The 135,272-nt window shown below is 47.9% G+C and overlaps 2 protein-coding genes and 1 pseudogene across 4 annotated transcripts; all 3 read left to right on the top strand.

The window, feature by feature from the left end:
* The first annotated feature begins 21,178 nt into the window (after positions 1-21,178).
* On the top strand, positions 21,179-22,861 carry ITPRIPL2 (ITPRIP like 2). Its single transcript, XM_049789152.1, has one exon. The coding sequence runs from the start codon at positions 21,242-21,244 to the stop codon at positions 22,859-22,861; it is 1,620 nt and encodes a 539-aa protein (XP_049645109.1). The 5' UTR covers positions 21,179-21,241.
* Positions 22,862-65,363: 42,502 nt separating this feature from the next.
* Positions 65,364-125,665, top strand: SYT17 (synaptotagmin 17). Of its 3 annotated transcripts, none has more exons than XM_049789167.1 (8): positions 65,364-65,441; positions 69,340-69,362; positions 69,927-70,075; positions 78,843-78,991; positions 82,090-82,712; positions 98,278-98,398; positions 102,315-102,470; positions 124,966-125,665. In XM_049789167.1, coding segments are annotated over exons 3-8 (1,248 nt in total). In that variant the 5' UTR covers positions 65,364-65,441; positions 69,340-69,362; positions 69,927-70,073; the 3' UTR covers positions 125,163-125,665. The 3 variants fall into 3 exon arrangements, with proteins under 3 accessions (XP_049645124.1, XP_049645123.1, XP_049645125.1); XM_049789166.1 differs by having other exon boundaries at positions 65,387-65,441; positions 69,345-69,362; XM_049789168.1 differs by lacking the exon at positions 65,364-65,441 and adding an exon at positions 69,061-69,150.
* On the top strand, positions 111,645-111,740 carry LOC126031822 (uncharacterized; annotated as a pseudogene).
* Positions 125,666-135,272: the final 9,607 nt, after the last annotated feature.

Raw genomic sequence — 135,272 nt, 5'->3', positions numbered from 1 at the left:
GTGAAATACTTATACTCAATTTCTTGGCAAGGCATATTTTCAGACAAAACTAATTTACCAAAAAAAAAAAAAAAAAAGGCACAGGGGAAAATTGTTCAAGGCATTTTCTGATGGGCAGTTTCACACTCTTGAGCTGCTTTTGCTTATCTGAGGTTTTTAACTACAAGGTCAGTTCCCAGTGACTGGAGTTATTTATTGTGTTGGTCTTATTCCAGTTCATGCATTCTGAACTGGGACCTGAAATATTAACCTTTGATATGACTACATGTAAGCTAACAGCTAAGCTAAATTTGAGAGTAGTTATTATTCTGTAATAATGCAAAATCTATGCAAATGTTCCTAATAAGGTGTGTTTATATGAAACTGAGTAATCTTTAAGAGAGGCTCTAGGAAAAGTGAGTAATAATTGTTCTGTAAGACTAGATAAAGAATACTTGAATCCATGCAAATGTTAAATCTGAGTAACCTTTAGAATGTTAGCTGAAGTTATGTCTCAAATAACATTTATGCTACACCCCTTTTTCCCTGAATGCTTCATGGACAGGCAACCAAGGTTTTTCGGGGTCCTAATGCCTATGAGTATAGTTACTCTCTAAATGTTCTTTCCTAAAGGTGCTACTTTTCAAACACCCTCTCTGCAGGAAGCTTTGAAGAGTTCCTGTAATTGTAGACAGCTTTGAAAAGACCCTCCTCCCTCAGGTAGCTAGGGCCTTTTCAAACTTGGTGCCTTTCTAGGTCTCAGGGTTTATTTACATTGGGTATGATAGAGCGGGAGAATGAGAGAGAGAGAGAGAGAGAGAGAGAGAGAGAGAGAGAGCCAGTTGTAAGAGAGAACCAGTTGCAAGAGAGAGAGAGTGAGAGTGTGTGTCAGTTGTAAGACCTCAGCACAGTCATATGTGGTCTAAATACAACACAAAAATTCAATAGATAGTGCACTGGCATGAAATACAAACCAGTCTATGTGTTGGATTAACCACCCTATTCAGTATATGCTTGTTATTCATTGGTCGGAAATACCTTTGCACCTTTTTGATTGGTGCCTTAGACCACTTATTCACAACCCAAGGTGTGGTCTGGCGCTTCCTAATAAAAGACCCTGAGTCTCAGGAAAATCTTTCTTGCATTTCCGACTTTCCACCACTGAGCTATCTGCTTCCTAGGCTTGCATGTTGGAGTTCGTGAAACTGTTTTTATCCCCTTAATCATCTGTAGATTATTTCCTGCATTGGCTTTTGCTTCTAGACCCGTGTCTCCCCAATGTCCTGGACTTGGGGAATGAGGCTTCCACTTCACCAGATGCCTGAAACAGGGACTCAGCTGACAACTGGTCAGATGTTAATTCTGTGGCTCTTTAAATGAATTTCACCATCCTAGATTTTTTTTATTTTTGTTTTTTTGGGTCACACCTGGCTGTGCTCAGGGGTTACTCCTGGCTCTATGCTCAGAAATCGCTCCTGGCAGGTTCAGGGGACCTTATGAGATGCCGGGATTCCAACTACCGTCTGTCCTGTGTTGGCCACATGCCAGGCAAATGTCTTACTGCTGTGCTATCGCTCCAGACTCACCATCCTAGATTTTAAGATAGCATCTATTTGGCTCAAAGTTGTGACAATAGTGACATTGGCTTGGATTTTGGTTGAGGGATCCTGGCTCTTTCTCATGCAAACTGTTACCTTCTTTCTCCCAACAGTCAAGATAAAACATACTGATGTAGTAATGTATGCATTGGTAGCTCTGGTAGTGGTTTTCTTTGCTATTTTATGTTAATATGTATTGTGAGATGAGAAAAATGTGGGCTGAATATTCTAACATCACACTAAAAATTTCTGAAATGCTTTCAACTGTTTCTGGAGTGCTTTCTATTGTTTCTAAAAGGCCTCTAAAGCTGAAAAAAATAGAAAAACATATCTAGTAATTACACATGGTCAAATCAATAACCCTGAGATTGGTGTTATGCCGCCCCCTGCTGGTGTTGGGCCAGAAGAGCCTTTAGTTGCTTTACCCAATGATATTGACTTGCAAAGCAAAACAAATGCCAACAATGATATTTTAACGGCCCAATCAGATGCTGAATCAGAAGGCTGATTTGTAAGATTATCACCAACCCCATCCACCACAACTCTTTAGAGAGTGTGGAACAGACCCGCTTTCCCCACAACTTATTAGAAAGATTGGCATTAATACAAAATAGAAAATAAATCTTCTCCATCAGAAAAACAATCAACAACAACAGCTAAATCTTAGGGAAATTGGCACTAACACAAAATCAGAAACAAATTTCCCCAATTAGGAAAATAATCAAACTTCAACCTGTTGGGGCCAGAGTAATAGCATGGCGGTAGGGTGTTTGCCTTGCATGCTGCTGACTCAGGATGCACTCGAGTTCTATTCCCAGAATCCCATATGGTCCCCAGAGCCTGCAAGGAGTGTTTTTTGAGCACAAAGACAGAAGTAACACCTCAGCACCACCAGGTGTGGCTCAAAAAACATACAAACAAATAAATAAAAAACCTTCAACCTATAAGGGTTTAAACATAGAATACCTCAGTCAATTTAAGAAAGTGTGCTGTTTGGAGCTGGAGCAATAACTCAGTGGTAGGGCACTTGCCTTGTATGCGACTGACTCAGGACAAACCTGGGTTTGATCCCTGGTGAACCATATGATCCCTCAAGCCAGGAGGGGTTTCTGAGTGCATAGCCAGGAGTAACCCCTGAGCATCACCGGGGTTTGTTCTCTTTCTTTTTCTTTCTTTCTTTCTCTTCTTTCTCTTCTTTTTTTCTTTCTTCTTTCTTTCTTTCTTTCTTTCTTTCTTTCTTTCTTTCTTTCTTTCTTTCTTTCTTTCTTTCTTTCTTTCTTTCTTTCTTTCTTTCTTTCTCTCTTTCTCTCTCTTTCTTTCTTTCTTTCTTTCTTTCTTTCTTTCTTTCTTTCTTTCTTTCTTTCTTTCTTTCTTCCTTTCTTCCCTCCTTCCTTCCTTCCTTCCTTCCTTCCTTCCTTCCTTCCTTCCTTCCTTCTCCTTCCTTCCTTCCTTCCTTTCCTTCCTTCCTTCCTTCCTTCCTTCCTTCCTTCCTTTCTTTCTTTCTTTCTTTTCTTTCTTTCTTTCTTTCTTTCTTTCTTTCTTTCTTTCTTTCTTTCTTTCTTTCTTTCTTTCTTTCTTTCTTTCTTTCTTTCTTTCTTTCTTTCTCTCTCTTTCTCTCTCTCTCCCTCCCTCCCTTCCTTTCTCCCTCCCTTCCTTTCTCCCTCCCTTCCTCCCTCCCTCCCTCTCTCCCTTCCTTCCTTCCTTCCTTTCTGTTTTTGGCCCTCACCCAGTGATGCTTAGGAGTTACTCCTGGTTCTGTGCTCAGAAATTGCTCCTGGCTCTGGGGACCATATGGGATGCTGGGGGATTGAACCCAAATCAGTCCTGGATCAGCCACATGCAAGGCAAATGCCCTACTGCTGTTTCTTATGTTATACCTGGCAAACCAGAAGGCATCAGGGAAGAGGTTTCAGAAGTACAAACCCTGAGGCTTCTGCTAATCCATTAATAGCTTTTATTACTAAACTTTGAGAGGAAAATCTAATGTTAAATCTTGAAATTCAGGGCAGGAAGTTTGAAGGAATGTTTGATTCCGGCACCAAAGTGTCTGTAATTTCTTTGAGACATTAGCTCCACAACTGGGCCTTACAAGACATTGCTTACAGCTTAGAAGGCATAGGAGATATCTTGCTTCCAAATTCCGTTCATCAGAGTGGTAGTTTTTTGAAGTGCATGGGACCGGAAAATCAACAGGCTGGTTTTTGTTTGTTTTTTTTAACACTATATAGCTCTGGTTTCAATGAACCTCTGGTGGCATTATTTGCCTAAGGAATGAAAATTGTAATATCACATCCCTTGCCCTCTTCAGCACACCAGTTAAGAGGTTTTGCTTTTTAATTGGGGTCACTGATTTAAAGCACCTAGAACCCATAACAATCGAATGGAAGTCCAATGTTTCAGTCTGGATTCCCCAGTGGACCATCATTAACACGAAATAAGAGGCTCTTAGAAACTTAGTCAACAAACAGCTGAGATTGGGACACCTTGAAATCTCCTATTCTGAATGGAACTTGCCTATATTTGTAATTAGGAAACAATCCAGTAGCTGGAGACTTTTATCTGATTTAAGAGCTGTCAATTGGGGTCAGAGCAGTGGTGCAGCTGTAGGGCATTTGCTTTGCACATGACAGATTGAGGTTCAATCTCCCGGTGTCCCATATGGTCCTCCAAGCCAGGAGCGTTTTCTGAGTGCATAGCCAGGAGTAAACCCTGAGTGTCACTGAGTGTGGCCCCAAAACAAAGCACAACAAACAAACAAACAAAATAGCTGTCAATGTATTATTGATTCCTATGGGAAAGTTACAGAATGGCTTACCTTCACCAGTCGCCGTTCCCAAAAAACTGGCCTTTGATAATAATTGACTTAAAGACTCGGTAACATTTCCGTTCACCCAAAAGACAGAAATCGCTTTGCCATTTCTGTTCCTTCTTTCAATAACAGGGTCCCCATGCAGCAATTTCAGTGGATGGTTTGCCTCAGGACATGGTGAACTCACTGAATATGTCAATATTTTGTTGATGTGGTTTTACATACAGCTCAAAAAAGGTTTCTCCAGGCTTATTTGGTACATTATATGGTGACATTTTGATGACTTGCCCTTCTCACAGAGAATTACAATATGTTGATGAATTTGTCATCAGCTGATTGCAGGGTGCTGGTTTAACAATAGCCACAGGGAAAAAAATCCATTTCAATACTTGGGCTTCATATTAGAGTGTACTTCAGTGCACCACAAAAGATTTATATTTATCTGAAAAATCTAAGGACTCTTTTTTGTTGTTGTTGTTGTTTGGTTTTGGGACCATACCCAGCAGTGCTCAGGGGTTACTACTGGGTATCTGCTCAGAAATAGCTCCTGGCAGGCACGGGGGACCATATGGAACACCAGGATTCGAACCAACCACCTTAGGTTCTGGTTCGGCTGCTTGCAAGGCAAACACCGCTGTGCTATCTCTGGCCCCAAAATCTAAGGACTCTTAATGACTTTCAAAAACTCTTAAGTGGTATAAAATGGACCAGTTCCTCCCTTGGAATTCCAAACTCAGAACTCAGCAACTTTATTAGTATTTTGGAAGAAAATCCAAACTTAATAAGCCCCAGGTATTTAACTCAAGAGGCCCAACAGAAGTTGAATATTTTTTTCATGAACTGGCTCCAAAAGTCCTATCTTTCCAGGTTCACACCTGGAGAGAAGGTGGGGCTTTTAATTTTTGCAACCCCCTGATTCTCCTATGGGTGCTATTGCTCAGTTAATGGGCATCTAGAATGAGTCTAGTTACACAGAAAGCACCTTACATATTTGTGCCTTATTTGTAATTGATTGCTACTCTTTTTTTTGTTTGTTTGTTTGTTTTTGTTTTTGTTTTTGGATCACATCCAGCAGTGCTCAGGGGTTATTCCTGGCTCTATGCTCAGAAATTGCTCCTGGCAGGCTCGGGGGACCATATTGGGATGTCGGGATTTGAACCACTGTCCTTCTGCATGTAAGGCAAACGCACTACCTCCATGCTATCTCTCTGGCCCCTCCTTGTTAGGTTTTGATCCTGAAATAATAGTGTTGCAGATTCAAAACAAAAAACAAACAAACAAACAAAAAAACAAAAAAAACCCAAAGAATAAAAGGAAAATAGAATGCATACTACTTCTCAGTGAGCCCCTTCAATGAACCCTACTCTGATTTTTTTTTTTTTTTTTGGTTTTTGAGCCACACCCAGTAACGCTCAGGGGTTACTCCTGGCTATGTGCTCAGAAGTTGCTCCTGGCTTGGGGGACCATATGGGACACCGGGGGATCGAACCGCAGTCCGTCCAAGGCTAGCGCAGGCAAGGCAGGCACCTTACCTTTAGCGCTACCGCCCGGCCCCTCTACTCTGATTTTTGAGGAGAAGTTTTCTCCCATTATGGAATGACCTGGAATTTTTTTAAGGACACATTTTGTGACTTTCTCTAATGTTTGCTCCTTCCCAATACCTGACGACCTCGTGTTTTACATTAACGGATTGTCATCAGGAGAAGACTATCACTGGCCCTCACTGACTACAACAGTGTAAACATATACAAATCTGCTCAACAAGTGGACCTTGCTACTTTAAATGATTTCCTATCACATGTTTTAGAGCCATGCAACATAGTAAGTGATTCAGCTTACATAGTAGGATTGTTCGCAGGCATAGTAACTACCTCTTTAAATGCTTACAACTAGGTTGTTTAAGGTTTGCTGCAGCAATTATAGTACTTCTACCAAAAAATGTTTTGAGTCAATTTTTATCACTCACACAAGAGCCCACTACAGCTGATGGCTCAAGGAAATGAAAAGCCACTGGACTGCACACAAGGAGGTTTTGAATGTGCAACTGGTTTATTTAGGAGTAATGTGACTGCAGGGAGGAGGCGAGATTCTGCACAGTGAAGGACAAAATAGCTTAACTGCATTTGGGGGTGCAAAGCAAGGGTCAATCTAAGGCACATTTTTAGGGTACCATATGTTGCAGGAAAAATTCCTGGGCACATAGCTGAGAATAAGCCCTGAACATCCTGAATGTGCCACAAATTTTAATTTAAAAAGTCAGAAAAAACACAGCACAAAGAAGCCAAATTCAAACAAAACCCACTGAGAAAAATTTCAGGAAAGATCCAACAGTGTTATTCCCAGTAAGGCAGAAAATTCTCCAGCCTAAGCCCAGAGTTAGAAACTCCAGGCAGAGTGTTACAGAACAGCACAGAGGGTCCTGAGTGAAGACAGGAAGGAGACATGGATGTGGGCAATTGGCCTAACATCAGGGAGTGGCAAAATAAAAATGAACTTAGTGCTGGACAAACGGGACAGCAAGGAGAGCAATTGGCTCGGACAGAACTATAACAGGATGAATCCCTGACACCCCGTATGGTTCCTGAGAAAAGCAGGAGAGTACAGAGACAGAAGTTTCACCTTTTAGGATTTGTGCCAAAAACTAGGAATAAATCAAAGAGCTTTTCCCCAGCTGAGGCAAGAATGATGCTTCATGGTAGAAATCCTGAGATCAAGGTCTCATTCCTTACCAACATAGGGTCCATATTACCAGGATATAACCCTGGATATAATCCTGGATCTCAGCACCCATAGGGTCTGAGGCCTGCCAGAAGTGATGCAACAGCACTGAGCCTGTAGTGAGGCCAGAGCACCATAAAACCAAACACAACAAACAAGGACAAAAGTGGCCTCAAATAGCAGAGTCCTGGGGTCAGTGTGATAGCACTGCAGGAAGCACATTTACCTTTTTTTTTTGGGGGGGGGGACACACACCTGGTAGTGCTCAAGGATTACTCCTGGCTCTGCAATCAGAAATTACTCTGGCAGGCTCGGGGGACCATATGGGATGTCGGGGATCAAACCTGGGTCCGTCTGGTTGACAGTGTGCAAGGCGAACACCCTACCACTATGTTATCACTCTGGCCTACCTTGAATGTGTTTGACCCAGGCTTCATCCCTAACATCCTTTAAGGTCCTCTGAACTTGCCAGTAGTAATTTTTGAGCACTGAGCCAGGAATAATCACTGAGCACCACTGGATATGGCCCAAAACAAACAAACAAATCCCCAAAAGGCCAGCAGAGTACAGTGCCACTCCAGGCACTATATCCTAGCCTAAAATTCCTTTCTCCAACAACTTTGAACATAGCCTCCCTGGGGCTATGCACTCATGTCCTCTCACCCTGCCCTTCTCTGAGCCCATAGTTGCCCTCTACTTGGGGTAAAGGTCATCAGAGTTGTGGTCCCATCTTCTTCTGCCTGGATATTTCTGGAAGAGCAAGAGCAAGGCCATTTACAGAAAGCCCTGGAGGAAAGTCACAGCCATGAGCACCAGAGATGAGCACTGCCCCTTCTGCTGACCTGAAGAGCCTTCACTGGTGACAGAATCGCCCTAATGGGCCACACCCTCGACACCAGCTCGGACCACAAGGGGAGATGTGGCCAGAGGTTACTTCTTCTCTGGCAGAATGGGATCCAGAATGTGATTGTGACAGGAGTGCTGTCCTCTTAAGGGAGAAAACTGCAATCCTGAGTCCTGCATTCTCCTGAGCCCCACTCAGCCCCTGGGAGCCCAGAACAGGGGCTGACTCTTCGACAGGAACCCCCCTACACCAGGACTCCCTGAAGGCTGGCAACATAAACTGCCCCCTGCACTCAGCTTGGAAGTGGCTCTGCTACAGGGAGTCAGGGGGGACAAATGCTCTGCTGCTATCTTGTGGGAATACAGAACTAGGAGTGCCCTTTCGGAGACCAGAGTTACCTCAGGTCCCAGAGAAATGAAACTGCCTCTTCCTGCTCTCCGGGAGCTCCCCTAGTTCTGTTTTACAATGACCCGGTCAGCACAATTGAACCTGGCTAACCAGTGATTCTACAAAGCTGCTGATTCTTCGGAGCTCGCACCATGTTCATGAATCCCAAATGAGGGTCTAGAGCAGTGATTCTCAAATAGTGGGGCGTCCCCCCCAGGGGGTGCGCGAGGCTCCGTAAAGGGGGACGCGTTTGACCTCGGCAAACACTGTCATAACAAGGTAAGCCCCGTGACACAAAAACAAAAACAAACAAAGAAAGAAATGTATGCATATTCTTTTACTCTGATGAACCTGAACCCAATTTGATGATTCCTAAACCCAATCTGTCAATTTTTACCCATATAGGTGAATTTATCATCCTTTGAGCTCCTATGTCTTCCTGGAAGTGTTTTTCAGTGGGTGTATAGGGTTCTCCTTGAGGCAGACTTAGAAAATGTAAAGAAAACAGTGATATAGATAAAAAAAAAATCAAGTAGAGGCATTTCCCATTTTTTGTTTTTCAGTGATTGGGTTTTAAGTGTCCTATATACTTGTTCAATGATTGCCTGTCCTTAAGGGCTATAAGGTATTCCTATTATGTGCTTCAGCTGTCACTTGTTATGAAAAGATCAGAAAGTTTTGCTGGTGTAGGCTGGTCAATTATCCATCTTGATTGTATTAGGAATTCCCATAACAGAAAAGCATTGTAATAAAAAGGAACAGACTATTTAGCTTTTTCTGAAGTTATAGGAACTGCCTATATAAAATGAGACTAGCTGTCAAAAACTACACGCAGATACCATAACTGCATCCATTTGCCATAATTTGCCTTCAGACCTCTAGGGTCAGCTACTACCACATGAAATTTTTAGTTCAGAAGAATAACTATAACAGAAAAACTATAAACAATATGTCTGGCTTGTCTTAGTGGAATTTGATATTAGATACAAAGGCGACAGGCATTTGTGTATAGACATAAATATTGGTATTGTCAAGTGTAAAATAAAAATAAAAATTCATGAATGGTGAGACTGCCCCAAGCGCTGTGTGTCTAACCCCTTAGGTGGACAGGTTTGATGAAGTGGGGTTGCAGAAATAATACCAAGCTATTCAGCACAAGATTTATCAGAGTCAGCTGCTTCTTGCCTCATGTCCTCTCTCCACCATGTGCTCTCTCTGTGCCCTCCAAAGCTAGAACTTTTCTCTTTATTTTCCAGAACCAAATCCACCAGCGTGGGGGAAAGTCCTATAATCCAGGTAGGATTTTACATATCAAAGGAAGAGGCTACTGGGAAGAGGAAGTAGAAGGGAACTCCTTTGTTTAGGATTTCAGCTAGGTTCACTTTACAGTCAAGTGATAAATTAATTCAATTCCTAAAGTTATTGGACCAGGGAGACCAGAATGAGATCTTATATGAATGATGAAAATAGGTTCAGAGCACTTTTATAACATGGCTTGCAGTTGTTGAAGAATTTTTTTTGTTTGTTTTTGGGTCACACCTGACACTCAGGGGTTACTCCTGGCAGGCTTAAAGGACCATATGGAATGCCAGGAATTGAATCACTGTCTCTCCTGGGTTGACTTTGTACAAGGCAAACACCCTACTGCTGTGCTATCTCTCCAGCCCTGTTGAAACAAATATTGAATGACAGGGTTGTGAGTGTTTATAGATGCAGTAACAATTCCCAGAAAAAGGCTAACCATGTAGGCTGAATCACTTACTATATAACATGGGCCTGACCCATGTGATAGTAGATAAATTAAGATGTCAAGTTCTCCTTGTTATGCAGTGTTGTAATTGGTCCACACTGTTGTGGTAGGGGATGGTCCAATAATCACACCTTTCTCTGAGGATGAACCATCAGTATAAGATACTGGTATGTTTGGAATAGGAGAGGTGCAAATGATGAGTTTATGAAAGGAGTCTTTCTGAAAAAAAAAAAATCACAAGTTTTTTATGTTGGAGATTATGAGGAACATTCTCCTGAGAAGTCAGCCAAAGCTCTTTGAAGTATTTCATTAAGAGGTAATTTTGAGGGCCCGGAGAGATAGCACAGCGGCGTTTACCTTGCAAGCAGCCGATTCAGACCAAAGGTGGTTGGTTCGAATCCCAGTGTCCCATATGGTCCCCCGTGCCTGCCAGGAGCTATTTCTGAGCAGACAGCCAGAAGTGACCCCTGAGCACTGCCGAGTGTGGCCCAAAAACCAAACAAAAAAAAAAAAAAAAGAAAAGAAAAAAGAGGTAATTTTGAGCCAATTTCCTTTTTAGGTATTGGTAGAATTATTGCATGCAGGTCATATCTCAATAAAGCATGAGATTGAAGCCTCCTTTTGATAAAGAAGCTATTAATTCCAAGTATGGGACAGTAGTGCAATGTTGGTTCTTAGGTTTCTTATGTTGTTTCTTATGTCCATTCTTTTTAATTTTTATTTTTTGGTTTTTGGGTCACACCCAGCAGCGCTCAGGAGTTACTCCTGGCTCTAGGCTCAGAAATCACTCTTGGCGGGCTCGGGGAACCATATGGGATGCCATGATTTGAACCACCGTCCTTCTGCATGCAAAGCAAATGCTCTACCTCCATGCTATCTCTCTGATTCTCTTTCTACTGTATTTATTTATTTATTGTTTTTTTTGCCACACCCGATGATGCTCAGGAGTTACTCCTAGCTATGCACTCAGAAATCGCTCCTGGCTTGGGGGACCATATGAGATGCCAGGGGGTCGAACCATGGTCTGTCCTAGGCTAGCAAGGCAGATGCCTTACCTCTAGCATCACCGCTCTGGCCCCATTTTTTAAATAAAATAATTCTTTTATTTAAAGACTAGGTATTACATAATGGTGTATAATAAATCTGTTTCAAGACCAGTCCCACCACCAATGTAAAGCATAAAGCAAATTAAAAAGCAAAGCAGTAACAAAATTTGCGGAAATTAATGTAACTCACTCACAATGAGATCATTTGTCAAGGTGTTCTAAGTGATTTGTTGCTAGTTGATTTTCTGTTATTTTCTTTGTTTCTGAACATTTGATAACTTTAAATCCACATTGGCTCTCAATTGGTGTGTTTCTACTGGGATGACAGTATTGAACAGGGCTGCATAGTCCAGGAATTCCAGGCTCTATGGATGACATTGCAGCTTTTGTGCGGCATAGTTGCACTTGACAGGCCTTCTAGAAGTATGAGAAGGCAAGGGCTCTCACTCCAAAATGTTCTGGAGATATCAGCTCAAATACTGGCAGTTATGGTCAGTTTGACATCTTTACAAAGTTGAGTGGTGAAAAAAGTGGACTGTTTAGCGGAGCAACAGTTGTGGGTGATAGATGCAGCTGATGTGGGTTTGGCAGGGCAAGAATCTGGCCTGCCTTTTCTTCCCAAAATTACTGTTTTCAGCTTCAAGGCTTGTACCATGATTTTTCACAGCTTGGAATACATCTCCTTTGAGAATAGCGTAAGTCTATGAAGCTGGCTCTTATGCCTATTCTAATGGACCTGATAATTGAAGTTTGTTTTTTTTTTTTTTTTTTTTTTTGGTTTGGTTTTTGGTTACACCCAAAGGTGCTCAGAGGTTATTCTTGGCTCTGTACTCAGAAATCACTCCTGGCAGGCTTGGGGGACCAGGATTTGAACTACCATTCATTCTAAATTGGCTGCATGCAAGGCAAAAGCCCTACCACTGTGCTATCTCTCTGGCCCCTAGACCTGATAATTGAATAATGTTGGAGACTGTTTGGCATATCTAAAAGCCCTTTATACTAAAATCAAAATGGAGTCTCTGAAAGTCTGAGCAAAAGTGCCTACGTGACAATTAGCAGGAGCTGCCAGCCTGAGCAGCTAGCAAGATATGGCCTTTGCCCTTGGACCTAAAGAAAAGGGGAGTCACTGCATACCTCAGAGCTAGGGGAGTCAACCACAGGCACCAAGATGTTCCCATAAAGATAGAGGCTGGTGGGCCTGGGCAGAGATTAGATCTTATACTTTGTTGCTCTAACACGGTATGGGCCTCATGATTGATGAATGCCAGCTTTGTGATGTACAGCCTTGTTAATTTTGAAAAAACAAGATGTGCCTGTGGAAAGTTACAATTATTCCAAGAATGCCTTGCCCCTTTCTCTTTGTTTGGCCTGACTATAAAAGGCTAGCCCCCTCCCAGAATAAACGGACTCTTGATCGGAACTTTTCACCTTGAGTCTCTTTATCTTCCCAGCCCCTCTTTTCTTTCAGGCCGGAATCCTCTTCATGACTCGGGAATAACTGTTGTGGTCTCCAGCCTCTCCCGCGGGTCAGGATCGAGGTCCCTGGGGGGCCGCAGAATAATACAGCTATTGGTGATTTAGGTCTTGCAAAAAGTAATAGCTGGGCCCGGAGAAATAGCACAGCGGCGTTTGCCTTGCGCAGCCGATCCAGGACCAAAGGTGGTTGGTTCGAATCCCGGTGTCCCATATGGTCCCCCGTGCCTGCCAGGAGCTATTTCTGAGTAGAAAGCCAGGAATAACCCCTGAGCACCGCCTGGTGTGGCCCCCCCCCAAAAAAAAAAGTAATAGCTATACTTTTCTCCAGGGGAAGATAGGACTTCTGAGGCAGTGTATAAAACACTCCAATTCCTTCTGAGCCTCTGGAGTTAGTTGTCTTAAGCTATTCAGGGAAGAGTCTACTTTTATAGTAACAAATTTCTTAGTTCTGAGTGAGGAATTCCAAGAGAGGGATGAACCCAATTAATATCTCCCAGCAGTTTCTGAAAACCAATGAGTGTTTTGAGGTCTTTCTGGGAGATAGAAATTTTCTGAGGACATACTATAGTCCACTTGAGAATATAACCCAAATATTTATATGTGGGCAGCATCTGATTTGTCATGATATCCTCATACAAACTTCTTTTTTTGTTTTTGTTTTTGTTTTTTGGCCACACCCAAGGGTTACTCCTGGCTATGTGCTCAGAAATCGCACCTGGCTCAGGGTACCATATGGGATACCGGGGATCGAACCAAGGTTCGTCCTGGATTGGCTGCATGAAAGGCAAATGCCCTACTGATGTGCCATCACTCTGGCTCATATAAACTTTGAAGCTCTTTCTCATTGGAACATGCTATCAGAATTTTGTCCATGTAATGGATAGCAGAAACATTAGGAAATCTTTTTTTTGGATTACACCCAGCAATGCTCAGGGGGACTGCTGGCTCTACACTCAGAAATCGCTCCTTACAGGCTTGGGGGACCATATGGGATGCCAGGATTCGAACCACCATCTTTCTTCATGCAAGGCAAATGCCCTACCTCCATGCTATCTCTCTGGCCCCAGCATTAGGAAATCTTGTATGAGAAGAATGTAGAGCTATATCAACAAAATACTGACACATAGTTGGTGAGTTAGTCATTCCCTGAAGAGTCCACTGAAATTTGTGCATAGGTGCCTTATGATTTAAAGAAGGAATGGAGAATGCAAAGTGTTTGCAGTTGTCAGGGTGAATAGAAATATTGTTAAAACAGTCTCTAATGTCTATCATGAACAAATGCCGATTTTTAGGAATGACAGCAGGAGAAGGAAGGCTGGGTTGGAGGGTTCCCATTGGGATCTTTGTAGCATTTACATTACGCAAGTCAATTGATAGTCACTATTCGCCTGATTTGTGTGTGTGTGTGTGTGTGTGTGTGTGTGTGTTACAAAGACAGGTAGGTGCTGTTCCACAATTTGAAAAATGAGAATCATCTTAATTATGGTCCAGAGAAGTGGCAAGTGGAATTATGAGAGAAGCTACATAAGGCTGAAACATGGCTATATTTCCTTCAGTGGTAATGGTTTTAAAGCCATCTAGCACTCTGTCAGACTGAGCAAGAAGGCATATTGCCTATTCCTTCAAGCCATAAGGTATCTCCTGCAGGGCCCAATTATGGGACCAGTATGAGGTGGAGATAATGAAGAGATCTGCCACAGTGTCTATTGTATCTATAAAACATGCCATCTATTTCTAAGGGGATTATTGGGTGCACATTCTTTTTCTTTTCCTTTTTTGGTTTTTGAGTCACACCTGGCAGCGCTCAGGGGTTCCTCCTGCCTCTACGCTCAGAAATCGCTCCTGTCAGGCTCGGGGGACCATATGGGATGCCAGGATTCGAACCACCATCCTTCTGCATGCAAGGCAAACGCCCTATCTCCATGCTATCTCTCCGGCCCCAAGGGTGCACATTCTTATGCAGGCTTCAGATAAATGTCACCAGTGGTTCTGTAGAAGCTGCTAGCATGTTGGTGCTGTCAAATGCTCCAATTCTTGGGCAATCTGAGTGGTCAGGCATGACAAATGGAAGAAGCAAGAGTTGTGCAATGCTCTCTCCCTTTTTAAATGTCCATGTCATAGGGATGTTATCACAAGTATTAGTTCTCCCCCCACAGTCCAGGTCTATTATACCTACATGAATATCAATGCCTTTGATTGTAAAGCTGCTTCTTCCTAACAGGAGACCTACTGTGCCTGCTGGTATGGGTCCCTTTATACCTGATTGTAACTGCACTGGTCATGTCGTTCAGGCAGCACTCTCTACAGTGGTGAGCTGTAATGAACTTACAAGTTGTAGGTCCAGGGCCCAGAGAGATAGCACAGCGGCGTTTGCCTTGCAAGCAGCCGATCCAGGACCAAAATCCCGGTGTCCCATATGGTTCCCCGTGCCTGCCAGGAGCACCGCCGGGTGTGGCCCAAAAACCAAAAAACCAAACCAAAACAAAACAAAACAAGTTGTAGGTCTGCATGACTTGAGGCCCCAAGAGAAAGAAAAGCTCCTTACTTTGACCCTGATGATCTCCTTAGCGTCTGTGTGGTCTCCCCAGGGGCAATAAAAACCAAGATCCATTTCCTTTTTCCAGTGGTGCCTGGGAATCCCCTGGGTACAGTCAACCCCACCCAGGCACACATTGCTCTTTGCCAGCAATCAGTGCTCTGCCTGCTGGCATCACAGTCTTGGGGTGCCAGGGCTCCTCATCCTCTCAGGGATCATCTGCTTTCTTAGGGAGGTTCTAAGGTTTCAGAGAGCACCTTTTGGGCTGAACACTGCATTCTAGGTGGCAGATAGAGCCCAGAAGTCTGCACATGCTAGGATGAGCTCCAGCCCCTCAACTGTCTCCCCAGCTCCTGGGGAAGGGGGGCTTTTGAAGGCTACACAGGGATTTCAGGAGAGAGGTCCCTCGGGTTTCTTGAACCTCTTGGAGAGATTTTGATGGGAACTTTCCACCCTCACAACAGGGGTTCACCTAGAAGGAAACATAAGCACAGCTTATGGCAGGGGTCTCAAACTCAATTTACCTGGGGGCCGCAGGAGGCAAAGTCCGGGTGAGGCAGGGCCGCATAAGGGATTTCGCTTACCGAATATTCGCAATAAAAAAATCGCATTAGTAAGAAAAAAATCGCAAAAGATTGCATTAAACATTTGCATACCCCAAACGGAATTGCTCGGGGTATGCGAATGTTTAATGCGATTTTTTTACTAATGCGATTTTTATTGCTATCATTCGGTAAGCGAATAATCGCGAATACTGCAATATTTGAAGGCCGGCCGCGGGCCACAAAATGTTGTACGGAGGGCCGCAAATGGCCCGCGGGCCGCGAGTTTGAGACCCTTGGCTTATGGGGACTAAAGGAGTCTTAACTCCAGCCGCTGCTACAAGAACAGCCCCAGCTGTTCTTTACAACAAGCAGAGTCTTTCCAAAGCTATAGAAAGTTAGTTCCTCTCGCCTTCCCTGGGAGCGAAAAGCTTCTGCCTCCCCAGCTGCAGTCCCAGGGGCCGTGACAGCAGGAAGGCTTTTGGATCGGGGATCTAGAGGCTGGAGAGAGCCTTGGATGGTCCTCAGGGCCCTGCTGTGTGTGCGGCTGGTCGGGGCGGCACAGAGCTCACTGTGTCCACCAGAGGGCGCCGTCTCCCCAAGGTTCCCGGGATGCCCGCGAGATGCGGACAGCCCTTTCCAAAATGTCCTGCCAGGCCAGGGAATTGCGGCCTGTTCCGATGATCTGTCGCCAATCAGCCCAGTTCCACTGTGGAAGGAGAATCAAATGTGACCAACTGCAAAGTGCCCAGGAGTTTGGCAGGAGTGCGCTGGGCTGACGTGTGTGGGTGGGAGGCAGATGGGGGATGGGGGGTGCACTGGGTTTGATTGAGCAAGGGAAGGGCAGAGATGGGTGAAGGTGTCCAGGGCTCGGATGGACGATCCACACCGGCCTGCAGATCTGGGCAGCCTGATTGAAAGCAGGCCACACTCTCCTTTACAGCAAGGAAGAATAGTAAAACAGGAGAGAGAGAGAGAGAGAGAGAGAGAGAGAGAGAGAGAGAGAGAGAGAGAGAGAGAGAGAGAGAGAGAGAGAGAGAGAGAGAGAGTGCTAAGATTCAACTGTCCTCTCCCATCCTCCTTCCCTCCTTTCTCCCTTCTTCCTTCCTTTCTCCCTTTTTCTCTCTTCCTCCTCCCTCCCTCCCTTCTTTTCTTCCTATCACGTTGAGGTCCAGGGAAGGCCACCAGACCCTAACAGTGCTCAGGGTGCTCTGCAGAGCCAGAATCCAAGTCCAGAGCATCAGATGTGCAGCACATGCCTCGACCTTGCTTCTGGTCCACTTTGGCATTGAGTCTGACCAAAAGGTGCCCCTCTCTTCCCCTCCCGCCTCTAGCTATCCTGGCCCTCAGCTCTCACCGCAGTTCCTTCTGGAAGGCTCTCTCTGAGGATACTGCTCAAGGCTTCTACTTCTTGGGACCCTGACTCATGCAGGATCTAGGGAGAAATGAGTCAATGCTGAGTTTCAGGTTTCAGACAAGGCTGGAGAGACACAGAAGACCAGGGCTGGGGGAGGGGACAATCTCTGCCAAAACATTCCTGTGACCTCTGCCCTGGCCAGAGTAGCAGCAGGAGTGAAGATGACTAGATCCCCCCCCCTCCCCGGCCAGATGGCAGACCCAGGTCCCAACCCCCAGAGCCCCCACTAGGAGTGATCCCTGAATGCAGGGCCAGGAGTAAACCCCAAGCACTGCCAGGTGTGTCCCAAAACAAAAAACAAACAAACAAACAAACAAAAAAACCAGTGCCCCAAACCAGGGGCCGAAGCTTTGGCCTCAGCCTTTCCTTTATGAGTCCAGCAAAGCACTATGTTATTCCTGCATTGCTCTGTGACTCTCAGTCCCTTAGCAGACAGAGGAGAATCGCCCTTGCCCTCTCCCATCCTCCTGGCACCTGGAAATACAGTTTCTGCAGAGATTTCATGCAGGACTCGGAAGAACCAGGGAAATTCTAAGGCATTTGGAGCTGGATTGTCTAAGATGAGCCAGGGAGGCTTTGGGGCTGAGTATGGAACCCTAAAGGCTTTAGCCATAAGGTGGATGGAGACAGCCACAGTGGGGAGGGCGTTTGCCTTGCATGTGTCTGACCTAGGTTAGATCCCCATCACCCCATAGTGTCCCATCAGGAGTGATGCCTGAGCATGGAGCCAGGAGTAAGCCCTGAGCAGCACTGGGTGTGGGTTAAAACAAACTAAGAAAACCATCCCCACCTCCCCCAAAATGGGGCATGGAGGAAAAAAAAAACAGGGAGGATAAGATAGCCAGGGTGAGGTCTACCTTGCCTCTGACCAGGTTTGATCATGGTCCTGTAATGCTCAGAACCTCCAAACTCTGCCGGACCCAAGAACTGTGTCAGGATCCTGCCAGCAGGGTCCTAGGTGTGGTCCCAAAGCAAACCAAACAGAAGGGAGAGGCCTGTTGGTGGGGTGTGTCGGGAGCAAGGCTCTGCCTTCCATGCTAAGAACTGTGCTAAGAACCGGGGCTCCCAAGAGAGGTGGGCAAGGAGTGGAGGGAAGGAGAATAAGGACAGCACCTTGAGCCCCACAGCCCTCCCCTGCATGGCAGAGGCCCAGGTCTCTGTTGTCTGGGGCCTTGAGGGTACATGCCAAGCACTGCTCCTGCCCTGTGAGCTGCCTCCCTGCCCCATATTATTGCACAGAAGAGCTGAGGGAGAGGACAGTGAAGGCAGAGCAGAGTATGTGAAACTGGGGGTACCCAGCATAGCTTCCTGACTTTCCTGGGGCCACAATCTCTTGGTTTGGGTAGGGCTGATCTCAATCTGGCTCCTGGTGGGTACTCAGGTGTGATTAGGTTTGAGTGCAGTGCAAACACCCTAGGTGGGGGGTTGGTGCCTAAGCAGTTTCCTTCATTTGAATTTGGGAAGTGGGTGGTTGGCGAGGAAAATGACTGGGGCTTCTGAGGAGAGGACTTAGGTAGGAGGCCTGGCCGCAGACCTGCTGCCCACTGAGGCCTGGCTCAGGGCTGGCTCTCTTCTTGCTTTCTCAGCAGCCATGCGGGGTGGAGTGGAGGCTAAGTAGGGCCTGGATCCCACTCAGGGAGCCCAGAATGCAAGATCTATGATCTGCCCCCTAAGCTATTCAACCCTTCTGGTTTCCACACGAAATTTTGACTCCCAGAGACCACTGGTTTAAGCACCTGCTCTTCATGTTGGAGGCCTGCGTTAGAACCCAGGGCAACCTTGTGTTCCTGACAGGCTCGGGGGGGGGGGGGGGGGGCCCCATATGGGATGCCGGGATTGAACCTGGCTTGTCCTGTGTCATCCGTGTGCAAGGCAAACACCCTACCACTGTGATTTCACTCCGGCTCCTGCCTGACCCTTTAAACAAACTTGCACTTCCTACCTTTCACTTCCTTTCTTCCATTCCTTCCTTCTGACTTCCTTCCTTTTCCTTCCTTCTCCACCCTTTATTCTCCTTCCTTCCTTCCTTCCTTCCTTCCTTCCTTCCTTCCTTCCTTCCTTCCTTCCTTCCTTCCTTCCTTCCTTCCTTCCTTCCTTTCTTTTTGTTTTTTGGGCCACACCCGGCGGTGCTCAGGGGTTACTCCTGGCTGTCTGCTCAGAAATAGCTCCTGGCAGGCAATGGGACCATATGGGACACTGGGATTCGAACCAACCACCTTTGGTCCTGGATCGGCTGCTTGCAAGGCAAAAGCCGCTGTGCTATCTCTCCGGGCCCTCTTTCTTTCTTTCTTTCTTTCTTTCTTTCTTTCTTTCTTTCTTTCTTTCTCTTTCTTTCTTTCTTTCTTTCTTCTCTTTCTTCTTTCTTTCTTTCTTTCTTTCCTTCCTTCCTTCCTTCCTTCCTTCCTTCCTTTCTCTCGCTCTTTCTTTCTTTTCTCTCTCTCCTTCCCTTCCTTCCCTCCCTTTCTTCATTCTCTTCCTCTTCCCCTTTTTTGTTTTGGGACCACACAGGAGTGCCCAGTGCTTAGTGCTCAGAGATCACTCCAGACACACACTCTCCCTCTCTCCTACTCACCCTCGACCTTGTTTTTTCCGACCTTCTTAATGGGTGTGGACAGCAGGAAAAAGCAGTGAGTGTAAATAATGATAATTCCAAGTAAATCCAGATACACAAATGCAGATCATTTCAGGGAGTATCCTAAAAGCAGCTCCCGCTCCCCCTTCCCGGTACCCCGAAACTCAGTCCGGGGTCCTAAGAAAGCCCAGATTCTCCTGGTTGAGAAAGGCGCTCTGGGGCATCCCTCCTGGAGTCCTGGACTCCTGCTGCTGCTTTATCTGGAGCCTTGGTTTTTATTGGTGGGGGCGATTTGTACTACCCCTGGCGATGCTTAGGGTTCACTCCTGGCTTTGTGCTCAGGGATCCAATTCGGATCAGGCAGGACCAAGGTTGTCCATGGTGTGTGTGTGTGTGTGTGTGTGTGTGTGTGTGTGTGTGTGTGTGTGTGTGTTTATACTACATTTTAAGCTTTCCAACTTTTGGCTCCATGTTTTGTGTGTGTGTGTGTGTGTGTGTTTATACTACATTTTAAGCCTTCCAACTTTCCGCTCCATGTTGTGTGTGTGTGTGTGTGTGTGTGTGTGTGTGTGTGTGTGTGTTCATACTACATTTTAAGCCTTCCAACTTCTGTTCAAGGGCCCGGGAGCCAATCCCAGAGATTTGGGCCAACGGAGCTGGCAGTTTGGTGCTAGGGCCCAAGTCTGTGGATGACAGACCAGGAATGCAGGTGCCACCCCAGTGGAGCTCGGGGCACTTTCAAGGCTACACCCAGTGGTGCCTGGGAGGGGGGGTGGTGCGGTTCCTTCTAGGCCTGCGCCCTAACTCCTAGACTCTCTCCGATCCGGAGGTGGCTCGCGGGTGGGTTCGCAGGGCTCTAGTCCAGCGGCTTCCGACTCCCGGAGTTGCCACGCCACCGCACTCGCCCCTCCGGGCCTGCAGGGGGGCGTGGAGCTGGGCCGGCCCCGCTCTCCTTTCCAAGTCCCAGTCGGACTTCCTCGGCTCTCTGCGCCGCAGCTCCCCGGACACGGCCACCGCCCCGGAACCCCAGCCGGCCCCGTCCACCTTCCGTGGCCCGGGGGAGGCCGGCTCCGAGCGCGTCGCCAAGTCCCTCCCGCCGCCTCGCCAAGCTGAAGGCGGAGGCCTGGAGGGGGCGGGCCGGGGCGGCTCCGCGCGCGCTCGGGACTCCGGCATTTCCTCCCCGCTAGCTGGCGCGGCTTCGCTTGGCCTCCCCTCGGAAGAGGAAACTCCCGGGGGCCCGAGTAACGGAACCGGGGCGGACGAAAGCGGGGCGGGGGGCGAGGCGGACGCCGGGAGCTGCTGGAGAGCGAGCGGCGCGCTGACCCCGCCAAGCGCCGGGCCGCCGAGGCTGGACGCCGTGCGCAGCGGGCGGCTGCTGGAAGGAAAACTTGGGCTGCGAGAAGAGGCCGGGCCGGAGGGCGGCTTCCCCCGGCCCGGAGAGGGGGAAGCCGCCGCCCGGGCGCCGGGCAGCCGGACCGCGGCGTGGCCGGGCCGCTGCGCGCATGCTGGACCGGGAGCGTCACCGGGACCGGGACCGGGACCTGCGCCCCGGACAGCTCGGCCGCCCATGCCCCGGGGGCCCGGCATGTCGGTGCACTACACCCTGAACCTGCGAGTCTTCTGGCCACTGCTGACCGGCCTGTGCACCGCCCTCGTGTGCCTCTACCATGTCCTGCGTGGAAGCGGCACCGCCGCCCGCGCCGAGGCCCCCGAGGGCGCGGACCTCGGCTTCCCGCTGCTCCGCGTGGCCGCGCTGCTCCTGTTGGGCTACGTCCTGCTGCGCAGTCGCCACGCTCTGCGGCAGCGCCTCCTGCCCGGCCCTTCCCGCGGCCTGGCGGGCCCGCCGGCCTTCTCCTCGCCCCGGCACGTCCCTGAGCCCGGCTTGGGCCTCCTGCTGGAGAGCTACTACGAGCACGAGGTGCGCCTGTCCCCGCATGTGCTGGGCCACAGCAAGGCGCACGTAAGCCGCATCGTGGGCGAGCTGGTGCGCGCGGGCCGCGCTCGGGGGCCGCCGGGCCTCGTCCCCGGGGGCGCGCTGGCGCTGGCCTTCCGCGGGGACTTCATCCAGGTGGGCAGCGCCTACGAGCAGCATAAGATCCGGAGGCCCGACGGCTTCGACGTGCTGGTGCCGCTCCGCCTCCCGCCGCTCGTGGCGCTGGAGCCGCGGAGCCTGGGCGCGGAGCCGGGGCTGGCCGCCTCCTTCCACGGCTGCTTCGTGTGCGCGCTCAAGCCGCCGCCCGGAGCCGCCGTGGCGCCGTGGCTCCGGGACTGCAGACCCTTCGCCGACGGCTTCTGCGTGGACGTGCGCGGGCAGCGGCATCTGGCCGCCCCCTTGGTGCTGCGCTGGTTCCAGGTGCATCTGCAGCGCTCCCTGGCCGCCGTGCGCTACAGCCTGGAAGGACGTTGCCGCGTCAGCCTGACCCCCGGCGGCCCGGAGCAGCCGCCCACCCTGCACATCCTGCCCTGCCGCACGGACTACGGCTGCTGCCGCCTCTCCATGGCCGTGCGCCTCATCCCCGCGGTCCACCTGGGCGACGGGGTCTTCCTGGTGGCGCCGCCGCCGCCCCCTGCGCCCGTGGGGCCCCTGGCGCAGGAGTTCCCGGGGGGCCTGCGCCCCGAGGCGCTGTGGGGCGTGAACACGGCGCGCCAGGAGCAGAAGCTGCTGAGCTGGCTGCAGGAGCGGGCGGCTCCAGGGGCCTGCTCGCTCAAGTGCCTGCAGCTGCTGAAAGCCCTGCGGGACCTGGGCGCCCGCGGGCTGGACGCGACGTCCGCCGCCCAGTGGGGCCGCATACTGTCCTCGTACGTGCTCAAGTCTGCGCTGCTGGCGGTGCTCTTGCGCGACGGGGCGCCCGGCTGGGACGAAGCGCCCCTGGAAGCGCGCATGGCACACTTGGTGCGCTTCCTGCGCGACTGCCTGCTGCGACGCCAGACGCTCTTCCACTGCGTCCTGGGCCCCAGCGGGGTGGCCGAGGTGGGGCCTCTCCCTAAGGTCCTGCGCGAGGCCGCCCCGGTCGACCTCCTGGCAGCCTTCGACGGGCGAGCCCGGGAAGTCGTGGCCGCGCAGCTGCTGTCCACGTGGCGAAGGCTGCCCCGGCTCCTGCGGGCCTACGGGGGTCCCCGCTACCTGGCCAGGTGCTCCCCGCCCCGCACTCAGCGCTCCCGGGGCTTCCCTAAGGAGGAGCCCTAAGCCTCCGACTTCCACCACCGTTGGGGATCATGGCAACAGGCTCGCCAAACAGCCGGCAGCTTGGAGAAGGTGTTGGATGGAAACTTCCGATGCCTTTTGTTATTTTTTGAATGTTACGCCAGGCTGTACCATCTCGTGAGGTGTCGTGGCTGCTTCGTGCTCTCCAAAACAGGGGTACAGGTGGGGGGCGTTGAGACTTGCCCCCAAGAATGGCTTTTTGAGCAATGGTACAGCAGAAACACTTGCCTGGAGAAAGTACCAGGAGGAAGCAAGTGTTAGATGTGGGGGAAAGTCCTTGGTGTTTTGAGAATCTGGCTGGGACCCGCGTGGGGAAGGTGAGGAGGGGACACACACATTTAAAAGAATGAATCATTTCCCACAGAGTCACTTGCTAGGTCTTGGGTTCCTGGTTGTCTTAAATATATATATATCAGAATCTGGGGCCGGAGCGATAGCACAGCAGATTGATTCCCCGGAACCTGCCAGGAGGGATTTCTGAGTGCAGAGTCAGAAGTAACCCCTGAGCACCCCTGGGTGTGACCCAAAGAAAACAAAAACAAAATCAGCATCTTTATCTGCAACTGGAATTGAAGTTCTAGGGGCTCTTGCCAGGAGGAAACTGGTCCCCACTGTTCCAGGGACTGTTGGCGTCATTGAGAAATGGTGCAATCGGTTGATTGCCCTGGACGGGGAAGAATTTAGTCACACAAGTTGACAGAATCAGGAGTAAGGTTAGAGAAACTTCCGGCCCAAATAGCACTTTATTTTGAGCAAATCTTTGATTCTGCGGTAATGGCTAAGTGTGTTGCATCAGGCATGGAGGCCAGCTCTATTTATGCTAGAGGACTGTGCAGGATGGCAGGATGGGCTCTCCTCATCCCTTGGGACCCAGGTCAGCGCTGGCGGTCTTTTCTTGGCTGATGAGAGAGAAGGGAAACTTTTAGTCAGCCCTGGGGCAGCAGAGGAGTTTTGGGGAGTGTTGGGGTTAGAGAAGGTTGCAGTTTCTGGCTTTGCCTCTCAGGACATCTCAGCCTCCTGTTTTGCTGAAGTTGGAGGCAAGAATTGTTCCTGTTTTAAAATTTTGGGTGGTGGTGCTGGTTGTATTGTTTTTTTTTTTTCCCCATCAATTTCCTGGCAGGGATATTTCTTCCCATTTTGTTTCTTGAGACAATTACTATCAAAGATGCAACTGCTGGGGGGAGGGCTTTTGCCTTGCATACAGTCAATCTGGGTTTGATACCTGGCATCCTATAGGGTCCCTAATATATATATATATATATATATATATATATATATATATATATATAGAGAGAGAGAGAGAGAGAGAGAGAGAGAGAGAGAGAGAGAGAAAGTACCACCAGGAGTGATTCCTGAGTGCAGAGCCAGGAGTAAGCCCTGAGCATTGCAGGGTGTTACCTAAAACTCTGGGGGGAGGGAATAAACAGCAATGCCTGTATCCTGCCTAGCATGACCTGAAAGCTTGCAGCTTCCTTCTTTGAGAGGAAGGGAAGTCCACATATTCACACATTGAAGGCATTTCACGATGGTTCAGTATTTGGGCTGAGTGATGGGATCTCTTTCACATAAACATGCTTTCTATAGCACCCCTCCAATTCACAAGCAGATCTATCACGCACACACACACATACACACCTACTTCATATTCAGGCTCTGTGCTAGGATCTCACACACACACACACACACACACACACACACACACACACACACACACACATACACACCTCCAATTCACCAGCAGAGGAGAAACACACACATTCACTAACTCCAATTCACCAACAGAAGAAACACACAGAGTCAAGAAGCAGAGGGAGAGAGTTCCAGTTAATATCTGATGGGATTCTGTTTGTTTGTTTTTCTCTCTTGAGGCCTAGATTTCAACCATACATGTATTTTGCTGCCATGGTTGAAACCCTTCTTCTGCCTCCCAAATTACTGATAACTCTCAAAGGCATCAATTGTCTTAAAACCCAGTTTAAGTTTAGAATGATCCCACAGCCTCCTGCTCAAGAGGAAACAGTCCTTTCTATAGTTGGCCTTCCAGATTAAAAACATTTTCTTCAACAGACATGTCCTTTCTAGATTTTTAAGAGAAAAGGATAAAAGCAAAAACAAAAGCCCCTGGAAAATAGAATTAGGTAGTTCTATTTCAGAACTCCATTGAGGGCATCCTCTAAACTTACTTTCTTTAGGGCTCTCGGGAGCTTTGTAACATCTGGAAGAGAAGCAGTTGCAAATGTGCTTTCACTTTGAGTCTGTCTTGGGGATGGTTCTCGGTACCCAGGAAACTTATGCCTCATTTTTTTTTTTTTGGAAGTCCGATTTAGATCCAAAGGTATTGCATTTGGCAAAGGGAGGTGTTAATTGCTTTTTTTTTTTAAATAAATGCTAAGCAGAAGTAAATCTATATAATTATAATTTTTCCATATTCCAGAATAATTTCCTCTAGTCATTAAGTCTTCTGGAAGGGCAAGGCTCTTAGCAAGGTATAAAGCTTTAAAAGCTGAATTTTCCAAATATTTCGAGCTGAGTGGAAAAGTCTTCCTCCCCCCATTTTTTTAAAACCTTACTAGTATTTTGAAATTTAAGTCTGGTAACTTAGTGTTGTTTATGTTATTATTGTTGTTATTATTATTTAGGTTTATTACCCCAAGCCTCATCCATCCTCAAGATCTTTAAATATTATTTTCTTAAATTAATGGGGCATTGTGTATGTGACTTTTTTAAAAAATTATAAATGTTTTATTTAAATGCCATGCTGAACTGTGGTTCTCAGTACATGGTAACCAAAACAGATTTCGATCAATTTTGATCAATGTTTAATAATCTGAAGCATGTACTGTGTACAAATGAAATAGTGTGGCATCTCAACCAGGTGTAATGGTCGCCCACGGCACTTACATCAAGTTCATTTCTGTATTTAGAGCTCTGTGGTAGCCAGGATCTGAAATGGACACATTTTTGATGTATACTTGGTACTCGGGTATTCGTATAATATATTTTTTCTATACAAATATTTTGAGACAAGATGACTACAAATTACTTTTAAAAAATAAGAGAGAATTGTCTAGTCAATGCCTGAAGACAATATTTGGGGGGGATGATGATGATTTATCCATTTGGCCCGAAGATACCCTTTAGGAACTCCCATGGACCGACTGGCGCTGGAATGTTTGTGGGCAGTGAGATATTTTGCAGAAAGGAAGTTGGAAGTAGGGAGGATCTGGAAACAGATCTGTTCAGGACTTGAGGATTTGAGATGGGGTGAGAAGAGGAGCTGGGAGCTAGAGGGCAGGCAACATGTAAATCTTGAGGAGGTGAGAGAGGTTTGGGTTCTGGAACCTGCTTTTAGGTATGTGCACTTTGAAACCAGGGGTCACAAACTCAACAGCCCGAAAAACAAAGGGTTGGTAAAAAAGAAGAGGTGGGGTGAGAGGGCCTGGAGGTTGTACCCCTCTTAAAAAGGACCACCAAGGGGGGGGGGGAACCGACCGCCCTGGGAGAAAATGGGGTGCTGAAAACCCCCTCGAAAAAAAAAGTGGAACTTTCTGATTTCTTAAAATAATTTTTGCATGTTCAAAATAACTTGTGGACAAAACAGATAATTGGCTTAATCCTCGGTCTACCAGTTTGTGACCTCTGCCTTGTAGAGTTAACTTTCTTTCTCGTGTGTATAAGAATCTATTTATTAAAGTTTAGGATGTTATGTTATACATAGTTGGGGGCAATATTTCAAGTCTTTATCTCAGAACTAAGCTTTATTTTAGAAACAAAAGAAATCAACAAGGCCACAGATAATCCTATAACTTTACATTCCCAGAATGACAACCTCCCCTGGGTTCTAGAACCTTCCATGTGGTTCAACCAATCATGGGGATCAGTTCTTGGCATTTCCTTCCTGGTGAGTTGGGGCTAAATTTGGCTCTGACAGTTTGCCAATGAGTAATCAGGAAAGATTGCTGAATAACTTGTTTTTTTTTATTATTGGTATTTTTTTCTTATTTTAAAATGATTGGGTTTACGTTATTTTTTTGGTTTTGGGGACACACCCGGTGATGCTCAGGGGTTATTCTTGGCTGTGTGCTCAGAAATTGTTCCAGCTTGGGGGACCATATGGGACACCCGGGGATCGAACCGAGGTCTGTCCTAGGTCAGCCACTTGTAAGGCAAATGCCCAACCACTGGGTCACTGCTCTGGCCCCAAAATTATTGGTTTTGTTATTGTTGTTGTTGTTATATTCCAGCCTGTGTCTTAACATCTAGACCTGGTGGGTGTCATGGGCGTTCTTACATCATTCAAGTTGCTGGCTCCTGCCCCGCCAAAGATCCCTTTAGGTCTGGTTGGTTTTGGGGCCACACCCAGCCATTCCTGGCTCAGTGTTTTAAAAGTAACCCTGACAGTGCTCCGGGGAATCGAACCAGGGCCAGCAGATAACATGCAAGGCAAACACCCTCCCCACTATGCTTAGGCTTGGGCCCCTGAGAGTTCAGTTGCTTTTGCTTTGACTCTGTGTGTCTCTGTGGCACCGAGAAAGGGGCTTTTCCCTAGAGGGACAAGTGTGCTGAGATTTTGTGGCCTTTGTTGATTTTTTTTTAAATAAGAAGTTCAACTCTCTGCCCTTGAGATGGCTTCTGTTGATTCTTGGATGTCTTTTAGTGTTCAGCTGAGTGAGATCTGAGAGGGGATGGCTGTCTGTCTGTCTTTCGGCCCAACTCCGATCAGCCTGAGTGAAATTGCACTGCTAACTGACATACAATCTGCTTTTTCTAATGTTCCTCTATTCGGGTCTCCTGTCACCACCTTTCCTTTAAACACCCACGTGCTGGGCCAAAGCGTTAGTACAGTGGGGAGGGCACTTGCCTTGTAAGCAGCAAAGCTGGGTTCAATCCCCGACATCCCATTGGGTTCCCAAGCACAACCAGGAGTGATCCCTGATCACAGAGCCAGGAAGGAGTAAGCCTTGAACATAGCTAGGTGTGGTCCCCACAAAAAAACCACATGCCTTGATTTGGTCATAGCCTTTAAAATACGCCCCCGCCCCCCCTCCCCCCCCCCCCCCCCGTGGTTTTGTTCCTTGATGCCTGACTGTAGATCATGGTGCTGTGTGTCGAGCTGGCTGCTGTTACCCTCTCTATTCTATTCTAGTAACCGACACCAGGGTGCCTGTCCAGTAGGGCCTGTGCCCAGCCAGTCCTTGGCAGAATTCAGTGATGCGCAGATACTTGATTTCTCCTCCAGCTTGGAGTCAACTTGCACTTTCACTCTTGTTCTTTGATACTTGCTTTATCAATAAAGGAACATGCAGAAACCTCCAGTGTGATGGTGAGATTCAGAGACTGAAGGCTGCACTGATCTAGCCCCCCAGAAATGAGCCTGGGGTGTTGTGGGTCTCTCCCCGTGGAGCCCCTCGGAGTGGGGGAGAAGGAAATGGGATCAGCTCTAGACCTCACTGGGAAGAGGGTGCAGTTCATCCGTGTGTGAAGTGGCAGCCTAGGTGTCTGCTTTCAAGTCTGTTCCAGCCCAGAACCTTTCGTGTAGTCCCGTCCCTCCACCTCCCCCCTCTACATACCTCCAAGCACTTTTTACCCCACTATACACACACACACATACACACACACACACACACACACACACACACACGCACGCGCGCACACACACACACACACACACACACACACACACACACACACACGCACACGGCTCAAGTCCTGACCTGTGGCAAATGTCAAGAGAAAGAATTTGGCCTAGAAATCTTGAGGCCTTCAGGCCCTCACAAGATGGTAAATATTTACTTAATGGGAAGTGGAAAGAGGCAAGGGCCTGGGAGAAATAATATGGAGTGTTGGGGGTGGACAATCAGTGGTGATTCAGAAGCCCTGTCCTGAGGCCAGAGCGGTGGTGCAGTGGTAGGGTGTTTACCTTACATGCGGCTGACCTAGGACAGACTGCAGTTCAATCCCCTGGCGTCCCATATAGTCCCCCAAGCCAGGGGTGATTTCTGAGCGCATAGCCAGGAGTAATCCCTAAGAGTCACCAGGTGTGGTACAAAAACAAAACAAACAAATAAAAAAAAAAAGGAACCCTGTCTTCAGGCATTGAGGATGCACACAGTGCCAAGATAGAGGCCATCTCTTATGGGGGTATCACATACATAGGGGAAGGGCATTTTCAGTTTCCTGGAAAGAGAAGACAGGTAAGTAGTCAAGGTGGTTGCCAGGCCAGCTGGGGGTTTGTACATTGGAAGGTGCCGGGCTGGAGGGACAGTTCAAAGGCCTTGGCATGGTCTGGGACCTACATAGTGTGATCCCACTCAGGAACCACAGGAGCCCCAAGCACCAGAGGTATGGCCCGAAACTCAAACAACAAAACCAGAGCAGGGTACATATGAGCATGAACCTAGTTTTTGCTGGGCCTATCTGGGGCAGGGATGGAGATGCTGAGTCTCTAGACACCTCCCAGATGATTATTACTGGAGCTTCTGGGTAGGGTCATGTTTTTTTTGGAAAGGCAGAAAGCTCTGACTGTTCTCCAAGAGGGCAGGGTAGGCTGTGGGGCAGAGGATAGACTGAAATCGGTATAAGAGACCACGGAAAGGGCCCGGAGAGATAGCACAGCGGCGTTTGCCTTGCAAGCAGCGGATCCAGGACCAAAGGTGGTTGGTTCGAATCCCGGTGTCCCATATGGTCCCCCGTGCCTGCCAGGAGCTATTTCTGAGTAGACAGCCAGGAGTAACCCCTGAGCACCGCCGGGTGTGGCCCAAAAAAACAAAAAAAAAAAGAGAGAGGCCACGGAAAGAATACAGTGGGGAGGGTGTTTGCCTTGCACAAAGCCAACCCTGGTATAATTCCTGGCACCCCATAGGGTCCCCCAAGCACCACCAGTGCTAATTCCTGAGTGTAGAGGCAGGAGTAACCCCCTGAGCACCACCGAGTATGGCAGTAAAGAAAGAAAATAGGAGTATAAGGTTGTTTGTCCTTGTAAATATAATTGAGCAGGTATAAAGCTTCACCCCTTTTTCCCTTATGCTCATATCTCTAGCTGCTTTTCCCTGCTTGGCAGGGTTGAGAGACTGTAATATAAAGTCAAACATATCTATTCCCTGGCCCCTCCCTGGAAATGAGTGGGAAAGAGACATGTCACTGGAGACTCAAGACAGGGTCAGAGCCCAGAGACCTGCCTTCATGAAGTCTGGCTGTACCAGGTAACTGCAACTTCACCTCCATTATCTCATTTGTGAACTGTGTTGAAAAGCAGAGCCTTCCTCTGAGGGGTAATGAGGATGGAGATCACCACAAATCAAGGCTGTGTTTGCCTCCTCAACCAGGCAATAGGCAGTGGTAGGATTGCCTTCAAGGCCAGGCCAAGGCATTGTTTTTGCTCTCTCATTCTGGGCACTTTTGCTTTTCTTCTCTTTCTCATTGGGTCAAGGCAGGGGAAAGTGGGACTGGATCAAGGAACTCTCTCATATGCCTCATTGGCCAGCGTCGTGTCACATGACTGCCCCACCTCAAGGAATATTGGGAAAGACATTTCCTTCTGAGACCTAGAGCCATGCTGAGCTGCATGTTGAATTAATTAAATTAATAAGAGTCCATGATGGTGGTGGATGATGGTGATGGATGGTGAGGTCTTTCTTGGCCTGCCCGGGCTCCTGCAGCTTGTTTGGCCTGGCAGGACTGAGGGTTCAGGATAATGATGAGGAAATGATCCACAAGCAGTCAGTAGAAGTCAGAGGACAAGCAGCTTTATTATAAGGCCCTAGCCACCATGTGCATATCTTACATGGCTTCTAAACTCACCTTTTTTTTTTTGGGGGGGGGGGGCCACACCCTGCTCTGCTCAGTTGTTACTCCTGGCTGTCTGCTCAGAAATAGCTCCTGGCAGGCACGGAGGACCATATGGGACACCGGGATTCGAACCAACAACCTTAGGTCCTGCATCAGCTGCTTGCAAGGCAAACACCGCTGTGCTATCTCTCCGGGCTCCTAAACTCACCTTTTTTTTTGGGGGGGTTTTGGGCCACACCCGGCGGTGCTCAGGGGCTACTCCTGGCTGTCTGCTCAGAAATAGCTCCTGGCAGGCACGGAGGACCATATGGGACACCGGGATTCGAACCAACAACCTTAGGTCCTGGATCGGCTGCTTGCAAGGCAAACACCGCTGTGCTATCTCTCCGGGCCCCTAAACTCACCTTTTAAGCAGACTTAAGCTGCCCTGCATTTAGTCCTATCTCTGCTCTCTATGTCCTGTGTCCTCCTGAGGCTTCTCTTGCTACCTTTCTCACTGAATTTCCCTCTGAATCTCTCTTAAATCTCTCAGACAACCCCTTTGTTACCTTCTACAGACCTCTCCCAGATATGGGCTGGTCTGACAATCAGGTAAGAATAGCATGTAGCCTAGGGAGGGGTAACACTACACATGAAGGAATGTTCTAGTATTTGTAGAAACATTAGTGGGTCAGTCTGATTCAGCAGCAAAGAAACAAAGAAACAAACAAAAAACAGCACAAGAGGGCAGAAGATAGCATGAAGGAAGAATATATATATATCTCTTTATGGTTTTCTTTGTTTTTTTTTTGGTTTTTTTTTTTTTTTTGGTTTTTGGGTCACACCCGGCGGTGCTCAAGGGTTACTCCTGGCTGTCTGCTCAGAAATAGCTCCCGGCAGGCACGGGGGACCATATGGGACACTGGGATTCGAACCAACCACCTTTGGTCCTGGATCAGCTGCTTGCAAGGCAAACACCGCTGTGCTATCTCTCCGGGCCCTCTTTATGTTTGTTTATGGGCCACACCCGGTGATGCTCAGGGGTTACTTCTGGCTATATGCTCAGAAATTGTTCCTGGCTTGGGGGACCATATGGGATGTCAGGGAATCAAACTGTGGTCTGCCCTATGCTACCGCGGGCAAGGTAGATGCCTTACTGCTTGTGCCACCACTCTGGTCCCAGGAGTTATAATTCTATAATTAGATCATTAGCAAAGAACAAGTGTCTGTCAATATTAGGCTTTTGAGCCAGAACAGTAAGATAGTGAGTATTTGCCTTGCACAACCACAGACCCAGATTCAATCCCTGGCATCCAATATAGCCCTCCTAACACCACCAAGAGTGAGTCAGCACATAACCAGGAATAAGTTCTGAGTATCACCAAGCGTGGCCTAAAAACTTTTAAAAAATAAGAAAATCATAAGAGGGGGTAAATTAACTGATCTGGACAGCTATAATCTCTGCAAAGGGAGCAGTTTACATGAAATTGATACATACTCCTCACGCTTCATCTGTGTTTAATGATCATATCTAGGTGCCTTTGGACCTGATGTCACCCTTAGGCCCTCTGCCCAGAGCTTCCGCCCTCCAGGCTTCCAGAGTCTGTTTGGCCATGTGCCCACTGGGAGGGACATAGGGTGAGAGGCCATCCCTCCCAGCTTTCTTTCTTCAGAGTTACGGGGTCTCCTTGGTGGGTTCTCCCCCATTTCCTTGCTCTGTGAAATGCGATTGTTGTTGTGAAAGACTCTGACCAGTGGTTCTCCTCTGTTCCCCACGGACACATGGGAACCTTTGTTAAAAAAAAATAAATAAAATAAAAGCAGCCATGCTAGAAACTCTGCCCTGAATTACTAAGGCCGGAAAGCTGGGGGTGCACAGGCCGGCAGGGACATAGTTTATGGCTCCCTGGATGATTTCAGAATGTGGCCAGGCTTGGAGAGCCCCAACTGAGGTCATGAGGTCCTTTTTATAAACTTTAGTGGGACCACTATATTGGAGTGGCAGAGACAGGAATACTGTAAAAGAATCATTCTGAATCTTCTCAAGAAAGAAAAGTGTCCCAGTACCAAGGGGCCAGTTCCTCTTCCATCTTTGTTTCTGAAGATGCCTCCCAAATGGGGCATCTCCCCCAAAGCTGGCTCTTAGGAATATTCAACCATTTGGTTCATAATCTCCAATCACCCTGCCATTTAAGTGTAATGACTTTGTATTTAAAAAAATAAAAATAATAACCGGGGGCCCAGAATGATAGCACAGCAGGGAGGGCACTGACCTTGCACATAGCTGACCTGGATTCAATCCCCAGCCTGAGCCTGCCATATGTGATTCCTGAGCACAGAACCAGAGTAACCCCTGAGCACCACTGGGTATGTCCCAAAAAACAAAATAATAATAATCGGGAAGCTGGAGCAATAGCACAGCAGAAAAGCCACTTGCCTTGCATCCTGCCCATCTCAGTTTAATCTTTGGTATCTCATATGGTCCCCTGAGCACCACCATGAATGATCCTTGAACACAGAAGCAGGAAGATAGCCATGCCATGGCATCAAGATGTCATGACGGGAGGAACGTGTGTACCCTGTCTGCAGCCAGAGTGGCTGCCCTGATCTCCTGACCTGAGCTGTCCTGTGTGAGTGTGGAAGGAACCTCTGTGACAGTGTGAGGCCACTGACAGGACCCGTGAGGTTCCTTGTTCCATCCCCATCCATTCATTGAGAGCCCCATCCAGAGCCCCAGTGTGTTTCATTGTTGTGAATGGTTTTCAGGCCACACCTGGCAGTACTGAGTGCTGACTCCTGGCTCTGTGCTCAGGGGTCACTGCAACAGGGTTCAAATAACCCTCTCAGGTACTGGGGAATTGGACCTGCATTGACCTCATGCCAAGCAAGTGCTATTCTGGCTGCACTATCACCCATCCCCAGAGCCCCGTTTCCAGGGATCCTTTGTTTCTCATGTTCACTCATAAACGGGGTGAAGAGATTCTTCTCAGGATCCAAGGAATGACAGGTTATAGAATGTTTCACCTCTGCGGGGATAAATCACCAAGTGCCAAGCTGTGTGTCAGAGTGACAAGCGGGAAAGACTTGATCTCACTTGCCTCAACACTCAGTCACTGGAGGCAACACTCACACCATGAGTGACCAAGACCAAGGACTTGAAGAAAAGAATCAGGTTTCCAGGACATCATTAATCAAAGGAGTCTCAAGGAAACCTTCCCCAAGTGGAAGATAAGGACACAAACCTGAGGTGGGGTGGGCTTGGGGCACCTGTCTCAGGATCTTAACTTCCGAGCACTTTCTGGAAGCACTTGCCTCTTGAAGGCTGGACATACTTCCTCTTCTCTCCTCCTGCAGCAGGATAGGGAGGCAAAATTGACACTACCCCATTCCAGAGGCTCAACAAGAGGTGATCACATGCCCTGAGACCACTGAGTCAGTCAGTGGTTTGAAAGTCTTGGCTTGGGCCCGGAGAGATAGCACAGCGGCGTTTGTCTTGCAAGCAGCCGATCCAGGACCTAAGGTGGTTGGTTTGAATCCCGGTGTCCCATATGGTCCCCCATGCCTGCCAGGAGCTATTTCTGAGCAGACAGTCAGGAGTAACCCCTGAGCACCGCCGGGTGTGGCCCAAAAAAAAAAAAAAAAAAAAAAAAAAGAAAGTCTCGGCTTAGAAACCCCATTGTCCCACTGCAAACCTCTGGCTGCATTTCTGGTTACCAGCTCTGGGACTCATATCTTGCAGGAAAGAACCCTGGAATGTGTGTGTGTGTGTGTGTGTGTGTGTGTGTGTGTGTGTGTGTGTGTGTGTGTGTGTGTGTGTAGGGAATCTAAACAAAGCCCACAGCAGATGTTTACAAGAGGCCTCTCCCTGCATCCTCAAGCCCCTCCTTACAATTCTGGGGCTCCTTTTTCATGTCTTCCAGCTTTCCACTCCTTGCCAAGACTGACTTCATCTTCCTCTGGGGGAACCTTCAAAAGGCATGGGTGCCTCCCAGTAGCCCAGCAACTAAGGATGGCTTTCTGCCAACCCGGTCCCATGTGGATGACATGAATAGTCTGTCTCCTCTAGGCTCAGACCACACTTCCCTTTTCTCCCCAGACTAGAAGCTGGAAGCCCCTGGGCTGGGGTGGGGTGGGGAAATGGTCAGCGTGGAAATGGTGGCTGGCGGGAACATAGCTTTGTTCTTCCAGAAGGACTCAGTGGACCCTGAAGCTGCAGACATGTATGCATACACATGTGTGTAGACATGTTAGGACCACAGCAGTGACAGGGCCAAAGTGGTTTTTTTTTAGGTCTGTACCAACTTCCCTCCACAGCCGCATCCAGCCAGATCTTGCCGAGGAAATCATGTTGTCTGGGATCCCCGAGCCCCTCGTTCTCATTGGTGCCTATCTTGGTAGTGCCTGTCTTGGCATGATGAGGGCAGAGGTATGCGGTTGTCACAGAGACCAGACCTACACTCCTATCCATAGAGCCTGTCCCAGTTCCTGCTCCACCAATCCTGGAAAAGTACCAAGTTTCCCTTCTCTGTTTTGCTGAGAGATTTCCTCTAACATGCAGAGCAATGAAGACAGTTTGGTTTCAGGACTTTGGGGATGTCCCTTTACCTCTCCGAGCCCCACTTTTCTCATCTGTAAACCAGGATCCTCCTTCTATGTGTTTGTGCAGATGAAATAAAATTCTGCGTGACTGTGGGGTTTGGGGTGAGAGCAAAGTGAGTCAGGCAGTGACAAAGGTACCCTGTATGGGGTGGCCACTGGCTGGCTCTGTGTGAACCTGAGAACTGACACCTTCTCCATCTCCAGCTCATGTGGAGCCCTGCATTGGCCATTTCTGCTTCCACTCTGGAGTCTGTGTGGTCAGCAGTGGAAGAAAGCAGTGGGTTGTGGGTATTGGTTCTGGTAGATTATTTTCTCAGCATCGAGGGGCCCCAGAAAGTTGGAATGAACTTTGGGAAGAGGAGCTGGTCCTAGATCTGCTGTGCAAAATGTTCTGGGTTCTTAGGATTCTAGAAATGCTGTGTGCTGGTGGTAGAAGTCACATTGGGGCTGCAGATAGGAACAGTGGAGGTGCTTGTCTTGCACATGGCTGACCAGAGTTTGATTTTGGCACCCCTCCTGAGTGCAGAGCCAAGAGTAAGCTATTTTCAAAAAATATAAAAGAAGGGGGAAGAGGAGGAAGAGGAAGAGAAGGAGGAAAAGGAGAAGGAAAGGAGGAAGAGGAGGAGGAGGAAGAGAAAGAGTTCATAGCATACAGAGGAGAGAGAGAGGAACTTTTCTGCACTCCTAATCAAGTTTCCCTAGGAACCTGGGGTGTGGACCAGAGCGGTGCCCTGCTAAGACCCCTGCCAACCCACCCAGCCTACCCCACAGGACAAAAAATATCCCATGATCTCATCCCCGACAATGGGAGGATGCTGACATCAGCCCCGGTTGGCTCAGCTGGGCTGGGTGGAGCTGGGCTCATGAAGGCTGCTGAGAGGAATGGTCCAGCAGACACTCAAGCTGTCCCCTCAGTGATTAATACTGATGATGCTGGAGCCAGAGCCATAGCACAATGGGGAGAACACTGGTCTCCCATACACCTAACTCAGGTTCAATTTCCGGCATCCCATAGGGTCCTCAAGAGTGATCCCTGCGCACTACCGGGTATGACCCACCCTAAGGAAAATAAATAAAAATAATATAATAACAACAGTAATAAATAAATAATAAATAGGAGCCAGAGTGGTGGCGCAGGCGATAGGGCATTTGCCTTACAAGCGCTAATCTAGGACAGACCTCGGTTCAATCCCCCAGTGTCCCATATGGTCCCCCAAGCCAGGAGCGATTTCTGAGCGCATAGCTAGAGTAACCCCTGAGTGTCACCAGGTGTGGCCCAAAAACAAATAATAATAATAATTAATAAATAACATTGCAGTTGTCTTAGTAAATGATATTGACACACTATACACAATGGCAATGAACTTGAATTTTTGAGAGCATCCGGCAGTTAGTCCAGTTCAACATTTCCTGAGAGCTGATAAAGTCAGTTCAGAGAGGTGAAATCACTGTTCTAAGGTCTCATAGCAGGAAGCAAAATCAGGAAGGGCCCAGTGAAGCCCATAGGGCCACCTCAGAGCCCAGCCTGCCTCAGATCACAGGTAAGGAAAGGAAGTTCTGAAGTCCATGTTGCCTGTGTGTAGTTAGGCATTGACTAAGCAAAAACGCCAGGAAAGAAGTTTGGGTTCAGGGATCAGAGCGATAGCACAGTGAGGAGGCTACTTGCCTTGCTCTCAGTTGACTCAGGTTTAATCCCCAGCATCCCATATGGTTCCCTGAGCCCCACCAGTGGTGATTACCGAGTGTAGAGCCAGGAGAAAGCCCTGAAAACTACCAGATGTGGTGCCTAAAACACAAAAAGAAAAAAAAAAGTTCATTTACCTTCATTGCTGGTTCTCCTCTGGACCCTCTCTCCCCACAGTGGTCAGGCTATGCCTGACAGTGATCAGGCAACCATGTGGTGTGGGGGCAAAGATCCTGAGGGTCCCCATGAAGCACATCTGCTCCAGATGTGTGAACCATCACTGCAAGCTCTTTTATAGTCTCAGCCCCAGAACTTCAGGCATCACTGCCACAGTCTTTACTACTTTTCTTAGATAATTTATTTAAATATTTTGTTTTTCTTTCCCTTTTTAGGGGGAGGTGTTCAGGCCACACCCATCGACGCTCTTGGATGGTTCCTGGCTCATCCCTCAGCATCGATCTTTGGCGGTGTTCCAGGAACCAAATTAGGTGCCGGTATTGAACCAGGGTTGGTTTCAGGCACAGCAAGTGCCTTAACTCCCAAAGCAAGCACTTTCATCCCTATTCTATCCCTCTGGTGCTTAAAGCCTCTGGTAAGGCTAAAACGACCCTATTAGATAGATTCCTAATCCCAATAGTAAGGCTTTATTTTTTGCATTCACCTTGCATGTGGCAAACCTGGGCTCAATTCCTGATGCTCTATAACAGGGGTCTTCAAACTTTTTAAAGTGGGGGCCGAATTACAATCTTAGAGAGCTGGAGGGCCGGACTATATGAGCTACTAATTCCTACTCACACTGCACATATCTTATATAAATAAAATGAAAACCATTTATAAATAAACAGATCACGCATCAGTATTTTAATGGGAATGTGGGCCTGCTTTTGGCTAAAGAGATGGTTAATGTCCGGTTCCATATTTGTCACTGCCAGCTGTAACAAGTGATGCAAGTGGGCATCAGTTAATCTTGATCTGGTTGGAGATTTCAGATGTTTCATTCTGAAAAAGTCTGTTCACAGGCATAAGTGCTACCAAAGATGGTTACCATTTTGAGTGCATGGTTCCTGATATTTGGATATACACTGAGTGTATATGATGGCAGGTATCTTGGCAACCAAATAGCGCTCACTGCTGGCGGGCCCGATCAGACTCCTCTGCAGGCCGCATGTGGCCCTCGGGCCGTAGTTTGAAGACCCCTGATCTATAGGGTCCTCTTAGCCTGACAGGAGTGATCCCTGAGCACAGAGTCAGGAGTGAACCTTGAATAACCAAGTTTTCAGTGTGACCCAAAGCCATATGTTACATATACATTAAGTGGAAAAAGCTAATCTTCAAAGTTTAGACTCGGATCATTCCAAGTACAGAATAAACTTGAAATGGGAGAGAGAAACATTTCTAGTTGTTAGGGGCTCATGTTCGGGGCAGAGAATGAAAGGTTCTGGGCCTATGGCAATTACCCCTTTGGTCTTTGCTCCTGCAGGATAGGATTGAATGAGGATGGTGCTTGCAAATGGAGATGCAGGAGACACTGGAGTTGGTGGCCAGTGCTCAGACCTAGGAAAAGCCCGCAGCCTCACTTTCCTTTTCCAGATGCACTTTTCTGGCTCCAGAGGTAGTCCTGCAAACAGGGCTCCTGCCTGCAGAGTGCTGGCCCAGCCCTGGGTGCTCTCTCTCAGGCCCTGCATTGAACTTCAAGGGAGTAGACAGGAAGTGCCCTCCAGCTATTTCCAGACTATGGTGGCCACACTGGGCCATTCCAGAGCGGACCCCCCTCCCTCAGGGGATGGTATAACCATGAGAAACTCATCAAGGCTCACATTCCCACTCCAGCTTCCTGTCAAGAAGATGTGGGTCAGAGAGGCGGGTAAATGAGTGGTCTACACAGAGGCCTCAGTGGATATTCAATGTATTTTCCTTTCTCTTTCTTATTTGAGGGTTTTTTTCCCTGACAGTTTTCAGGCTCCACAGTGCAGCTCTGATAATTTGGTGATTAACTGAGCTCCGGGTCCTCCAGCATTACACCCTGAGGTGCTGGGTATAGGTGCATGCAGTACAGTGGTAGAGACCAGGGTCTTAGGTCTGGAAGACTTGAGCACCAGCCCTTGAAGTCTTCTCCCCAGCCCAGGGCTCAAATGTGTCAGTAACATTGACAAGTGTCCACAGAGACCCTGGTTCTGGTTCATTTTGGTTCAGATTTGGGTGCCTGATTCAGTAAACTCAGAATTTGATGGAGTGCCACAGCCCTCTATGCTCAGGGTTTACTCCTGGCTCTAAACTCAGGAATCCTTCTTGATAGGTTTAGGGACCATATGGGATGCCAGGGATCGAACCCAGAAGGCAAGCATCTTCTCTGCTGTACTATCACTCCAACTCCTGTAAACTTAGAATTTAATTCTCGGTGTTCAGGGATCCCTCCTGACAGGCTCAGGGGACTCTGTATGGTGCCAGGAATCAAACTGGAGTCATCTGCATGCTAGGAAGCACCTTAACTTTTGTATTAATCTCTCTGGCCCCACAAGCTACTGTCTGGATGGTTACTATCACCCTCACTGATAAATGATTACTATCACAGCCATCCTCAACTTCATCCACATGGGGAACCCTTTGAAGTGTGGGGGCTGGAGTGATCCCAACTCCAGAGAAAGCAAGGAAGACACAGCTTTGACTTCAAGATTTCTTGTGTTCAATTCCCCTGAGCTGCGCCCCTCCCTCCCTCACTCACCCCCTGGTCTTCCCGCCTGCCAATGACTGTTGGATGCAGGGAGTTTCCATGTTTTAGTCTATCTGTTAGGAGCGTTCTCAGCCATCGCAGCTGGAAAGAAAAGCAGAAAAGCGCTGCCTTTGATCTCTTTACCAGTTCAAATTAGTTCCCTTTCTAGAGGCAAGAGTCAGTCCTTGGCTTCCTCCTCCAGTCCTTACCCTGTCCTGCTGCCCACCACATCCCATTGGTCAGCAGCATTAGGGTCTCATCTCAGAGAGAGAGGTTTTCACTTGCCCCTAATTTCTCAAAGCTTGGGATGGAGCCATTAGTTGATTGATTGGTTCAAATGTTGGCTATACCCAGCGGCACTCAGGGGTTACTCCTGGCTCTGCACTCAGGGCCCATTCCTGACAGGGCAATGTAAGTACTCTACTTTGTTATTGATCATGTCCCGATTTTGACATTTTTTTTTTCTTTTTTTGTCACACCCAGTGGTGCTCAGGGGTTACTCTTGGCTTTGCACTCAGAAATCACTCCTGGCAGGCACAGGGGACCATGTGGAATGCTGGGGGATTCAAACCACCATCTGTCAAGGACTGTAACCACACACCCCCATTTCCTCTGGTGTAATCTTAATTGCTAATAGATCCTCCCATTTCTGGGAAGGGTCTTGGAAGGTTATAAAAGGTTTTGCCTGAGGGGCAAAGGGAGAGACTTGCATGGATGGAGGTAGGAGAAGGGGCAGGAGGAGAGATGGCTAAAAGAAACTAAGACACAGGGCAAGCTAAGGATAGCATGCATAAATGGTTATGATAGCCCACACATGTTGGCAAGGGATGAATAAAGCTGATATTTCCCGAAGCCTGCCTGTGAGTGGATTTTCTCCTCGCCGCCACCCTGACAGCTGAAGGGGGTTGTAGGGCCACGTGTCATGGGCTGGAAGAGAAAGGCCTCCATCACCATCCACCACCATCCAAGCCCATCCTAAGAGCTCTGATGCAACACTGGATCACCTGCGTGCAAGGCAAACGCCCTACCGCTATGCCATCTCTCTGGCCCATGTTTTGTGTTTTCCTTTTGTTTTGTTTTTAGATCACACCCGGTGGCGCTAAGGGGTTACTCCTGGCTCTGCATTCAGAAATCACTCCTGGCAGACTTGAGGAACCATATGGGATGTCAGGAATTGAACCCAGGTCCATCCTGGATCAGCTGCATGCAAGGTAAACACCCAACCACTGTGCCATCACTCGAGCCCCCAATTTTGACTTTTTTTAAAGCATGGGACCTGGGAGATGGTTCAAAGGGCTGAGCACATGTTTGATTGGAGACCTGAGTTTCGTCGCTGGCACCACATGGTCTCCTGAGTACCACCATGCATGAGCCTGAGCACAGAGCCAGGGTAGCACCTGATGTGCCCATCCTCCAAAAAACTTCACATATGGATGCACCCCACTTTTTGCAACAAAAATTGTTATAAAGCCTGCAATGATTATGCAGTGAAATGTGGAACTCTTCAACTTGATATATTTTCCCCTGCCAGCCTGGAGTTCTGCTCATATCAAGCAGTCTAAATATGCCTCATTAAATTTTTTATTGCATTATAACAAAATTATAGAAAAGTGCCCAGCATGATGTATTTCCAGAATAAAAACAACCAGAGTCATGATTTCTAAAACCCAGAATCAGAATATTACTCTCCTCCCAGAAGTATTCTTCAACTTCTCTCTTCTCCCAACCCAAATGGTTTTGTGTATCTATAGGGGCCACACCTGGGGATAATCAGGGCTTACTCCTGGCTCTGCACTCAGGGATCACTCTTGGTGGGACTCGGGGGACCATCTATGGTATTGCAGATGGAACCCGGGGCAGGGGCATGCATGGCAAGTACCCATTGAACTATCTCTGGCCCCAGCTCAAATGAGCTCTCTCTCTATAATCTGTATTCTTTGCTATATGGGTCTCATTTTCTTGTTTGTGATCTTTGTTCTTGCTGTGACAAGGAGCAGTACTTGAGTCGTGCTTGGAGACTAGGGTAGTCATTGAAAGCTATAGAGGTGTAAAGACGGAGGAGACCACAGATCCCAAGATCCACCTCACACATCACAAGAAACTCCCCAACAATCTAAAGTATAGTAGTAGCAGCACTGAGAAAACCTATTATCCATCAGACTTTATTCTGAAAGAACCAAAAAGACATTAGGGTGCATACCTGGGTCTAGTGATGCAGAGATTTAGAAGAGGCTGCTAAACTCTGCCCCACTTCTGGGGCAGAAGTGGTGGCGCAAGAGGTAAGGCATCTGCCTTGCCAGCGCCAGCCTCGGACGGACCGCAGTTCAATCCCCTGGTGTCCCATATGGTCCCCCAAGCCAGGAGTGATTTCTGAGTGCATAGCCAGAAGTAACCCCTGAGCGTCACCGGGTGTAGCCTGAAAACAAACAAAAAACAAAACCTAAACAAACAAACAAACAAACAAACAAAAAAGCCATGCCTCATCCTTTGGCCATGCTGTGGGCATGTCATGGTGCTGGTTCCTTTGGATCATATGTTGTTTCTAATCTTTTGGTCTTCACACCGGTGCCAAAGCAAAAATCCTTGTAACAGTCTATTTAAAGAGAACATCATATTTGGATCAATTCTCTCTCTCTCTCTCTCTCTCTCTCTCTCTCTCTCTCTCTCTCTCTCTCTCTCTCTCTCTCTCTCTCTCTCTCTCAGCACATATGCAAACTCAATGGTTCTTTCTGGAGACTGCAAGGCGAACATGACTAAATTTAATTTAAATGTAAATTTCCTTTGTCTCTGCATGTCTTACATCCAACAGGGTCACAGAAATAGCTCCTGTCATTCTGGCTTCTGCCACGGATTCCCATCTTGTACAAGTGGACACAGTTTCTGGAAGGATAAACAGGAAATCCCTCTTGGCCTGGGAAACTGGGCAGCCACTGCTCTTCAGAGAACTGGGCCTGCAAAAGGGCCCAACCCCACACCCAAAGTTCATCTTCCTCTGCCTGTGAGTAGTATTGCTCAGCTGTGTGTATGGGGATTTACATATCTTTGTAAATCCTTCTGGGACTCATTTCATGTTGGGTTGAATCTCTGGCATCTCAACACCTTGGATCTTTAACTTTGCCTCAAATTCAAGAGATAGCTTTGAGATATTTCAAATGCACCACCTTGTACTATCACTACATAATAGTTTGATTTTTTGGGGGGAGGGCAGCGCTCAGGGGTTACTCCTGACTCTAAGTTCAGAAATCACTCCTGGCAGGCTCAGAGGACCATATGGGATGCCGGGATTCGAACCACCTTCTGCATGCAAGACAAAAACGTCCTACCTCCATGCTATTTCTCCAGCCCCAGTTTGATTTTTTTTTAATTTGGGGGGGGCTACACCTAACAGTGCTCAGATTCATAGGTCTGGACTCAAGGATCACTCCTAGCTGGTTTGGGGAAATTATATGGTATGTCTGGGATCGAACCCAGATTGCCTATATGCAAGGCAAGCTCTTTTTGTTTGTTTGCTTGTGTTTGTTTCATTTTTGGACCATATCCAGCTGTGCTCAAGATTTACTCTTGGATCTGAACACAGGGATCACTCCTGGTAGTGCTCGGGGACCATGTGGGTGCCAGGGTTTGAACCCAGGTTAGCCACTTTTTGTTTTTTTATTTTTTTGGGAGGGGCCACACCCTGTGATGCTCAGGGGTTACTCCTGGCTCTGCGCTCAGATATTGCTCCTGGCTTTAAGGATCATATGGGACACTGGGGGATTGAACTGTGGTCCGTCCTAGGTTAGCGCATGCAAGGCAGATGCCCTACCGCTTGAGCCATTGCCACTGCTCTGGCCCCGAGTTTAGCTACTTTAAAGGCAAGCGCCTTAACTGCTCTGCTATCATTCTGGTCCCCAAGGTGAGCTCCTTCCCTGCTGTACTATTATTCCAGCTTCATACATAATCGTCTTGATCAATTTTCCCTCATCTGATTATTTCAGGGGTATCTCTCTGGTGGTCCTGAGCCAAAAGGACCACAGAGTGTTGGCTTTGAACTTGGAGCCTCCCGCTTAGCATGTGCACTGGCCTTGTCTCCATACTCCAATTATTTTTCAGGCGACTGGGTTAACCTTTTCTTTTAATGTCAACACTACATGATAATGTAAATAAAAAAAAAGAACAATAAGGTGGTCTCTTTAATAGAAATTAAAATGCTACATCCCAGGGCCAGAGAGATAGTAGTACAGCAAGTAGAGTGCTTGCCTTTCATGCAGCTAACCCAGATTTAACCTGACACCATAAATGGTCCTGGGTGCAGAGCAAGGAATAAGCCCTGAGTACCATGAGGTATAAAAGCTTTCCCCAAAATACTCTCTCTGTCCCCCCAAATGCTGTGAGCCAATTCTGTTCGCAAGACGCCAGCGCCTGCAAACAGATCCTTCGTGGAGTTTCGGGAAAAAAATCCGCGGGGAGAAGGTGGGCACGCGGAATGGCGAACAATGGAAAATATGTTGTAGAAATGAATGAAACCACACAGTATGGGGACTCGTGTCTACAAGGAACTGAGACCGAGCCAATTTTATTTTTTGAACTGGGCTGCTTTTAACTTTTGAGGTCTGGAATGCAGCATGCAAATTCTTGACTTCAAAGATTACTAGGGAAAGAATGGAGGAATCCTGGCTAGAATTAGCATCTAAAAAAACCGATACTGAAGGTGAAAAGGGGAGTTTCTGTTTTTGGGTAAGGAGGGGGAAACAGGTAATTTTCAGGAAGCGAGAGAAATGTTTTAGTGTTTTAGAGGAAAAGTGAAAATTACTTTGTTTTGAGTAGACAGAGGAAAAGTGAAAATTGCTTTGTTTTGAATAGACAGAGCAAAAGTGAAAATTGCTTCATTCATGAGCTAAGTTGAAAAAAAACTGTTCTTGGCGCCAAGGGAGTTTGGAAAAAAACCTTATCTTGGCGCCAAGGGAGTTAGGACAGTGGGAGACTTAATTTGGGGGGATTTGATACTGTGCTTCTTTGTTAACAAGAATTATTAAGGCCTGATTTTTATAAATGATCAAAAAATAAAGAGAGAGATAACTACAGTCACGTTTGGAATTATAATCAAACAATCCACGCGAAGGGTCAAGTGATTTTGACTGCTCTAAGCGGGCCTTTTTGGCAAATAATTCCTTTTTCAGGAGAACACTACACTATTTGGTGTGTGTCCTTCCTGAGTGAGATGTAGCACCCAAATATATATCCCATAAAAGAAAACTAAACCTAGATTCTTCATAAAAAGCTCTGTTCTAACTATTTTTTTAATTTTTAGAATAAATATTTAATTAAAATAATTTTTAAAATTAGAAGATATTTTTCCTGAGCCACACCTAGGGGTACTGGCGGCTACTTCTGGCACAGAGCTTAAAGGCTATCTTGATATCTATCCTGGTCGTGTTCAGGGGCCCAGACTAGGTGTTCAACCTGTCCATTTAATTGGTGCTATTTGTTTCTTTGTTTGGGGAACAGACCCAGTAGTGCTCAGGGCCTCCAATTTCTGTGCTCAACGAACACTCCTGGTGGTGCTTAAGGGATAAATTGGGCATTGGGGATAGAATCTGGGATGACTGCATGCAAGGGCAGCACCTTCCCTCTCTCCTCTCGAACCAGCTGATGATTAGTAAGCCTTCAAATGAGTCCTGAACTTTCTGGCAGCCATAGCGCAGTGTGTGTGTGTGTGAAAGCTCATGTGTGTGTGATAGCTTGTGTGTGTGTGTGTGTGTGTGTGTGTGTGTGTGTGTGTGTGTGTGTGAGTGAAAGCTCATGTGTGAAAGCTCCTACACCCAGAGCTCCTGCCTCAGAGAGTTTCTGAGCAGCCCCCACGTTGCCTGGCTTCCTGCTCAGAGGGAAACGGCCCATCTGGAGCTGAGATAATTACTTGTTGGATCCAAAGTTCTAAAGCGAGCGGGACGAGCACATTTTCCATTTGTTTTTCCGGCTCGTGTTCCCATCTCCAATGTCCTCCCTTGTTCTGCGGGGGGCAGCTGCCAGCTTGTGGCTCTCACACACACAGTGAGGGGGGTGGTCCTAGCACCGCAGGCAGGAGCTGCCAGGGAACCAGGGCTCAGAGAAGGGCCAGGACCAGCCCACAACTCCCACCTGGCCTCCTCTTCAAGTTGGCAGGGGATGGTTAGAAAATTTCAGCCCTTGTGTGAGGACTCACAGCGGGTGAAGAGCCTCAGACGGGAGCATTGAAACCCCTGAAATAGGGGCTGGAGAGATAGCATGGAGGTAAGGCATTTGCCTTTCATGCAGGAGGTCATCGATTCAAATCCTGACGTCCCATATGGTCCCCCGTGCCTGCCAGGAGCAATTTCTGAGCCTGGAGCCAGGAATAACCCCTGAGCACTGCCGGTGTGACCCAAAAACCACAAACAAACAAACAAACAAACAAAAAGAAACCCCTGAAATACCTTTCACACTCTGGGCCTTTCCTAGCAATGTGACAGGGTGTGGGTCACAGCCAGAGTGTGGTTAGTTTGGGCTTAATTCTCCCTCTTAAGAGCCTCCTGATTCTGAGCTGTCCCTGAACCAGGTGGCAAACCTCAGTGTCTGCACCTGAAAAATGGGGTAAATAATAGGGTACCTTTGAGGGTGTGGTGAGAAGACTCCTTGCTAATAAGGAAAATGTGCTAGAGGGGCTGAGCGCATGTACAGTGAGTAAATGCACACAGCCAACCCTGCCTGGTTCAATCTCCAGCATCTCATATGGTCCCCAAGCACCATCAGGCATGATTCCTGAGCCAGGAGAAACCTCTGAGCACTGTCAGGTATGGCCCCAAAACAAAAAAAGCAAACAAATGAAATGTTCTAGAACAGAACCATTTTCAGCCTGAATATGCATATTTATTTGGGATTTTTTTTTGAATTGGCTTTGCTTTGTTTTTGGACTCTACCCAACCATGCTCAGGGCTACTCCTGACTCAGTGCTTAAAGATCACTGCTGGCAGAGTTTGGGGGACCATATGTAGTATATGATCAGACTCATGTGTAAGGCAAGCAGCCTGTCCACTACCTCAAGCCCCTTGGGGTTTTTGTGGTTGTTAGTATGCTTGGGAGAGGAGAGAGGGGATCAAACTAGGGGTTTCTGCATACAAAGTGTGTGCTCCAGCCCTCCCGCTCCATATTCAACTTTAAACTGGAAGGAAATCCTGCCTTTTGCAGCATCAGGGCTGGAGCTGGAACACATTGATGTCAAGTGAAATAAAGCAGAGATGTGTCACAGGACTGAGGCAGTGAGGCAGCAGGAAGTGGGGTGCTGGCTGAAAGGCTGCAGTTTCGGTTGGACCTAAGAAATAAGAGCAGGAGTGAGCACAGTCAACCTGCATCATCTGAGCCCCAGCACAGATAGATGAATGGACGGTCAGATAGCTGCAGATGTGGTACTTTCCTCTTGGCCCCGCCAGTCCAGTTGCTATTAAATGCCTCCCACGAAAGGAAAAGCAGCAAATGCGCGAAGGAGCCAGGAGAACCTTCCCGGAGGTGACGCTGTATCTGGTATTGCCTCATCTCCAAACACATCAACTTGTGAACAACAGCTCTGGCTTGTGTTTACACAGAAGTTCCAGAGAATTCTGCTAGGGCAGGACAAGTCGGCTCTGGACTGCAGAAGGAGAAGGCTCCATTTCTTTAGGGGCGTCTTTTTCCTCCCACCCTGCACCGACCCAGCATTCTGATGCCCTGGATGGCTTGGGAGAAGCCCTCCCTTGGAAAAGGGGCTAAATTTAATCAATGAGATTTTTTTTTTTTTTGGCTGGGAGGCTGGAAACATACTTGGTGATGCTCAGGGGTTACTCCTGATTCTGCACTCAGGAATTACTCTTGGGAGTGTAGAGGAGACCCTATGGGATGCTGAGGATTGAAGCTGAATGGACCAAGTACAAAGCAAGCAATCTACCTGCTTAATTACTATCTCTCCAGCCCGTCAATGAGCATTTTTTTGTTTTTATTTTTGCCACACCCAGTGATACTCAGGGCTCTGTGCTCAGGGATCACTCCTGGCAGTGCTTGGAGGACCCTATGGGATGCCGAGGATTGAATCTGGGTTGGCTATGTGCAAAGCAAGCACTTGCTGGTTGTACTCTCTTCTTTCAAAATGGCCAGAAGACCCAGGTCTGTGCTCTCTGTGGTGGCTCCCCCTACCCCCCAAAGTGCTTATTTATAGAAAGACTCCCCATACACCAAAGCTGAATGGCTTCTTTGGTGGGAGGGTTCTTCTGCCTGTGTCACAGGGGACCACAAAGACACCCAGAGTGAAGCAACTTTCACTGAGTGGCCCCCAGGACCCATGCAAAAATCCAGTTCCTTTGCTTCTAATTTCAGGAACCTCCTGCCTCCTGGGAGGAAGGACACCCACTTTCTTCTGAAGAATTCTGGCCAAATAACCCTCAAACCTTTAGACTGCTTGTTTGGTGGTCTCACTGTCACACTCCTACTCTCCTTCCTGGTTTACCCTCCATGGCTGGGGGAGCCATTTTATTCATTATCTTTGCCAAGAATGGGACTCAGGACTTTCTGCATGCAAGACAGAAACTCTACCATTAAGCCATATCCTTGGCCCTCTAGCTGTCCTTTAATTTGACTTACTTTAATGAGGGGAGAAGGAGGGGGAGATTGGGCCACATCAAATAATGCTCAGCGGCTGCTCCTGGCTCTATGGTCAGGGTCCCTACTGGTGCTGCTTGGGGGACCTTACGTGATCCTGCGGTGGAGGTCGAATCTGTGTTCAACGTACATTACTTGATGAGTGAATCAAAGCAAGTGCTGGAATTCCCAGACAATCCATTTCTCTGGCTTCTAAAGATGTTATTTATTTTTTGTTTTGTTTTGCTTTTTGGGGGGTGCCACACCCAGCGGCACTCGGGTTACTCCTGGCTCTGCACTCAAAAATCACTCCTGATAGGTTCAGGGGAACCTTATGCCAGGGATTGAACTTGGGTCTGCTGTGTACCCTTCCTGTTGTGCTATCACTTTGGCCCCTACTGTTGTTATTTTTGAATGATAGAGGTTGGCTTTTTTTTTTTTTTTTGGTAATGCTCAGGGGTTACTCCTGGCTATGCACTCAGAAGTTGCTCCTGGCTTGGGGACCATATGGGATGCCTGGGGATCGAACTGCGGTCTGTCCAAGGCTAGCGCAGGCAAGGCAGGCACCTTACCTCTAGTGCCACCGCCTGGCCCCAGAGGTTGGCTTTTTATTCTACCTATATATATGGAGATTGTTTTCTTAAAGGAGAAATTCAGGACTGGTGGGAAAAAAAACCCAAAACTACTTAGACCTGAGTGAGCTGTTGGAGTGAGAGTGGTGTTGTGTACCTTAACAAGGGTTTGAATTATCTGGATCACACGAACCAGTGGGCTTAAGATATATGCATAGGACTGAGTGTGATTTTACCTATTAGCAAATATTGGGCTCCAGTGAATCTTGAAGTATTTAGGAGGAAAAGAGTTTTTGTATCTGTGACTTCTTTGGAAATGCACCAAATTCCAAACTAGAGGAACAGATGCTGAGTGGAGGAAGGGATTCATGATTGAGCATGCAGAGTAAGATATTAATATCTAGTTCATGCCATCACAATATAGTCTTACATTTTGGGGGGTATGCTATGCCCACATTATGTCCAGCACCCATTTTTTTTGGCCACATCCAGCAGTGACCTGGTAGTGTTCAGGGGACCATACAGGGTCCCAGGGATCAAATTTGGGTCAACCACATGTAAGGCAAGTATCTAGCCCTCTGTACTCTCTCTCTGGCCCAGATAATTTATTTGCTTGTTTGTTTGGGGCCACACCTAGTGGTTTCTCCTGGCTCTGCACTCAGGAATTACTCTCAGTGGGCTTTAGGTATACTATGGGATGCTGGGGATATAATCAGAATAGGCTGTGTACAAGGTAAGCACCCTGCCCGCTGTACTATTGCTATGGTTCCTGGACAGAATTTTTTTGTTTGTTTGTTTTTGGGTCACACCCAGCACTCAGGGGTTACTCCTGGCTCTGCACTCAGAATTTGCACCTGTTATGCTCAGAGGACCATCTGGGATGCTGGTATTTGAACCACCATCTGTCCTGGATTGGCTGCATGCAAGGCAAATGCCCTACTGCTGTGCTATCTCTCCAGCCCCTCTGGCCAGAATTTTTAATAATAAGATCTTGCCTTCATTTGCCTCTCTCACTCCCTTCTTTCTTTCTATCTTTATTTCTTTAATCACTCATAGGCTTCATCATCATAATTAATATCAGAGAAGACAAAAGTGCAGTAAGACTTTTACATATTAACATTAATATGTTAAAGTTACTCACAGTCTATATGACATCATGTTAAATAATCAAATAAGGTTTAGTTGTGCTTTTTAATGAATATTATTAACTGGGCAGTGTTGCCAGTTTTAGCAAATAGAAATACAGAATCAGAGGTGGAGAGAGGATTGGAGTGCATCCTTCGCATGTGGAAGCCCTGAATTCAACCCCTGATATCATGTATTTCCCTAAGCACTGAGCTGGGAGTAGCCTTTGAGCACTGTTGGCTGTGACGCCCAAACAAAAAAAATGAAATAAAATAAAATATGGGGCTAGAGAGATAGCACAGCAGTAGGGCGTTTACCTTGCACACAGCCGACCCAGGATAGACCTTGGTTCGATTCCCAGCATCCAATATGGTCCCCCAAGCCTAACAAGGAGTGATTTCTGAGTGCAGAGCTAGGACTAAGCCCTAAGCACTGGCAGGTATGGCCCAAACACACACACACACACACACACACACACACACACACACACACACACACACACACAAAGTTAAAGAGCACCAAGACAGATTTGAACTTCAAATGAATGATTTTTCCTTTCTTTTTCCTTCCTTTCTTCCTTCCTTCCTTCCTTTCTTCCTTCCTTCCCTCTTTCCTTCCTTCCCTCCTTCCTTCCTTCCTTCCTCCCTCCCTCTCTCCCTTTCTTCCTTCCTTCCAACCTCCCTCCCTCCCTCCCTCCCTCCCTCCCTTCTTACCTCCCTCCCTTCCTCCTTACCTCCCTCCCTCCCTCCTTCCTTCCTTTCCTTCCTTCCTTTCTTCCTTCCTTCCTTCCTTCCTTCCTTCCTTCCTTCCTTCCTTCCTTCCTTCCTTCCTTCCTTCCTTCCTTCCAACCTCCCTCCCTTCCTCCTTACCTCCCTCTCTCCTTCCTTCCTTTCCTTCCTTCCTTCCTTCCTTCCTTCCTTCCTTCCTTCCTTCCTTCCTTCCTTCCTTCCTTCCTTCCTTCCTTCCTTCCTTCCTCTTTTTTTTCCTAGCCATACCTGGTAGTACTCAGAGTTTACTCCTCTGTGCTCAAGGATCACTCAGTGGGCTTGAGGGAGCATATGACATGCCAAAGATTAAATCCAGGTCAGCCATGTACAATGCAAGCACCCTACATGCTATATTATTTCTTAGGACCCTGACTATTTCTTTAATATTTCTTTTAATTTCTTTATATACATAGAATGTTTCTTTATTTTCATGAAATTGCAAATTAACTGGACTATGTATAATTTTTGGGGGGTGACAACTGACACTCCTACTCAATGATCTTACATTTTGCATGTAGCTTTCCCCTTTTACCCTGCTCTCTTGTTTCTGGTCCAAGATCCCAAACAACCCACATTGCATATTTTGGAGTGTTGCACTCAGGGCTACTCTTGGTTCAGCTCAGGAATTACTCAGGAGACTATATAGGATGCTGGGCGTTGAACCCTAATCTAATGCATGCAAGGCAAGTGCACTATCCTCTGTACTATCTTTCCAGTCCCCTACATTGCATTTAAGAGTTTTGAGGAACAGAATTTGGGGCCATTGAGGAGGAAGATGTCAAGAAAGTGAAGTACTGGGTGATATGGAAGCTTTTTCTAAGTATTTTTTGAGAAGTGTCCATATCATTTTCTAAAAAGGTCAGACTTATCAGCATAAGTAGTTGAGGGTTTCTTGCTCCTTGCTTTTATGCCAGCTCTGATCATCTGTGTTCTTGGTTATGGGTGCCAGTCTCTTAGTATGATATGATCTTTCATCGTCCCGATTTGCATTTCTTTCATGATCAGTGATGCAGAGAATTCTCCCATACATCTCCTGGCCATCTGTCCATCTTCTTTAAAGAAGTTCTTGTTCATCTCTTATTATTTTTGGATAGGATTGCAGTTTTTGGTTTCGTTTCTAGTTCCATTTTGCAAATGTTTTAACAGTATTATAAATCAGAGTGCTTAAAAAGTTTTGTTTTTGTTTTGGGGTCGCTCCTGGCAGTGCTCAGGGCTCACTCCTGGCTCTGCACTCAGTGCAGGAGACCATATGGAATGCCCACCTGGATCAACCCAGGTTGGCTGTGTGCAAGTCTAGCACTCTACCCGGCTCTACCTACTCTAATTTGGGAAGGAGGGAGTTTGGGCCATACCCAGTGATGCTCAAAGGTTACTCCTGGCTTTGTGCTCAGAAATCACTCCTGGCTTGGGGGACCATATAGGACACATGCAAGGCAAATGCCCTACCGCTATGCCACCGCTCCGGCCCCTACCTATTCTAATTATTGCTCAGATATCTCCCATTTTATTTTTTGTTTTGTTTTGTTTTTGGCTTTGGGGCCACACCCGGTGGCACTCAGGGATTACTCCTGGCTCTGTGCTCAGAAATCGATCCTGGCAGGTATGGGGTGTGGCGATTTGAGCCACCGTTGGTCCTGGGTTTGCCACTTGCAAGGCAAACGCCCTATCACAATCCTATCTCCCCCCTCCCTTTTTTTTTTAAACTCTGAGGAGCTTTCAATGCTATAGAGAAAGGGCTCCTGTCTGTTTGCTCTCTCAAATCACTGGAACTTTCTTTCTCTTTTCTTTTTCTTTTTTTTAATCACTGGAACTTTCTAAGACCTTTTACATGGCCATGTGAAGTTGTTGCGGGCTCCTGAGATACTCCTAGGAGAATACAAGAAACAACTTGCAATTCAAGCTGCTAATTGTTCCTGACAGGCTCAGGTTAGCTCCAGATCTGCAGGTGGGGTGGGGTGCATGGCTTGGGGCACCTGAGCAGTTTTACTCATTGAGCTGAGGCACTTCAAAATTACTGGGAGGGCTGAAACCATCCTGAATGAATTTATCATCACCCTGTTCCATAGCTGGCATGGGTCTGTGCTGTGCAAACATTTACCAAATCAATAAGGTAGAGATGTGTCTCACCCAGGCTACCGGTGCCTGTTTCTCTGGTTTGAAAGTGAAACATTTGACAGAACTTTACAAGAAAAAAACATCTAACCCCATCAAAAAATGGGGAGAAGAAATGAACAGACACTTTGACAAAGAAGAAATACGCATGGCCAAAAGACACATGAAAAAATGTTCCACATCACTAATCATCAGGGAGATGCAAATCAAAACAACGATGAGATACCACCTCACACCCCAGAGAATGGCACACATCACAAAGAATGAGAATAAACAGTGTTGGCGGGGATGTGGAGAGAAAGGAACTCTTATCCACTGCTGGTGGGAATGCTGTCTAGTTCAACCTTTATGGAAAGCGATATGGAGATTCCTCCAAAAACTGGAAATCGAGCTCCCATACGATCCAGCTATACCACTCCTAGGAATATACCCTAGGAACACAAAAATACAATACAAAAACCCCTTCCTTACACCTATATTCATTGCAGCTCTATTTACCATAGCAAGACTCTGGAAACAACCAAGATGCCCTTCAACAGACGAATGGCTAAAGAAACTGTGGTACATATACACAATGGAATATTATGCAGCTGTCAGGAGAGATGAAGTCATGAAATTTTCCTATACATGGATGTACATGGAATCTATTATGCTCAGTGAAATAAGTCAGAGAGAGAGAGAAAAACGCAGAATGGTCTCACTCATCTATGGGTTTTAAGAAAAATGAAAGACACCCTTGTAATAATAATTTTCAGACACAAAAGAGAAAAGAGCTGGAAGTTCCAGCTCACCTCAGGAAGCTCACCACAAAGAGTGATGAGTTTAGTTAGAGAAATAACTACACTTTGAACTGTCCTAATATTGAGAATGTATGAGGGAAATGTAGAGCCTGTTTAGGGTACAGGCGGGGGTTGGGTGGGGAGGAGGGAGATTTGGGACTTGGGTGATGGGAATGTTGCACTGGTGATGGGTGGTGTTCCTTTTATGACTGAAACCCAAACACAATCATGTATGTAATCAAGGTGTTTAAATAAAAAAAAATTATGCATTAAAAAAAAAAAAGAAAGTGAAACATTTTCCATCAGTCAGGTGAGGAGGCAGAATTGTTATGTGATTATTTTCTTTTTTTTTTGGGGGGGGGTCACATCCAGCGGTGCTCAGGGGTTACTCCTGGCTGTCTGCTCAGAAATAGCTCCTGGCAGGCACAGGGGACCATATGGGACACCGGGATTCGAACCAACCACCTTTGGTCCTGGATCGGCTGCTTGCAAGGCAAACGCCGCTCTGCTATCTCTCTGGGCCCGTGATTATTTTCAATCCTCCAAACTTAGTGGCTTCAGAAAATAAAAGAAGGTGGAGAGGCTGGAGAGATATCTCAGCGGTAGGGTGTTTGCCTTGCCCACAGCTGATCCAGAACAGACAGTGGTTTGATTCCCAGCATCTGATATGATCCCCCAAGTCTGCCAGGAGCAATTTCTGAGCACAGAGCCAGGAGTAACCCCTAAGCATCACAGGGTGTGCCCACCCAAAAAAACCAAACAAACAAAAATGGTGGAACTGGAGTGATAGTCCAAAATCAAAAACAAAACAAAACAAAAGGCTGGTGTCAGTAAATGAACACTAGTGAAGAGATGAGTGTAGGAACATTATAGGACTGAAACTCAACCATCAACAACTTTTAAACTCTGTCTTATGGTGATTTAATAAATTAAATTTTGTTTTTTGTTTGCTTTTTGATGTTTGGGGGCCACACCCGGCTTTGCACTCAGAAATCTCTCCTGGCTCAGGGGACCATATGAGATGCCAGGGATCAAACCTGCAACTATCCTGGGTCAACCAAGTACGAGGCAAATGCCCTACCACTCCGGCCCCTGGAGTTTAATTTCTTATTCTTGCTAATACTCTACCTTAGGAAGCGGGTTGGAGCCGGGGGCTCAGAATCCCCCAAACATGCAGAAATTTCAGCTGACAGAGGTTCTTGTATCTCCGCTCCTGCACCTCAGTTCCTCAAAACTCAAAACATAAAAGGTGGAAATATGGCAGTTGGACTTGGACATACCTGTTGGGTACCCCCACTTGGCAGTTGGACTTAGATACACTCCTTGGATACCCCCACTGAAATGACTGACTGTTAAACCTGGACATGCCTCGTTGTCATGCTGGGTATAAAAAAACTTGGACTGTTGTGGGGAGCAGAATAGTGACCAGTGCAGTGTCCGCTGGGAGAAGGGGGGGAACAGAGATAAAGCATAAAGCATTGAGGAATGCTGCCTACTTAGTATGTACTTTTTTTTTTTTTTGGTGTTTTTTGATGCTCAGGGGTTACTCCTGGCTAAGGGCTCAGAAATTACCCCTGGCTTGGGGGGACCATATGGGACGCCGGGTTATCGAACCTCGATCCTTTTCTTGGCTAGCGCTTGCAAGGCAGACACCTTACCTCTAGCGCCACTTTGCTGGCCCCTTTGTATGCACTTTCTGTTCTGTTTTTTGAACTCTGGCCTTCCCCCAGACCTCTGGAGGGTGAATTTGAAAGTAAGTCTTTCTCTCTGTCCAAAAGGATGGATCTCTCTGTCTCTGTCTCTCTGTCTCTGTCTCTGTCTCTCTCTGTCTCTCTGTCTCTCTGTCTCTCTGTCTCTCTGTCTCTCTGTCTCTCTGTCTCTCTCTCTCTCTCTCTCTCTCTCTCTCTCTCTCTCTCTCTCTCTCTCTCTCTCCTCTCCCCACACCCCCATTCGGAGGCTGCAGGCCTTGCACCACTAGGCCCTAGTAGCCTTTGAAATCTTCAGCCCTGACAAGGCTTCTGCACCCAGGGGTCACACCCAGTGGCAGCGCTCAGAAATTGCTTCTGGTGAGCATGGGGGACTATATGGGATGCTAGGGATCAAATCCAGGTTGGCCGTGTTGCAAGGCAAAAGCCCTACTGCTTCACTATCTCTCCAGCCTTTCTTTTGGATTTTTGTGCTAGAGGCTACTCCCAGTTCTCACCTTGGGGATCTCTCCTAGTGATGGGGATCAAACCTGGGTCTCCCACATGCCTGCACTCAGCCCATTGAACCAACACCTGCACTTTACTTCTTTGTTTGCTTTGCATTTTTTGGGGGGGAGCCACATCCGGTGTTGCTCAGGGGTTCCTCCTGGCTGTCTGCTCAGAAATAGCTCCTGGCAGGCACGGGGGACCATATGGGACACCGGGATTCGAACCAACCACCTTAGGTCCTGGATCGGCTGCTTGCAAGGCAAACGCAGCTGTGCTATCTCTCCAGGCCCTCTAGGTCCATTTTTTTTTTTTTTTTTGGTTTTTGGTTTTTGGGCCACACCCAGCGGTGCTCAGGGGTTACTCCTGGCTATCTGCTCAGAAATATCTCCTGGCAGGCACGGGGGACCATATGGGACACCGGGATTCGAACCAACCATCGGCTGCTTGCAAGGCAAACGCCGCTGTGCTATTTCTCCGGGCCCTTGCTTTGCATTTTTGGCCACATGAAGTGGTGGTGCTCATGGGTTACTCCTAATTCTGGTTTAGAAATCACTCCTGGTATGCCAGGAATTGAACCTGGGTTGGCTGCATGCAAGGCAAGTACCATACTCACTGTGTTATCTTTCTGGTCCCTGTATTCGACTTCTTAAAGGCACAATTGCTTCTGTTGTGTCCTCCAGGTAGAAGTATTTCTGACCTCTCCCATGACTTCAAAGATGCTGGGAGATGTCATCTTTGGGGACCTACCAAAAAAGAAAAAAATGAAAGGGGGAATGTTGGATACTGGGGATCATATGCCATGAGTTTTGTTACTGTTATTTCTTTGGCATATACCTGAGGTATATATATATCCAACTTTGCCATCCACACAACCTTATTCCCCACACAGGTTGGCACTGAATAATAATTTGTTTAAAAAATGGTGAGTTAGTGGGGCTGGAGGAATAGCACAATGGTAGGGTGTTTGCCTTGCACACATCCGGTTTAGGATGAACAGTGATTCGAATTCTGGCATTTCATATGGTCCCCCTTGCCTGCCAGAAGCAATTTCTGAGTGCAGAGACAGGAGTAACCCCTGAGCACTGCCGATACCTCCCCCCACCCAAAACAAACAAACAAACAAACAAACAAACAGGTAAGTTGGAGATAATGCTCTTGCCTTGCATGAAGCTGACTCCTGTTTAAATCCCAGCACCCTATCTAGTAACCTAATACTGATCTGGAATGATCCTGAGCACAGGATAAGCCTTGAATATCACTGGGTGTAACACAAAAATAACTGAAAAAATAATTTTTAAAAAACATGCAAATACTCAAAGCTGAAAAAGGTGACTTGCGAGTACATGTGGCCAGAATTCAAAGGGGAGACAAACAAGTGGATCCTCGTCTCCTTTTCCTCCTGGCTCTGGGCAATTCACTCTGAGTCATATTTAATTTTCTCAATCCCAGGCTGAACCCTTGAAAAGATCCTAATTAGATTCTTAGAAGAAATCACTCCCATCAGATGAGCACAGGACAGCAGGTGGCCTGCAGAGCGAAGCTCCAGGCTGGGGACGTGTAATAAGGAGGAGGCACATCTCTGCAGGAAGGGACCAGGAATGGAGGGAAAGGGTGTGTGAATGCAGAGCGGGCATTAGGCTCCTCCAGAAAATCAGCACCACAGTTGCTGTTGGGGTGACCTTGGGTGGGGTGAGGAATCTTTGAGGCTGCTGGAAGGACATTCTCTGTTTTTGGGTTAATGAAGCTGCTGAGAGTTCTGGATTGTGGATAAAAGTGTTTTAACCACGCAAAAGGCTGTAGACTCTGGGGAACTTCAGAACCATCTTGATTCTGTCTATTGGCAAAGCGACAGCTTTGTCTCTTGGTTCTTTCCCCAGGGAATATGCAGTTTTGTCAAAGTACAGCAGATCTCCCCCAGGATGGGGAATCATTTGAGAAGTTTCTGCTCCCAAAGGCAGGGCATGGGCAGGGGAAATAGTTAAGTTCCCATCAGACTTAGCCCAGCTGAGCACTGCACAACTGTAGGGGGTGCTCTTACAGAGGCACCATCAGCTGGAACGTCCCAGATAGCGAATTAATAATCCCATTCGCTCCCATGGTGAAGGGAGAAAGGTCTCTTGTTGCTTTGAAGAGCTATAAATATGTATAGATCTTTCAACTGAGATGATTGAAAGGTTTTTTTTTTAGTAGATTTTTGCAAAGTGTGTTTCTTAAATGCCTCAAAAGTCCCACATTTAAAAACGAAAGAAAATATAAAAAGAAGTCCTGAATTTCTGTCATTTTACTGGTGCTATCACTTCAGCCTTCTGATATTCTCTTGTAATATAAACATAACATGACGGGACTGGAGAGTTAGAACATGGGTTAAAAAACTTGTTTCTGGGGCCAGAGACAAGTACAGCCTTGCATGTGACTGATGTAGGTTCAATTTTTGGTATCCCATATAGTCTTTGAGCCAGCCAGGAGTAATTCCTGATTTTAAGGCCAGGAGTAAGGTCTGAGCACCACCAGGCATGACCAAACACCAAAAATAAACAATCAAAATAACAAAAAAACTTGCCTAATGTGTTATAGCTGTTAAAACTCCATCATTTATATTCAGAGATAGAGAATGGAGGACAGGGACCCCCAATAAGCCTACAGCTCACACTAAAGACTCTAGTCTAACTTTATTGGGGGGTGGAGGTTTGGGTCACTCCTGGCAGTGCTCAAGGGTTACTCCTGGCTCTACGCTCAGAAATCGCTTCTGGTAGGCTCGGGGGACCACATGGGATGCCGGGATTTGAACCACTGTACTTCTGCATGCAAGGCAAATGCCCTACATCCATGCTATCTCTCTGGCCCCTCTAGTCTAACTTTTTATTTGCTTGATTTTGGACTGAACTCAGCAGTACTTGATCCCAGCTCAGGGGACCATGCAGTAAGTACCCTGAGTCAAACCTAAGGCCTCACACATGTAAGTCCTACCAGAAGTAAAGCCTGAGAATAGAGCCAGGAGTAAGCCCATCACTGTGTATGGGCCCCCCAAAATTCTGGGGCTGTTGGAGCTGGAGCTTAGTACAGTCAGGAGGGTACTTGCCTTGCATGTGGCCAATGAGTTTGATCCCCAACATCCCATAGGGTCCCCTAAGCTCTGCCATGGGTGATTCCTGAGCAGTTAAGAGTAAGCCCTGAACACAACTGGGTAGGTCCCTAAAACAAATTAAAAAATCTGGAGCTATTTCTGCTGAGTACCCCCCCAAGACAGACACTCCCTAAGACAGCCTAGAGGATTGGTTCCTCCATCCCAGAATGATGTTTCTGAAAAACAGATGCCAGCAAGGCAGTCACATCCCAGCTCTGTGGCTGCTGTGGACAGCTTCAGCTTCCAGGGGCTTGCTTAACTTCCGGTGGAGTTCCTCAAAGACTCCAGGACCCAACTGGCTTTGTACAGATAAGGTAGATGTTTATAAATAGTCTGTGCACACTGGATTCTTGTCCTTCTCCTCAGGTAAGATTCACAGGGGTGGAGTGGAGGAAGACAAATAAGCAAGAACAAAGGCAACAATAACAACAACAAAAAGAAAACAAGAAGTGGACTAGCTGAGGGAAATGCCCATGGGAGGTATCAGGACCTCCAAATCTATTGCCCTTGCCGGAAACTTCCAGTCAGTGCCAAGCTCTGGAGCTGGCATCAGGGTTAGGAAACTAGTGAGAAGGGGGCGGTGACTTGGTGAGACACAGACACAGCCGGGAACTACTGTGAACACACGTTTCATAGTCACAGATCCACCCAAACCTGATAAGACGCTGATTCTGTGCTCAGGGATTACTCCTGACAAAACTATGTTGCGTTTTCTCTTTATCTCCTTTTTTCCCTCCCTCCCTTTCTCCCTTCTTTCCCACCCCCTTCCTTCCTCACCTGACTGCTCAGAGATCCCTCCTGGTGAACCTTGGGGTACCCTCTGCAATGCCGGGAATTAAACTTAGATCAGTTGTGTAGATGACAAATGCCTTTCCTGCTTCACTATTGCTCCAACCCCAACCAAAATGTGAATTCTGGTGCACATAAGGGTGCTGGCTCATCCCAGTTTGTGGACTTTAAATGACTCAGCAGATCTCAGGAGGTGGGGTTCACACCACTTGGGGAATCCAAGTGACAACCCCTGACAGAGGCTGATGAAAAGCAGAACAGGGTAGGATCCTGGTTCTTGGAAAATTTTTTTCTATTCCTCAGAAAATTCGTGAATATGGACAATTTCAGGGAAACTCATGCATGTGGTCACTTTGCGGGTATGGGGGTTGCTTCTATAGCATCAAAGTGGCTATGATGTACTCAGTGACTCTCTTGGCAGTGCTCAGATGCCCATATATGGTGCCGGGGATTGAACCTAGGTCATTCACATAGGGGCCAGAGAAATAGCGATAGGGCATTTGCCTTGCATGCGGCAGGCCCATGAGGGACCTGGTTTGATTCCCGGCATCCCATGTGGTCCCCCAGCCTGCCAGGGACGATTTCTGAGTGCAGAAGCCAGGAGTGACCCCTGAGCACCTCTGGGTGTGGGCCAAAAACGAACAATTAATCAATCAATAAATAAAGTTTAAAAAAATAGATTGTCACTTATATGGCAAGCCCCTGAACCCCTGCATGAGCTCTCTGTCCCCCAAAGCCTCCTTATACTACTTGGCCTCTTGTCATTTCTATCCTAGGGGTGCAGAAGGACCCCCCCAGAGTGCAGAGATTTGGGATGGAGCTTCAACCCCTGCCTGAGTCTAAGTTTCGAAGCGCTATTGCTGCCAATGGAAGCAAAGGTCTCCAGGGTCTGACAGTTTGATCCAGGCTTCCCCATGTGCTGAGTGAGCTGGCTCATGCCCCATTTTTTCTCCAGGCCTCAGTTTCCCCATCTGTCTTAAGGTCTATATTTCTCCCCTTTCTATCAGTATTGGCTGGGATGATTCAGATAAATTGCCCAGCTTAATCCATTGTCCCTGATACACAAACTGAAAGTATTACTGGCAGAGGCTAGGAAGAAGGATCTTAGAATGGTAAGCTTGGGTCTAGAGGATCAAAAAAGGCTTCTTGGGGGTGGGTGGGTGATGGTGACATTTCTATGGAACCCAACAGAATGGGGAGAGAGAAAAAGCAGAAAGACAGCAACGTGCTGACATGTTCCTCCGGCCGAGGCTGTGTGTGACATGCCTTCAGCCGGCTCAGCTCTTCCTGCATCTCTACTTCTCCCTCACACGGCTGTGAAAGTCAGGGCAGAAGAGAAGTCGAATTTGCACGGGGCTGTTTTAAATCTGATTCGCCTCACTGTGCTCTTCTAAGGCGCCTAATGCTTTGATTTGGAAATGACAAGTAGTAAGAGCATTTATCCTCAGAGGCAGGCTCTGAGGGATGAAGACGGGCCATGGAATTCTTGTCTCCCTCTCTGGGTCACAGGACTGCAAGTGTCTCATTGCTCACAGCCTGAAGCTGGAGTGGGAGGCAGCCCGGCCTAGATCCAGGCCCACCTTATCCCTACCTCTTCCCTTCCAGCAGAAGTAGGCTTAGGTGACAGGCAGGCATGAGAAACTTACTCATGCATCAGGCACTAGAACTTCCTAGGCCAGCTGTCTCTGTTGCTCTGGGAAGCATTAGACCCATTCTGCAAATGAGAAAAAATGAAGCTCCTGGGAGGCTTTGAGATATGCTTCTCATGCCCCTAGTGCTCTGACTCTGAGTCCATACTTGCTCAGTCCACACTTGCTCAAGTCTACACTTGAGGCTCTCTTTTGCTAAGCATCCCTCCTGGGAAGTAGAAGCCACTGTGAGGGCACATTCAGAACTGCACCATGGCTGCCCTTTTTCTGCCCAGACCAATTCTATCATGAGCCTGGAGCCTGGACTTTCAAAGCACTTCCCTGGGATCTGGACACAGCTCAATCAGGGACTGGGTGCAGGTTGGTAACCTGCATTCTTATAAATAAATGACTAAGAAGATGAGAGAAGCCAGCTGTCTGGCTGAAACGGAAGTCCCAGGTACCCTGAATTACAGTGCGTGATGGGAGGGAGGTCTGTGGACTATATGCCCACATCCCCCTACCTTCCTATTTTCTGTTTTGGGACCACACCTAGGAGTGCTTGGGGACTACTTCTGGCTCTGTACTTGGGAGTTCCTCCTAGTGATACTCAGAGGACCAGATGAGGTGCTGGAGTTTGAATCCATGTCAGCCACTTGCAAGGCAAGTGCTTTAACCCTTGTACTCTCTCTCTCTTCAACCCCAATTTTTTGGGGATTGGGAAATGAGTTTGAGATACACCTGGCAGTCATCAGAGGCTATTTTTGGCTCAGTAAACAGGGGTTACTCCCTGCAGTGCTCATGGGAACCCGATGGTGCCAGGAACCTGCCACCATCAGCTGTATGCACTGACCCTTTGTACCATCTCTCGGTGCAGCACTGTTTTTCTTGGGGGACAGGCATACCCTGCATTATTAAGAGGCTATTACTAGTTCTGTGCTCATGAATCACTCTGGTGGTGCTCATGGGACCCTGCAGTGCCAAGGATTGATCTGAGGTCAGCCACCTGCAAGGCAAGTGCTTGAACCATTGGACTGCTTTCTTCATCTGTTATTGTTTGTTTGTTTTGTTTGGGGGCCCCACTGGATGGCACTCAAGAGTTACTCCTGGCTCCAGAAAGTTACTTCTGCACCAGAAATTACTCCTGGCAGTTTCAGGGGACCATATGGGATGCTGGGGATTGAACCTGGGTCAACTGTGTACAAGGCAAATGCCCTACCCATTGTGCTATTGCTCTGCCCAATCCCCCATCCTGCCTTCTTAAGAACCTCCCCACCCCAAGAGAGAATTATGGCTCTGTGCCTGTCTGCATTCTCCATCAGGGCTGAAACATGGGAGAGGGGGAGATGGTGAGAGACCAGGGGTTGTGATAGCTGTGGATGACCTGATCTCAATAGTGCCACCAGGTGTTGAGCAAGTCTCCTCTCCTGAGTTCTGAGTGTCCCTGAGTTTTCAAGTCTGAATGCTGGATCCTCTCTTTCAAAGTTCAGCACTGTAGGAGGAATATTTCCCCTCTGTAGTCTCCTGGCATGCTGGCTTATGATGCCCACAAACCTCTGAGGGACTTGTTGGGCACCAGCTCCTGGTCCCCAGTGGGAAACCTCAAATGGTCCCTCCCAATTTCATTGGAAATTTCTTTTCCTTGGGGAACACCAGAGGCTAAAACACCTATAAGCTTAGGGCCGCACATGGCTATTTTTCTGTTGCTGTGGGAAGCAAACCTACTCCCAGGAAAAAAGAAAACCCAGTGATGGGGTGCTGTGGAAGACATGGAAAGGAGAGAGGGTTCTTCACAGCTTCCTTGACATCCCAAATCCATCCATGCTTGTAGGATTTGCCCTTCAACGTTCCAATTCATGAGCCCAGAAATCCTCTCCAATTGAGCAAAACTGAATTGGGTTTCTCTGCCTCCTTCCTCGGAATCCATGGCAGGAGGAAACAGTTTCAAAGGCAGCAGCCCAGGTCCGAGGCCCAGGTTTATTATCGCTCACTTAGTTCCAGCCATTGATTCACTGCATGACCTTCACGCAGCCTCAGGGCACTTCCTACTGGACTAGGGCAAGAAGACCTTGTTGCAGACTGGTGGGCAACAGCTCACAGACACAAAGACTTAGACACACAGACACACAAACACATATATAGACATAGACATAGACACAGATAGATACACAGTCAGACATAGACTTACACAGACAGCTGCTTATGTCTGGCAACCTGAGGCCCAAGAATGTGTAGCAGGAAAGAATCTGGTGGGAACCCTAGTTTCTCCTCACTGTACACCCAGACCCACAGCAGGTCATGTCACCCCTTCATGCATCTTTTATTTTCTCACCTAACCCTTTCCTGGGCCCAATGATGAGAAAAGGTTGCAAAAGATTGGAAACAGCTTTGCATACCGCTTGATAACGAAGAGTTGTTCTTCCCGGGTGCTCTTCTTCACTTCCATCAAGTCTATCTAAGGAGCACCCGTAGGTCAGTGCTGCATGGCACCTCTCCTTTCAGACTTGCCGGAACGAAGAACACCATGGGGCAGTGCATAGACAGAGGAAGAAGGCCCGCTGCCAGCCCTCGTGCCTCGGCCTCCTTATCTAGAAAATGAAGTCACCACAGGGTATCCCTTCGAAAGTTAGGGGGAGCGAAGGCTGGCTGAGTGTGTGTTTGGAGGCGCGGGCCTGGAAGCCTAGAGGGTACAGTGAAAGAGTAGCTGCGGTCATGGAGGAGCCTCCAGTGCATGGGAAGCGTCAGGTAACTTTGCGCCATGCGCTTCATGGAAATATCTGAAACTTAGCTCATAACTCAAGCTGGGGACCGAATCAGGCTAGTGGGCATCTGGTGATCTTTGGAGACCCCACTTTGCATTTTCTCAGTCGTTCCCAAAACCGGCTCAGAAGAAGCAGGACAGAGGGTTCATGTCATTTTTAGGACAAAACCAGCGCTGCGAGGTGCAAAGCACGAGAAGGAAGCTGGTTTGCAGCTGCTGCTAGGAATTGAGAAAGGATGCAGCATCACTCCTCACCCCAGCTTCAGCTGTGGCCTTGAGGCAAGATGGGTGTGGGGAGGACTCCAGGTCACCTTTTTGGGGTGTTGAGTGCCATGCCCAATAGTGCCTAGATGTTCCTCCTGACTCTACACTCACGAATCACACCTGGAGGCGCCCAGGGGACCGAACCCGGGTTGGCCGCGTGCAAGGCACTCGCTGTTCTATCTCCCAGGCTCCCACATGCCCTCACCCCTAGTTTCAGCCTCGTAGACCAGCGCGACAGGTTGAGCGCACAGGTCCCGGGGCGCACCCTCGCCGGCCGAGGCGTGCAAACATCCAACTGGACGCTGGGTGGTGCTGCCGGGCCGCCCCGCGCCAGACCTGTTGCGCCCAGGGCGCAGTCGGGGTGAGCTTGGGGTAAAGGCGTTGTTGCCCTTGCGGGGCGCAAACCCTCCCAGCCGGCTGTCACCCCTCTCCGGGGCGCCCCCGCACCCCAGCCTTCACGGGAGGCGCCCATGCGTTGAATAGATGCGTCGGCTCCCCGCAACTGTCTAGGCGCGGTGGGTGGGACTGGAGTAAAGTTTTGCCAAGCGGGTCTGGGAGAGGGTTGGTGGGTGGGCAGAGCGCTTGGGGTTCCACGCTCCAGAGCAGGCGGGGCCCGCAGGTGGCGGTGCGGTGGGGCCCCCCCTTTCGAGAGATCGCCCGGGCTGACCCCTGATCGCGCGCCGCCCCCCTCCAACCCCTTCCCCAGCCTGTCCCCTCCTCCGCCTCCCGGGCGCCCCGGCCTCCGGGCAGCCAGTGAGGAGCTCCGGCCAGGCCGCGGCCCTGGGGCGCTCGGCGGGCGTCCGATCGTCCTCCCACCGGGGAGCGGCCCCGACCCCGGAGTCCGCACGCTGGGGAAGGCGAGGACGGGGAGGGCGCGTCTCGTCTCATCTCATCAGCCTCGCCAGTCACGTCCGGGGCCACCCCACCCCACCCCACCACCGGCTGCCTGGTTCCTTCTGACCGTCCCCCTCTGCCTTCCCCTCCCCGCCACCCCACCCGCCCCTGCTGGCGAGGGCAAAGTGGCCGTGGCGGCGCCATGCCCGGGCCCGAGTGAGTACGCGCGGGCGAAGATGGCGTACATCCAGGTAGGGCTGGGGGGCACGGCCCGCGGGCACGCCCTGGGGAAGGGGCGGCACCCCCGGCACACTCCCACCAACTTGCCGGGAGGAAAGGCTTTTCTCCCTGGGCGCAGCGGACACCCGGGCCGGCTGGCGGAGAGCTAGTTAGCTGGGTGTCCGGGAGAAAGGGGTGGGGACCCCGCAATCCCGGCAGCGGGCAGGGAGGGCCCCGCCGGACTCCACCCGCTCGCCGGTACCGGGGGAAGCGCCTGGAAGTGGGCCGACTCCCCTCCCCCTGCACCCCAAGTCTGGGGAGGGGCGCGCCGGCCGGCGTTGCCTTGGTGATGGCTCCGGCTAATGGGCCGGTGGAGCGAGCCGGAGGCAGCCGCCAGACTCGCCAGGGACAAGGACGTGGCCTCGCCGAGGCGGCGGGGCGGGGGGCGCAGGGCAGAGCACCCCTGGCACGATTGCGATGGGCCGGGGATTCGCGCTCGGCGCGCTGCGCTTTCCCCACTACCCGGGAGAAAGTCCCCATCGAAATCCTGGAGCTGAAATCCGATCCCAGCATCGTGGGGGGCGAGGGCACAGAACCCGGGGAGTCCGTGCGCCCTGGGGCTGCGCCAAGGTCACCTAGGCAGACCCGAGCCGCCTTGTACGGGGACTGGAGACCCGCACGTTATCGGGGTGTCTCCGAGCTCACTTCTCCCCGGACCACCCTGGGTTTCCCCCTCTAGCCCCCCAGCCCCTCCAGACAGGAGCTGAACTGTCCTGGCGTTGCCAACGCCCCTCCTACTCCCCTCTGCACCAGGTTCGCTTTTCAAGTTCAGGGAAGGTCACGGGGGTTTGGGGGGGCTGGTGGCTACGAGGGGAGGAGATTTTTGAAGCTCCTAGTGGGGAGGCGGGGTGCTTTCTGTGGAGGGGCTGGTGGTTGGTTCTCTGCCTTGGAGAGCTACCTGGTCTGTCACCAGTATTCCAGTCCTGAATGTGCTGGTCAACCTGCCCTGAGAGGAGAGGGGAGGTGGGTGGGCGCTGTCATGTGCCAATAAGACTTTATTGGTAGCCACTGACAGCACTTCCTGATCTTTTTTGCCTAAGTCCAGCTGTGTTCACCTTCCTGTGACTTTTTGGTTAGAGGACCACAACCTGTGGTGCTCAGGGCTCACTCCAGGTTTTGGTCCATCATGTGAGGCAAGTCCTGTAGGATCTCTCTTCAGCTTCTTTCTTTCTTGGAAAAAAAAATTATTGAATCAGCGTGGTTTACAAAGTTATTCATGATTGAGTTTCAGTCATATAGTGTTGGAATACCCATCCCTTCTCCAGTGTCTGTCCCCTTTCTTTTATTAGAGTTCCCTTCCCTTCCCCAATGTCCCTGTTTTCCCTCCTGGCCCAACCTTACTCTATGACAGACACCTTTCCTTCTCCCACTGTGATTTGCCGTGCTGTCACTGGGAGGGTGTCATGCATACCACATTACCCCTTTCCACACCCAGTTCTTGTCCAGAGCCAGCTTAGTTCTTTTCTTTGTTGCTTTTGGGCCACACCAGCAGTGCTCCGGACTTCCTCCTGGCTTTGTGCTTAGGGGTCACTCCTGCCAGTGCTCAAGGGACCATGTGTAGTGCTGGAGGATTGACCTGGGCTTGGTTGCATGTGAGGCAATTGTCCCCAGAACCACCCTGGGTCCCCCCGCTCCCCATCCCCCCCATCCAGGAGCTGAACTGTCCTGGCATTGCCAACGCCCCTCCCTACTGTGTTGTCTCTCCTGCCTCCCTCTCCTCTGACTTTTTGTAATCTGGCAGAGATGAACCCACTATTCCTGGCTGGAGGGCCAGCTGACCTGGCAGCATGGCCTGCATGTCAGGGCTCTCCCAAGGCCCCATTTTCCTAGACCCTAGTTCCTTGGTTTCTTCTGACTTGAGTCAGTTCTAAGTGTGGGTTCCACAAGATGCAAGTGGAGTATTGCAGCATGCTTGACTCTCTTTGGCCTATTTTCTCTTGACCCCCCCCCCCCAAATCTTGGCAAAGCACAGACCCCCGTAATCTTATTCCTAATCCTCTTTTGTTTTTGAGGGAGGCCTGCTTGGTGGCACTCAGAGGTTAGATGAGGTTTCTGGCTCTGCATTCAGAAATCATTCCTGGAAGGGAACCATATAGATGCTGGGGATCAAACCAAGTTGGCCTCCTTAAAGGCAGGTACCCTCTATCCTGTGCTATGGCTCCTGCCAGTCCCTGATCCTCTTGGTTTGCTTTTACCACCTTTCTCCACTGAGAGACTTGAGGGTAGAGGCAGGGGTGGGTTAAGGCTGTTCAGGTGTCCCTTTACCCATGGAGGCATCGCTTCTGGCTGCTCTGTTCAGGACAGTTGGGCAGTACATCTCTGCCTCCCATGTCCTTGCTTAGCCCCCATTAATGAAAGGACACACTGATGTTCATAATGGCCACTGACTGGCTCAGTTACATGATTGTCCACTGGGGAGATAAGGGCACAGCCCCCCCCCCCATCAGCCGTGTCCAACTTCCCTTTTGTGGGACACACCCAGAGGTGCCCAGGGTTACTCTTGACTCTACGTTCAGAAATTATTCCTGGTGAGCTCAAATATGGAACCATATGGGATTCTGGGGATCAAACCTGGGTTGGCCACATGCAAGGCAAGCATCCTCTCCGCTGTGCTATCACTCTGACCCCAGGTTCTTTGCTCTTTTTCCAGTTTGAACTCTAAGAGTTTGCACTCCATATCCTCCTTGGTTCCCAGCCATAGCCTCACCCAATTGATTATTTAGAATTTTAAGCTGCCTCTGAACTACCTTTGTGACTATTTACTGAGGAAGAAAAAAAAGAAAGGTTTTTTTTCTATGAATGAATTCACTTTTTTTTCTTCCCACTTTTTCAAAAATCTCCTGCCAAGGAAACAATACCAGGAGCAGATTGGGAAAGCAGGATGCCAACTATAAACAAAGGCACCTGGGAAATGGGGGGGGGGGGTGCAGAATTAGGACCACATGTCCATTCTAGCTGGAAACTGCAGGTCCCCACGGAGTGGACCTGTACTCTTGTCTGCAAGGAATATGGGGGTTCTGAGGGCTAGAAGGAGGCAAAGCGGTGACTTTTTCCTGCCTGCCAGAGAACCAGAAGACAGACAGAAACTTTCTCTGGCCTCAGTTCTGAGTGGAGAGCCCATTTCTGCCCTCGATGGTGTGCCTTCCCTCCTCACTTCCTGGGACATCTCTGCCTCACTTGGAAACACTGAAAGGAGGAGGGAGAGGAACATCTGTGATGGGGAAGGCTAAGGAAGGAAGCAACCCTTCCCTTCTCCCAGGACAGGTTCTGCTGCCCTTTGGAACTCTCTCTATTCTTGGGTGATCATAGGCAGCCCACCCCACTCCCCTTCACCATTGGAAAAGACTAGGAAGGCAGGGCTGGGGAGGGGGGACCATTTGATTTCCACTGCCTGCCTGCCTGAGCCTCAGTCATGTCTTTTCTATCGGCTTCCCGGCGATTTCTGCAGAGGATGCTTCCCCCCCCCCCCATGCCTGTATTTCTGTTTGCGCCTCACAAGTGTGGCTGCATTGGGTAGCATGACTATCTAGCCACCCGCTCTGATTCATAGCAGCACACACTGCAGATCACATCGAAATGCTCGAGTTGCCCATTTACTCGGTGCTGGTTAGCCAGGAGGCTACCAGCAACAGGAAGGCGGTGACACCTGGTTAGTGAGTCATCTGCCCCCTTCCCAGGATGGTAAGTGGAATGCAGCATGGCTGGGGACATATGTGCGTATGTGTGTGTATGTGTGCATGTGTGTGTGTGCGTGTATGTGTGTGTGTCTTTTTTTTGGAGTTGCTGGAATATTGCTAACCTGGTCTTGTCTCTCTCTTTTTGACCCCCCTCACCCGCTGCATCCCTGGGCTTGATCCGGATCTCTAAAAGGGCAGTTGGAACCACTAAATGAGGTGGGTTCATTCAGGGCTGCCCTTGGCTATCAGCAATCGGCCGGGTTGTCTCTGCCAGAAAGGCAGCTTTGCTTTTCCTCTGAAGTCCCTTTGGCAGGGTGCAGGATGTAGACTAGGAAACAATGCAAGATTGGCATTGCAGATCACCCCTTCCCCCAGATTTTGTGCCTTTTTCCCTGGAGGGGAGAAGAGAGGGTGATTTGGAGGTGGGAGGGAGACCCCCGTGGAAAGTATTTTCCCTCCTCCCCAACCCATACTTCATCCCTTTGCCTGACCTGTTTCCTTTTTCCTTCCCTGGAATGATTTAAGAAAACCAAACACTTCTTTTGATTTTATTTATTTTTCTTTCTGGCTGAGTATTCACAAAGACCCAGGCGGATTCACTGTGTGTTGCGGGGAACCGCGTTGTCTGTGTGTAGCTGACACCACTCACCGCTGGGGAAGGCCGTGCCCAGCCACTTTTAGGGCCACTTCCTGATCAGCCTCGAGCCAGGCAGAGCAGGCAGCGTGGGTCAGCTGGGCTGCTGGTCATTTCGGGTCTTTTTTTGTGCTTCCTCCCCTCAGGGTTTTCTTTCCAGAATCTCCGACCTGCTGCTCTGTCGCTGGACATGCCGGCACTGCTGTCAGAAATGCTATGAGTCCAGCTGTTGCCAATCGAATGAGGATGAGGTGGAGATCTTGGGACCGTTCCCTGCCCAGACGCCTCCCTGGATGTAAGTCCTGGTTAGCTGGTGTATTGGGAAGAGAGGCATCTTCTAGGGAGGGCATTGGACCTTCAGACATGTGTGTGCATGTGTGTGTGTGTGCGTATATGTGTGTGTCTTTTTTTGGAGTTGCTGGAATATTGCTAACCTGGTCTTGTCTCTCTCTTTTTGACCCCCCTCACCCGCTGCATCCCTGGGCTTGATCGGCTTACGATGTGAGACTCCTTTGGCCATCCAGTTTTCTTTGGTATAGCTGATGATCGGTTTGGTTGTAGCCAGCTCTGTCCCAGAGCCAGTTTGTACCAGAGGAAAAGGACTTGCTCAGACCTTACTGCACTGAGGTTGCTTTTCAGGATCCAGGGCTCAGCTAGAAGGAGATTCTGTGATCCTCTCTATTGAGTCCTTCCTTGGGAGGATTCTGTCCCAGTGAGGCTCAGCCCTGATCCTGAGCACCTGTAGAATGCTCAGCTCCTACCAGATGCTCAGGAAATGCCTGTTGCAAGGGCAGCCAGAAGAAAGGAATAAGTGTCTTTTTGCCGGTCTGGATGAAATGTTCAGTGGGTGCAGAGAAGCCCCCCACTGTCCCGCCCCCGTAGGCTCCATCCTGTCCTCCAACGCTGTTGATGTTCTCGCTGGCATCTTGCATTTTATTTCCAATTTGCTCTCCTCCCGCGCCCGCACACAACATCTCCATCTGCCAGACGCTCGGATATTTTGGGAACGTGCTTTTGAAGTGTCTCAGCCACGTGTCGGGCCCACCTCTCTGGGCTGTCAGGGGAGCATGGTCAGAGGCTGAGTGGGCATAGGGCACCAGGAGCTGTGGAGGGCATGGGTTGGGAAGCAGCAGAAGCAACTTCTCACTCATTCTAAGAGGGAAGGAGGGAAGGAGAGAGAGAGAGAGAGAGAGAGAGAGAGTGAGAGTGAGTGAGTGAGAGAGAGAGAGAGAGAGAGAGAGAGAGAGAGAGAGAGAGAGAGAGAGAGAGAGAGAGAGAGAGAGAGAGAACCTCCTGCTTTCTCTGTTTGACATTCTACAAGTCTCTAGCAGCTTCCCTTTCCCTCCAGCCTCAGGGCATTTTCTGATTATTGTCTTTCTAGAAGTGTCAAGGACTCCCCTAGCTGAATGGCTCTGTATCAACTATGTGAATTTAACAATAAATTAGCTCCTACTTTCAAATTCTGTCACCTTGGAAGAAGTGGCTTACTTAATCTCTCTGGGCCTTCATGACCTGATTGTAAAATGGGGATAAAAACATGGATGTGTTTAAGGGAGGTGGTACCACAGGGATTGTTGTTTGTTGGTTGATTTTTGGGCCAAATCCAGCAGCACTCAGTGGTTACTCCTGACTCTGTGCACAGAAATCACTCCTAGCAGACCATATGGGATGCCAGGGATAGAACCCGGGTCAGCTACATGCAAGGCAAATGCCTTCCCTGCTGTGCTATTGCTCCAGCATTCCCTTTAAAAAAAATATTTGGCTTTATTGTTTGGTGCTTGCTCAGAGCTTACTCCCAGCTCAGTGCTCAGGTATAATACTGAGGAGCAGAAGGTGTTAGGGATTGAACCTGCGGCTCTGCACGCAAAGCATAAGTTCCAGCCTGTTGAGCCATCTCTGACAACCCACAGTTCAACAGTGGAGAGCACACCTAGCATCTATGAGGCGATGAATTCACACACATCCACACAAACACACATACACTCTTCTCGCAGGATTGTGGGGCTTGCATGATTGAGCACAGGAGGGGAAGTATTAAAGGTCCTGATGCTGTGAGTGTTAGTGATTCTTTTCACTCTGTTTTGGTTTTATCTTTTGCAGTTTTTAGTCTGTAGTTTGGGGCCAGACCCAGAAGTGTTATATCTGTCCCCCTTTGGTGTCGCGATGATTGGAGGCCCTCACACCTCATTCTCAGCTGTTGCAGGCGCGTGCTGAGCTGTGCTCACAGCACTCATTGATGCTTGTGTTTCCCTAACTAAGGTGTTTGTGCAGGTGCCCACCAGGGGGCGCACTCCCCGCCAGGGGGGATATTTGCTGTGTCTTCACTCCTTGCTCATTAGAAGTCACACTCTGGCCACAGCACTCACACATCTCGTCGTGGTGCTCACTGGAGCTGCTCCCCTTAAGTGTGGGTGCTATCTTGCACCTGCCTGTGATGTGTTGTGTGTGTTGTGTGTGGCTAACAATCACTTGTGGCACGCTGGGGATCACAGCCAGCACAGGTGTCAGAATTGTGCTTGGCACATGGAGTGGCCCAGGGATCAAACTCGTGACCACACAGCCACAAGACAGGCTTTCTGAGCTGTTCTTCCAGGCCCTCGCCTCTGCTTAGCACTCGGCTTCGTCATCTGAGAATTTTGATATGTGATATGGAGCATCAATAGTTAGAGGATGCTTGGCTCCTGATTCAGGATTCATTCCTATGAAAGGGTCACCTTTTTGTTTGGGGGTGATCACTCAGTGGTGCTCAGTGTTTGTTCCTGGCTCTGAACTCAGGGATCACCCCTGGTAGGGCTCAGAGACTCTGAATGGAGTGCTAGGGATTGAACCTGGGTCAAGTGTGTGCAAGGCAAGCGCCTTACTCACTATGCTTTGGCTCCAGCCTTTATTTCTGTGATTCTGAGGTACAGCTAGAGACTCTTTCTGATGAGGGAAAGAAAATGTCCAAAGGGGCTAGAGTGATAACTCAGAGGGGAGGGCATTTATCTTGTACAAGGCAGACCCAGGTTTGATCCCTGAGCTGCTAGGAATGGTTTCTAAGCACAGAGCCAGGAGTAACTCCTGAGTGCTGCTGAGTGTGCCCCCCAAACAAAAGAAAGAAATAAAAGCCTGAGCTGCTTTACTGTTGTGGTTGGAGCACAAATCCTGGAGTTAAGTGTAGTCGAGATATTTTGTTAGAGCAGCCCACAAACAGGGCAGCATCATGTCTGTAGTGCCCTCAGGCAGAGGTTGGCACTGTCCAGTTGGCGTCTTTTAATCCACGCTCGGAAGAATCCCAGCTCCACGAGGGCAGGATTTTTATTCACTCAAGGGAAAAAAAGCCATTAATAAGCTTCTGTTTGACAGACCAGACCTCCGGCAGCTGCTTGTCTGCTGCCAGGTTTCCGCTCCAGAGGCAAGAAAAAAGCATCTCGTGTTTTCTGCCTGTGATCCCAGGGCCCAGACAGAGCCAGGGAATCCAGGGGAGAACAAAAAGCACTCATGGCCTCCAGATGGGCTGCAGGTGGAAACTCAATGCAGCGTCTGTCTTGGAGTCTTTTCTTTTTGTTTTGATTTTTGAGCTACATCCAGCAGTGCTTAGGGGTTACTCCTGGTTCTGCGCTCAGAAATTACCCCTGGCAGGTTCAGGGGACTATATGGAATGCCAGGACTTAACCTGGATTGGCTGCATGCAAGACAAACGCCCTCCCCACTGTGCTATTGCTCTAGCTCTGTCCTAGTGTTTTAGGTAGTCATTTCTCTTGTAGCCTGTGACTGACATCCCAGGACACGCAAGAGAGAGCCTTTAGCATGATCGGGGTTGGTAGTGGTTTCCAACCTGCTGTGGGAGATGAGGCAAGTGCATGAGACATCCTGTCCCCTAGAGTTGTGCACTCACACTCTGTACATGTGTGTATCAAGATCTTGTCATGGAAAACCAAGGGAAAGCGTTCAGGTTTTGCTGAATCCAGGAGGTTTAGGGGGTCAAATGACATGGGCATTCTCTTTCCCCCCCCTCTCTCTCTCTCTTTCTCTCTCTCTCTCCTTCCCCCCATTTTTGTGGGATCACACCTGTGCTCAGAAGCTGTTCTCTATTCTCTGCTTGAGGATTGCTCCCAGAAATGCTCAGAGGACCCCAGGGTGCTGGGATGAACCCAGCCGCTAGGATCCAGAAAAGTCCTGGTTCTGTCGAGCCATCTCCCAGCTCCTCTCTGTTTCTTCTCTATCAACTTAAAAAAAAATTGTCTTATTGGGTGGGGGAGAGTTAGTCCACACTCAGCTCTGTGTTCAAGGCCCACTTGATAGTGCTCTAAGAAACATGTTTCGTGCAGGGATAGCCCTGATGTCAGCTGTTTGCAAGTCTCATGCTTAGACTTGGGACTCCCTCTTCTGCCCTCGGGCTCATCATTTTTGGCTGTTGTGAATTGAATCTTTGGTACCATGTTTCCTAGTCCAGCAAGGATTCATGCCTGCAACACTCCCACCCCCACATAGTGTCTACTCTCACAGCACCTGCCAATGTCCCTGTCCTCAACCCTGCCATGGTGAGCTCAGTTTTGCAGACCAGTTCTCAGCTCAGCTTCTGTTTCTTTTATCATTGTGAATGCTGCCCCAAGCTGTGCTCAAGGCTTACTCCTGGCTCTGTGCTCAGGGATCACTTCTCGAAAGACCCAGGAAACCATAGGGGATGCCAGGAATTGAACTTGTGTCTGATGCAGCAAGGCAAGAGCCCTGACTGTTGTACTATTACTCTAGCCCCTCTGCCTCATGTTCTTTTGTTTGTTTTGTGGTCATACCTGGTGGTGCTAAGGGGTTACTCCTGGCTCTGTACTCAATCTGTACTCTAGACTCCTAGCAGTGCTCGGGGGACCATATGGGATGCAAGGGATTGAACCCAGGTTGGTCACTGCAAGGCAAGTGTCCTCCCCACTGTACTGTCAGCCTCTCTGCCCTTTGCCTCAGTCTTAGGTATCTCCATCTCATTCTTCACATCTCATTCTTTACAGCCACCAAAACAAAAAAACAAAAAAGACCCATTCCTATTACTGTTGTCCCAACCTGCCTGTCATGTGAGCCCCTCCTTTTCTGTGTGGAGAAAACAGTGCCTGGGATTATGCCTGGGGTTCCCAAAAATAAAAACAGCAAAAGGATTTTCCCTGGAAACACATACCTGGTTCTATTAGAGCTGAAACTGAGACTTGCTTTGAGCTGGGCCTGCGCATAGGAAGCCTTTGAGCCTAATAAACTTGATCCCGTCCATTTCCTCCTGTCCCCGCATTAGTGCCATATGGTCAGTCCCACCCACACTATCCTACTGCAGAGTCCAACATGCACTTGGCACTGTGGGACAGACCAGTTGACGACTGTAGCTCCACCAGACAAACTCACAAGTGGTGCAGGTATCAGTGCCCCCAAAACTTGGGCTGCATATGGGGGCACTTGGCTATCAGGGGAAGAAGTTGGGGTTCTTCCTTTGCTCACCCCCTGACAAATAGCGACTGTGGCAACCAGGTCTCCACTCCCACCTTCAATCTCCAGGTGCTGACCATGTCAATTCTTGGTTTTGGTTCTCATTGCTAGCCAAGCATGCAAGTTGGGGAGTTCCCTTGGGCAGGCAGGTTTTGGGCAAAAACCATCATAGGAGGCTGGGCCCTTCACTACTCATGTGGCCCCGAGCAGCTGTGCAAATGCATCCTTAAGCTTGGGACCTGCGTGGCCCTTGAGTGTCGGAGTTTTGGCTGGGTTTGAACACTTCACATCATGTACAACACAAAGAGGAAAATCTGCAAAGGGGAAGGGGGCGGGTTAAATGCTCCCAGAGCTCCTTTGCAGCTTGCGCTGGCCCAGATTTCTTTACCAGGCAGACACTCGCATGTTGCCAAACAAGAGGGGAGTTGAAATGTCAAGTGCATGAGCTTTGCCGGCAGTTTCTGCAGTGACATTTGGCCGAGCACAAAGCGCTCTGCAGGCTGCCATCTTCAGTGTGTGGTTGGGGGGAACCCCTTGATGGCCACAGGACTTTCTGTGGCAGCAGATTTCTCAATTTTTTTTGACTGGACCTGTCTGGCACAGCCAGCAACATTGGATGCTGCCTCTGGCCTCTGGGACAGGCTGAGCCTGAGAGTGAAGCAATGTCTGGCCTAGGGTTTTGTGTTATTTTGTTTTGTGTTGGCCACATCCAGCAATGTTCAGGGGTTTCTTCTGGCTCTGTGTTCAGAGATCATTTATGGTAGTGTGGAGGCCCTCTATGATGCCAGAGATTGAACCTGCATTGGCCATATACAAGGCAAATGCCCTACCTGCTGTGCAACGGGTAGGCTGTTTTATGGAGGGGAAGCTCCCCGAGCTGTGCTGGGGGGCCTGGGAGTCACTTCTGGCCATGTTCCAGTGCTAGGGTCTGACAGTTTGGAGCTGGTCACAGGCACCCCCTGGGCGAGTCCCCAGCTGCTCAGGGCATCGCCCCCAGCAGGCACAAGGAACTACTAGGTGCAAGGCTTGTACAGGACTTCCAGACTGTGGGGCACTTGGGATGGGAGCAGGGGCTCTCTCTGTTAGCCCAGTCTTCCCCCTTGTACCCTTCAACCCCTGCCATGAGGTTGGGCTAGCTTTGTTGGAAGGGAGACTCCATGGCTCCACCGAACTCTCAGCACAGCCCAGCTCACAGTGGGTACTCACTGTGGGTGCTTGCCCTGGGTGCTCACTGTTGGGGCTCTTCATAGGTGCCTTTAATCAGATCAGGCAGGCAACTTGAGGCCTGGAGCAGGTGGGGTGCTAGGCCCCCAGCTGTGACACAAAAGCAGTCAGTTTGAGCCCCAGGAAGAGTGTACAGACCATTCATTCACTCAGGAGGGAATAAACAAGCAGAGTGAGGAAACTGCTGCTGCCTCTCTGGGTGGGATGTGGGAGACCATCCACATGGGAGATGCTGGGAGAAAGGTGAGAGAAGGGGCCAGGATGGGTGAGAAGCCAGGCAAGGCCCTGCACCGAGCACCTGGGTGGGCAGCAGAGACAGATAGGTGAAGTGGAGCAAGGAGAAGCACACTTGTGAGCAGAAAGAGGGCACATGTGTATATGTGCGTATGTGTGAGGGTGTACATCCTGTTGCCTGTGATCCTACATGTGTGCAATAGTGTGTATCTAGGCATGTATGTATACATGTATGTCATGTCATGTATATGCACACATATATACATGTGTGTAGCAGGTATAGATTGTTCATGCACACATATATACATGTGCTCTGTTGCATTGTTCATGTGTGCGTATGTATGTGTTCTGTTGCATGTGTGTGCTGTGTTGTATGTCTCTGTATCGTGTCTGTGTGTATGTATGAGACACACACACACACACACACACACACACACACACACACACACACACGGGTCTGAGCTACACCAGGTCTGAGGCCCCGGCTGAGATGTCACAGGGGCAAGGGCCTTTGAACTCATCCCCAGATGCCAGATGGAACTTTGCAGAAGGGGTGGGGAGTGTCCTGGGGCTGTGACAGTTTGGTCCTGCCCTGTCCTGGTGATGCTGCTGCCCTCAGAGCAGAAGAGAGAGAAAGAGAGAGAGAGAGCTGGGCACAGAGCGGTCCTATTTCACTGCCCCTTTAAGCTGCTGCATTCACCTTGGACAGATAGGGAGTAAGAACTCTCCACCACCACCACCACCACCTCCCCAGTCTTCCCTGTCCTGTCCTGGCACTGATCCCTTTATTATGGAAGAGATGATCAATTGTCATCCTGTGCCCAAGACGCATTGGAAAACTTCATTGGATGTGAAATGTGCATTTTTTTTTCTTTTGGTTTTTGGGGCCACACCCGGCATTGCTCAGGGGTTACTCCTAGCTGTCTGCTCAGAAATAGCTCCTGGCAGGCACGGGGGACCATATGGGACACCGGGATTCGAACCAACCACCTCAGGTCCTGGATCGGCTACTTGCAAGGCAAACACTGCTGTGCTATCTCTCCGGGCCCGAAACGTGCATTTTTCAAGGCTTTTTTCTCTGGCAGACTTAAATGTCAACATGTGGGGAGTGTAGTTTGGACAGAATCAGTCAGCAGCCTGGAGAGCTTTGGGGTTCCTTATTAACAGCACTGCTCTCCCACACCTTCCTCCCCTGAGTCTCTTTCCCTAGCCTGATGACTGTGGGGATCTTTAGCCACCCACCTCTCTTACTAATCACCTACCTGTGCCTTACCAAGCATTTTATATAATTTCACTCACTCTGTGTTCGCAGCAAACACATAAAGTGGGTACAAGCATCATTGTTCTCACTTGACAGTTGGGGAAACGGAGGCAGTAAGAGAAGGGATTTGCCCAAGGACCCAAAACCAAGGTTTTATGCCTTGAGCTTCTTCCCTTAATTGTTATCCTCTCTTATTCCTCCAAGGTGCTTTGCTTTCTTTCAGCTTTTCCTTTTCAGTTTTGCTTTCTCAATGGAAGTATGTTGGATTGAGAACCACTGCTAATTCATGTTTTCTTTACTCCAAGCAATGGGCTTTAGAATTTTGATTTACAGGGCCATTTTGTAGCTGTCACTCTGCCACCCAGAAATCCCTTGAAGGAATACTCTTCAGGGAGTGTCCATTAAAAGATGATAAAGGACAGAACAGTATTGGTGGCAAATAAGGGACATTCCCTTTCTATCCTAGAGCCACTTGTAGAAATGCGGTACTCTAGGGGCCGGAGAGATAGCATGGAGGTAAAGCGTTTGCCTTTCATGCAGAAGGTCATCGGTTCGAATCCCGGCGTCCCATATGGTCCCCCGTGCTGGCCAGGAGCAATTTCTGAGCACAGAGCCAGGAAAAACCCCTGAGCACTGCCGGGTGTGACCCAAAAATCACCAAAAAAAAAAAAAAAAAAAAAAAAAAGAAATGCGGTACTCTAGAAAATAACCTGGGTCTTTTGCAGACTAAAGATGGGCATGTCTTACCTAGACTCAGCCAAAGTGGCTTCCCATGTGGCCATATTCTGCATGATTTACAGAACCAGTAGAAGTGCACTGCTGGCAGGAGTGACAGTCACTGTGTCATCTGAGGGCAGTCCCTCGGACTTCTCAGAACCTCTTTTGCCTCTTCCAGGATGGCCAGCCGGAGCAGTGACAAGGATGGAGATTCCATCCACACAACAAGTGATGTCCCTCTGACTTCCCGGACCAGCTCCCCAGACCAGCGATGCTCATCCTCAGATACCTCCAGATCTACCTACAGCTTGACCCGGAGGATTTCCAGTAAGTGTCTGAGCTGTGTTTGTATGTGAATTAAATTACCATTCACTGAGAGCATGTGTATGTACCTTCCATGGGCAAGATTATCAGCATAGGGTCTTCCCCAAGTACCCCAAGTACAACCCAGGAAGAAAAGCCTAGCAGTGCTTCCCCAGGAAAGAGCAGAAGGCTGGAATCATCTAAGGGACAGGAGGCATGTGAGGGTGAAGTCCAGAGATGAAGCGTGAGAGAGCCCAGGACAAGGCATTTGGGCCTGGGCTGATTTCTCTGTGTGCTGCCGATGTCACAGTTTGGATTGATTTTTGCCTTGACTGAGCTTGAGTTTTATCGAACAGGCTCCTGTGAGTGACAGTTGCCTGTACTATGTGGAACCAGGGAGGAGGGAATATCTGTATTGTACAACAGGGCTCATGCATCTAGGGTACCCAGGAGCTGTTGTGGGGGAAATCAGGGGTGCCCAGGCCAAGAGGTGCTCAGAATGAAATATCACTCTACTGAATTGATAGACAACAGCTAATGTTTGTCATTCTGGGGGATTCTGGGGCTTAGGGAATCAGGGGAAAAAGGGGAACTGGGCTGTGGATGGTTGGTAATCCTTGTCCCATTGGAAGGGGCTGCTGGTGCTTAGTTGTGTTATTTGTGGACTCAGTGAGCGCCAGCTTTGAAAAGAAAAAAAAGGCAGCTTGGGTTTGTTTAGGAGACTGTCTCAGCATTGTGAAGGAAGCAGATTTGGGCCAGGTGCAATTACTGACTGCTCAGAAGTGACCCGGTGATCCCTTGGGGATTATATTAGTACTAGGGATCAAACTGGGTCAACCACAGCAAGACAAACTCTTTTTTTTTTTTTTTGGTTTTTGGGCCACACCCAGCATTGCTCAGGGGTTACTCCTGGCTGTCTACTCAGAAATAGCTCCTGGCAGGCACGGGGGACCATATGGGACATCGGGATTCGAACCAACCACCTTTGGTCCTGGATCGGCTGCTTGCAAGGCAAACACCGCTGTGCTATCTCTCCGGGCCCAAGACAAACTCTTTAACCCCTGTCTTATCTCTCTGGCTCAGAGAATGCCTCACTTTTATTATTTTTTATTTTATTATTTTATTTGCAAGCCACACCCTGTGGTGCTCAGGGCTTACTCTTAGTTCTGCACTTAGGAATCTGTTCTGGGGGCCGAAGTGGTGGCACAAGTGGTAAGGCAACTGCCTTGCACTCGCTAGCCTGACGGACCACGGTTTGATCCCCCAGCATCCCATATGGTCCCCCAAGCCAGGAGCGATTTCTGAGTGCATAGCCAGAAGTAACCCCTGAGTGTCACTGGGTGTGGCCCAATAATAATAAATAATAAATAAATAAAGGAATCAGTTCTGGAGGTGCTCAGGAACTATATGGAATGTTGAGTATAGAACCCAAGTCAGCTGCGTGGAGGCAAGCACTTTTCTCACTGTCCTATTGCTCTAGCCCCCTAGATTGTCTCACTTTTAACCTAACTGCAAGGTAGGTTGAATGTAACAAGTCACCTGGTTGTCCTGATGGGCACAGAGTGAGGCCTGATCAGTTGGCAGATGGTGTGATTTAGTGGGGAGGAAGAAGGAAGAGAAAATCCCCCAAACTCTCGACTTCTTTTATTTATTTATTTTGGTTTTTGGGTCACACCTGGCTGGGCTCAGGGGTCACTTCTGGCTCTGCACTCAGAAATTGCTTCTGGCAGGCTCGGGGGACTATATGGGATGCCGGGATTTGAACCACCATCCTTCTGCATGCAAGGCAATTGCCTTACCTCTGTGCTATCTCTCCAGCTCCCTCTTTTATTTTTTCTTTAATGAGGGTTCTTTTGAGGGTCACACCTGGCATATTCAGGGTTTACTCCTGGCTTTTTGCTCCAGGCAGAGCTCTGGGAACCATATAGGATGCCAGAGATCAAACTTGTGTTAACCACATACAAAATAAACACCCTACCCACTCACTGTTTTCTGGCCCCTTTCCTGACTCGCAAGTCTCAGGGCTCCTCTGAGGGAGTGGACTGTGACCCCCAACACTCTGCCCTTCTTTACCAAGGAAGGCACTTTTCTATACTAGTTGGAACCAGGCTCCAGGACAGAGTCTCCTGGCTTTCATTCTCATGGTTTGGAGGAGGCATTTTCTGCTCTGTGAAATGGGTTAACACTCATTCCAGGGTACCTGGTGGGGGGAGACACAGGTACTGACCTTCAGTGCAGGGTTGCATTTAGCTTGGGGTTGCTGCCTGTGGTGACGCTAATGCCCTCCAGCTATTCTTGACAGGGAAAATAATAGGATTTCATGAGTCAGAGAGCTTGAAAGTGGGGAGGGTGCTTTCCTGGCACACAGCAGACCCAGGTTCAATCCCCAGAATTCCACAGGGTACCCTGAGCACCTCCAGAAGTGATCCCTGAGTGTAGAGCTAGGAGTGAGCCCTTAGCATTGCCAGGAGTAATCTTTGAGCACAAAGCCAGTACTTGGCCCAGCATTCCAGAGTCAAGAATCAGTCCTGACCACTGCCAGGAAGGAAGGAAGGAAGGAAGGAAGGAAGGAAGGAAGGAAGGAAGGAAGGAAGGAAGGAAGGAAGGAGGGAGGAAGGGAAGGAAGGAGGGAGGAAGGAAGGAGGAGGAGGGAGGGAGGGAGGGAGGGAGGGAGGGGGGGAGGGAGGGAGGGAGGGGAGGGAGGGAGGGAGGGAGGAGGGAGGGAGGGAGGGAGGGGGGAGGGAGGGAGGGAGGGAGGGGAGGGAGGGAGGGAGGGAGGTAGGGAAGGAGGGGGGAGGGAGGGAGGGAGGGAGGAAGGAAGGGAGGGAGGGAGGTAGGGAAGGAGGGGGGGAGGGAGGGAGGGAGGAAGGAAGGAAGGAAGGAAGGAAGGAAGGAAGGAAGGAAGGAAGGAAGGAAGGAAGGAAGGAAGGAAGGAGGGAGGGAGGGAGGGAGGGAGGGAGGAAGGAAGGAAGGAATCCTGAGCACCATTGGGTATAGCCTAAAGACAAAATAAACAAATTCAGGCAATGTGTGCCTTGGACAACTCTCGGAGATGGTGCATATGGCTGGAGGCGCCTGGTGTTCATGGTGACTCCCCTTTCCCGCCCCTCTTGGCTCTCTAGGTCTGGACTCACGGCGTCCCAGCTCCCCACTCATTGACATTAAACCCATCGAGTTCGGCGTGCTGGGCACCAAGAAGGAGCCCGTTCAGCCCTCAGTACTCCGGCGGACCTACGTGCCCCCTGACGACTATTTCCGCAAGTTCGAGCCACGCCTGTACTGCGTGGACCCCAGCGCCGACGACGTGGACTACCTGACGGACGAAGAGATCCTGTCCAAGTACCAGCTGGGGATGCTGCACTTCAGCACGCAGTACGACCTGCTGCATAACCACCTGACGGTGCGCGTGATCGAGGCCCGGGACCTGCCGCCCCCGCTGGCCCACGACGGCGCGCGCCAGGACCTGGCACACTCCAACCCCTACGTGAAGATCTGCCTGCTGCCCGACCAGAAGAACTCCAAGCAGACGGGCGTCAAGCGCAAGACGCAGCGGCCCGTGTTCGAGGAGCGCTACACCTTCGACATCCCCTTTCTCGAGGCTCAGCGGCGGACCCTGCTCCTGACCGTGCTGGATTTTGATAAGTTCTCGCGCCACTGTGTCATCGGCAAGGTGTCCGTGCCGCTGTGCGAGGTGGACCTGGTGAAGGGTGGCCACTGGTGGAAGGCGCTGGTGCCCAGCTCGCAGGTGAGTGCAGGGCTGTGAGCGCACTCGCGTGTTCACACATGGGCGCAGCTGGAACTTGACCTTGGGTGGAGTCTGGTGACTTGTGGGTGCCTCCCCAGAGAGCTCTACCCTTCCCCTCACACTGGTAACTGGCAGATCCTTTGTTGTAAGAGGTGGAGCCCAAGGTTGGGTACTGCCAAACTTCTGCTCCAGACTTGGAGCTCTCTCCTTGACCTGATTTTTTTGTTGTTGTTTGTTTGTTTGTTTTTGTCTTGGGGCCACACCCGGTGGTGCTCAGGGGTTACTCCTGGCTATCTGCTCAGAAATAGCTCCTGGCAGGCACGGGGGACCATATGGGGCCGGGATTCGAACCAACCACCTTAGGTCTTGGATCGGCTGCTTGCAAGGCAAACGCCGCTGTGCTATCTCTCCGGCCCGACCTGATTTAATTTTTTAATTTTTTTATTTTGGGGTCATACCCAGCAATGCTCAGGGGTTACTCCTGCCTCTGCGTTCAGGGATTCACTACTCTTGGTGGTGTTCAAGGTACCATATGGAATGCCATGGATCAAACTTGGGTTGGTTTCATGCAAGGCAAACACCCTCCCCACTGTGCTATTGCTCCATCCCCCTGGTCTGATGATTTAGGGAGTGTTTGATGTTTTTGTTTTGGTGGAGTGAGACATACCCCCTTGATGCTCTGGTGCAGCTCCCAGTGTGTTTTTCCACCACTTCTGACAATGCTTTTGGGGATAGAACCAGTGTGCCAGGTGTGTGCACTCGCACTTGAACTGGCACCACTACTTCCCACTTGCTGCATTTTTGAAACTTGATTTGAAATTTGCTATTGGTGTTGAAGTCATGAACATGGCTTGCAAGTGCCTCTTGGACAAAGCATTTCTGGAATATGGAGATGAGAGGGTGGACTGCTGTCTGTCAGCAGGCATGGGTGTGGTGGTGATGACTGGGGGATTTCTGTCCCAGAGTAAGACTAGGAGGGTGGGGAGCAGACTGAAGGTGGAAGTGGGTGTTTGAGAGGATGTGTGTGATGTGATGCACACATCCTAGGGAACCCACAGCACAGGTCCACCTGAAAGCAAAAATTGAATAAAATAAGGGCAACCGTGGAGCTATGGAGCTGGGAGACAGGTGTGTGTGTGTGTATGTGTGGATGCTCTCACCTCTGTCATTCAGTATCACCAGGTTCGGCCTATTTCCCTTCATACTCTGACCCCTATTGTTCATTCTTCCATGAGCCAGGCAGGGGTATGCCTTAGCACTTCCTGGCATCTGCCACCACCACGAGGCCACTGGAGGCCAATGCCCAGCCCTGTAGGCTATCTCAGGGCTCTAAAGACATGCTGATCCACAGCAGGAGGAGCCTGGGTGTGACTTTAATGCTCCAACCCCTGTTGGAGTTCACTGATACTGTAGGCTAAATCTTAGACAACGAGAGTGCTTTGGGATGCCAAGCAATCCGTTTTGGTGACTGTTCTGCAGACCCTACTGCATTTTCACTGGGGTTTTCATGCATTGTTATGTGTGTGAGAGAAAGTATGTGTGAATGCGTGTATATGACAATTGTGTGTGTTAGTACGTCTATCTGAATGTTCACTGGAGCCTTGATTAAAAAAAAAAACAATCCTGTTGGACATAAACCAAAAAGATGACATGATTCAAGGATCTGCTTCTGAGCACCCATTTAGGGATGTTCCCAAGTCGTATTCAGGGTGCCTGGGGGCCCAAGGTCAGGGCCTAGGGACATGGTTTTGGTTATGCCCTATGGAGCTACCAGTGCCAACCTGGAGCTGCTAACAGGACTGTGTGTTGCTGGGGATCAAACTATTCTAATTAGCACACACCTGCTGTATACCCTCACTGCTGTGCTAGCTCCCAACACCAAGACAATGTCTTACTGCTAAGAGTAACCCGAATTTCCAAGAGGCTAACCATGAGGTTAAGTGGGGATTGCCTGTAAATATCACCATCCTCATTACCAGATGGTTTGAACTGGAATCTTCCAAGTCAAATTTGAACCAGAGAAAAAAGAAACATAAACCAGCCAGACAACTCATTCAGCCCCCTTCAGGGGGAGCTGGAGGCTCTGGTTCCAGTGACTGATGGTTAAGGTGGCTGAGATGCTGGTGGTCAGCTGCAGAGAGAATGTCAGGGTTCTGTTGCAGGAGGGAGGTCAGAAGTTTCCATATCCTAGGACAAACTCTGGGGTTACTGACATGAGAGATTTATCTCACTAAGACTTATTTTAGATAGGGCCAGAGCCATAGTACAACGGGAAGGGCACTTGCCTTGCATGCGGCAGGCCTGGTTCAATATCCAGCATCCCATATGGTCACTTAAGCTCCCTAGGAATGATCCCTGAGTGCAGAGACAGGAGTAAACCCTGAGCACTGCTGGGTGTGACTCCCAAACAAAAAGCAAACAAATGAACACATGAAGCTGGAGCATTGAGCAGTAATGCACTCTTCTTCTAGGTTCCCGTCACTTCTGCGAGCCCGGATGCTCTGACCATCAACCCTCTTTTCTGCTTAAGTAAATGGAGCTTCTGGTTGTTACATTGCCTGTGATCTGCCTTGAGTATTTGGCCAGAGAGATAGTGCAGTGGTAGGGCACTTGCCTTGCACACGACTGACCCAGACAGACCTTAGTTTGATCCCCTGTGCCCCATATGGTCCCGCAAGCCAGGAGTGATTTCTGAGCACCTAGCCGGGCTAACCCCTGAGCGTCACTGGGTGTGGCCTCAAAACTCCCCCCCAAAGGAAGGAAGGAAGGAAGGAAGGAAGGAAGGAAGGAAGGAAGGAAGGAAGGAAGGAAGGAGGAAGGAAGGAAGGAAGGAAGGAAGGAAGGAAGGAAGGAAGGAAAGAGGAAGGAAGGAAGAAGGAAGGAAGGGAGGGAGGGAGGGAGGGAGGGGGAGAGAGAGAGAGAAGGAAGGAAGGAAGAGAGAGGGAAGGGAGGGAGGAAGAAGGAATCAAGGAAGGGAGGGAGGGAGGGAGGGAGGAAGGGAGGGAGGGAGGGAGGGAGGGAGGGAGAAAGAGAGAGAAATGGAGTCAGGATAGAATTTAGACAGAGGGATGCCAGAGGTCCTTGGCTTTCTTCCAACCTGGAGTTACCTCTGAGGAATGTTCTTGGCCATCAGTAACTGAGATTGCCTTGAGTGGAGCCTTTTCACTTCAATCAGCAGCAGCTGAAGTGACCTTGACCAGCTGTAGGATAGGAGAAATGAACTGGTGATTAGAAGCAGCACTGAGGGCCAGGCTGCCACCTTCCCCTCCATGAACCCACTGCAGCCCTTCTATGACTTGGTATAATGTGTGTTCTTGCTATCCCCCATTATATAGATAAAGAATTAAGGCCAGGGAGGTGGAAACTCATACAAGGTCCCACAGTAAATAACAAAGTCTAGATTGTCCCCAGGCTCTCAGGGAAAACAACAAGGTGAAGGAATGGTTCATAGAAAAAAAAGAGAAATGGATCCACAAGAGATTCCACAATCGTTCAGACTGTTGGAGGGGTAGATCTCCTATGATTTTGCCTTTCAACTTTCATCTTTCTTTTTTTTTTTTTTGGTTTTTGGGCCACACCCGGCATTGCTCAGGGGTTACTCCTGGCTGTCTGCTTAGAAATAGCTCCTGGCAGTCACAGGGGACCATATGGGACACTGGGGTTCGAACCAACCACCTTTGGTCCTGGATCAGCTGCTTGCAAGGCAAATGCCGCTGTGCTATCTCTCCAGGCCAACTTTCATCTTTCAATGGAATTTGAACCATGCATGGGATCTTCTGTTTCCTAATAGCCATGTTGGAGAAATGGAAAAGAAAAATGGAACTCAAGAAATATTATTGTGGGGCCGGGTAGGTGGCGCTGGAGGTAAGGTGTCTGCCTTGCAAGCGCTAGCCAAGGAAGGACCGTGGTTCGATCCCCCGGCGTCCCATATGTTCCCCCCCAAGCCAGGGGCGATTTCTGAGCACATAGCCAGGAGTAACCCCTGAGTGGTGAAGGATGGTATTCATTCTATGACTGAAAAATTAAACTACAACATTTTAAAAAAAAAAAAAAAAAAAAAAAAAAAAAAAAAAAAAAAAAAAAAAGAAATATTATTGTATTTTGTGCAATATACATAAAATATCTTTTTTTCCCAAAAGCATTTTATTTATTTATTTTGGTGTTTGGACCACATCTGGCAACACTCAGAGGTTACTCCTGGCTCTGCACTCAGGGGTTACTCCTGGCAGACTTGGAGGACCATATGGGATGCTAGGGATAAAACCAGGTCCATCCAGGTCAGCTGCTTGCAAGGCAAATTCCCTACCACTGTGCTATTGCTTCCCCACATATACAACGGAAAGTTTAAAAGAAACAACTGCAGTTACTCTAAAAAGTTATGGATATGACAAAATTTAAGAGTAGGACCATGCTCAGCTATGCTTGGGCCTAACTCCTGGTTCTGTACTCAGGGAACACCTGAAGGCATTCGGGGACCCACAGGCAGTGACATAGATAGAATCAGTGTCGGTTGCATACAGAGGAATTGAGTTCCCTACTGTGCTGCCTCTCTGGACATACACACAGCATTTACATTATTTCCCTCCTGTCCTGAGTGCTCAGTTGTCTGTTTGTCACTGGAGCAGGTTTGGGGAAAATGAGCCCAATTTCAGGAGCTCCATTTCTATGTGAGGCTAATGTTTCTGTTGTGAATGCCCAACTCTGCAAGGTGAAGACAAATGAATTTGGGGCCACTTTCTCTTTTCCATTTTTTTTTTCTGTCGGGGAGCATGCCAGCATTTAGTCCTGGCTCTGCATGTATGGATCACACCTGGTAGTACTCGGGGATGCCAGAGATTGAACCTTGATCAGCTGCATGCAAGGCAAATGCCCTAGCATTGGTACTATCACTCAAGTTCCCTCTTTTTCCATTTCCAATTTCCGAAAAGACCAAGTCTATTGAACCCCTCTTGGGCTAGATGCCACTTGCCTTTCCCAGAAGTGGGGTCTTGCTAGGTCCAGCTGTAAATTCCTGCTGGTATTTGTTAGGAGGCTCTACCTGCAGGGAGGTGTGGCAGGGTCAAATGTCTGTCCACAACGGCTGTCTCGTTGGGTCCTCTGAACTGGTGGAAGAATGACATTGGGCAGACAGGATCAAGGACACAGCTGCTCAACCTGGATGGACTAAAGACTTGGGAATGTGAGGCTCCTCACCATCTGGGTCTCTCTCTTGAAACATGACTCTAAATGCTTCTCAAGCACCAATAGCAGTGGTTTCCCCATCAGCACCAATCCCTGTTCCCAGGCCTTGGCCTCCTTGGCTGCATCCGGCCTGTTAGATAAGAAGTCTGATTCTGGGTGGCAATGATGTGGTCTTGGGCCCCTGCTTCTCTGTGCCACCATTCCTCTTTCTGTGGGCAGGGGGCTATAGCTTGCTCCCAACAAGTATGTGAAGCTTCAGGACCTTTGGGGCCACCAGGAAGACAACCCACGGCAGGTCCCCATTGTAGGAGATGCCAAGAAAGATGTAGGTTTAGGGAATGAGTTTCTGGAGTTTTTGGCACAACCAGATTCTGAAAGCTCAGGTCTGTGCTCAGGGCTGCCTTTATCTCTCTCTTTCCATCCTTAGATGCTCTTATTAGAATAGACTCTTATTAGAACAAACAGTCACCAGCCAATCCCTGCCTGTCTACCGCCCCATTCCTTTTCCATTCTGGAGGAGCCCACTTAGCAGCTGGAACCAACTCCTACTAAGTGTCACATTTTCCACGCGATGGCGGGGCTGGCCATGGCTCTGCTCGGCATCTAGCCAGGGGAAAAGTGAGATGTTGGTGGAGCTTGGCTTTCGCCTGCAGCTCCAGGTACAGTGCAAGCTGTCAGCCCCTAACTCCCTCTGATCTGACTTCCTAACTTTCTTGCCACATGGTTCTTCTTCCTTCCCCACCTACCAGGAATGCATAGGTTTTGAAGGTATGGTTGGGCTTTTTTTTGTTGTGTTTTGGTTTTGGTTTTGGTTTTGGACTACACCCAGAGACGCTCAGGAGTTACTCCTGGCTCTGTGCTCAGAAATTGCTCCTGGCAGGCTTGGAGGACCATATGGAATGCCGGATCGGCACATGCAAAGCAAACTCCCTAACGCTATGCTTTCTCTCTTCTCCCTGTCTGGGCTTTGAAGGTTTTATAGAGTGCCAGGGATTGAACCCCGGTTAGCTCTATGCAGAGCAGGTGTCTTATCTTTTGTACTATCATCGCTTCAGCCCCCTTATTCTATCATTTGATTAACTGAATGTCAACCTAATTAGGGGCTTTAATTGCATTTGCAAAGTCACTTTTTCTTGCTTCAACAGATAGGCTAATCTTTAGGACAGTGTCTCATCAAAGTCACAAACTAGATCTCTTTTCATTTTTTTGTTTGGGAAGTTATTTAGGGGGGCACAGTTGGCGTTGCTCAGAGGTTACTCCTGGCTCTGCACTCAGAAATCACTCCTGGAAGGCTTGGGGACCATATGGGATGTTGGGGATCAAACCCTTGTCAGCTGCATGAAAGGCAAACGCCCTCCCTGCTAAGGACCCTGGAAGGAGTTTCTGCAGGGAGTGGACACCAGGGGGCGGCCATCTTGTCAGAGATCTTAGAAGACAGCCTTGTAGGAAGACTCCGATTGGCTGGCTTGATCATTGGGCCATCAAATGGTCAGGAAGAGGAGGGATTAAATGCACATTGCTATCCCCAACTAAACCTTATCTAAAGAGGTTTAGATACCAAGGGATGAATGGAGATGTCTCTCTTCCATTTTGCTTTTTTTTGTTTTTACTTTTAGTGTTTCAGGCCTGGGCTAGGGAAGGATGTGGGATTTATTTTTCTCTCATCTTTCTCTCTCTGAGAGCTGAGATGAGTATCTGATTAGATAGCTTACACTTGTTCATTCAGTCAATATTACTTGGTTTGGGGGAGCTGGAAAAGATATATACCTAGTGGTGTCAGGGGCTACGTGTGTGTGTGTGTGTGTGTGTGTGTGTGTGTGTGTGTGTTGGGGATCACACTCAAGGCTCTGGCATGCATGTTCTTCAGGCCTTTGCGCCATCTCTGTAGTTAGCCTCAAGAAAAACTTTTTTGTTTCCTTTATTTTTCTTTTGGTGGCATTAGAGTTGCAACTCAGGGCTTCAGACTCAAGTTACATGCTTTACCACTGAGCTTCATTCCTTGCTCATTCATCAGTATGTACTGAATATATAGGCATGTCACTTGTGTCTTTAGAGACCTTGTACTCTGTTATATTCTAAAAGCTTCTTTTATTATTGGGATCACCTTGGCAATGCTTAGGGCTTACTCCTGGCTCTCTACTCAGGGATCACTTCTGGGGATGCTCAGGGGACTATATGGAGTTCCAGGGATCAAACCCAAGTCAGCTGTGTGCAAGCAAGTGCCTTACCCACTATACTATTTCTCTGACCCCTTGAGAAAGTTTCACATCTTTTCTGAGCCTCTGCTTTCAGTGGGGATAAGTGTAAGGCCAGATGGGGTGATGGCTAGAAGTATATGCTGAGAGCTGAAGTATATGTTTCTTACACAACAGCCCTGGGTTCAATCCCTAGCACCACATGTTCCCCAACATGTCTGGGAGCAAGAGCACCCTAAGACTCAATAAAGACCAAAACAAAACAACAATTCAAAGGACATTGTTGTCCATTGAGAACCCAGAGTCAGTATCTTGTAGATTATGTTATTCATCATGCTGCTGACATCAACTACAGCTGTTTTCATCTTCATGTTCACCAATTCTCCATTTCACCTGATCGTCCAAAGTGTCTGTAGACATTGTGGAATGTTGTTGCATGGGGTGTGGGCTCAGCAGATGACTGAAGCAGACATGCTAGGAAGCATCTCTGGTTACTCAACTATTGTCAGGAAACAGAAAAATTCCCAGAGTCATGTTGGTTCTATAAGGAGCAGAGCAGTGATTAAAGAGGGAGGAGGAGGGCCAGAGTAATAGCAAGGATGAAGGGATCTTTGACATCCCACAAGGTCCCCTGAACACTGCCAGGACTAATTCCTGAGTGCAGAGCCAGGAATAACCCCTGAGCACTGCTATATGTGGTCCCAAAGCAAAAATTAAATAAATAAATAAAGTAAAGGGAAGAGGTACAGCTAAGGTTGGTTTAATGGGCCCTAGGGGCTCCCAAAGAGTGCTCAGGGGAAACAGGGGTTACCCCTGTGATGTTCAGCCAACTATACTGACCCTTCAATGTGAGGGCCCATGGCGTGGTGCTGTGAATTGAGCCTGGGTCCCCAGGACTGTAAGAGCACTCTGGACTCCTAAACGGTCTTCCAGTTCCAGCCAGAGCAGGACATAAGTGAGTCCCCTTGGTGAAGCTGCTTAAAGAGACAAGGGTCCCTGACATTACAGGGGAGCCCCTACTCCTGGCCTGGGGAGAGGTGAGAATGGCTTGTTTTTCTTTCCCAATTCAATTCTGCACCTCAGCCTGCCCCAGTTTCCCTCTTCCTATCCACGTTGGCCTTTTTATTAATTCCCCTAACTCCTATTCCTACTTCCTAGAGTGTTCCTACTTCCTGAGGAAGGTGACTCCTCAGGACACCTCATTCTTCACCACACACATATACCACAAAGCTAATCCAATCACCCCACGATTTATGGCATCCTATATTACCAAATTATTACTGGCCATCAGAGTGGCATACCAGGGCCTTTGATGGGCTCTGCCTCACCCTTGTGTCCTTGGCATCTTTTGCAGTTACCCCATCCATTAGTGATGATTAAATCCTGAGTTTGGGGTCTAGGTGCTGGATAAATATCTGTTATTTGGAGCTAGACTGGATGGGAGTTTGGAAAGGTTGGTGAGACACTACAGCACAGTGGTGGAAGGGTGATGCTTCTGGGCAAAAATTGGGAGCCATGTGGGATCTGAACCCTCCTGGCTCAATGTTCCCTTTTTGTTGTTGTTCTTTTGGTTCATACCTGGTGATGCTCAGATGTTATTCCTGGCTCTACACTCAGGAATCACTTCTGGTGGTGCTAGGAAGAATTTATGGGTGCCAGGGAATGAATCTGGATCAGCTGCATGCAAGGCAAGTGCCTTCCCCACCTCTTGCATTAAATAAATAATGATGGGGCTGGATGGCGGTGGATGGAGATGGATTTCTCTCTGCCATCCCAGACCATGTGGCTCCACAACCCCATCTAGTCGGCGAGTCCCAGGCCCAGGTGAAAAGCGAAATCACTCACTCACAGGCAGGCTTCAGGAAGCATTAACTTTATTCATGCCCTATTCACCACATGTGTGTGGCCTATCTCATAACCTTTTAAGCATTCAGCCATTCTAGGCTACCCTGCATCTTAACCCTTTCAGCCATCTTCCCTTTGGCCTCCATCCTGGTCCAAGACCAAAAGAGGCAGAGACCCTAAAGCCAGAGAGCGCAGCAGGGCAAAGAGCCCCCTAATCCCCTGGCTCCAGGGTTTATCTACCTATTCCAAGACCCCTCCCAGGAATGGGCCGGGTCTTGCAGGTAAGGTCACACCTAATATCCGGTTCCCAAGACCCCTCCCAGAAATGGGTGGGTCTTAGGTATCTACACCAAATCCAGGGTCTCAGATAGGTACACCAACACCCACCTATATTATCACTCCAGCCCTCGATGGTCTCTTTAAAACTTACAGAACTTATTCTTTTCTTTTTGTTTTGTTTTAGGGCACACCCGGGGATGGAACCCGGGTTGGCTATGTGTAAGGCAAACACTCTACCTGCTTTGCTATTGCTCTGGCCCTACTTGCAAAACTTCTTCCAGAAATTTCTCTATGTGTGTCTTGCTCCCTCATGTCTGATTTTTTCTGAGAGTTATAGAGTCCTACATCCTCTGTCCTCCATGGATCCTTTGTCAGGGGCAGAGGGACTTAGGACACAGAGTTTCATGCCTGATCTCTCCTGTCACTTTGGGTCCAATAACATCACATGATCCAGAACAATCTCTGCTCAAGTGCTGTCTTGCAACAAGCCTCTCATGGGTAGCTCCATTTAGGAAAAGAATCAACAGTTCCCTCTTCGGAGATGCTGAAGTGGCTCTGAAGTTGGTTAGTTTAATTTAGATGGTTTTTGAGTCCAAGACAAGCGCCCAGACATAGAGCAACATTTTTTTCTAACAACCTAGCTCTCTCTCCTCCCTGGGAGGTTTCACTTCATGGACAGCCTGTGAGCAAATCTTTCTCTGGGCCAACTGTCCCTAAGTGCTATTAGACTCCTGCCTGGAAGATGGTACAGTGACATGAGATTCTGGCCTTTGTGCACTCATAGTTTTGTGGAGCAGAAAGATGGTCATGAGACCCGAAATGAAATGGGATTCCTGTGACCCATGGGCTGACCTTTGTTAGGTCATTATCTGCCTGGCTATGCTCGGGGCACCATATATAATGCTGGGGTTGGGGCCAGAGAGATAGCATGGAGGTAAGGCATTTGCCTTGCATGCAGAAGGATGGTGGTTCGAATCCGGCATCTCATATGGTCCCCTGAGCCTGCCAGGAGCGATTTCTGAGTGTAGAGCCAGGAGTAACCCCTGAGCTTCGTACACAACAGCTGGGTGTGACCCAAAAACCAAAAAATAAAATAAAATAAAATAATGCTGGGGTTGAACAGGGATCAGCAACATGTAAGATAAGCACCTTCACCTTTGTACTATATCTCTTGCCCTTAAAGCATTTTGGAGTAGGGGAAGACTCCTCTCAAGTAGTGCTCAAGAAGGTCCGGGGACCTTAGTCAGCAGGATCATCAGTTCAACACAAGTCCTGAGGATGTGATACTGTCCAGCCCTGCAGTGTCAAGATACCTGGGACTATTCCATGATGCTGGAAGGCTCCAGGCCACATTGGAGGTTCTCAGTGGTCTCCAGGGCTGCACCTGGTGATGCTCAGGGAACCATGTGGTATTGGACCTACCAGACATGTGTCCTGACTAAGTTCTCTCTCTCTCTCTCTCTCTCTCTCTCTCTCTCTCTCTCTCTCTCTCTCTCTCTCTCTCTCTCTCTCCAGCCCTATCCAACCTTTTTCTTTGTTTTATTTTGGGGCCATATTTGGTGGTGTTCAAGAGTTACTCCTGGCTCTATGCTCAGGAATCATTCCTGGTGGTGCTTGGGGTACCATGTGGATCAAACCCATGCAAGACAAATGCCCTACCCTCTGGCCTCAAGTTCTTTTATAAATTGATAAACTGAAGAGAAATATTGAGGGGGGAGAGAGAGAGAGAAAGAGAGAGAGAGAGAAGAAAACTAATTAGATTATTTATAGGAAATGAAGCTTTGACCAAAAAAGATGGAAAGAGGCTCCATCTTTTTAGTAAAAGGAAAACATCAAAGTCAACCCGGCACCAATGCTCCAAGTGCAGGAATAATAAGAGCAGACAGCGCACAGCCTTTACTGTGAAATGTGACTTGTCAGCTATGCCTTGGTCTTAGGGAGGAAAGGAAGCAGGTGGACATGGCCAGGAAGATGGCCTTTCAGAACTAGAGAGGAACTAGAGAGGAAGTTTAATCCCTAATCATGGGCCAGTCTACCAAAGAAAAGCAAACAACATCTCATTCAACAGTCGTTTGTCCATCTGTTAGCCCATGGCTTTCTGGGAGAACTTTTGTGCTCTGTACTATAGCCTGGGTCATTCACTCTCCCATTGTACAAGCTCCATACTGAGCCACAGGAAAATGATCTGACTTAAATCATATCCTTGTCTATTTCTCAACCCAGTGAACCCATTGGCTTCCCTTAGAAGGCTGTGAATTCAAAGAAGAAAAATGCTCAAGTGACCAATTTTATGTCATTAAAGAAAATGCCCAGCGGTTGGAAAATGGGTTCTGATACAGTGATTCAGCCTACTTGAATCTTCTATATAGACATTAGAAATAATATGTAGTGAGGCCAGACTGATAGTACAGTGTGTGTGAGGTGCTGCCTTCAGTCCCTGTCATCCTATATGGTCCTCCAATCCTGCCAGGAGTGATTCCTGAGCTCAGAGTCAGGAGTAAGCCCTGAGCACTGTCTTGTGCCCTCCCCCAAAAAATAAAAAAAAGAAAGAAAGAAGTAGGGAATGGGGGGGGATAGCATTACATTCACAATGGTTGGAGTGAGTGCTTTGCAGACTGGAACCCTGATTTATCCATGACATTGCATGGTCCCCGGCCCAGCTTGGGAGTGACCTTGCAAGGACTGAACTGGTAATAGTTGGATATGTCCCAAAACCAGACCAAAATGTATGATGTTGGAGTGGAAGAATGGTACAGTGGGTAAAATGCAAGCAGGTTGGATCCTTGGCACCTCATATGTTACCTGAGCTCTGCCAGGTGTGGCCACAAAACAAAACAAAAATGAAAAAAGATGCTTAGGGTGTCTAGGTAATATCATGGAAAATATGTGTCTGTTTAAGATTTTGTTGAGCCCCTGTGATTGATATTCAAGGGTTGTGCTGGGCTCTATGCTCGAACCAGGCCCACAGGCTGCATGCAAAGTAAATGCCTTGTTTCTCCTTTCTCTCTCTTCACCCTCTTTCCTTCTCTCTCCCCCTTTCTCCCTTTCTCTCACTCTTCCCTCTTCACACCCATAGAGGTTTGCTTTTGACGCCGGTATCTCAGAATTCTTCTGTGTTGTCATGCAGCTTTGCACACATGATTTTGGCCTTTAGTTAAGATCCATCAAAGAGCCTCCCAGTGTGGGGCTGAGGGACGCTACTGGGGTGGCCCCTGATGGAGTGTTGAAATGTGTCAAATGTTGGGAATGGGGCTGGATTTCAATTTTTACCCCCACCTTAAATCTGTTCTTGTTGTGCTGTAAATGAAGAGACAAAAGGCATCTCCTGCTTCCCAAGAACAAGCAGGGAGCCAGGAGCAGCTGTGTTTGAGCCTTGTTAAAAGTTGTTCACACACATCCATCTGTCTCCCCAGGTGAACTGACGCACAGGTGCCACCAAAGCTCTTCCAAGGAAGTGTGGCTGAGTCCAGCTGTTGTTTCCCCGGAGTGTGTCTTTGTCCCTCATGATTTCCTTTGATTTCCTTCTTATTGATTTGGGCTAAGAGGTGTTCAAAGGCTGCAAGAAAACTTTTATCTGGGACTGTGGGCAGCCATGTGTCAGCGCTGTTGGCCGGGGGTAATTTGCAGGTGGTCTCTTTCAGTTCTTCCAAGCCCACCCCATGTGAGTCAACTCCTAAGGCTCTTAGAAATGGAAATGAGGCCTGTTTTTTGGTGGTGGTGCCAGGAAAGGAAACTCCCATTGTCCTCCAGTCCTCTGCCCCTCTCTGCCTCCAGCTGCTGCTGTGTAACTGGTTCCTGGGGTCCTCTGCATTGAGGCCGATTCGGGGCTGTGAATCACATGGCTTACTCCTGGACATAGTCTGTTCCCTTGGCAGGAGCAAGAAAACATTCAGTACTGTGAAAGTAAGCTGGAGATTCCAGCAGAGGTGGCTTGGGGTGGTGATGTGAATTCTTTTTAGTAGGGTGATTGTGGTCCGGGGAGATGAGGGCATAGTGTTGGAACTGAAGTTCCCAGTTGAGGGATCTGCAGGGGAAGATCAGGAATGACACATTCTGGGAACAGAAAGGGCTGGGGTGTAGGCAAAGTTCAAGGTCTTTAAATCCTGCAAGACCTGTGCATGGTGTGTGTGTGTGTGTGTGTGTGTGTGGCTTTGTCACCATGGAGGAGAGAGCAGCAGCCCCTAGTGCTCCAGGAAGTGCTCCCAACCCCAAATGTGCCTAACATGGAAGTTGACCTCCTGACCAGATATTCAGGAGTGGCAGGGGACACTCAGAGTGACTGTCTTTGTTTTTCTTTTTATTTCTTTCTTTTTTTTTTTTTGGATTTTGGGCCACACCAGGCAATGCTCTAGGCTTACTTCTGGTTCCACACTCAGGAATCACTCATTCCTGGTGGGCTCAGGAGACCATATGGGATGCAGAGGATTGAACCCAGGTCAGCCATATGCAAGGCAAGCATTCTACCTGTTGTGCTATTGCTCTGGCTTTTATTCTTTATTTTTATGAGTTTTTAGGGGGTGGGGGCCCTGGGATTGAACCTCGGGCCTCACACAGGCATAGTGAGGATTCTACCACTGAGATACCCTCAGATCATTTTGTTTGTTTGTTTGTGGGCCACACCTGGTGACACTCAGGGATCACTCCTGGCTCTGCACTCAGAAATCACTCCTGGCTTGGGGGACCATATGGGATGTCAGGGGATTGAACCATAGTCCATCCTGGGTCAGCTGTGTGCAAGGCAAATGCCCTACAGCTGTGCCATTACTCTGGCTTATACCCTCACACCCGGCTGCTCTCAGGGGTTACTCCTGGCTCTATGCTCAGAAATCGCTCCTGGCAGGCCCAGGGGACCATTTGGGATGCCAGGATTCGAACTACCGGCCTTCTGCATGAAAGGCAAATGCCTTACCTTCATGCTATCTCTCCAACTACTACCCTCAGACCTTTTAAAAAGAGTCTGAGATGTGGGAGGCTCTTGGTTACTAGATCCCTACAGAAGGTTCTTGCACATGGTAGTTCTGTGACCTGTGATGCTCTCCCAGGATCCAGATTTGCTTTGCAGAGGATGTCACAGGCAGAGTGTGGCTGTGGTGAGAATTAGCCTCTCGGGTTCAAATGCCAGGGTGAGCACTTTCTTGCTGGGTGACCCTGAGCAAGACATACTTCAGAGCCTGGTAAATGGGATTCAGGGGACTGGAATGATAAATAGTACAGCAGGATGTACATTTGCCTTGCACACAATCAACCTCGGCTCAATCCCCAGCCTCCCATGAGCACTGTAAGGATTCCTGAGTACAGAGTCAGGAGAAAACCCTGAGCACAGCCGAATGTCTCCCCAAAACAAACCAGCAAAGAAGCAAATGGGACTCAGGTTATGCTCTTGCAGACACATCACTTCCTGAAGCCAGGAGCAATCATGGGGGCTGAGCGCCATGTTGCTCACATGGCACCGATGGATCCGCAGCCTCCATGTGCTTGCCTTGTGCTGTTGCTGCTCTCAGATGTGCTCAGAGCAGAATAAATATTCCGAGAGAGGGCCAGTGTGGTGGGCTAGAGGTAAGGTGTCTGCCTTGCCAGCACTAGCCTAGGATGGATCTCGGTTCGATTCTCCGGTGTCCCATATGGTCTCCCAAGCCAGGAGCGACTTCTGAGCGCGTAGCCAGGAGTGATCCCTGAACGTCACCGGGTGTGGCCCAAAAACCAAAAAAAAAAAAAAATTTCGAGAGAGATGGATGAAGGCTGGAAGGGCATGGGGTAAAAAAAAATCCCAAAAGAGGCTCAGTCAACTGGCTCCTCTTCTCAAAGGCGGGGCTGCTGGAGTCCTGACCCTAGGTTTTCTTTTTTGTTGTGTTTTTTTTTTGTTGTTGTTGTTTTGTTTTTGGGTCACACCCAGCAGCGCTCAGGGGTTACTCCTGCCTCTATGCTCAGAAATCGCTCCTGGCAGGCACAGGGGACCATATGGGATGCCAGAATTCTAACTACCCTTCTTCTGCATGCAAGGCAAATGCTCTACCTCCATGCTATCTCTCCAGCCCCTGACCCAGGTTTTTCTCCTTCCTCTGCAGAATGAGGTAGAGCTGGGGGAGCTGCTGTTGTCCCTCAATTATCTCCCCAGCGCCGGGAGACTGAATGTTGACGTCATTCGAGCCAAGCAGCTTCTGCAAACCGATGTGAGCCAAGGTTCAGGTATGAGCCGCCCCCCCCCCCCGCCCCCTTTAATTCTTTAACAAAACCTCGATATTTGCTTGACAAAAGGGACCCCATTTTCTTCTTCTGCATCCTGGATACTGTTACTAAGACCTTATGGACAGAACTAGGGTATAGGATCAAGAAGAAAAGTAAAGGCCCAAGCAATAGTACAGCAGGGAGGGCCTGCATAGGTGATCAATCATCCATCTTACAGTCCCCTTAAGAGTTCCCTGAACATCACCAGGAGTAATTCCTGAGTGCTGAACCAGGAGTAAGCCCTGAGCACTGCAGTATGTAACCCAAAAAATAAAAAATAAATAAATAGGGGCCAGAGTGGTGGCGCAGTTGTAGGGCATTTGCCTTACACACAGCTGACCCAGGACAGATCTGAGTTCTATCCCCCTGGCGTCCCATATGGACCCCAAGCTAGGAGCGATTTCTGAGCTTATAGCCAGGAATAACCTCTGAACATCACTGGGTGTGGCCCAAAAAACAAAATAAATAAAATAAAGAAGGAAATAAATCAGGGGATGTTTCTTTTTTGTCTGTTTGCTTTTTTGTTTTTGTTTGTTGGGTGCCACACCCAGTGGTGCTCAGGGATTACTCCTGGCTCTATGCTCAGAAACCACTCCTGGCAGGCTCAGGGGACTGACTATATGAGCAGCAGAGGATAGAACCTGGGTCAGCCGCGTGCAAGGCAAACACCTTCCCCACTATGCTATCGCTATGGCCCAGGGGATCTTTCTTAAGATGAGACAGGCTGATAGTGTCATCTGACTCAGCGATCTTCAATGGTGCTCAGGGCACAAGTGGTTTGAAGGTATAGACAGGTTGAAAATCATTGTTCTGGGGCCCGGAGAGATAGCACAGTGGCGTTTGCCTTGCAAGCAGCCGATCCAGGACCAAAGGTGGTTGGTTCAAATCCCGGTGTCCCATATGGTCCCCCGTGCCTGCCAGGAGCTATTTCTGAGCAGACAGCCAGGAGTAACTCCTGAGCACTGCCAGGTGTGACCCAAAAACCAAAAACCAAAAAAAAAAAAAAAAAAAAAAATCACTGTTCTCCTGTCGTTATCACTACCGACCAGTGGGCCAGACCACAGAGCAGTTCCATAAAGAAGCTAATCAAAGGAACTCCATTTGGGTACATATGCTGCCTGGGTATGTGGTGCCTGGCCACGTACCACCCACATCTACCTCCTTGAGACATGGACTTTCCTGCTTTTATGGTGGGTTGTGTCCCGGGGCTCTTTCTGCCTTTGGAGAAGCCCATGCTCTCTCAAGCATGTTACTTTCTCTCCTATCTTTTCTCTCCCCTTCCTCAGTAACTCCAAATAAAACCTATTTTACACCATAAAATAAACAAACAAAACAGCAACAACAACAAAAGACTTAAATTAGGGATTTGATTGAAGCCAGGAAGAGATACTGGAAAGGGCTTCTGCTATGCTTCTGCTATCCAAAGGCTATGCCTGTAACAGGGACACCATGCTCCAGTGGCAGTATAGTGCACTGGCCGTGCTTTCTGATCTATATAGGGGAGACAGAGAGGTGAGCATACCCCTGTGGTTTTTCCCTAGCAATTCATTTCTGGTACACCTTCTGTCTTTCTACATCCCAACTCTGCAAAGACTTTTGTAAAATATGTTTAAAATGTCCATAGGAGGGACCTGAGTGATCACATAGGGAAGGGCATTTGCTTTGTACACAACCTACCAAGATTTGATATACGGCATCCCGGGCCCGGAGAGATAGCACATTGGTGTTTGCCTTGCAAGCAGCCGATCCAGGACCAAAGGTGGTTGGTTCGAATCCCGGTGTCCCATATGGTCCCCCGAGCCTGCCAGGAGCTATTTCTGAGCAGACAGCCAGGAGTGACCCCTGAGCACTGCCGGGTGTGGCCCAAAAACCAAAAAAAAAAAAAAAAAAAAAAGATATACGGCATCCCATATGGTTCCCTGAGTTCACCAGGAATGAATCCTCAGCTTAGAACAGGAGTAACCCCTGAGCATCACAAGGTGTGGCCCCTCAAAAAAAAAACCAATTAAGTGCCCAGAGGAAATCAATTTAAGCATTGCTTTTTGGGGGTTTGGTTTGGGGGCCACACCTGGTGGGACTCAGAAGGTTCTCCTGGCTCTGAATGCAGAAATGGCTCCTAGCAGGTGCGGGGACCATATAGGATGTCAGGGGTCAAACTGGGTCCATCTTGGGTCAACCATATGCAAGGCAAAGGCCCTGCTACTGTGCTATTGCTCCAACCCAAGCATGACTTTTAATGAACAGGGACAGATTAATATTTCACCTCTCTCATTTATCCCATGGCTATAAATGTTATTATAGGAAAGCAGCCAAGGGGGCTGTTATCTCTTGATCCTGGTGACAGAAATGTCGTCTTCTCTCAGTGCTATTGCTGAAATTAAAATTGCTTTTGCTAGAAGATGCCAGCTGAGTTCAGAAGTCAACTTGCATTCTTAAAATATTGTATTATGAAAAAAGTTTTCAAAGGACCTGTAGAAGGAATTTAGTAAAACTGGAGAGTTCAACAGTCACTGCGATGTAAGAGCCAGTATGATAAAATGGTAAAGGATCCTGAAGTCAGACTTCCTCCAACTTAATCTTAGAGTGACTACTTATAAATGATGTGGTGTTAGGGAGTAACTTTACCTCTTTTACTCCTCAATTTGTCTGTCTGAAAATGGACTTGACAGTATTGATATCCTTGGCCTTCTTAAACAAATATTATAGAGGCCGGAAAGATAGCACGGAAGTAAGGCGTTTGCCTTGTGTGCAGAAGGACGGTGGTTCGAATCCTGGCATCCCATGTTGTCCCCCAGCCTTCCGGTGGGCAATTTCTGAGCATAGAGCTAGGAGTGGCCCCTCAGTACTGCCGGGTGTGACCCAAAAACAAACAAAAAATATTATAGAATATGAGTGAATTTTTTGTAAGCTATAAAATGATAGAAAAATAATAGTTATAATTCTGTGAATTATGGAATCACTGATGTGGGAATGAATTTCCAATGACCAAAAGGCAGGGTTTGACTTAGTTCTGGCTTTTCCCCAAATACCCATTTTTTGGGGGGGGGGCCACACCCATTTGCTGCTCAGGGGTTACTCCTGGCTAAGCAAATTGCCCTTGGCTTGGGGGGACCATATGGGACGCCGGGGGATCGAACCACGGTCCTTCCTTGGCTAGCGCTTGCAGGGCAGACACCTTACCTCTAGAGCCACCTCACCGGCCCCTCAAATACCCATTTTTAAACAATTATCTGTCACCTCCAATCCTGTTTCCTCATCTGTAAAATGAACACAATGCCTGGTCCATGGAAGGAACTCAATAAATAGTGAATGATTAGAGGGAGAGAGAATAGAACAAGCAAATATAAACAGCTTAATATGGGAAAGGGGAAGAATAAGATGAATGGACGGATGGAGAAAAAGGATCAATGAATGGAGGGGAAGATACCTGGATGGATGGAAGAATGGATAGATTCATTTTAAAAATAAGTATTAGAATGAATAGGGAGTTGGGATGTCATATAGATGGAAGATTGGATAAATGATTGGCTGATAAAAAGAGTGGGTAGTGGATAGATAAAGGATGGGGAAGTGGAGCTGGTGAGATCGTACAGTGGGTGCCTTTCATATGGCCTTCCATACGGCCGACTCAAATTTAGTCCTCGAATCCCACATGTTCTCTCCTAGCACCACCAAGAATAATATCTGAGGACAGAGCCAGTAGTAAGACCTGAACACTGCCTGGTGTGGCCCAGAAACAAACCCAAAATAGATGGTGAAGAGATTGCTAGACGGTACATGGATGAAAGTGTGGGTGGATGGACAGATGGAAAGTTGATTGGGTTTGGGCTGGATTATATGGTATCCAATGTTCTGTGATGCTGTGTCCACTTGTCAGACCCCTTTGTGAAAATCCAGCTGGTACATGGACTCAAACTTGTGAAAACGAAGAAGACGTCCTTCTTAAGAGGCACAATCGATCCTTTCTACAATGAATCCTTCAGCTTCAAAGTTCCCCAAGAAGAACTAGAAAATGCCAGCCTCGTGTTTACAGGTAAGTAAAATCCCAGACACAGATTAGAAACTCCAGGTGAGATGTATGAAATTTACCATCCTAGGCATTAAGACCAAGAGGATGACATTAAGGAACAAAAGGATGATAATACAAAGCTTCATGCCTGGTGTACAGCATCCTGAGTTTGAATCCATTTGAATGATCAACTGTAATTTCAAAAAAGTAGAAAAAAAATTGGGCATCATAGACTTAACTACCGTAGACTCACAGAATAATATAGCACGATAGTTACAATGTAAACTTTGGTTTCCAGGCCCTGTCACCTAATGACTGAATCCTTTGGACAGTTCCTCAATCATTCTGAGCCTTTGTTTCTTGGTCTGTAAAAGGTAGAGTGTGATAGTCTTTGCTTCTTTGGTGGATTATCAAGATTAATAGTAAGTACCCAGTGAGTTAGCTACAATGAACTGATGGTTCAAAGACTGTAACAGTTTAAAATGGAAATTGTAGACACAAACAGGAATCCATTAAATACTCAGAGAAGAGGATTTAAATGATGTTTCCAGAGGAGTCATCATAATGGGTGGTTTCCCATGTTTGAATTTTATCTCTTATTTCTAGTGAATTATTCAGTCTGGGATTTCTAAGATGTCTTAGTTTCCTATTACTGTAAAACAAATCACCTCAGATTTACTACACCTCAGATTTACTACACCTCAGATGTAGTGACTTAAGACAATGAGCCCTGATTATTTCATAGTTCCTCTTGGCTCAGGAGTCTTGATTCATTACTTCCAGGTCCTTCTGGCTTTGGCTACCTGTTATCTCAAAGCCCAGTCACAGGATCTTGTTATGGTCACTCATGCCTTTTTTGTGGTTGTGGGCATGTGGATGCACCTTCGTTCCTACCTTGTGAACCTTTATGAGTTCATCACCTGCATGTGTTCATAGGGAAGGTCACTTCAGCACAACTTGTGACTGAGTTTTTGTAGTCTAGTTTTGGAAATGACATCATCTTATTCGTTTCTCCAGATTCTTTATTTGGGGGCCATATCCAGGAATGCTCAGGGGATTCCAAGGTGCCAAGACAAACCCGAGGTCTCCCTCAGGCTAATCATATGCTCAACCCCTTGTACTCTCTCTCTCCAACTAGCATATTCCTTTTTTTTTTTTTTTTTTTTTTTTGGTTTTTGGGTCACACCCGACAGCGCTCAGGGGTTCCTCCTGGCTCTACACTCAGAAATCGCTCCTGGCAGGCTCCAGGGACCATATGGGATGCTGGAATTCGAACCACCATCCTTCTGCATTCAAGGCAAATGCCTTACCTCCATGCTATCTCTCTGGCCCCCAGCATATTCTTTATACTAGGAGCAGCTTAACTCCATGCAGCTCACACTGCAGAGATGGGGATTAAGCTGGTGATGAGCACATGGAAAGGCTCCTTGGCAACCTTTGTAGAGACAGAAGTCATTGAAGGGGCTGGAGTGATAGTACAATGGGGCTGGAGCTTGCCTTGCACACAGCTGACACAGTTCCCTGCATCCCATATTGCCCCCTGCACGCTACTGGGAGTGATCTGAGTGCCGAACCAAAAGTAAGCTTGGAGCACCACCAGGTGTGAGCCAAAAAGCCAAAAACGTCCTCCAAGGGATGGCTGTCATATGCAGTGTTCCCTTCACAGCAGAGGCAGCACTCTGTCACTGCTTTGATCACATCACATCAAAGCACTTTTCATGGAAGTTTTGTCCTCATTCACTGGATGGACAGAGGGTGGAAGTCACCCTTGCAAGGGCCCACACAAGCAGGCCAACTTCACTCTCTGGCTCAGCCTACTACTCCATCAGGAAGATGCATCTCCTCGGTTGTCCAGGGAGCTGTGGCCTAGCAGGATGTGGCACTGTACTGCCTCAGAGCAAATAGAAACCTGATTGGTTTAGATCTCACCTTAAAACCCTTGCTGCAGTTCTCACGAGAACAAATCCTCACACAGCTTGTGCTCAAGAGACTTGTGCTTCTGGCCTTTCTCAGGCCTGTCACCCGGGCGCCTGCATCCACTCAGAGCGAGGCTGCCCTAAGCAGATCTGACGTCCCAGGGGGCAGAGCTGCGGTGGCCACTATCCAGATTGCAAAGGCAGGCCAGACAGTCCAGGAGCCCCCAGAATCCTTGATGGGTGATGAGCAGGCAAAGAGAATATACACAATCCAGCATAGACAAAGGATTCCTAAGTCCTACCAGAGAGCAGGACCAGGGGTTAGAGAAGCGGAATTCTGGGTGGCATGCAGGTCCCGCACAGAATCATTAGCAGTCTGTGCATTACTTGACATGGTTTGCCTACAGCAACCCAGGCTGTATGGGAAGGACACATGTGAGCATACAATCAGGGTACTGGGAGATAGGGGAGGGCCTCAGTTCAAGTCTGTGGAAAGTCTGAATGTCTCGGTTTCTCTCATCTGGAAAATGGGAAGGACTCCCAATCTGGGAGGATTCTGGGAGAGCAATTTGGATCCTGAGGTGCATCTGTGTGCTCAGATATACTCACGCACTCATACCAAGCTAGTATGAGCTCTTTCTCGCTGGTAATTTGTGATTAAAGGAACTTTTACTCTCTTCTACCTCCCCCTTCTAGGACCTTCTCCTAGAAGACATTCCCCCACCTTTTTTTTTAAATTAAGTCACTATGAGATATGGAGTTTAAAAGTTGTTGATACTTAAGTTTCAGTCATACAATGTTCCAACATCCTACCATTAGTAAATGGTTACCACTAATGTTCATTTCCTGCCACTAATGTCCCCAGTCTTCCTCCTGTTTTCTATCCGCCAACCTGTCTCTATGGCAGACACTTTTCTTCTCTCTCTCCCCCCATCCCCTCCTTTTATTCCTTTTGGGCACTGTGCTTGGCCACACCTGGCAATATTCCTGATTCTGAATTCAGAAATCACTCTGGAAATCATTCAGAAATCATTCAGAAAGCACCTGGTGGTGCTTAGAGAACCATATGGGATGGTAGGAATTAAATCAGGGTCAGCTGTGTGCAAGGCAATCTCCCTCCCCACTTTCCTATCACTATGCCCCTAAATTTTTTAAGATTTTTTTTGTTTGGTTTTGATTTTGGGGCCACATCCAGGGGTGTTCAGGGGTTAGTCCTGCCTCTGCACTCAAAAATTGCTCCTGAGATGCTGGGAATCAAACTAATCGGGTATGTCTCAGGTCAGCCCCATGCAAGGCAAACACCCTACCATTGTGCTATCTCTCCAGCCCCTAAATTAAAAAAAAAATTGGGGGGGCCACACCCTGTGATGCTCAGGGGTTACTCCTGGCTATGTGCTCAGAAATCACTCCTGGCTTGGGGGACCATATGGGATGCCGGGGGATTGAACCGCGGTCCGTTCTAGACTAGTGTGGGCAAGGCAGATGCCTTAACCCTTGTGCCACTGCACGGGCCCTAAAGTTTTTAAATTTTATTGGCTTCTGGAAATCACTTTTTTCTACTTTCCATACCTCTTTCCTTACCCTTTTCCTTTATGTATGATTCTAGAACTCTGCAAGAAGCCTAATGTCTGAGCCACATACTGTCTCCAAGCCCTACAACTATCCCAGGGAACACTGACCCTCGGCAATTTCTAGAACATTCCATAGATGCCCACATTAAGACTTGCCTGTCTCGGCCCGGAGAGATAGCACAGCAGCGTTTGCCTTGCAAGCAGCCGATCCAGGACCAAAGGTGGTTGGTTCAAATCCCGGTGTCCCATATGGTCCCCCGTGCCTGCCAGGAGCTATTTCTGAGCAGACAGCCAGGAGTAACCCCTGAGCACCGCTGGGTGTGACCCAAAAACTAAAAAAAAAAAAAAAAAAAAAGACTTGCCTGTCTCATCATGTGTGAGGTCTCTCGTGGTCCATACAATGCAAATGGATATATCTGTATTTTTGTTTGTTTGTTTATTTGGGGACCACACCCAGTGGTGCTTAGGGTCCACTCCTGACTTTAACACCAGGATCACTTCTGTCAGGACTCGGGGCCATAAGGAGAAATGAGGTTGAACCTAGGTTGATAGAACCCAGGTTGCTAGGAAGCACCTTACCCAATGTACTGTTTCTCCAGCTCTCCATTTTTGTTGTTTGTTTTTGTTTGGGGGCCACATCTGGTGGTGCTTAGTGCTTACTCTTTGGAGTACTCTATACTTAGGGATTACTCCTCCTAGGGCTCTGGGAGCTATATGGGGTGCTGGGCATCAAACCCTGATCAGCCACGTGCAAGTAAAGTACCCTTCCCGCTGTACTATATCTCCAACCCCCTATAATCTTGTGATTCTCTCTCTCTTTCTATCTATCTATCTATCTATCTATCTATCTATCTATCTATCTCATTTTTAATTGGGGGTTATTCCTGGCAAGCTCAGGGAACCATATGGGTTGCCAGGGATCAAATCTGGGTTGGCTGCATGCAAAGCAATTTTTGCTATTGCTCTGGACCCTCTATTGTTCTTTTGAGAGAAAATGAGAGGTTGGAGTCAAACCTAGCAGTACTCTGTGGCTATTCTTATCACAGTCAGCTGCATGCCAGGCAAGTGCAATAACCCCTAAACCATCTCTCCAGCCCTCCCATGGATAACATACCATGCACGGTCAAGGTTTAGAACCACAGCTGTGAGTGAAATCCCAGCCACGTTGGTGTTTTACCTAAAGGACACTGGTTAGGAACATCGTGGGAGTGTGGATGGGGCTGGCAGAGCTCCAGTTCAGGATGGCAGAGCTTAGCATTCTGATGTGCTTTAATCAGCTGGAGGAAAGCGCTGGTACCTTTACACCACGGCTTGAAACCACAGCCTATTAGCTTGTTTCCAAACACATCCTCACCATAGTCAGGGTGGTCTGCAATTAAGTGTCTGCTGAGAGACTCCAGAAAAGCTCTGGCAGCCTGGATAGGATGCTCATTCAATTTCTCAGCAGCTCCTGCCAGGGTGGGGGCTGGTTTCTTTTGCAGTTTTCATCTGGGTTGATTTCTGCCTACACTCCCTACCTTCACATGTCAGGAAGAGGCTGTGGCTTTTTTGTTTTTTTTGTTTTTTTTGTTTTTTTTTGTAGTTTTTACTTTGTTTATTTTATTAAGTCCCCATGAGATTCACAGTTACAAAGTTGTTGATGGTTGAGTTTCAATTATACAATGTTCCAACATTCATCCCTTCACCAATATTCATTTCCCACCACCAATTTTCTCAGTCTGCCTCCCATTCCCCAGCATCCCAGGCTGTGGCTCTTGGAGATGAGATTCTGGAAAAAAATCATGAGGTTAGAAATCACATGTTTTGAGGCTGAAGAAATAACATGGAGGTAAGACGTTTGCCTTGCATGCAGAAGGATGGTGGTTCGAATCCCGGCATCCTATATGGTCCCCTAAGCCTGCCAGGAGCAAGTACTGAGCATAGAGCCAGGAGTAATCCCTGAGCGCTGCCGGGTGTTACCCAAAAATCAAAAACCAAAAAAAAAAAAAAAAAAAATCAGATGTTTTTATTTTTAAATTTTGGGTTTTTTGTTTGTTTGTTTTGTTTTGGGGCTATACCTGGCAGTGCTCTCCTTCTTGGCTCTACATTCAAGAATTACTCCTGGTGGTGCTCATATGGATGCCAAAGATCTAATCGATCATACAATCTTTCTGGACTATAGATCAAACCCACTGTACTATTGCTTGGGAAAGGACCCTGGCTTCCTAGTGGGGGGAGCAGGCAGGTGTGGTGGGAGCACTGGGCCAGGAGGCAGCCCTGGGTGGTCCCCATGGGCTGAGGATATGAGGGAGGGTGTTTTCTTTTGTTTGTTTGGTTGGTTTGGGGGCCACACCCAGCAGCGCTCAGGGGACACTTCTGGCTCTGTGCTCAGAAATCACTCCTTACAGGCTGGGGGGTGGGGGACAATTTGGATGCCAGGGATTGAACCCAGGGCAGCTGTGTGTGCTATCTCTTTGTCCCGTGGGCTGAGTTTTTATTGGGCACCTACTACATGCTCGGACCTGTCTAACATCTGTGCATCCCTCATGGGCACGGCTGCTGTGTGGCCATCTTCACAGGGAGCTTCCTTGTAGTGGGGGTGGGAGGAAGGCAAAGGAACACTCCAGTTGCACTGTCTAGCAGGGTCCAAGGAACTGGAGAGGGTCTTGGAGCTGGAACTGAAGGTGGCAGGGGTGCAGGGAAAGTACTCAGGGGCTGGGGCCCAGCAGGAACCTGCCATGTGAAAGAGAAACTAAGGCTGACCTCTCCCCCCAGCCTGGGATCAAACATAATCAGCCTGACCAGAAAGTCCAGATCTCACCTTGCATGTGGCCGGCCTGAGTTCTGACCCTTTTTTTTTTTTTTTTTTGGTTTTTGGGTCACACCCAGCAGTGCTCAGGGGTTACTTCCGGCTATCTGCTCAGAAATAGCTCCTGGCAGGCACGGGGGACCATATGGGACACCGGGATTCGAACCAACCACCTTTGGTCCTGGATCGGCTGCTTGCAAGGCAAACACCGCTGTGCTATCTCTCCGGGCCCGAGTTCTGACCCTCGATCTCCTGATCACCATTGGCCACAATCTCCAAACACACCGAACTTCACCCTGCTGATTCAGTGTTTCTGTGGGCCTCAGTGTTTGCGGCTTCTGATGGGCTGGTCTGTGGGGGCCCAAATAAACTACATTTCTTTTATAGTCTTTTTCTTGGGGGGGGGTGAGAACCACACCCGGCGGTGCTCAGGGGTTACTCATGGCTCTGCACTCAGGCAGGCCTGGGGGACCATATGGAATGCTGGGGATCAAACCCAGGTTGGCTGCATGCAAGACAAATAGGCTGCGTTCGTTTGCTTTTTTTCTTTTGGTTTTTGGGCCACACCAAAAACCACACACGAATCTGTTCCCGCCGAATGCAAGGCATATGCCCTACCACTATGCTATCACTCTGTTCCCCCAGGCTACATTTCTGACTGAACCCAGGAATGCTGTGGGGGATCTTCTGTGCTAATGGGGATCTTAAAAAGGGGACCAAGGACAAAGATAATCATCATTGCATGTTGAAAGAAATCAGCTCATCAGCACTGATCCATCCCTCCCCCTGATTGCTCCAGGCAGCCCAACCCCATGTGTGTGTTATTATTGTTCCAGCTCTTTCAAAGACCCTGAGCCTGCCCTCACCCACAGTGACTGACTCATCAGGGCCTCTGGGCTTGGGGAAGGGAGAACCGAGGTTTCAGAGAGCCCTGGCAATGAGTTCTCTGGCACAGTTTGGGTTGGCAAGCCTGGGATGTCTGCTTGGCACCCCACCAGCCTGCCCCCGCCTGCCTGGCGGCCTGGCTCTGAGCATGCATGTGCTCCCATGCACCTGCTCTGCACCTCATCGCTGCTTGTCTTTCTGCAGCCATCGAGTGCATTTGGTTCAGTGAATCTGTTGCTGAGATAAGATTGGGGTGGGGACAGCAGAGAATGAGGCAGGAGATCTGTGGGCCCAGTACTGGGCCAGGAAGAGCCAGGGGTAGACAGGGCAGCAGAGAGTATACTGGAAAAGGGAAAGGGCTTTGGGGAGATGTCCAGCAAGGGCCTCAGAAGGGGAAGGTGGCGCTGCCAGGGATCCTTCTACATGGATCAGGCCCCCTAAAGATGGAGTGATGTTGGAGGTTTGCACCAGGGCTGCTGCTCCCCAGCATCTTGCCTCAGCTCATCCCTGCTGTGCTCACTTGGCAGCCATGCAGCAGCTTCCCCCTGCTCCCCACCCAGTTGAACTCTGGACACTCCAGTGGGGGGGGCTGCACCCAGACAATGAATTGGAGTGAGGTAGGACTTGGGTCCTGATCTCACCTTTGTCACTTAGAAGTATGAATGATGTGGGCAAATGAAGGTCCCTTTCTCCTCTTCTTCCTCTGTGTGAGCTTTCCATCTCAGCACTTTGTATAAAAGGCTCTAGAGAGTGTCTGATAAGGATGCAACAAATACCAGATTGTGATGGTGATTGTGGGATGGCGGTGGGGATGCTGAGGATGATTATGGTGACGGTGGTGGGGTGATCATGGTGGTGCTAGTGATAGTGGTACTGATCACAGTGATCATAATAGTGCTGGTGGTGGTGATTATGATGGTGATGGTGGCAGTAGTGGTGATTAAAGAACCCTGTCATGGAATGAAGTGAATCATTCGGAGAGCAGATCCTGATATTACAGAGGCTTGGATTGATTCTTAGTCTCATCATGAACCAACTCTAAGCAAATAGCTTAGTCTCCTCATCCCAACTTTGTTCCTTTTTTTTTTTTTTTTGTTCCACACCCTGCAGTGCTCAGGAGTTACTCCTGGCTCTGCACTCAGAAATCACTCCTGGCAGTCTCGGGGAACCATACGGGATGCCAGGGGTTGAATTTAGGTTCGTCCCGGGTTGGCCACATGCAAGGCAAATGCCCTACCGCTTTGCTATTGCTCTAACCCCTGATCCCAATTTTGTGATATGTGGAAGGCAACAGAGCATTGAACATTCCTGCTGTGGCAATTAAAGCACAGTCAGTAAGTGGACCAGGCCTTCCCACAGGTAGCTCATTGGAAAATTAGACCTGCTACTGTCATAATCACTCTGTGTGTGTGTGTGTGTGTGTGTGTGTGTCTGGGAGAGAGAGAGAGAGTGAGAATGAGAGAGAGAGAGAGAGAGAGAGAGAGAGAGAGAGAGAGAGAGAGAGAGAGAGAGAGAGATATGAACGCTGATCCTTTGGAGGTTAATAGCTTGGCCCAGCTGTCTGAGTTGTCTCCCCACCATTCCTCTCACTTAATCACCCTGGCGCTGCCAGCTGGTTCAGGAGCCAGAGCACCACAGACCAGCAGACCAGCAGGGGCACAAGGGCCAGAGAAGCTGGCGGGAGGCATTTGGCTTCAGGCTGGCCCCAGCCACAAATGTGAGGGCCAAACTGGGGAGACATAAGCCTCTGCTTTCTAACCAGAGGGCCCCAAAAGTGAGCCCCTGGGAAGCCCACTGTGGGGAGGGGATGGCAGAGATGACACAGCAGGAGGGCACTTGCCTTGCATGCAGCTGATTGGGGTTCAATCTCTAACACCCCAATGTAGACTACCAAGCCTGTTGGGACTGATTCCTTAGCACAGAACCAGGAGTAAGTGCTGAGGTGTGCTGAGTAAGTACTGTCAGGTGTGGCTCAGAAACAAATAATAAATTAAAACTATTAAAATTAAAAATAAATTTAAAAAAATCTTTAAATTAAGTGCTCGTTTTGGCAGCACATATACTAAAATTGGAACTATACAGAGAAGATTAGCATGGCCCCCACACAGGACAACAAGAAAAAGAAATTTTAATTGAGAAATAAAAGGAATGGAAAGCCAGTCACCTAGCCTAAGATAATAAGGGATGCCAATGTCCTGTGCTTCAGGTGAGAATCGTGGGAACCAGACATGCAAAGTTAGGAGGTGCCAAGTCTGCCACCCCACACCTATGCCAAGAGTTGGTGAGGTTTTATGTTTTTGTTTTTGTTTTTTTGAGTTTCGATGTTTTATCACACCCACACCAGAGCCTTTCCTTCCAGCACTGTCTGCCCTAGCAAGTGAAATTAGCAACCACAATTTAGATCTCATAGGGAAAAACAAGTCTGTTTCTGCACGCATAGCAACAGGCCACTGGAGAGCGCTCCCTTCCTTCTCCTCCCCGGGCCTCAGTCTCCCCATCCACAAAGTGAACAGGTGAGGTGGAGTAAATTATGACTCCAGGGGCTGCTTGTTTGGCCATAGTGGAGAGATTGAGAATAGTGATGGTTGTGAGTGGCTAAAAGGTTACGTAGGGCTACCAGTGGGCAGAAACCAGAGGTACAGCTAAGTCCTTGACCATGGAAAGTATGATCCCAGATGTCAATCGTGCCAGGAGTGAAAAAAAATTCCTAGTTTTGGGGAGAGAGAGGGGGACCTGGCACAGAGCACTGGAATGTGTGCTTTGCTGACAGGAGCCCCAGGTTCCATCCCTAGCATCATCTGATCTTCCCAGCATGAGGGATATAACTCTGTTGGCACCCAGCACCACCGGGCTCCTCCCAGAGAAAATGCTTTTCATTTTTACCTATTTGAGAGAACATCTTTCCTTTGCCATGGACCTCTACATCAAAACATTGGGCTTTCTGATTAAAATCTTTTTTTTTTTTAATTTTTGGGTCACACCTGATGGTTCTCAGGGTTTTCTCCTGGCTCTGTGCTCAGAAATTGCTCCTGGCAGGCTCAGGGGACCATTTGGGATGCTGGGATTCAAACCACCATTCATCCTAGATCGGGTGCGTGCAAGGCAAATGCCCTACTGCTGTGTTATCTCTCCAACCTCTAATTAAAGTCTTAATTCTAGAAATAAATGATGCCCAAGGGCCTGGGATGTGGCTCAGATGGTGGAGCACCTGCCTTGCAAGTGCAGAACCCCAAGTTCAATCCCTGGGTGGGCCCCAATCATGGTTTAAAATAATGGCATGAATCATAAAGATGGAACAGCAGGTAGGGTTCTTGCCTAGCATGTGGCCAGGTTTGAGTCCAGCACCCTATTTAGTCTTCTGAGCCCCACCAGGAGTGATCCCTGAGTGCAGAACCAGGAGAGAACTCTGAATATTGCCAGGTGTAGTCCAAAAGCAACACCCCATAATATGAAATGAGGAGGCTGGAGATACTGTACAATAAGAAGGCACTAGTTTTGTACATAATTGACCCCAGTTCAATCCCTGGCATCACATATGGTTCCCGGGCCCCATCAGGAGTGAGCCCTGCCATGAGCACTGTTGAGTGTGGCTCCAACCCTCCCCCTCAAAAAAAGATAAAAAAAAAAAATGAAAGAAGGAAGAGGGGAGTATCCCATGGGGCTGGTGGAGAGACTTGGTACTTTAGGAATTTGGCAATGTTTACTTCAGAGACATAAAGTTGTACTGCTAAAATACATATAGTCGAGAGGAGGGAGTTTGGGGACATTGGTGAGGAGAATGCTGAACTGGTGAAGGGGGCTGTTTTTTTTTTTAATTTTTTTATTTTGAATTATGAGAACAAAAGATGCAAAGAAAGAGGACAAGGTAAAGTTACAGTGGAAGGACAATCACCCATAACATAATTCTCAGAAGAAGTCCCCTTGCTGATATCTTAACTTTGAACTTTCAGCCAAAGAACGTTAAGATAAAATAAAACAGAATCCATGTGCGATTATTTTGTCCCTCGAGTCCCCAGATTGTAGCACATTATAATATTTCTTAACAGCACACAAGGCAATCTAAAGCCATCAAACTTACGTAACTCCTTTAACATTAGAGGCATAGTATTTTTTACATTTCCATGTACATGAATATTAGCTTAAGTTAACCTCAAATTTTAAGTGGGTGCATTTTAAGGATTAGAGTCAAAGGAGCACAGTCAAAACGTTGTTAGAGTGGCAATTGTTGTTTGCATAGGCCCACCAAAATATGAGAGGCATGGAAAGGAATAACCTTGGCCTAAATACAAAGAGATCCTACCCCTGAAGTTTCCAGGCATAAGACCAGCTCTAGGCTTCAGGCAAGTTATCGTCTGATCTAAGACATTGTCCGTAGTGCCAACACACTTTTCACACAGTCTCTGTTGTTGGTATCATGTTTCTGGGGGCTGTTTTTTATGACTGAAATCCATCTACAATCATGTTTGTAACCAAGGTGCTTGAATAAAGATATTTTAAAAAAATAAAATACATATAGTCCTACAAACTTTAGTTCTCTCAACTTTTGAAAAAATAGTAAATAGGGGACTAAAGTGATAGCACTGTGAATAAGGTATTTGCTACTGGGACCAGAATGATAGCACAGTGGTAGGGCATTTACCTTGCATGCGGCCAACCCTGGATGGACCCAGTTTCAATCCCTGGTATCCCATATGATCCCCCAAGCTTGCTGGGAGCAGTTTTTGAGCGCAGAGACAGGAGTAGCATCTGAGCACCACTGGGTGTGCCCTCCCCCAAATAAAGGTATTTGTTTTTTTTTTTTTACCTCAACAACCTCTTAAAAAAAGGTATTTGCTACAAAAAAATTGTGGTGTGTTTGGTTTTTTGGGGGAGGGGCATATCCAGGGGTTACTCCTGGCTCTGTGCTCAGAAATCACTCCTGAACCCAATACCCATCAGATAAGGGGCTAATATCTAAGATATACAAGGTACTGCCAGAACTTAACAAGAAAAAAACACCAAACCCCATCAAAAAATGGAGAGAAGAAATGAACAGACAATTCCTCAAAGAAGAAATACAAATGGCAAAAGACACATGAAAAAAATGCTCCACATCACTAATTATAAGGGAGATGCAAATCAAAACAACAATGCCATCTCACACTATAGAGACTGGCACACATCACAAGGAACAAGAACAAGAAGTGCTGGTGGAGATGTGGGGAGAAAGGAACTGTCATTCATTGCTGGTGGAAATGCTGTCTAGCCCAGCCTTTATGGAAAACAATATGGAGATGCTACTGATTAGCTCTTGGGGTCCTGTTGAGTTAGAGAACTTCTCTGAGTTCCCTTGAGGAGAGTGGATGCACGGGCAGCGAAATATGAAGAAAATGAGACCGCACAGTGAATGTATGGGAGAAACAGCAATCTAAACTTTGATGTGTGGAAAAAGTATACATGAAGTAAATTGCCAGTCACAGGTATGAGAAGAAAGTTCAGATTAACAAAATATAGATACTTTATTTTCCGGCGTATAAGACGACCCCCTAATTTTGCAGTTAAAACATAGGTTTAGGCCTATATTCGCTGTATCAGACAGAACTTTCCTGTGCTGCATGTGCTGCATGTGTTCCTGTGCTCATGTACCACAGTGAGCCAATCACAACAAGCAAAGGTTCAAAGGTTATATTGTAATAGACTTCCTCTCTGACTCTGGCCAATCTGAGCAGGCTTTTTACAGTGTAGATTCAGGTACAGAACATTGTCTAATTTGCATGCATAAAAAGCCTGCTTGGATTGGCTGAGTTAGAGAGGCGGTCTAAGCAGCCTTGCAGTGATTTATGCAGGACGGAGTTGGAAAACTCGTTTTGTGGCAATATTCAGACAATTTTCGTTTAGCGGCATATTGAAACATTTTTCGGGATATACTCGGCGTATAAGACGACCCCCGATTTTCGGTTGACTTTTTTTTGTTTCAAAAGTCGTCTTATATGCCGAAAAATATGGTACTTCTGGTACAAAGAAACATTAACAGTAGCCCTGTTTGATATACAAAACAATTCACCTGGCTAAGGGGATATGCAATTCTGGTGAGGACTATTTTAGTAAAGCTCCTGAGATAAAAGGGAGAGTGTTAACTTTAACATCTCAAAGCATATTCTGCCCAACTAGTTTCAAATGTAAAATTTTTTGGGGGGTAGCAAGGAGCTAAGTTTTCTTTATCAGGTTACCTATTTCTGCAGGAAGACATTTTTGGGGGGGATCACACCCGGTGCCACTCAGGGGTTACTCCTAGCTCTGTGCTCAGAAATCACTCCTGGCAGGCATAGGGGACCCTATGGGATGTCGGGATTTGAACTACCATCTGTCCTGGAACAGCTGCATGCAAGGCAAATGCCCTACTGCTGTGCTATCTCTCTGGTCCAAGAAGACTCTTTTTGTGTATAAGGAGCAGGTGAAAGAGACAGACTAAAGACACGCAGATTTTATACCTGGTAAGAAGTTTGACAGCCCAATGCTACATCCTGGCCAAACCTTTTGATGTAAATTCAGAGCTGACAGAGAGAAGAAAATTGTCTCTAAGTGTCTCCAGGTAAAGAGAAATTTAATCAAGGCTATATTTGGCCTTTAATACACACAGCAGAAGGAAGAAAAGCCAATTAGATGTTAGTTGTGAAGGGAGCATAATGTCAGTACCATAACACGAATCTCAGAAAAGCTCTATGGAATTTACCAATTATCTGTGCAGGGGTGAGGTTTCCCAGAGGTCCTTTCGGTGAAAATTCCTTGTGAGTGTTCAAAACAGCCATCCATGCTAAGAATATGACACCCCAGCAGGCCTTCTGTCCATCCTCAGAAATATAGCAATTCTTTTTTTTTCTTTTTTGGCCACACCCGTTCGATGCTCAGGGATTACTCCTGGCTAAGCGCTCAGAAATTGCCCCTGGCTTGGGGGACCATATGGGACACCGGGGAATCAAACCGTGGTCCGTTCCTTGGCTAGCGCTTGCAAGGCAGACACCTTACCTCTAGCGCCACCTTGCCGGCCCCAGCAATTCTTATTAATGGCCTGACATGGAGATTCATCAAAAAACTGGAAATTGAGCTCCCATATGATCCAGCTATACCATTCCTGGAGATCTACCCTAGGAACACAAAACCGCAACACAAAAATGCCTTTTACACACCTATATTCATTGCAGCACTATTTACAATAGCCAGAATCTGGGGGGGAATAAGATATTCGACAACAGATAAGTGGCTAAAGAAACTGTGGTACGGGCCCGGAGAGATAGCACAATGGCGTTTGCCTTGCAAGCAGCCGATCCAGGACCAAAGGTGGTTGGTTCGAATCCCGGTGTCCCATATGGTCCCCCGTGCCTGCCAGGAGCTATTTCTGAGAAGACAGCCAGGAGTCACCCCTGAGCACTGCCGGGTGTGGCCCAAAAATCAAAAACAAACAAACAAACAAAAAAAAACCTGTGGTACATATACACAATGGAATACTATGCAGCTGTCAGAAAAAATGAAGTCATGAAATTTTCCTATACATAGATGGACATGGAAACTATTATGCTGAGTGAAATAAGCCAAAGGGAGAGAGATAGACACAGAATAGTTTCATCTATGGGATTTAAGAAAAGTAAAATACATTATTGTAATAATACCCAGAGACAATAGAGATAAGGGCTGGAAGGACCAGTCCATGGTATGAAGCTTGCCACAGAGTGGTGGGTTCAGTTAGAGAAATAACTATACTGATAACTATTATCATGACAATGGTAGTGAGTGAGAGAAATAGAATTCCTCTTTTGAATAAAGGCAGGGGATGGGGGAGGAAGGAGATGGGAAGCATTGGTGATGAGAATGTTGCACTAGTGAAGGAGAGTGTTCTTTTTTATAATTGAAACCCAACTACAAATATGTTTGTAGTTATGGTGCTTAAATAAAGAAAGAAAGAGAAAGAGAGAAAGAGAGAAAGAAAGAAAGAAAGAAAGAAAGAAAGAAAGAAAGAAAGAAAGAAAGAAAGAAAGAAAGAAAGAAAGAAAGAAAGAAAGAAAGAAAGAAAGAAAGAAAGAAAGAGAGAGAAAGAGAGAGAGAAAGAAAGAAGAAAGAAAGAAAGAAAGAAAGAAAGAAAGAAAGAAAGAAAGAAAGAAAGAAAGAAACAAAGAAAGAAAGAAAGAAAGAAAGAAAGAAAGAAAGAAAGAAAGAAAGAAAGAAAGAAAAGGGGCCGGAGTGATAGCACAGCGGCAAGGCATTAGCCTTGCACGCAGCCAACAAAGGATAGACACTGGTTCTATTCTTGGCATCCCATATGGTCCCCGGAGCCTGCCAGGAGTGATTTTTGAGCATAGGGCCAGGAGTATACCCTGAGCACCGCTGAGTGTGACACAAAAAGAAAGGAAGGAGGGAAAGGAAGGAAAGAGAGAAAGAAAGAAAGAAAGAAAGAAAGAAAGAAAGAAAGAAAGAAAGAAAGAAAGAAAGAAAGAAAGAAAGAAAGAGAGAGAGAGAGAGAGAGAGAGAGAGAGAGAGAGAAAGAAAGAAAGAAAGAAAGAAAGAAAGAAAGAAAGAAAGAAAGAAAGAAAGAAAGAAAGAAAGAAAGAAAGAAAGAAAGAAAGAAAGAAAGAAAGAAAGAAAGAAAGAAAGAAAGAAAGAAAGAAAAGATCGGACGATAACTTGCCTGAAGCCTAGAGTTGGTCTTATGCCAGGAAACTTCAGGGGTAGGATCTCTTTGTATTTAGGCCAAGGTTATTCCTTTCCATGCCTCTCATATTTTGGTGGGCCTATGCAAACAATTGCCACTCTAACACCATTTTTACTGTGCTTCTTTGACTCTAATCCTTAAAATGCACCCACTTAAAATTTGAGGTTAACTTAAGCTAATATGCATGTACATGGAAATGTAAAAAATACTATGCCTCTAATGTTTAAGGAGTTACATAAGTTTTATGGCTTTATATTGCCTTATGTGCTGTTAAGAAATATTATGATGTACTACAATCTGGGGACTTGAGGGACAAAGTAATTGTACATGGATTCTGTTTTATTTATCTTAATGTTCTTTGGCTGAAAGTTCAAAGTTAAGATATCAGCAAGGGGACTTCTTCTGAGAATTATGTTATGGGTGATTGTCCTTCCACTGTAACTTTACCTTGTCCTCTTTCTTTGCACCTTTGTTCTCATAATTCAAAATAAAAATTAATAAAAAAAAGAAAGAAGAAGGAGAGAGAGAAAGAAGGAGAGAGAGAAAGAAAGAAAGAAAGAAAGAAAGAAAGAAAGAAAGAAAGAAAGAAAGAAAGAAAGAAAGAAAGAAAGAAAGAAAGAAAGAAAGAAAGAAAGAAAGAGAGAGAGAAAGAAAGAGAGAAAGAAAGAAAAGAAAGAAAGAAAGAAAGAAAGGAAAGAAAGAAAGAAAGAAAGAGAGAGAGAAAGAAAGAGAGAAAGAAAGAAAAGAAAGAAAGAAAGAAAGAAGAAAGAGAGAGAGAAAGAGAAAGAAAGAAAGAGAGAGAAGAAAGAAAGAAAGAAAGAAAGAAAGAAAGAAAGAAAGAAAGAAAGAAAGAAAGAAAGAAAGAAAGAAAGAAAGAAAGAAAGAAAGGAAGGAAGGAAGGAAGGAAGGAAGGAAGGAAGGAAGAAAGAAAGAAAGAAAGAAAGAAAGAAAGAAAGAAAGAAAAAGGAAGGAAGAAAGAAAGAAAGAAAGAAAGAAAGAAAGAGAAAGAGAGAAAGACAGGAAGGAAGGAAGGAAGGAAGGAAGGAAGAAGAAGGAAGGAAGGAAGGAAGGAAGGAAGGAGGAAGGAAGGAAGGAAGGAAGGAAGGAAGGAAGGAAGGAAGGAAGGAAGGAAGGAAGGAAGGAAGGAAGGAAGGAATTGCTCCTGGCAGGCTTGGGGGACTATATGGGATTCCAGGGATCGAACCCGGGTCTGCCCAGGGTTGGCCAATCACCCTACTGCTGTGGTATTGCTCTGGCCCCTGTGTTGTGTTTTTGTTTGTTCTTGTTTTGAGGCCACACTTACCAGTGCTCAGGGCATTTTCCTGGCTCTGTGCTTAGCGAACACTCCTGAAAAAGGCCAGGTTTCTTATGGGATGCTGGGGATCAAACCGGGGTCAGATGCCTGCAAGACAAGCACCTTACCTGTGCTATCTCTGCATTTCCTTCAGTATTCAGTCTTCACCCGTTTTCACCATCGGTACCTTCTGTAGTATATATCTACAGCAATGACAAATCTCAATATTCTCCCAGGCAACTTGTATTATGAAATTATTCATTTGGTTTAATTGCTTTCGATTATAAATTATGTTTTAAAAAGTTCCATTGGGAGAAGCTCAGGTTGATTGCCACTCACTTTCCTAAGCTATTGCCTGTCAGTTAACTGGTCAGCACTGCCAGTTAACTCACATCAGCCACTGCTGCCCCAGGGCCTCCACCTTCATGGAGTCCCTGGGTTTCACCAAGCCAAAGACTTGTGTATGTGCCTCCCTACCCCTTTCTCTTTCTTTCTGTTGCTTTCTCTCAAAGGTAAGAAGTTTCAACCACATCTACTTTTTGTTTGTTTGTTTGTTTGTTTTGGGGTCACATCCGATGACACTCAGAGGTTACTCCTGGCTCTACACTCAGAAATCACTCCTGGCAGGCTCCGGGGACCATATGGGATGCTGGAAATCGAACCACCAAGTCAGTCCTGGGTCAGCTGCGTGCTAGGCAAATGCCCTACCACTGTGCTATTTCTCCTGTCCCCTACATCTACTTTTTCATTTGTTTTTTTCTCCTTTGCCCCTTCACCATTCTTTGCCATTTGGCACAATGTTTGTCCCAATATTGTTTTCTGTTCTCATATGCACCTTTTCAGAACACACAAGAGGTTGTTCCATAGATTATTTGGCACCTGGTTCTTGTCTCCTAGCAAGGTGATTGAAGATTTTTTACATTATATGTAGGTTGATCTCCCTTTCAGCACTGACTTAGGTTTTCATGGAATTGCTACACAAGAGTTTATTCTGCTCAGTATCCTATGTTAATGAATTGAGTATAAGCAGGCTTCTTGAGAAGTGAACCCAGGAAGGATGGATGAGAGTTGGGGAAGTGAGACAGGAAAGGGAGGTTGAATGAATGAGTCCCTGAAGCTCCTAAGGGCCCTGAGGCCATCATCACCTGGTTCAATGATGTGCTAGGTCTTACAGAATTCAGAAACTCTGTTCTCCTTATGATCACAATTCACTTATAGTGGCTGGGAGTGGGGTGGGGAGGCTGTGAACTGTGAACTGAAATAAAGGGCAGAGGCCACAGAGAACCCAGGGTTGTTCTCCCAGGAGTCTGTGGATAGTGCAAACTCATTTGAATGCCTCATTCTTCAGCTCATCGTGTGTAGCATAAGCTCAGAGCATTGCCAGGCAGGGAAATGCCTCAGATCCTGACACTGATCAGGGATCAGTCACACAGGTAAGGCTTATAACCATGAAGGTGGGGTTCTACTGGCATCTTAGGAGCGGGAGACAAACAAGCCAGCAGATTGGAAGATGGTGGTCCCATTGCTAACCATCTGGTTAGCACGGTCATATGAAGCAACTTGCATAGGCAAAAAACAGATGTCTAGGGGCCGGAGAGATAGCACAGTGGTAAGGTGTTTGCCTTGCATGCAGGAGGTTTGAATCCCGGCATCCCATATGGTCCCCCAAGCCTGCCTGGGAAGATTTCTGAGCATAGAGCCAGGAGTAACCTATGAGCGCTGCAGGTGTGACCCCCCAAAAAAAAAAAAAAAAAAAAAAAACAACAATGTCTAGTTTGAGGCAGGCCAGAGGGACACTGGAGTGGTCCTTTCTTACCAAGAAGGGCTGAGGTTCTGTGGTAGAGCCTGGCATGTATGAGGCCCTGTTTATTTCCCAGCATCACAAATCACCACCCCCTTCACTCTATCTTCCAGCAACAACAACAAAAATGGGTTTAACTGACTTCCAGTAAAGCTTTATTGTAGGAAACAGGTGGCAAGCAACTTTAGTCCGAAGAATCAGTGTTTCCCAAAGTGGGTGATACTGACCACCAGGGGGTGCTAGACCCATCGGAGGGGGTGGTTCTAGCTTCAGGTACCGCTTGGAGTCTTCTGTTTGTTTGCTTCAAGAAGGTAGATTTCAGGGTGAGAAGACAGCTGAGTGATTTCTTTTGGTTTGGGGTCACACCCAGCCAGGCTCTGGATTTACTTCTTTCTCTACACTCAGTGAATTATTCCTGGCTGTACTCCGGGGATCATAAGGGATTCTGGGATTGAACTCTGATTGGCCTCTTGTAAGCCAAGAGCCTTACTACTGTACTATCTCTCTGGCCCCTTGATTTTTTTTTTTTTTCCTGTAAAGGCCAAACCAGTCTGGAACCTCTGCTCTCTGTCAACCCTGCTCCAAATAATAGTACAGGAATACCAGACATTCTCAGATACCACAGAATGACTTGCAGATCTTTCCTTCTACCTGTAAATTGCGTAGGCTCCAGTTGTGACAATTTTATTTCACACAGATATTTATTATGCCATGCTGGAGATGGAGTCCAGGACCTCACACACATGAGGCAAGTGTTCATCAGCACTGAGCCACAGCTCTGGCTTTGCACAAACTTTGAAACCTCCTTCAAAGGCTGAATCCACTTCCTCTCAGCATGAACAGTGGAAGAGAGATTTTCTTTCTTTCCTTTATCCAGGAAACTAAAACCCCATATTATTTAAGATGATGCTTCTGCATTTTCATTCTTGAGCTTTGGGGAGGCAGACAGCTTTACCTCCTGGGAAGAAAACCAAATGGGGCCTGAAATGTTCTCCTAATAGCATCTGTGTCCGATTCATGGCCCACAAAGAAGGGGTCACTGGGGGCTTGTTCTAAAGCTCATATTGCCCACAAAAGGTCAAACAAGTCCCAAGTGGTGCTGCTCCAAAACACATTTGTCAGATGGGGGCCTGAGTGATAGAACAGTGGGGAGGGTGCTTGTCTTGCACACAGCTGAGCCAGGAGATCCCCAGGTGATCTTACAAAGGCCCAGCAAGACCTACTGGGTATTTTACCAATTGTATGAAAAATATACATGGTTCAATCATTCTGGGGTTTGTTTTGGGGCCTGGCAGTGATCAGGGCTCAATACTCAGGAATCAGTACGAGTGGACTTGAGGGACCATATGGGGTACTGGGGATCAAATCCGGGTCAGTCACATCCAAGCCAAATGCCCTCCCTGTCGTACTATGGCTCCAGTCCTACATAGTCTAGTTTTTGTCCACAAGAGCTGACAGGTACTGGATACTTGGTTCTGAGGCCAGGCCAGGCCTCTTGGCCAAGGGCACTGTGAGTTTTTTGGGTTTTATGGGCTAGATGGGGCTTATGTTTTCCTCTTTTCTTCCCCTCCCCTTCTCTTTCTCAGTTGGGAGGTTGATGCATAGCTCACTGGGGAACACAGGCTCATTAGCATTTTGGTTGTTGCTGGCTGCCTATTTTAGCTGGCTTATTTGATAATCGGCCTCCCTCCTGGGGTCCAGCCTGTCTTTGTGGGGTTCATGCTGGGCGAGTCTGGGCTTTTTCCCATCTGTAATTCTTCCACATTCCTGGACTATCCCCATGCAGACAAGTATTTGGTAGAGGAGTTGGCTTGGAAGATAATTCAACCATCACATTAGGCTGAAAGGTTTCATGAGAAATGAAACTTGCCCTGGAATTTCAGAGCTGTCTCCTACAAAACACAGGTAGAACCTCTAGGGATTCTACTAGAGGTAGAACCTCTGGTAGGATTTTGGGGACATATGGGATGCCAGGGATAGGATCCTGGTTAGCCACATGCAAGGCAATTGCCCTCCCTGCTGTGCTATCACTCGGGCCCCTGCTATTTCATTTCTGAATCATGCCTCTTCATTTCTTTGAGGATCAGTTTCAAGTTCAGGGTCTTAGAGCTTTTAGAACAACAGAGACTGGACCCCTGAGGACTGTCTGGCCTCAGGAGGCCCCGAGGCTGACCTTAGTGACTTTCATCTGCTATAAACTGGTCCTCTAGGGACTCTGGTGACATCTAACTGGGTGGTGATATTTGGAGCCAGTGGGTCACTTCTGGGGATGATCCTACTTCAGAACCCAATATATGCTGGTTAGGATACTTGCTGTATCCTGTCCAGGTGTTGATTCTTTTTTGTTTTATTTGTGTTTTAGGTGTTGATTCTTGCCACCACATGGTCCCCCAAGCATCACTAATGCAGTCTTGGAGGTCCCCAAGCCTAGTATGGCAGGACCCCAGCAGCCCAACATCTCCAGGCTTGTCAATGGAACTGATGCACTGTCTAGCCAAGAATCACTGGTGGGATCTCTCAGCATTCTGAGCACCACTTGAAACCACCTACCCCCAAGTTAAAGAGCCCAAACAGCCCCCACCACAAAGAATTATCCTGCTCCCAATGCCAACAGTGCTTTGATTAAGAAACCCCTCTTGGGGCCGGGTGGTGGCGCTAGAGGTAAGGTGCCTGCCTTGCCTGTGCTAGCCTTGGATGGACCGAGGTTCGATCCCCCGGTGTCCCATATGGTCCCCCAAGCCAGGAGCGACTTCTGAGCGCATAGCCAGGAGTAACCCCTGAGTTTTGGGTGTGGCCCAAAAACCAAAAAAAAAAAAAGAAAGAAAGAAAGAAATCCCTCTTCATGGCTCAACTGGACACTGTTATGATGGTTGAATGTTGTGATGGTTGAATGGCACTAGAACTATTCAGAACTTTCTAGAACTCATTAAATGTGGAACCACTGGGCCTCAGAGTAAAGCTATGTGTTTGCAGGTGTCTAGCTTTGTGAAAGAAGGGAAGAATCTGTGGCCAGTCTGGGGGAGTGGAATGTGATGGCACTTCAAGGATTGAGAGCAAGTCCAGTGGAGGAGAGGGACCCCTGGGTGGGTATTTTAGTGCAGAACAAAACAGGGTCCTAAAAACAAAGGTGCAATAGGGTACATGGAGGGTGGTGTAATAGCACAAGATCGGGCATTTGCTTTGCATACAGCTGACCTGAGTTCAATCCTTGGGACTTCATATCATCCACCAACCTTGCCAGGAGTGATTCCTGAGCACAGAGGTAGGAATAAGCCCTGAGTACCACCAAATGTGACCTCACAACAAAAAATAAAAGCAAAGGTACAAGGCCTGCACAATATCACAACAGGTAGGGCAGTTGTCTTGCACACAGCTGACCTGGGTTCTCTTCTCAGCATTCCATATGGTCCCCTGAGCTTTTCAGGAGTGATTCTTGAGCACATAGCCAGGAATAACCACTGAGCACTGCCAAGAATACTCCCCCTTTATAAAAAAAAAAGGGGGGGGGTCAAGACATATGGAGCTGTGGAAGGGAGACACTCAATGGCATCTCCTTTCTTCTTCCTGTCCCTCCTCTCCAGTGTTCGGTCACAACATGAAGAGTAGCAATGACTTCATCGGCCGGATTGTCATTGGCCAGTACTCCTCGGGACCCTCTGAATCCAACCACTGGCGCCGGATGCTGGGCACCCACCGCACCGCCGTGGAGCAGTGGCACAGTCTGCGGTCCCGAGCCGAGTGCGACCGTGTGTCACCTGCCTCACTGGAGGTGACCTGAGGACCAGGGGCACCACCGCTTCAATTTGTAAGCCAAAAGGAAGACATTTTGAGATGGAAAAATATGTGTCAAGAACTTATCACCTACACACACACACAGACACACACACACAGACACACACAGACACACACACACACACACAAACACACACTTCCTTCCCTAGATCCTCTCAGAATGGAGAAGACACCAACTACTGATCACACAATGGCCACATCAAGGAAAGAGACAAGAACTTTCCAGAAGCCCCCCTCATAGGTTCTAAGCCAAGTGGGCCCCACTGTGAAACTACTTGGCAGTGTTTGCCCTTGTGAATCTCTACCCCTGACCACCACCACATGCATTCACCTCAATCCTCAGTCCAGAGACAGACTTATTCCAAACTTCATGGAGGTGGCCATTAATCAAGAGTTTGGCTAGTGTGAGGGGAAACCCCACCCTCTCTTCCTCACTGGTAACTTCTCAATAGACTGCTGTTTCCTGAAGTCCTTGGACCTGAAACTTCTCCCTCCAGTAACCCCAAAGCATAAGTACTTCAGTGTTCTCTTTAGTGAACACAACAGAATAGCCCATTTTGAGACACCTAGTGGCCACACTCATCCTTTCTGTGTAGAAACTGCTCTGGCTTGTCCTTGTCTTCATCTGACTCCTGGGCCTCCCTGGTACGTATGTGGATGTCCTCGTCTATGTGTCCTCACAGGTGGACACATGTGTGTCCATGTATCCTTCTCTTGGTGAGCAGGGCAATGGGCCAGAATCACCCACCTAAGCCATCTCCCTGCCTCTCCCTTCCCGTCAAATTCCACCAGATGTTCTATCAGCAACCCCCATCACTAATGGTTGTGTGTGTCTCTCAACTCAATAGAATATGATAGAGCCAGTCATGGTGATTGGGACTCAACAGAGACCTGCGAAGAGTGAGTCAAAATGGTCACACATATACCACCACCCATGTGAGATACATTCCCTACTCCCTGGCCCGACTCTGGAGGTTCTTTCTGTGTTTGTGTGTGAAGCGAGTCCTCTAAACTAAGGACCTAGTATAGTTAGACTAGATCTCTTGCGTGTTGGATGCTTCTGTCTCTTTTCCCAAGCAGTGTCTATCTCATGTGATTTGAAAGCTCTCCACTGAGATTAAAGATTATTTATTTGTGCCATGCATTCAAGTCACCTCCTTTTTTCATGGACAAGGGGTGGGAGAGAGTGTTGTTTCCACACACTTGGACTCCCACAGACTTGTCTGATGGTGCCAAGCAAGGATGTTTAGGATGGTCATGAATTTGGGGTCAGGGGTTCAAACAGGTGCAGAGTGACCCATGGTACTTGGGGTACTAGTGAAAGCTGGAAGATGGGGTCCTCAGTAGGCTTGTGATCTGACAAATAGTTGGGTTTTCCATCTCTCTCCATGGCCGCTTCTTCATGGCATCTCTATGAACTTGCTTGGGCTTCGCATCTTGGCGGGTCAGCTCCCAGAACAAATGTTCCAAAAATGAGAGAGAGCCAAAAGGAAAAATTGTCCATTCTCTGATGGTCCCAGAGGGTACATAAGGTCCTTCTGTCTTAGGATCTTGGTCATCCCTTCTTCTTTTCAGGGGTTGGAATGTCAAGGAAGGGGAGAATTCTATAATATAAAGAACATGAGGACGGGTGATCCAACAAGGGCTGCCATACTTGAAAATGCCCTTTGACCCCTTGGGAATATCCAGCCAGTCATACTGACTGTGTTCACATAAGTAGGTAGTATTAGAGGCAAGAACAGTTAAAACATTAAAAACATTAACTTATGGGGCCGGAGAGATAGCACAGTGGCGTTTGCCTTGCAAGCAGCTGACCAAAGACCCAAGGTGGTTGGTTTGAATCCCGGTGTCCCATATGGTCCCCCGTGCCTGCCAGGAGCTATTTCTGAGCAGATAGCCAGGAGTAACCCCTGAGCACTGCCAGGTGTGGCCCAAAAACAAAAACAAAAGCAAAAACAAAAACAAAAAAAACATTAACTTATGGGTCCAGAATTATAGCACACCAGGGTGGACATTTGCCTTGCATACAACTGATCCAAGTTCACTTACCAGCATCACATATGGTTTCCTGAGCACATCCAGGAGTGATCCTGAGAACAGAGCCAGGATGAAGCCTTGAGCACTGCCAGAAAAAATAAACCAAAAAAATTAATAAAATTAAATTAAAAGGCGAGGACTTGGGGCCAGAGCAATAGCACAGCCGTAGGGTGTTTGCCTTGCATGCACCCGACCAGGGACAGACCAGGGTTCGATCCCCTGAGCCTGCTAGGAGTGATTTCTGAGCACACAGCAGGAGTAACCCCTGAGCACTGCCGGGTGTGGACCAAAAACAAAACAAATACAAGGACTTGTATGTACAACAATATCATATACAGCATTGCAACCATCTTACCTAGGCAAGAATAAATTTGGGGGTCATATAGTATACTGGTAGGGCACTTGCCATGCAAACACAGCCAACCCAGATTTGATCCTAACACTACATATGGTCCCCCTAAACTCATCAGAAGTGATCCCTGAGCACAGAGCTTGGAGTAAGCCCAGAGGATTGCCAGGTGTTGGGGGAAAAAAACCATAAAGTTAGAAGGAGGATTTAGACATAACCCAGAATTGAGCACAGACGCAGAGAGATGGTGGCTATCAGCAAGCTAAGGAGATGGGCCAGTCCAAGGATCCCCCTCACTGCCTCAAGGAGCTAACTTTGCCTTACTAGATTTCTAACACCCAATTCCCTGGCCCACCAAGCCCATGTACTGGTTTTTTTCTCTTTTTTTTCCCCTTTTGTTTTAAATTAATATCTTTATTTAAGCACCATGATTACAAACATGTTTGTAGTTGGGTTTCAGTTAAGAAGAAGAAGAAAGAAGAAGAAGAAGAAGAAGAAGAAGAAGAAGAAGAAGAAGAAGAAGAAGAAGAAGAGAAGGAGGAGGAGGAGGAGGAGGAGGAGAGAGGAGGAGGAGGAGGAGGAGGAGGAGGAAGAGGAGGAGGAGGAAGAAGAAGAAGAAGGAAGAAAAAGGAGAAGAAGAAGAAGAAGAAGAAGAAGAAGAAGAAGAAGAAGGAGGAGGAGGAGGAGGAGGAGGAGGAGGAAGAGGAGAAGGAGGAAGAAGAAGAAGAAGGAAGAAAAAGAAGAAGAAGAAGAAGGAAGAAGAAGAAGAAGAAGAAGAAGAAGAAGAAGAAGAAGAAAAGAAGAAGAAGCAGAAGAAGAAGAAAAGAAGAAGAAGAAAGAAGAACAACCCCTCTCCCCAGGGGCCAGAGAGATCGCACAGTGGTAAAGCTTTTGCCTTGCAACAGCTGATCTAGGATGGACTCAGGTTCAATTCTCAGCATCCCATATGGTCCCCCGAGCCTGCCAGGAGTAATTTCAGAGCAAAGAGCCAGGAGTAACACCTATGCACCACCAGGTGTGGCCCCCCAAAAAAAAACAAAAACAGAAAAAACCCACCCCCTCCTTCACCAGTGCAACATTCTCATCACCAATGTTTCCCATCTCCCTTCTCCCCCATCCCCTACCTGTATTCGAGACAGAAATTCTATTTCTTTCACTCACTACCATTGTCATGTTAGTCGTCAGTAAAGTTATTTCTCTAAATGAACTCACCACTCTCTGTGGAAAGCTTCATACCATGGACTGGACCTCCAGCCCTCATCTCTATTGCTCTGGGTATTATTACAATAATGTCTTTTATTTTTTCTTAAATCCCATAGATGAGTGAGACTATTCTGTGTCTATCTCTCTCCCTTTGGCTTATTTCACTCAGCTTAATAGTTTTCATGTTCATCCATGTATAGGAAAATTTCATGACTTTATTTTTCCTGACAGTTGCATAGTATTCTATTGTGTATATGCACCACAATTTCTTTAGTCACTTATCGGTTGTCGAGCATCTGGTTTTTTTCCAGATTCTGGCTATGGTAAATAGTGCTGCAATGAAGGCATTTTTGTGTTGTGTTGTTGTGTTCCTAGGGTATAGATCTAGGAGTAGTATAGCTGTATCATATGAGAGCTCAATTTCCAGTTTTTTGAGAAATCTGCATACTGTTTTTCATATGGTTGGATTAGACAGCATTCCCACCAGCAGTGAATGAGAGTTCCTTTCTCCCTACATCCTTGCCAGCACTTATTGTTCTTATTTTTTGTGATGTGTGCCAGTCTCTGTGGTGTGAGATGGTACTGCATTGTTGTTTTTTTGTTTGTTTGGTTTTTTCTTGTTTTGGGGTCACACCCAGCAGTGCGTAGGGGTTACTCCTGGCTCTATGTTCAGAAATCGCTCCTGGCAGGCTTGGGGGACCATATGGGATGCTGGGATTCGAACCACCGACCTTCTGCATGCAAGGCAAATGCCTTACCTCCATGCTATCTCTCCAGCCTCTATTTTTATTTTTTTTAATATGGGACCACACCCGGTGACACTCGGGGGTTATTCCTGGCTATGTGCTCAGAAATTGCTCCTAGCATGGGGGACAATATGGGATATGAGGAGATCAAACTGTGCGGTTCGTCCTGGGTCAGCCACGTGCAAGGCAAATGCCCTACCGCTGCACTATTGCTCTGGCCTCTTTGTTTCGTTTTGTTTTGTTTTGGGGTCACACCCGGTATTGCTCAGGCGTTACTCCTGGCTCTATGCTCAGAAATCGCTCCTGGCAGGCTCAGGGGACCATATGGGATGCCGGGATTTGAACCACCTTCCTCTGCATGCAAGGCAAATGCCCTATCTCCATGCCGTCTCTCTGGCCCCTTGCTCCGGCCTCTTTATCTCTTTTTATTTATTTTTTGTTTTTATGTTTTTGGCCACACCCAACAGTGCTCAAAAACCCTAGCTCTGCTCTCAGGAATCACTCCTGGTGTTGTTCTGGGATGCTGGGGATCAAACTCAAGTCAGCCACAAGCAAGGCAAATGCCCTCCCTGCTGTGCTACCACTCTGGCCTCTGTGATGAGACTGTTTCTGTGACAGAAACCCCCTTTCCCCTCCTCTGGGACTTCGCAGACAAATGCAGAGAGCTGAGGTGAAATGGGAAGACAGGCAGCCAGGAAAACGGTGGCCGGGCCTACACAAGCTTGTCCAGGAGGGAGGCAACTGAGCTGGCCCAGCTTGAGGATATTTGGATAGGCTGCGAGAGAGACTGACCCTGGGGAGGGGGTTTGCGAGCTATTGAGAGGTGAAGAAAGGAGTCAGTTTCCATGGAAACCTGGGCCCACAATAGGAGTGGGTCAGCCACTCACTCTAATTAGCATCTGCCCCTCCCTGCCTCTGCCAGACTCTGGGTTCAGGTCCCAAGTTCAGAGAAAGGAGGCAGGGAAGATGAGGGTGTGAAGTTTCTCAGTGGGCGGCTCCTGCCAGCACCCAAAGCCCCCAGGACTGCTGGATAGTGGGGAGTGAAACTGGGGCACAGATGTCCCAAAGCAGCAGAAACAGTTCTTAGGACCTCTGTTTTTACACCCAGGAAGCTGGCACTCAGAGATGGGAAAGAATGATTACTTTTTTTCTTTGTCTTTGCCTGTGGGACATGCTTTGTTTTTCACAGCCCAAAATACATTAAAAATATCTTGAAGTGGGGCCGGAGAGATAGCATGGAAGTAAAGCGTTTGCCTTGCATGGAGAACGGTGGTTTGAATCCCGACATCCCATATGGTCCCCTGAGCCTGCCAGGAGCGACTTCTGAGCATAGAGCCAGGAGTAACCCCTGAGCGTGGCCGGGTGTGACCCAAAAACAAACAAACAAACAAAAATAAAATCTCGAAGAACAAAGGAAGAAAATTACCAGAATGGGGACCGGAGAAAGCATAGAGGTAAGGCATTTGTCTTGCATGCAGAAGGATGGTGGTTCGAATTCCAGCATCCCATATGGTCCCCCGAGCCTGCCAGGAGAGATTTTTGAGCGTAGAGCCAGAAGTAACCCCTTAGCGCTGCCGGCTGTGACCCAAAGACCAAAAAAAAAAAAAAAAATCTCGATGTAGGTTCAAGTGATAGTTCAGCTGGCAGGGCGTTTGGCTTGCATACAGGTAATCCAGGTTCAATCTCCGGCATCCCAGATGGTTCCCTAAGCACTGCCAGGAGTAAGCTCTGGGTATGGCTGGATGTGGCCCAGAAAGAAAACAAAAACGTGTGGAGTGGATTCAAGGAAAGGCTTCAAAGGGATGATTACAGACTTCCCACACAGGAGACTCCAATTCCAATCTCTAGCCACATGGTTCTACACACACACACACACACACACACACACACACACACACACACACACACACACACACACACACACACCAGACCTTAAGAGTGACCCCTGAGCACAAAGCTGGGAGGAACCTCTGGGTATTGCTCCAAAATGAAAAATATTAAAAAAAAATTAAAAATTTTAATTAAAAATTAAAAAAACTCTAGGTATGATTCTTCCAACACAACACAATACACACACACACACACACAAATATAGTAATTGGCTTTTCTGCACAAGACAGCCAAGAAGATGCCATCGAACACAATCTCCAGGGCCCAAACCCAATAAGGGCCCCATCCAATAAGGTGAGTGCTGATCCCTGCAGTGTGGCACTAGAGAGCCATTATAAAGGACTGCTGCCATGCTCCCTGTCTGCTTTTCTGCACAAGACAGCCAAGAAGACACCATCAAACACAATCTCCAGGGCCCAAACCCGGTAAGGACCCCATCCTATAAGGTGGAGCCAGAGGAGTTCAGAGTATTAATATGGAGGATGCTCAAAGAACTCAAAGCAAGCATAGATCAAGCTGAACAGACCACAATGATAGCACTCAGAAAACTCCAAATTGAAATAACAGGTCTGAAAAACTCAGTAGATGAAATGAAAACCTCAATGAAAAGCCTCTCCAATGGAGTAACAGCAGCTGAGGATGGGGTCAGTGAGCCAGAGGATGAGATGCAGAACAGCTCCATACAGCAGAAGAGAATGAAAAAGAACCTTAAAGTAAATGATCAGACAATGAATAAACTACTCAAAAAATGTGAACAGATAAACTCAACAGAAACCCAGAAAGAGAATATGAAGAAGAGTTGGAGGAAGTGTGAAAAGAGGAAGAGGAGGAAGAAGAAGAGGAAGAAGGGGACAAAGAATAAAAAGGAAAAAGGAAGAGGAGGAAGAAAAAAAGTAGGAAGAAGAGGAAGGGGAAGAAGAAAAAGAAGAGAAGAGGGGCCGGAGAGATAGCATGATGGTAAGGCATTTGCCTTGCATGCAGAAGGACAGTGGTTTGAATCCTGGCATCCCACATGGTCCCCTGAGCCTGCCAGGAGCGATTTCTGAGTGTAGAGTCAAGAGTAACCCCTGAGCACTGTCGGGTGTGACCCAAAAATACAAAAAAAAAAAAAAGAAGAAGAAGAAGAAGAGAAGAAAAAGATAAGAAGAGGAAGAAGGGAAGAAGAGGGAAAAGAAAATGAATAAGAGGAAGAGAAAGAAAAAAATAGGAAGAAGTAGAAGAGGATGAGGAAGAATAAGAGGAAGAAGAGGAGGAAGAAAAATAAGAAAGGAGAAAGAGGAAGAAGAAAAAAAAGAAAATGGACTAAAGTTTTTTTTGGGGGGGGCCACACCCGTTTGATGCTCAGGGGTTACTCCTGGCTAAGCACTCAGAAATCGCCCCTGTCTTGGGGGGACCATATGAGACACCAGGGAATCGAACCGCGGTCCGCGGTCCGCGGTCCTTCCTTGGCTAGCGCTTACAAGGCAGACACCTTACCTCTAGCGCCACCTCTCCAGCTCCAACTAAAGATTTTTTTTAATTTCTTATAATAGTGTCTTTAAGCACCATGATTATAAACATGTTTGAGTTTGGTTTCAGTTAAAAGATAAAAATAAATAATAAAAACAAATATAATAATGTGAGAGCTGGAGAGGTAATACAGCAGATATGGACATTTGCCTTGTACACCAGTAACCTGGGTTAAATTTCTGGCATCCCCCCCCAAAAAAAGGGGGGGAAGCCGGAGAGATAGCATGAAATAAGGCATTTGCCTTTCATGCAGAAGGACGGTGGTTCGAATCCCGGCATTCTATATGGTTCCCCCGTGCCTGCCAGGTGTGACCCAAAAACCAGAAAAAAAATCTTTTTTCTTTCTAGCATCACATATGGTCCCCTGAGCTCTGCCAGGAGTGATCCCTGAGTCAGGAGTAACCCCTGAGCAGCTCAGGTTGTGGTCCCCCAAACAAAACAAAGATATATATAATGGTGATAATAATGAGGGCCAGAGAAGGTCAGTTAGAATTTGAAATTTCTTTTTCCATTTTTAACTTGAATTAATGTGGAATGAGCTAAAATTGAAGAGCAAAAGCATTTAGCCCACTTAGCAATGTGTGGCCCTAGTTCTCACCCAGTCACACATGCATGCTCCTTGCTGGGTGCCCATACCAAGTTGAGACCAATTGGTTGACCTGATGCATCTGCGGGCTGCAGCCGACCTAGTGCTTTGGTCTGGAGCTCGAGCCAGGCCTTGGCAAGGTTTCAGCCCCAGTGCGGGCTGGACTGGCCCCTGCTTGCTATGTGGGCACCAGTAAAGCGATTCCTGGCAAGCAGTGGATGTTGTAGAGCATAAACAAGTCAGGGAGACACATTATGAGGCTTCCTTGTGAATGCCAGGGCACCTGGCAGTTCATTTCAGGGGAGGAAGTGGGGAACATGGGGAGTGAGGGAGGGTGGGAAGGGAGAAGCAGAAAAGAATCGGAACTGAGCATGTTAAGAGTTCTCAAGGCTGGAGCAGGAGAGATAGCATGGAGGTAAGGCATTTGCCTTTCATGCAGAAGGACGGTGGTTCGATTCCTGGCATCCCATATGGTCCCCTGTGCCTGCCAGGGGGCGATTTCTGAGCATAGAGCCAGGAGTGACCCCTGAGCACTGCCAGGTGTGACCCAAAAACCAAAAAAAAAAAAAAGTTCTCAAGGCAACAACAACAACAAAAAATTGGGGCCGAAGAGATAGCATGTAGGTAAGGCATTTGCCTTTCATGAAGAAGGACGGTGGTTCGAATCCCAGCATCCCATATGGTACCCTGTGCCTGCCAGGGGCAATTTCTGAGCATAGAGCCAGGAGTAACCCCTGAGTACTGCCGGGTGTGACCCCAAAACCAAAAAAAATAAAGAGTTCTCAAGGAAGAATTTGCTCTCCAGCTTAGTCTGAGCTGAGCATGCACCTGCCTTGTTTCACTTGCTCTGTCCTGTCTTTGTCTCTTTTGGGGGTCATCGAACCTGGGACCCCCTCCATGCCAAGAACAAGCTTTACCTCCTGCTCCATTCCCAGTGTCCTGGTCTCCTTATTTTTATCTTGGCCAGGAAAGGCCCCTATTTATTATACAGGAAGAGGTAGACTCAGACAGGCGAAGCCATTCCCCCAGAAACACCAGGTTGGAAAGAGGAAGATGGAGTCGTAGAGAAATCAACTCCATCTGGATGTGGGGGCACCCCAGAAAACACTATCCAGGTTTAGTCATCTGGAGATTAAGACTCAAAGGGCAGAATTCTGGCCTGGTATTCCCCAGTTTGCCCCCCAACACTGCTGCCCACCCCAGCTTCCTCACACATGCATAAGCTTATGCCTGGCCCCCTAGACTGGCCTCCCTCTCTCCAGATCATCTGTGAGCTCAGGTGCCATCTGGACTTGTGTATTGGGGGAGCAGAAAGGAAGCAGGTGTGTGTGTGTGTGTGTGTGTGTGTGTGTGTGTGTGTGTGTGTGTGTGTGTGTGTGGGTGTGTGTGAGTGTGACCTGGGCAGGCTCCTTTAGTCGCTGTGAGCCTCAGTTTCTTCAGTAGGGCCATAGGAAAGTTGGGCTTAAATGGACTTCGGTATCTTTGCCACTCACTCCATCATGAGGGACCAATGTGGCTGGGTTAACAGCATACTCAAGAGTGGGGTGGGATGGGATGAAGATCTGGAAATTTCTAGCTCATACAGATGTCAGCACAGAGGGTCAGTCAGCATCTCTTCAAGCCCTAGCCATGTCCTAGCTGTATTACAATCATCCCTGATCTCAGTAAAGAGTCCCCAAATATTCTCTGGGTACCCCCTTTCCCGGGGAGGAGAGTCCTGCCCAGAGCAAGGTCCAGAGGCACAGCCAGTCACTTCCAGTGTCAATGTCACATCCT

The sequence above is a fragment of the Suncus etruscus genome, chromosome 15 (genome assembly GCF_024139225.1).
Source record: "Suncus etruscus isolate mSunEtr1 chromosome 15, mSunEtr1.pri.cur, whole genome shotgun sequence".
NCBI classification, from domain to species: domain Eukaryota; kingdom Metazoa; phylum Chordata; class Mammalia; order Eulipotyphla; family Soricidae; genus Suncus; species Suncus etruscus.
The sequence above is the reverse complement of the archived record's forward strand: the minus strand, read 5'-3'. Positions and strand labels throughout refer to the sequence as shown.

What these genes read in the sequence shown, in the direction of transcription:
- SYT17 (XM_049789166.1), top strand. An exon ending in CGCTGGTGCCCAGCTCGCAG is followed by an intron (nt 82,713 to 98,277) that starts GTGAGTGCAGGG and finishes CTTCCTCTGCAG; the next exon opens with AATGAGGTAGAGCTGGGGGA. An exon ending in TGCCAGCCTCGTGTTTACAG is followed by an intron (nt 102,471 to 124,965) that starts GTAAGTAAAATC and finishes CCTCCTCTCCAG; the next exon opens with TGTTCGGTCACAACATGAAG.
- ITPRIPL2 (XM_049789152.1), top strand. Translation starts at nt 21,242, where the DNA reads ATGCCCCGGGGGCCCGGCATGTCGGTGCACTACACCCTGAACCTGCGA.